General features: G+C 42.8%; 3 protein-coding genes and 1 long non-coding RNA gene across 8 annotated transcripts; 3 read left to right on the forward strand and 1 right to left on the reverse strand.

Annotated features, from left to right (window-relative positions):
* The first annotated feature begins 1,625 nt into the window (after nucleotides 1–1,625).
* On the forward strand, nucleotides 1,626–15,568 carry THAP9 (THAP domain containing 9). 2 transcript variants are annotated; one of them, XM_045019961.1, is made up of 5 exons: nucleotides 1,626–1,826; nucleotides 5,723–5,918; nucleotides 8,838–9,144; nucleotides 10,194–10,344; nucleotides 11,978–15,568. In XM_045019961.1, exons 1-5 carry the CDS (start codon nucleotides 1,747–1,749, stop codon nucleotides 13,938–13,940), a joined length of 2,697 nt encoding a protein of 898 aa, XP_044875896.1. In that variant the 5' UTR covers nucleotides 1,626–1,746; the 3' UTR covers nucleotides 13,941–15,568. The 2 variants fall into 2 exon arrangements, with proteins under 2 accessions (XP_044875896.1, XP_044875897.1); XM_045019962.1 differs by lacking the exon at nucleotides 1,626–1,826 and adding an exon at nucleotides 1,875–2,055 and having other exon boundaries at nucleotides 11,978–15,567.
* Nucleotides 15,569–24,613: 9,045 nt separating this feature from the next.
* LIN54 (lin-54 DREAM MuvB core complex component) lies at nucleotides 24,614–91,449 on the reverse strand. 3 transcript variants are annotated; one of them, XM_045019794.1, is made up of 14 exons: nucleotides 91,344–91,449; nucleotides 59,381–60,111; nucleotides 51,609–51,729; nucleotides 47,077–47,222; nucleotides 46,798–46,956; nucleotides 37,627–37,843; nucleotides 35,925–35,998; nucleotides 35,521–35,718; nucleotides 34,054–34,145; nucleotides 32,625–32,696; nucleotides 29,981–30,083; nucleotides 29,560–29,697; nucleotides 29,162–29,364; nucleotides 24,614–27,905 (listed from the first exon to the last, which is right to left on the reverse strand). In XM_045019794.1, exons 2-14 carry the CDS (start codon nucleotides 60,068–60,070, stop codon nucleotides 27,704–27,706), a joined length of 2,415 nt encoding a protein of 804 aa, XP_044875729.1. In that variant the 5' UTR covers nucleotides 60,071–60,111; nucleotides 91,344–91,449; the 3' UTR covers nucleotides 24,614–27,703. The 3 variants fall into 3 exon arrangements, with proteins under 3 accessions (XP_044875729.1, XP_044875727.1, XP_044875728.1); XM_045019792.1 differs by lacking the exon at nucleotides 91,344–91,449 and adding an exon at nucleotides 82,532–82,696; XM_045019793.1 differs by lacking the exon at nucleotides 91,344–91,449 and adding an exon at nucleotides 69,313–69,438.
* LOC123371917 lies at nucleotides 82,929–86,949 on the forward strand. The gene is made up of 3 exons (XR_006580007.1): nucleotides 82,929–83,401; nucleotides 84,362–84,403; nucleotides 86,750–86,949. It is a non-coding gene; the product is annotated as an uncharacterized LOC123371917 (long non-coding RNA).
* A 2,481-nt stretch (nucleotides 91,450–93,930) lies between the features above and the next one.
* On the forward strand, nucleotides 93,931–107,847 carry COPS4 (COP9 signalosome subunit 4). Of its 2 annotated transcripts, XM_045019846.1 has the most exons (11): nucleotides 94,141–94,287; nucleotides 95,200–95,254; nucleotides 98,020–98,099; nucleotides 99,699–99,850; nucleotides 101,360–101,463; nucleotides 101,889–102,042; nucleotides 103,654–103,804; nucleotides 104,528–104,698; nucleotides 106,163–106,278; nucleotides 106,729–106,813; nucleotides 107,359–107,847. In XM_045019846.1, coding segments are annotated over exons 3-11 (1,068 nt in total). In that variant the 5' UTR covers nucleotides 94,141–94,287; nucleotides 95,200–95,254; nucleotides 98,020–98,098; the 3' UTR covers nucleotides 107,493–107,847. The 2 variants fall into 2 exon arrangements, with proteins under 2 accessions (XP_044875780.1, XP_044875781.1); XM_045019845.1 differs by lacking the exon at nucleotides 95,200–95,254 and having other exon boundaries at nucleotides 93,931–94,287.
* The last annotated feature ends 718 nt before the right edge of the window (nucleotides 107,848–108,565 follow it).

Consider the following 108,565-nt stretch of genomic DNA (forward strand, 5'->3'; position numbering starts at 1 on the left):
TGATAGCTAGTTGATTGCTTTAGTCCATGTTCTAGTGGGCAGTTTATCTACATTACAAAAGCCAGCACAATAAAACATTGGGTATTCTTCTAGTGTTAAGTGTGGGCTACAAGTTAATTCTCCCGACAACTCAGTTACACTTGCACACAGAAAGGTTCCTCCAGTCAAGGCTAAGGCATGCCAATGGTGGAATGAATCTTGCACCACTATTGCCTGCAACGTATCTGTTCTGTGGAACTTCAAGCTGGATTAGTTCATACACAGTTGAGTATTGAGAGACATCAATATGGCAAATACTTGCTGATGTTCCATCTCTCGCCTCCTTTCATCCCCTCATGCTTCAGGTAGATCAATCAACTGCTACTTTAGTTTAGAATAGCTGCCCAGGTTCCCTATTTATCACAAGGGTGTCTTAAATTCCAGAAAGTTTTAAATTCTTATACCTGAGCATGTCAGTAATTCTGCACATGCTCACGCCAACATTAACCCTTACGTGAGATCTGTAAAGCGGTAGTGCTCATTAACCCAACTGGCTACTGGAGCTACACTGACCAGAGCTGGTACAGCACAGGAGTTGTTAGGCATCCACGGGTTTGTTCCAGTAAAGCACGTAAGGGTTAGTTTAATTTCCGCTGGTGCACTAATCAAGTTACCTTGGGCCTCTTTCCTGTAAAGTAGGCAAGATAACGAGCCTCCCGCTGAAGTGCTGGGGACTGCCGTGCCAGGCCTGAGCGGGAAGGCGTGTCTCTAGACACAACGTGAGCCACTGGGCTCTCGGCCCAACCCAGTCAAGTCAAGGCACCAGGACACAGGCTAGCGCTAACCACGACTCACTTACCCCGGATCTGGGGGACGCTCCATGCCGGGGGTGGGGCAGGCTAAGCGCTCGCAGGCCCCGGCTGTTCCCTGCTGCTACGCCCCCGACTACACAGTACGTGAACTCGGACTCGGGTTCAAGCCCCAGGCCCCTTCCGTCCACACGGGAACGAACCTATGACCCCAACAGCTCAGCCCCGCCTCAGGCAGAGCCCGGCCCCGGCTGAGCCCCAGGCGGCGGGCGCAGAGGCGCCACGTGGCGGCCCCGCCTGCCTCAGGGCCTCCCCGCCTGGGGCCCATGGTGCTGGCTGGGGAGTGGGCAGCGCCCCCTCGGGCAGCTCCTTCCCCATCGAGAGCCTGAGTCCCCCGCTCCGCGCCACCGCCGCACGCCGCGCAGCAGCCAGAGACGAAAGGGAAGGGGCGCGCGGAGACATGCGTGACCAGTAACCCGGATACGGCCACCCCCAGGCAGAGAGCGCCGCTTCCATTGGCTCCAAGTACGCTGGGTTTGATTGGCTGCCTCCTCCTGTGCCGTTTCTGATTGGTTCAACTCTCCTTCCTATTTCCTGCTTCCGCGGAGCTATGCGGGGTAGGGTCGCAGACTGTTCTCGCGCTGAGAAGGTGTGGTCACAGGAACGCCGGGAGGACAGCGACCAATGAAAGCCTCTCTTCCATAGCGCACGGGCTAGCGAACGGGGGGCGGGGGGAAGCGAGAACCAATCGGAAAGGGCAGAGAAGAGGCGCTCACCAATCTGAGGGCGCGTTCCATCAGCGCTGGCAGTGGTTGGAGCGCTCCCGAGTGCCGGGAGTGGGGGCTCTTGACTTGGCCGCGCGCGACAGCGGGACGTGGCCGAGGGTGCGCGGGGCGGCCGGGTGCCGCGCAGCGCGAGGACGCCCCGGGCCGCGCCCTGCCCTGCCTGCGCGCGGACCATGACCCGCAGCTGCTCCGCTCTGGGCTGCACCACGCGGGACACCGGGCTGAGCCGGAAGCGGGGCATCTCCTTCCACCAGTGAGTGGGGCGGGCGGCCCCTCAGCCGCGGTGGTTAGCGCTGAGAGGGGACCCTGGGGGCTCCCCTCAGCCCCGCGCGGACAAGTCAAACCGCCACGCGTGGGCCGCACCCACGCGATCGGAATCACGAGTCATTCCCCCCCCTTAAACATCGGGGAGGGGGAGGTGACTGAGCCGGGGTGCAGGGGGCCGCCTTCCCCCGCGGCCGCCTTCAGTGGATACCTGGAAGGTATTTTTATAATGGAAAAAGGCGAGATTTTCTCCTCATCCCAGGACTCCAGGAGCTGGGACTTGAAGAGAAAACACCAACCACCACCAGCGTTGGCGTGAGGCGACCAGCCCGGGGCGATATTTTGAGAACCATGGAGTGGGGAGGGAAGGCTAGAGCCTTAGGACGTGGTCTAAATATCTGGAGCCCTGCTGGCATAGACTGGAGGGATGTGGCCGCTCAGCTACACCTGAGTTTTAAAGAGTTAAACAGCCTTGGGGTCTACACCTTCCCCACTGAAATCCCCGTAAATCATTGTGGCTTCACAATCGTCTTTCCCTCCGTTTTTCTCTCCTCTGCTGCAAAGTGAAAGATGCCACCCCCAACATCACAGAAAATGACAATAAGCGTAAATCAGTGGTCCCCAACCTTTTACGTCTGGCACTTGGAAGACCGTGGCAGCGGATGAGCATCTGCCGAAATTCCGCTGACAAGTGGCAACGTCAGGCTGCTGAAATGCTGCATCATCCAGAGGTGTCGCCGCCGAAATACCACCGAAAATCTCTGGCATTTCGGTGGCGACGCCTCTGGATGACGCAACTTGTCGGTGGCATTTCGGCGGATGCTCGTCTGCCGGCCAGTACGCGGGTGCACGTAGATGCCATGGCGCCTGCGGGCACCGCATTGGGGACCCTTGGCGTAAATGCTGAAATTAACTCTTAAAGCTGCCAAAAGAACAATAAAACATTCCTTTGTCTTTGGTACATTTTAAAAAAAATATTTGTACCAGCTCAATCGGTGATTGAAAAACAGGGTGATGGTGATGAGGATATATGTTCATAAACATTTTGCCCTGTTTTTCAAATTTTGCCATTTTAACCATTTCGCAAGCTCTACTGACATTCAGTGTTCTCAAATGCACAAAATAAAGTTGAAGAAAAAAAAACAACAAAAAAAAATCTTTTACAGTAATCTTAGAGGGTACCTGTAATTATAGAAGATTAAGTATTTTCAGACAGATTTTGTTTTTTAAAATTGTGAGTAGCCTTTTCAATTTCAAAGTGAGATTTTATAATTTGACTCAGACTGTTGAGTAATATTTCAGGCCCCCAGAGCGCTCTGTAAAATCTCAGAACTTTCAACTACAGATACGACAGGCACAGGACTTACCTATGAAAATTATTATGCTGAAGAGAATTAAAGGGAAATAGAGAGTCCTAGCAGGGCCTGATCTTGAAAATATTATAGCTTTACTCAAGTGAGTAGTCCCATTTCAGTGGACTGTTATACTTAAACATGTTTAAGCGTTTGCAGGAGTGGAGCCATAGGTCCTGAACTACTGATCCCTACAATTATCTGCCCTTACTTAAAATGAAGGATGAATCCTTTATTTGAGTTTTAATAAAATTGAAATTAATTTTTATTTCAGATGTTGGGGAGGGGGAGAACAGGAGCGCACATGGATGCAAAAACAAAGTCCCAGTTTACTAACTGTTTAGTGTCATTTACTAATCAACATAAGAATGGCCATACTGGGTCAGACCAAAGGTCCATCAAGCCCAGGATCCTGTCCTCTGACAGTGACCAATGGCAGGTGCCCCAAAGGGAATGAACAGACAGGTTATCATCAAGTGATCCATCCCCTGTCACCCAATCCCAGCTTCTGACAAACAGAGGCTAGGGACGCCATTCCTGCCCATCTTGGCTAATAGCCATTGATGGACCTATCTTCCATAAATCTATCTAGCTCCCTTTTGAACCCCGTTATAGTATTGGCCTTCACAACACTCTCTAGCAAGGAATTCCAGAGATTGACAGTGTGTTGCATGAAACTTCTTGTGTTTGTTTTAAACCTGCTACCTCTTGATTTCATTTGGTGGCCCCTTGTTCTTGTGTTATGAGAAGTAAATAACACTTCCTTATTTACTTTCTCTATACCACTCATGATTTTATAGACTTCTATCATATCCCCCCTTAGTATCCTCTTTTCCAAGCTGAAAAGTCCCAGTCTTATTAATCTCTCCTCATCCGGAAGTCATTCTATACCCCCAAACATTTTTGTTGCCCTTTTCTGAACCTTTTCCAATTCCAATATATCTTTTTTGAGATGGGGCAACCACATCTGCATGCAGTATTCAAGGTGTGGGCGTACTATGGATTTATACATGAGGCAATATGATATTTTCTGTCTTATTATCTATCCCTTTCTTGATGATTCCCAACATTCTGTTTGCTTTTTTGACGGCCGCTGCACATTGAATGGATGGTTTCAGAGAGCTATCCACAATGACTCCAAGATCTCTTTCTTGAGTGGTAATAGCTAATTTAGACCCCATCATTGTATATGTATAGTTAGGATTATGTTTTCCAATGTGCATTACTTTGCATTTATCAACATTAAATTTCATCTACCAGTTTGTTGCCCAGTCACCAAAAGGGCAGATGAAATTTAATCATGGGTAATAGTACACATACACCCTGATTCTTCCTCACTTACTTGTGTTGAGTTGTATCTTATTCTGTGAATAAATTGCCCCTTACTTATGTACACATATATGTCCATTCTGATCCTTTAATTCCCATTGACTGCAGTGGTGCAAGATCAAACCCTGTTAGTGTGCACTTCTACACCAAAGCTTGATCCTGGAGCTACTCTATGGATGAAACCCTCATTAACTTCAGGGAGCAAGGACTCAGAGAGATTTTTTTTTTTTACATTCACAACTGTATTTGCAAATGGTCATAGTTTTGTGAGCTTAAAAATAAAGTAATTCATCTGTAATTTGATTTCTCTGTGGATATTGACTATGTCGATTCACATCCCAAAAATAAGGAATGTAATATTTTTCAAATCTAGCAAACGTACTTAATTCAGGACTCTTTCCACGCTCAGTCCTTAACCCTGCAATTAGATGTGTGCAGGTTGACAATTCCAAAGTCTGCTTGCACCTGGCAGTTTAGAGTCTTAAGTTTGAACTTTCAGAATTCAGCTTTTATGATTTATCTCCATGGGAAAAAGCACTGTTGTATAACCCCAGAACAAAGTTTTCCCAAATTTCATTGCTCTCTTCTTCCTCCACCCTCCCCCACCCCAAAAAATTACATTTGGGCAGTACCAAATATATGTCATTTCAGCCGGAATGCTGAATTTTTCTGTAAGTGGAAGTGTGCAAGTGAAAAATAGCATCTTTTATAACTGCTATACTGGTACTTTGAAAAGGGTAGCATTTATGTTTGAAAGAGACCCAGTCAAAACAGACAGAGGTCCAGGTGGATAGACCAGAGAAGGGAAGACGTCTTGCAGGCCTCCTCCATGCATGGATCTCCATTTGAATCCCTAATATTTCAGGGTAGATTAATATTGCATTTGCGGAGTATAGGCTGGGGCATCTCATAGAGTGGGTTTCAGCAGTTAAGCAATCCTAACTGCACAGGTAAGACCTGCCTGATCTCAGAAATGTTCTGAAGTGCTCCTTAATCAGTTTAACTGGGCAATTTGTAATTAAAATTGTAACTTTTCAAAACCAAAGTATTTGAATATTAAGGACACTTTTTCTGCTTTTTTATGCCTTTTATCAATTTGGAATGATTCCATCGCCTTCAATGGAATTACTCAGGATTTAGAGCAGTTTAACAGAGTAGAATTTCACTCTGACTGTATTATGAGAGAGCTCTGCTCATGTTTCAGGTTTCCCATTGATGATATACAGCGTACAAAATGGATCCATGCTGTTAATCGAGCAGACCCCAAAAGCAAAAAGGTTTGGATTCCAGGACCTGGTGCCATATTGTGTTCCAGACATTTTGCAGAAGCAGACTTTGAGTCATATGGCATGAGAAGAAAACTAAGAAAAGGAGCTGTACCTTCTGTTTTTCTATACAAGGTAGTTAAAAAGAACTTTTAATGCAATTACCATTTTTAATAGGTTGAAAACACATTAGAAACCTTAGAGACAAACACTAAAATTACTTGAAAAATTGAGGTTGCAACTCATGTTGTAAGGCTACAGCAACACAAGTTAAATCTTCTGAGTTTATTTTATACTGTGTCACAAATACACTCTAAAGAGGGATGGGGGAAGGAAAACATTCTTTATAAAAGCCATTTTGAATAATTTTAAATACATTGCTGGCATTAGTGCTCTTTCAGTTTAACTTAAATAACCCTCATCCTGCTAACAGCTCTTCTGAAACTACTATTGCTTAGAAAGAACCTTGTCTTTTTCTAGTAAAGCAACTAAATCAAAGACAATTTTGTTCTGATCTATCAAATCTAGTTAACTTGATTCCTGCCATGCCCATGAAAAGTACAGTAAAAATACAACCCTCTTGTTACTGTACATGTGTATTTTTTCTCATTTATATTTAAATATTTATTCTAGTAGGCTTTCATGCCTCCTGGGGGTGGTCATTTTTTGAAGGGTGATGCTATAACCATGCTCAGGGGAAGGGTGATCTTTTGGCTAAAGCACAGATACAGGGGTGTTGTGAGATTTCATTCATGAGTATTTGGAAAGCGCCTTGAAATCCCCAGACTGACGGCATTTTTATATATATGCAAAGTGTGGTATAACATTCTAATATCTATTTAATCGATTGTGGAAATAATATAGCTCTCTGCACTTGAAGCTTTTTATAACAAGCATTTCTGATAATTAATGATAGGAAGAATCTGACAGTTGAATTTTTGAATTGCATTGCACCATACCTGTCTCCTTTTCCATCACACCAGCAGTCTCTATATTTTATAGGCTTGTTACACCTTTGTTTTTCCTACATTCCAGATATCTGCTCAAATTTTAGATCACATCCCCTATTTTCTGAATTCTTCCCTAGTGTTTTCATCCCTTTCAGAATTTGAAAAGCCTCTCTTTTATAGTATTAACAAGACAGCCCTCTCACTCTTTCCTTGTAATTTAGTTTGATGTTTTTCAAACAAACAGTGAGTTCCAACTCACCCTGGGATGTTTCTAGATGGGTTGCAGGTCCCTAGGCAAACATACACTTCTTCCAGGCTGGAGCAGAAGGAAGGCCATAGGGGAAAGGGATTTGGAGAACAAACCTGCCCCGCACAAACCCCACATCAGCAGCTCCTGTTCTGCAGGGCTGGTCCCAGTTCCCTGTTCTGGGCATTGCAACCTGGCACATGGGATCACAGTGCTACTTATGTTTGGTCTGGGTTCCCCTCCATCATAAGGTAGGGGTGACTGGACCAAATTTGAGTGGGTGGCATTGTGGCCTGGCACATGGGATCGCAACGCTGGGCCAAACCTGAGTAGCATCATGATCCCATGTGCCAGGTTGCAATGCCTGGACTGGGGAGCTGGGTCCAGCCCTGTGGCACAGGAGCTGCCACTACAGAGTAAATGTGGGGCAGGCTCGCTCTCTAACCACTACCTGGGGCCTTCCCTTTGTATCCAGCCAGGATCAGTGTTCAGGTTCAAGGTGGAGGGTGCATGTATCTAACGGTGGGTCACAGGTGGTTGCTTATTAAGAGTCTGGGAACCACTGATTTGATTGTTGAGATCTGATGGCATCTTTTTTGTCCTGTGTAGTATCTTAAGAACATAAGAAAGGCCGTACCGGGTCAGACCAAAGGTCCATCTAGCCCAGTATCTGTCTACCGACAGTGGCCAATGCCAGGTGCCCCAGAGGGAGTGAACCTAACAGGCAATGATCAAGTGATCTCTCTCCTGCCATCCATCTCCTTCCTCTGACGAACAGAGGCTAGGGACACCATTCTTTCCATAAATGGCTATTAGCCAGGATGGGTCTTAGCCTCCATGAATTTATCCAGTCCCCTTTTAAACATTGTTATAGTCCTAGCTTTCACAACCCCCTCAGGTAAGGAGTTCCACAAGTTGACTGTGCGCTGCGTGAAGACGAACTTCCTTTTATTTGTTTTAAACCTGCTGCCTATTAATTTCATTTGGTGACCCCTAGTTCTTGTATTATGGGAATAAGTAAATAACTTTTCCTTATCCACTTTCTCAACATCACTCATGATTTTATATACCTCTATCATGTCCCCCTTAGTCTTCTCTTTTCCAAGCTGAAGAGTCCTAGCCTCTTTAATCTTTCCTCATATGGCACCCTCTCTAAACCCCTAATCATTTTAGTTGCCCTTTTCTGAACCTTTTCTAGTGCTAGAATATCTTTTTTGAGGTGAGGAGACCACATCTGTACACAGTATTCGAGATGTGGGCGTACCATGGATTTATATAAGGGCAATAATATATTCTCAGTCTTATTCTCTATCCCCTTTTTAATGATTCCTAACATCCTGTTTGCTTTTTTGACCGCGTCTGCACACTGCGTGGACATCTTTAGAGAACTATCCACGATGACGCCAAGATCTTTTTCCTGACTCGTTGTAGCTAAATTAGCCCCCATCATGTTGTATGTATAGTTGGGGTTATTTTTTCCAATGTGCATTACTTTACATTTATCCACATTAAATTTCATTTGCCATTTTGTTGCCCAATCACTTAGTTTTGTGAGATCTTTTTGAAGTTCTTCACAATCTGCTTTGGTCTTAACTATCTTGAGTAGTTTAGTATCATCTGCAAACTTTGCCACAATCTTGAGACAATAATATCCGTATGCCAGAAAAACGTGTACAATACCCAGCATTCAGATATGAGGGGAGTAAGTCCAAAAAAGACCTGTCTTAGAAATATCAACACTTCCTGTTTTTCTGTTAATACAACCAGGAATCTGGCTTGTATTGTTTCACTATAGCTGTGCACTTGTTTCAAGTATTTTCCCCCATAATTAGCCCCATATTCTTTTCTGTATTGTAGGATCCTCTGAGTACATATCTTAAAAATAGAAGATCCCAGAAAGCATTAAAGCAGCCACTCTTACAGAATTCTCCTGATGAGGAGGTCATTACTGCAGATCACAACTATAGCTTAAAGAATCCTGCAACGGCTGCTGAGCAACAGACAGAAATGAAAGAAATAATACAGTTGCCTAAAAAGAAACTTGTTGCAGCACGAAGGGGTCTCTCATACCGAGAACGAAATGTATTTAGTGTAATCAGTGAGCTTGCAAAGAAGAAGCTGCTCTCTGAAGAAGCTATGAACCTGCTGCAGGCCCAGTTTTCAGGTATTAAGGACATTGTTTAGACAGTAAACTCTTCAGTGCAGAAACAGTACATTTTTTTCCAGTGCCTACCACACTGGGGCCCTGATTTCAGTTGGGGGCCTCTAGGCACCAGTGTAATATAAAAATAAGAACCACAACCAAAGGCTTTTTCTTGAAGATACTGTATCTCTAATTGGTTACTAAAAGTTACACAATATCGGCCTGTCCTCCAAGGTATTTAGCTCCCTCAGCTTGTACTGAGATGAAGATGAGGGGTGGCCATGCCTCATATCTAGGCCCTAGAACAGAGTGTGATGTGAGATACTAGGCTTTATTGAATAAACATATTCAGCTTTAAGAGATTCAAGCTTGAATCTAAATTCTGTTTAAGTAAGAGAACCTTATATTCCTCTCTCACTTAGAAAGTGTTTAGAAAATTGGCTCTGTTCATTTTGATAATATGAGAGAAAAACCATTTAAATTGCTTTAATCCTGAGTCATGAATAATAATACTTAGCACTTATATAGAACTTTTCATCTGTAGATCTCAAAGCAAATTTTTCCAGCTAATTCAGGAACAGCATTGACCCTCTCTGAATGGAGCCACATTTCATCCTTCTCCTTTAGAAGGATGTTGGCTGTGACATGTGTCCTTAAAGGCAGTGAAGCATTAGGGTCTGAGGAAAATGGGGATATCTGGATTGTTAGTACTGTTAAATATTAAGTGCCACCCCTGTCTAGAAGGCAAACAAGTCGGGATAAGACAGAATCCACTGCAACACGCAGAGAAAGAGGCTAGCATAAGCGAGAGTGTTCTGGCAGAGGCATGGAGGATTTCATCCCCTTTCCCCAGGAGAGGGAACTCAGCAGTCAGTCTGAATTTTGCTTTATTGCAACAAAAGTACTTGAGTGATAGCACTTGGGCATTAGGCGTGTGCCTTGTTAAACACAACATTCTTTTTTCTTGCCTTGTGTTTCAGGCCCTGCAATGTAGAGGCATTTTTCATCTGAATCAAATGATCAAACTGTTCACGCTTGTTACCAAAGCTGACCTATATTTTTAAAAACAGATTTGCAGTGGGAGCCATACAGCTGGAGACAGATGACAGAGTACTCCACAGAAATGAGGCAGTTTGCCTGTACTCTCCACCTCTATAGTAGTAAAGCCTATGATTATGTAAGAAAGAATTGTCCCCTGCCTCATCCTTCCAGCCTGACAAAGTGAGTATTTATTCTCGTTATCTCAAGTTATATTTCCAGGTTGTCCTATAATAAGTAAGAGATGGAGTGTTCAAAGGAGAGATTTCATAAAAACAATTGAACGTGACACCTACACTATTGTCTTGCATTTTAATTATTTGTAACAAAGAAGCTAAACAGAAGAGGTTGCGATTGTTACAGGAATATTAACTCATGTCAGCGCATGTTGCTGGGGGGAGAGGGAGGCTGTGCAGAACAGTTGCACCATCAGAAAATAACACATCCAAAGATTAAATTTACAGTAGCAGAGGTAGTCAGAAGCATGCTGCATTCTTCCAAGTGAGTGATCAGTGGGGAAAGAGACATCAAGTGCTTGACTTTGATATCTGTATTCATTTCAGCATATAATAGAAAGGGAACAAATACTAAAATGTGATGACTACTTTAATCACTACTGTTTATATAGTGCCAAGGGTATACATGGTATTTTGCAAGCACAAAGCATGACCATGTCCCTGACATGAGGAGTTTACAGTCTAAGATCCAGATCCATTGACTTCAGTGAGAGGATCACTGTGCCAAATACTAGATAGAGAACAAACTATAAAGATCACTCCTGAGAGAGGAAGCAGATGGCACTAGAAGAGATCAGTGCCACATTTAGAGCACTGTGTGCAGCACTGGTCACCCAGAAGATATTGAAGAGTTAGATTGGGTTCAGAGAAGGGAGATGAGAATGATTACAGGCATGGGAAAACACAACAACAAAACCACTTTCCTGTAAGGAGAGATTGAAAAGATTGGGATTGTTCGCCTTAGAAGGAAGAAGAGTAAGAGAGGACATGCTTAAAAGCATATAAAATAATGAATGTTAGAGAGGAAGTAGATTAGATGTCTCATGTAACACAAGGGGACACTCAATGGAAGTACAAATACAAAATTTATAGAAGGAAATACATTTCATGTAAAAAATAATAATAGATTGTAGAACTCATTACCACAGGAAGTCGTTGAGAATTTAGTAAGATTCAAAGAGCTATTGACTTTTATATGGAGAACAAGAATATTCAGAATTATAACAGTTAATGCAAAAAAGTTTTGGATAGGATAAAAATCTCATGCTTTAGGATGTAACCAGTCTCTACTTATTAGAGGTCAGAACGAGACCTTCATATGGGACAGAATCTCACATCTGCCTACTGTGGGTTTCTTTCTGGTTATCATCAGACAGGTTACTGAACTAGATGGACCACAGATCTGATTCAGTGTAGCAATTCCTGTCTTATGACAGGAGGCCAAGAAAATGTACTAAGTGTGAAGGGGAAATAGGGTAGGAGCTGTTCCAAGCATGCAGGACAGCATGAAAAAAATATATGAAAGTATATGAGGCTATAAAGGAACCATTGGAGAGAATGCCAGAGCATCAGGCAGGTGGAGGAGAGGATGAAAATTGAACTGTAGGAAAATATTGTTATGTTTCAGGCTGCAAAATGTATCATCCAGGTAAGCCTTATTACTTTATAAATGGATGCTGCGTATATTTATTTGCATTAAAAATCTGTCAGCACTTTACTAAGTCCTAACGCCTGTTAGCGGTTCCCGCCCCCCCCCCTTAGATTATAGCTCCTAATTATTTCTATCCTCTGTCTTCCAGCTGGTTGTCTAATGATGAAGGTAGTCCAGGCTTCAGCAACAGTATTTTCTTTCACCTTCAGCAGAGAGTCGAGCAAGGAGAACAGGCATACCAGTACTGCTCACTGATGATCGAGGGTATGGCTCTCAAGAAACAGCTGGAGTGGGACCCTGTGACTCAACGTCTGGTTGGGTTTGTAGATCTAGGTGCAGGAGCACTTGATGCTGATGAAGCACCACTGGCCTCAGAAGCTATAGTCCTAATGGCAGTAGGTGTTTTTGGTCACTGGAGAGCTCCCCTGGGTTATTTCTTTGTAAATGGAACCACTGGCCATTTACTAGCTCAACTGCTTTATCAGACCATCAGTAAGCTGACTAACATAGGTATCAGAGTTCTCTCCGTGACGTCTGCGGCCACTGCTCATGGTGTTGAGTTAGCAAAGGCGTTGGGCATACGTATCGATGCCAACAACATGCAGTGCACTTTTCAGCATCCTCACAGTGCCACTCATCGGATCACATACTTCTTTGATGCTTGCCATATGCTCCAGTTAATAAGGAACGTGTTTCAGTGCTCTCATAGGATACAGTCCATTTATGAAACAGCACACTGGCAGCACATAGTGGACCTAGTGACTCTGCAGGAGACGGAATTACTGCATATTAGTGACAGATTGTCAGGAAGACCCGGAAATAGTGAAAGCTGTCACTTGAGGGTGAACTATGCAGCACAGCTGTTCAGTGAGAGTGTCGCTGGCACTCTGGAATGTCTCCAGTTGTTGGGCCTGCCTTCTTTTCAGAACTGCAGTGGGACCATCAAATTTGTGCGCTTGATGAGCTATCTGTTTGACATTTTTCACGGAAGAAGCTATTACGGAACGGGATTGAAAGGGCCTGTGTCCTCTGAAAATTATGCCAGGATACATCGCCTTTTAACTGAGGCTAAAAGTGTCTTTGTTGCATTAACTGACACTTCGGGGAGACACTTCCTGAAAGGTAAACATAAATTAGGATTTCTAGGTTTTTTGCTTAATGCTGAGAGCTTAAAATGGCTTTACACAAACTATGTATTTCCAAAGAACATGCCCTTCCGCCACCTCCTGACTTACACATTCAGCCTAGATCATCTGGAATTATTTCTCAGCACCCTCAGACAAGCATGTGCTAGCTGTGATAACCCTACATGCATGATGTTCTGGACTGCTTATTCTAAACTGCTGACCAAGTATAATTTGACACCAGGATTACATCAGAATCTTATTTTCGGTGACATGAACACCTTAGATGTATCTATTGTTCGTAGGACAGATTTGGCCCTGGATACCATTCATTCTCAGTACAATCGAGGTTGTGTGGCAATTCCATCAACAGACTACATTTACTGTAGAGGCCATATTTCATTTAACTCTACACTGAGTTATGCACTGACAGATCTGTCACTACATGCAGAAAGCGTCACCTATACTGCTGGCTATGTCGCTGAGAAATTAGCAGCTGCCATAAGATGTGAAGCCTGTGTCACTTCTCTCTTTCTGTCAGATGACACAATCCTAAAATGTGGTTCACTGTTGTGCATTAAAAAGATCGGGAGCTGGAGTTTGCCATCAGAGAGCGTGCGTCAGGTTGTGAGTATTTCTGAGCAAGTCCTAAAAACATATGCAAGAGTGAAAGACTATAACCTAAACCTCAAGCAACAGCATATGTATTTAGAACAGAAAATTTTATATGAGTTATCTGAACAGAGTCACCTTTTCTCTGAGTTAAATAATCACCTATTTGATGGGGAGTTGTGTGTCACCAATCACTACACAATGCTGTTAAGGAACATAGTGCAATGTTACTTAAATGTCAGAGCTGAACATGCAAAAAAATGGGGTTTGGAATACTGTTCTGGAAGTCATGGATCAAAGAAGTTGACTAGGAAACATCCATTTTCATCATCATTAAAGACTTATAAATCTATCCAAATCTTACCTGTGCCATAATTTCTTACTGATTTGTTAAATGATGGATCTTCCCTTGAGAGTGTTTAGATAAGGTCTGATCTAGGCAACACAGGTGTCGGAGAACTGAGATGGTGTATTTCACTTGACCTCTTGGCAATACTGTGTCCAGCAGTGGCTAATAAAGGAGAATCCTAGGAGGATTAACTGTACTAGGTTCCAGTCATGCCTGGGATTAGAAGTGGAAAATGAGTTTGATCTCATCCTAAATTCTCATTTATGCAGATTGCACAATCACAACCTATTTTAGAACAACAATGTCTATGGAAGGACTAGATTACGGAAGCTACTGGAAATCCACATTGAGGTTCATTGGCAGTCATGTGGGGAAGCTTGCTGAATACCTACCTATGCTATGCCTGGCTCTGGGTAGGGCAGTTTGCCCCTGACTATGATGAATACCAAGTTTACTCATACATGTTTAGAACAGGGGCTGGTGGGAAAGAACTGATGGAGTACTATAGCAGCAGATAACTCCTTAGAGCTGCAGAAAAAATACTAAGCAGCAAAACAGCTTACACAAAGCTATTAAAAACAATAAAATAAAGATTTGTCCTAGAAACATGTTTTACTTGTACTGACTGATTACGTAATCACTCCGCCTTTCTCCCTTTAATTCCACTGGCAGCTTATTAGAAAAATAAAGGATTCCAAACTGCTTCCTTTAAGTGCTTAAATCTGAACACGAATTAGGATAACATGAAGCGAAGAAAAGACCTTGATTTTGGCTATCCCAACTGGAAAAAAGTCAGTCAGGTAAGAAATAAAACTGATGGACTAGGGTCAGATGCAGGGGATCTGTCACAGAATGGAATGGATAGAAAAAACAAGACCTGTTTCTCAATACAGGATTCTACAAAATACTATATACAGGGTGGGTCCAGGTAATCCTTGAAAATATTTAATATCTGCAGATGTGCTTGCCAGTGTAGGAGGTCTCCTGCCTTGGGGAGCTTGCAATCTAAAGACACAAGAACTCAGGACCCAGTAGGAGACCTAGTGCAAAGTGTTGGCGAGAAACTTTTGGTTTGCTTGTTTCCTCCTTTTAATAAAGTGTAGGGAAGCCAGTACAGGTGTGGGGAAGCCAGTATTTGACTGACGAGGATTAGTGTGTGCAGAGCTCCTCGGAGAAGTGAAGGATTTGGGTGAAGGCCCGACCTATTGTAGTTGACCATGCAGAAGGCAGGGAGAAAGAAATGAAAGTGGGGGGAAGGCTAATATTGGTGGGTAAAGAGAGTGAGGAAGAGCATAATGAGATCCAGGCTGTACCATCAGCTGATTATACAAGGCCTCACGGGCAAGGAAGAGATGCTAACATTTGATTAGGTGGGGAAGGAGGAAAAATCCATTTGAAAGAAGTTGTACACAACAACCCTGGGACTTGGGGGGAAACAGAAGACTCAAGATTTAACATAACTGCAACGTGTGGTGTAATAGCCTCCTGCTGCGAATCAGACAGATGTTCTTCAGGTTGTGTGTATATTATATTAATATTGTTTTCAAATACACAAACTAATAAAAGTGCAGGTTACTGTTTCTCTTTTTTTGCGTTGTTATTCCTTACTCCCTCTTTCCAGTACCTTTCTGTATATAGCTGGTTGATTTCCTCCATTCTGCACTGTTTTGTACTAAACAATTAACAGTTTAAAATTCATCTGCTTATTTCCAGCTACTGGGTTCTCATTTCTTCAGTATAATTTTGTTTTAAGATTACTTAATTTCCTCTTTGTGGGGAATTATAATGTGCATTTACTGGGCCCAATCCTGTGAGATATAGAGTACTTTGTAGTCCAGTTGACTTCAATAGTTTAGGGTGCTCAAGACCTTCCAGGAACAACCCCCCTTAATAGCATTGTAGGCTTGTGGTCCTAATCGCCGGCTGGGGACAAATAGCCATGCCTCACTTAGTTCCTGTCCCTTTCTGCAGGGCTCTTACCGTATTGTCCCGAGAATAGGCCGCACTTTTTTCCCCTAATTTAAGACTTTAAATTAGGGGTGCGGCCTATAAATGGGATCTTGAAAAAAAAAAACAATACAAATACTTTAAATCCCAGCCGCGGCCGGGACTCAGAGGGCTCTGGGCTGCCCGCTGCGGCGGGGAGCCCAGAGCCCTTTAAATCCCAGCCGCGGCCGGGACTCAGAGGGCTCTGGGCTGCCCGCCACGGCGGGGAGCCCAGAGCCTTTTAAATCCCAGCCGCGGCGGGGAATCAGAGGGCTCTGGGCTGCCTGCCGCGGCGGGGAGCCCAGAGCCCTTTAAATCCCAGCCGCGGCGGGGAATCAGAGGGCTCTGGGCTGCCTGCCGCGGCGGGGAGCCCAGAGCCCTTTAAATCCCAGCCGCGGCCGGGACTCAGAGGGCTCTGGGCTGCCCGCTGCGGCGGGGAGCCCAGAGCCCTTTAAATCCCAGCCGCGGCGGGGAATCAGAGGGTTCTGGGCTGCCCGCTGCGGCGGGGAGCCCAGAGCCCTTTAAATCCCAGCCACGGCCGGGACTCAGAGGGCTCTGGGCTGCCCCAGCCGTGTCTCCGCCACCCCCACCGCCGGCCCCGCGTACCCGCCTCCGCCGGCCCTGGCCTCGCGCCGCCCGGCTCCAGCCCCGGCCACGTCCCCGCCGCCCGGCTCCAGCCCCGGCCACGTCCCCACCCCGCCCCCGCCCCCGGCCCGCCTCCTCCGGCCACGTCCCCGCCTCCCCTGCCACCCGGCTCCACCCCGGCCACGTCCCCGCCTCCCCCGCCGCCCGGCTCCAGCCCCGTGTACCCGCCTCCGCCGGCCTCAGGGCCGCGGGGGGGGGGGGAAGGGGGCAATTTGCCCCCGGGCCCAGCAGGGGCCCCCACGAGAGTTTTTCAGGGTCCCTGGAGCGGTGTCCTTCACTCGCTCCGGGGGGCCCAGAAAACTCTTGCGGGGCCAGGCGCAGGAGCTTCTTCTGCTCCTGGTCTTCGCCTGCGTGGGGGGGGGGTGTAACCTGGTGAGTTACCGCCCAAGCGGGACCCGCTGCCGAAGTGCAGCCCGGTCTTTGGCGGTAATTCGGCGGCGGGGGGCCCTTCCATTCCAGGACCCGCCGCCGAAGTGCCCCGAAGACCCGCGGCGGGGCCTCCCGCCGCCGAATTACCGCCGAAGACCGGGCTGCACTTCAGCGGCGGGTCCCCCTTCGGCGGTAATTCGGCGGCGGGGGCGCCCCGCGGTGGGTCTTCGGGACACTTCGGTGGCAGGTCCCAGAATGGAAGGCCCCCCCCCCCCACCGAAGACCCTGGGCCCCCGGAATTCTCTGGACGGCCCTGCCCGGCCGCGCGTCCCCCGCCGCCCGGCGCCGTCCCCGGCCGGGCGTCCCCCGCCGCCCGGCGCCACATCGCCCATCCCCGTCCCCGCGTCCCCTGCCGCCCGGCTCCGGCCCCGGCACCGCATCCCTTCCCGGCCGCCCTACTCTGGCCGGCCAGCTACCTGGCTCTGGCCGTCCGGCTCCCGCCACATCCTCCAGCTCCGGGCTCCAGTCACGTGACTCCTGCCCCGGCCCAGCATCCCGGGGCTCCTAGCTCCAGCCGCGGCCGGACTGTAGTGCGGCCAGCCACATCCAGGCAGCGCAGTAAGGGGGTAGGGAGGGGGTGTTGGAGAGAGGGCAGGGGAGTTCGGGGTGGGGGGGTGGATAGGGGTTGGGGGGGGTCAGAGGGCAGGGAACAGGGGGATTGAATAGGGGCAAGGGTCCTGGTGGGGCAGTTAGAAAGGATCAGGGGATGGATGGGGCGGTGGGAGGCAGTCAGGGGCAAGGGTTCCAGGGGCTGTCAGGGGACAGAGAGAACGGGTGGTTGGATGGGGCAGGGGTCCCTGGGGTGGGGGGAGGTGTCAAGGAACGCGGGGGGTTGGATGGGTCAGGAGTTCGGGGGGGGGCCATGATTCCTAACCCTAAGAACATTTGCTAATGTTGTTGATTGTTGTGCAGGGGAGAGGGTGAGAACTGTTCCCATCAGTCTCCTTGTTATCCATTCCTTTTCCCTTCTTTATTTACAGTATAACTACAAAATAGTTTTCAATATTTCTGAGTATATAACATATGCCGTCAAAAGCAGGACTACCAAAAGTGTTAAAAGTGTTAAAAATACTGGTACATGTCTTCCTATTCATTACATAAAATACTGTTTTACTGTTCTACTAATGTGTATATTTTCTTTAAGTTAAAAAAAGTTAAAAATTTAATTTTTTTAAAATAGCACCAATCTTTAAGGGTGCGGCTTATAATCAGGAGCGGCCTATACTCGGAACAATACGGTATTTCTTTGTGAAGATAATAAAGAAGGTGTAAAAGTAACACAAACACCCATTTGGTGAAGAGTAGTTACTGAGCAGGCCCTTCCCCCAACTTGGAGAGTGGTGGTGGTGAATCCACAAGGCCTGCCTGCGGCTTCCTGCTCCCTAATTTCCCCCACCGTCCCATGGAGCTGGGTCCTCCTTTATATTGTTCAGCTGAGAGCATAGGCCATTCATGAAGTACTGCCCGGCTCCATCAGCTGATTCCCAGCACCATGCCCTGTACCAACCTGTGGTCCTGGACGTCCCAAGCTAGTAGCTGAAGCCTGAATTACTGCTGTTTCTGTTGGAACAGGTGCTGCTGTATTTGTAGCTGCTGAGGTTGCTGTTGCTGCTGCTGCTATGGCAGGATCTGCTGCAGTTGCTGTTGCTGTCCCATCCATTTCACGAGAGCTTCAGGAGCCATGCTTCTCTCTGAGCAATGGCAAGCTATGCCTGCATTGTTCACTACATATAGGCTGGTGGGTCCTGATCATCAGCTGGGGACAAATGGCCACACCCAGCTTTCCTCGGGGCTCTGTTTATTCTCCTTACAAAGAAAAAAGCAAAAGTAACACAGACAACCATCTGGTGAAGGGTTCAGACTGGGGGCCTCCGGTAGCTACCAAACAGGCCCTGCCTACAGTCAGCTGCTCTGATTACAGGAGAACAGGGAAACCAAAGGAAGAGAGTACACCTTCCCAGGCCCTCTTTTATATTGCTTAGCTGACAGCCTGGGCCCATCGAGGTACCGGTCAGCTGCAGCCACAGATTCCCAACACCTGCCTGCTGGGCTTCTCTCTGGAGCAGGATCAGCTGCTCCTTGTCCTTGCTTCCTCCAGACACTTAAAGGGCAGATGGTTCTGTTAGAAGCATCATGAAAGAAAACAACGGAATTCCTGTTAACTGGATGATGGAAACAGAAAACCCAAGAACTTTGTATGTTCACTAAGGAATGAGTAAGGCCTTCAGACGTCACGGTGATGGGTGAAGCAGCAAAGAATCCTGTGGCACCTTATAGACTAACAGACGTTTTGCAGCATGAGCTTTCGTGGGTGAATACCCGGTGGTGTATGAAACAGAAAGATTTCAGCTGGGGACCTCAAAATGCTTTACAAACTTTAATTATCCCTCCCCATATCTTTGTGAAGTGAGGAAGAAACTAATTATTTCACTCACCTCTGACATGAAAAGCTAGGGCTGAACATAACTGTTTAGCAGCACATGGTAATGTCACATTCACAATAGTTTAGGGCTGAAGGTGAAAAATTCACTTCCCCTTTTAATATTCATGAGTACCCAAACAATCCCCAAAAGTGTTGGAGAAGTCTAGATATGTAAAATACACTTACCCCAGCTAGAAGCTAGTCAGATACCGTTAACATGTCTCCTCGCTCTTGCCTAAAGATGCCCCTAGGTGTCTTTAATGATTGTAAGCAGGTACGACCTCAGTTTTACATGTCATCCAAAATAGAGCATGGCCACCCACACAGTCTCCTTAAGCTGTCTGGGGGCACTGATTTCAAGACAGAGTCTAAGAAAGAGAAACATCGTTTCCTGTTATGTGTTTTTTGGAGGTTTACCCAGCCAAACCAATGTAGTTTGTGAGAGATGATAGGGTCACACTACAAGGCAGTGTGATTGCAGGCCAAATTTTAAGTAAGGCCTGAATTAAAGTTTTGTTTTCCAGAACACTAAAGGAAGGTGTCCAAAGTTACGTAGCTGTGACTTTATGCATGTTATTGAAAACACTAAGTTGACCTTGAGGTATAACAATGTGTTTTCCAGTTCCATTACTCCTTGCTTTATTTTAGCTGATTGTAAAATATCAGAACCATTAGGAAAGGGATAGATAATAGGACACAAAATACCATATTGCCTCTATATAAATCCATGGTACGCCCACACCTTGAACACTGTGTGCAGTTCTGGTCACCCCATCTCAAAAAAAGACAGAATTAGGAAAAGTACAGAGGGCGACAAAAATGATTAGGAGTATGGAACAGCTTCCATATGAAGAAAGATTAAAAAGACTGGGACTTGTCAGCTTGGAAAAGAGATGACTGAAGGGGGATATGATAGAGGTCTATACAAGCATGAATGTTGTGGATAATGTGAATAAGGAAGTGTTATTTACCCCTTTACAGAATACACGAACCAGGGGATAACTAATGAAATGAATAGGCAGCAGCCTTAAAAAAAAAGCCAAAGGAAGTATTTCTTCACACAATGCACAGTCAATCTGTGAAGCTCATTGCCAGAGGAGGTTCAAATGCCAAAAGCATAACTGGGTTAAAAGAAGAATTAGGTAAGTTCATGAAGGACAGGTTCATCAATTACTATTAGCCAAGATGATCAGGGATGCAACCCAATGCTCTGGGTGCCCCTAAACTTCTGACTGTGGCACTAGGACTAGAAGACAGGGTGTGGAGCACTCCATAAATTGCCCTGTTCTGTTCATTCCCTCTGAAACATCTGGCACTGAGCACTGGGCTAGATGGACTATGGCCATTCTTGTGTTCTTACCAACTGTTATATGTAACTGTTATGATTTAGTTGGGTTTGGTCCTGCTTTGAGCAGGGGGTTGGACTAGAGGACCTCCTGAGGTCCCTTCCAACCCTGAGATTCTATGATTCTAAATGGGAGAGTTGTAGCCTAAAAATCATTGTGTATAAAACCGTTATAATGGTACATTCTTCTACCTTACAACAAAGAAATAGCCTGTGCAGTTTAAAAGCTAAGTTGAGGACAGTCTCCCCTGGATGATGTGAACAGTGCTATGGAAATTTACAAATCTTTACACAGCTGAGGATACACAACTTTTGAGACAGTCAGTGAATTTTCTTGCCTGTTCATGACTCAATACTAGATGGCAGTGCTGAGGCACTTAAAATGCTGCAGGTCCCTGGAAGTACACCAGATTATGCTCCAAAAGGCCCTTTTAGCTTTCTATGCTGGAAGGGCATGTGGCTCTGTTGCTGGTTCCGCTGAGCGGCATAGACAGAGCACCATTGTGCTGAACTGCTTGTTGAACTCTGGTGGTCATATGGCCCTATTAAATGATCCATGCAACAGGACTCCCCACTACTATCGCATCAGATTGATTTATCCAACAGTACAGTTCACAAAGCAGCCTATTTATTCTACAGTCGTTTTTACAAAGTGAAGAATACCAGTATTGGCTCTGATTTCATGCCAAAAGGCAGAGTGGTTGCATGGACTTCCATGACTCCTCATTCAGTTAGTTTGTTGCGGTGAAGCTGCCCTGGCATATGATGCTTTATATAAAACAGTAATGCCCCATTTAACTGCTGTTTAGTCACTTAGTTTGCTAAGCAGGGCCATGGTGTGTACCATGTTAACAGGATTAATCTGTTTGCCAAAGCACCTCATCTACTCTCAGGTTATTTCCATGCTACATGCAGGAGCAGATAGAATCATTCAGGGGGCAACTCTGCTAGACAGTGATTATTCCTATGTATGACAAGGACATTGTTAGTCTTTTGTTGCAAATTTTTGCCCTGCTAATGAAGTGTTTGAGTGGAGCACTGTATTTAATACCTAGCGCTCTCTTTATTAAGTAGTGGCAGAACAGAACTGAAATGGCTCTCAGTGCTTTTTTCTAGACTTGAAGTAACAAAACCACCCAAATTTCAACTCTTTCCTGCAGACGTATTTCAATAATCTTCTCTCCTACTTTCATATCATGCAACATCAGTTCCAACTGGGCATCACAAAGCTTTCACCCCATTCTTCAGGCATTTTCTCTTAAGAATATCACTGAACAGAATTGTAAAGTATTTGATGCCTTCCCTTCCCAGTGCATCCACTCATACCTCTTCTGGCTCAGGTGCTTCCTCCTTTTTCATTTTTCTAAGTAACTCTACAACCTCATCCTCCTGTCATGCCTCAGTTCGTCTTACATGGTCCTCTGCTGGGTTCTCCTCATTCATCACTCATTCAAAATATTGTTTAAAGATTTTTTTCATTCCCATCTCTAAGTTTTCACCACTGAGGCCTTTCCGGTGCTGGGGGTTCAGATATTTCTGAGGTCTCTGCATTCAAAAGTCCATAAGAAGTCTGTGCTGGTTCACAATGCACTTGCCAGGTGTTACCTTACAATTGATTATTTGTGATCTGTTGCTTCTTCTCATTAAGCGGAAATCAATTTGGGATTTGTGTCCTCCACTGGCATAAGTTATGAGGTGGCAAGCCCTCTTCTGAAAGTATGTGTTTGCAATCACCACATCCAATGCCAGACAAGGTGGAGGGCTATTTCTCCCTCAGAATTTCTGATTCCAATGTCATGGATGGTTTCATATCTAGTCTTCACAGTTCCAGCACGTGCATTTAGATCTGCTCTGATTATTATTTCTCATGTTTCCAATAAGGCACAACAACGCTTCAAAAAAATCCTCATTTACCTTTTGAGCCTCTCCTAATTGGTGCATACCCACTTACTATATGGATAGTTTCCTCTTTCCAACACAGCTGGACACTCATCAGTTGTTCCGACCTTCTGGTAACCTCTGTCAGATACCTTTGCATGGTTTCATCCAGAATAACTCCAACACCATTTCAGGTGGTTGAACTCCCTGAAGGGTAGATTTTGTAACCTTCCACTAGCATCTTAGCTTTAACTTTCCAATTAACTTTTTGTACATATGCCACACTTACTCTTCTCTGGGTATTCTCACATTCCAGCTTGGATATCTCAGCTTACTCCACTTACTCACTCGCTTCTTTAACTTTAGCGGCTCTTGCCCCAATACAACAGTCAGGCCAGGCTGTTGTACATCACTTGTGGGGAATGCCCTGCCCCTGAGGTACATTTGACAGGCACATCAGTTTACACAAGCATAGCTACTGAACGGGCTTTACATGTTGGCTGTCCAAGCTTGACACCCCTGGTTTAGCCTTAAGCCTTTTATAGTTTGTGGTTGTCTTGGATGTGACAAGTGAGATTATATGAAGAGAGGCACCTTGGAATATGCTGTATTCTGACGTTTAACGCTGTGTGTGGAAGATTGTGAGACCCTGCAAACCAACTTGGAACAGTGCAACAGAGATTTGAGCAGGTGGGACTTCGCGTGTAAGACTGAGGCTATGACAACTAAGCGAGGTGGACACACTATAAAGGATACTATAGGCAGAGAGCTTAGATATGTGCAAGAATTTAAATACCTAGGATTAATGACAGGTTTCAGAGTAGCAGCCGTGTTAGTCTGTGTCTGCAAAAAGAACAGGAGTACTTGTGGCACCTTAGAGACTAACACATTTATTTGAGCATAGGATTAATGGTTGCTGACAATGATGCCCTCCTGAATGATGCCCAGCATCATACCAAAGCTGTTTGGCACAAATGGCAGGAGCTGAGGCCAGTTCTCTGTGATAAAAAGATGCCAATAAAGTTAAAAGGTGTATAAAACTAATTCGACCCATCCTAACGTGCAGGGCAGAGACTTGGCCACCCACAAGAAAATAAATCAGTATGCTCTCTCCTACCGAAATGAAAATGTTGAGATGGCCAAATGGTTGGACACTCCATGATAGGAAATGAAATGAGGTTGTGAGGGGCCCAATGCAGGTTGCCTCAATTGAAGGAAGGCTGGGCTAAATTTGCGGAAGGCTGGGCTAAATTGATATGGGTGTCCAATGGAGATGTGAGAGTTATACTGGTAGAATGGCCCTTGCAATCCTCACGGATGGAAGATGACCAAGTGGGAGGCCAAATACTCGTATATAGACCATATATCAGCAGACATGAGAGAGAACAGCCAGACATATAATCATGACTTTTGGAAGAAGGCTATAAAAGTCAGAGCCTTAAATGGGAAGTGGCAAGAAAGGGGGAGCAAAAGCAGCTAGTTATTGAATGAATATTCTGAAAGGGCAATTTATTTATATGCTGCATCTTTTCCCTGCCCGTTGTTGTAGACTGTAATCTTCTTTTGTTTGTAAAGCATCCAGCACACTGCAGTCTCTCCCAGACCACCACCACGGCACTTGAGCTGGTTCTGGAATCAGGTCCCAAATGTGTTTAGTGGCCTCATTCTAATCCGGAGTGATCAACTGTCCCGGAACGCATTCATTGCGCAATTTAGTATGTTTGACTGTCTGCTCAGAAATGGAATAGCAGACATGTACTACTACTACTTATTGCAGGCCATGACTGAGATGCACCAGTAGGGCTGAGTGGGGGAGAGAAGAAAGGGGCGGCAGCTTTGGAGCACTGCACCTCGTTGGCTCTAGCCAGGAGGATTAATCCTTCACTTCCATGAGCACTGATTTCACACTAAATAAATAAATACAAAAAAAATAGCTCAAGAGGAAATAGCCAGGGGAACTTAAATAAAAATAAAAGTTTTATTTTGTAGAAGGAAGCAGTTTTGTCTTTAAAACTCACCATTTTTATGCACTGAAGTAACCCTTACAGGATATACTTAGAAACCTACCTGCTCCTCAATAAGGGTTTTTTTGTTTGTTTTTTTTAATTAAACCAATAAAATGCCTAGGGCCAATTTTTCAAAGGCTGTGGCCAAAGTTGCCCCTGAACATTTTACCCTTGATCCTGCAATCAGATTTGCATGGAGAGACTCTTGTACTTCTATGGAGTCCCACTAACTTCAATAGGATCTTGACAGGGCACGAGGGTCCATCCATATGGATCTGTTTGTTGGATCAAGGACTACATTTGTTCACTCTCCACAGGGGTAGAACCTGGATTTGCTCATGCAGGAGAGGTAACTAAATACAAAAATACCCCTTTGGGCCCAATTACCTGGTTGTGCATGGATATATTTTGGCCCCATTTCAAAGTACTTAAGCACATACTTAAGTCAATCCCTATTCAAAAAAGCATATAAGCACATACATGCTTTGAGAATGTGCTCCAGTCCTATTGAAGTCAACGGTATTTAATGACAAGGAAGTGCTTTGCTGATTTGGGGCCTTAGTAAATGCAACTTCGGTGACAACCTGGCCCCTAATTAATAAATCAGGTACTTTAATAAAACTGTTAATGTTCTTGCTAGCTCTCAAGGAACAGAATTCAAACATCGTGTTTACAGAATAGTATAAATGTTTATTTTTCTTTGTGATTTAGCCAACTTTTTACAATATAGAAAAGTGTATTTTTTTGAATTGGTCTAGTAAATATAAATTTAATCTTTCTACTTTCAGGTGTAAATAGAACTAGAAAATGAACCTTTAACCCCACCCCAGATCTGTTTAAAATAACGGGATGAACTTGACTGTAAATCTTGTTCAGCAGTTTGCTGCAAATGGCTAAGGAAGTACAAAAATGATTTAGTACATACTAAGCGGGGGTGGGCAGGGGTGGGTGTTTGGAAACAAGCTCAATGAAAGCTTGTTCAAAACAAGTAGAACTAAGAGTATTTGATTGCACCTTCACAATCTTTACAAGCAATGCCATCATACATCATCTACAACTGTAATCCAAAGTTTCACAAACATTTTCTCCACACTGTATATAAATACACATCACAAAAGGTGCAATTTAGAATAGGACACAGAATATATACAAAATTAACATGGATTTAGTTCTAGACAAAAGAAGGCATATTGCAATCTGTTTGAAAAATAACTTGATTAAAAGGTCTTACTTTATCCACTTACACTAATTTACATTTATACAAATCTTACTGGACATACTATATTGAGTCACTAAAAAGTAAGATGAATGGCTGAACTATCTACATTTAAAGTTATCGCACTGACATTTTAGAAATCCAGATCCTAATTATTAAAAAACCATACTTTTTAATGAATGGTGGATTCCCTTTTCACAGGTGTGTGTATGTGTATTTGCTACATATACACAAACATATGTTAAAGAATATACACACACCATTACATGGCAAGAATATAAAATCCCTTTTGGAAAATAAAAGTATCAATCTTGTTCTGATAATTACAGAGAGGATTAAGATATCTAACTAAATAAATGCCTGTGAATTTAAACATGGTTATTTCCTTTCATTAAATTTATAGCTACACTACCAAAAATGTGATTTGGGACTGTTTGTAGTAAATACTAGAAAAAGTTCCCATCCTTAAGTGTCTTCCATGCACAACTGTATTTGACCTGATTTGATTCCTTCCCTGTTCCCCACACAACAAAAGGTCAGGTGTATCTGTTTTTGATGGTGACCTTGAATCCATATCAGTGTACTTGCATGTCATGGCTCAACTGCAATCCTAAATAACACTTTTTAAAAAATAAGCCAAATGATTCCCAAAGATTAAAAAAGTGATATCAAAAAGGTCCACAGTTTTACAGGGAGTCTGATCTTCACACAAGTTCTCTGATTAACTTGGATGCAGCTAGTTTGGAATCCATCTCACATGAAAACTGTGCTAACAGGAAAACACAAGGGTTGGTTCCCTCACACCCAGTAATCTCAGTTTCTGTGTAAATGTACACAACAATAATCTCATTTTCTGCCAGTTTAAGGGCTCTATCCTATGAAGTGCTAAGGGCTGCAAATGCTCTCTGGCTTCAATGAGAAGCGAGAATGCTCAGGACCTTGCAGGATTGAGCCCTAGATGCACAACAGCAGCTCCCTGCTTGATGTTTATCTAATGAGAAAAGTTGGATGGACAACTTGCTTTTACAGCATTGCTTTTAATGCTTTCTGAATGTATGGCAAATCATCTGTCCTTCAACTTCCATTTTAGACTATTCAGCAAGCCAGTAATGACATTTCTGTCATCATTTAAAGAAAAAATTAAATACTTTCCATTTCAAAAGTTGTGCCCTGTGGCCCAGATTCAGCAAGGTTTTTAAGAACATATGCAATGCTAAACGGGTAATTTGTCCCAAGAAGTCAACTGCCCATGTGCTTAACATTATTTGTGCTTAAGGACCTTGGTGAATCGGGTCTTTAACATTGATCCGTTGCCTTCCAGGGTTGTACAGTGATGTTCTTTTATCTAATTTGGTATTGTCAGTATTGTGAAGATGCTCATTTCTATATATGTCCTTTCAGAATTAATTCCTCCACAGATAAACTGTTTTCGTGGTCTACCGCCAAAAATATTTTCTTCCAGTGTCTGATTCTTCCATGTGAACAAAGTGATGCAACTCTATACACTGTAAATAATATATATTATAATAATAATTTATAAAGACTCTCTGGACAATTTTCTTAGAGAAAGGGGGAGGAAGAAAACATCTAACTCTTACCAAACCCAAGAAAGTTAAAAGCTGTACAACAGGAAGAAAAATTCACCTTTAGGCATCGTCATAAGTAGAAGAGAATTTAGCTAAAATTTAAAAGACTCTACTCCTAATTATAAAAGATTTTCTTGTTTCAACATAATGCAAGTCAATTTAAAACAAGCACCAAATTAACAATAAAATAGTATTAAATCTTCTGCTGTGAACCAAAGTGTCCCTGTGCCTTAAGTGTCATGTTCAGTCCAATTTACCATGGCTCCTATGCAAGAGTCAGCAGTTCATGGCACAGGGGTCACTTTTGGATTTTCCTGCGGAGTTAATGACTCTCATCAAACAACGTCCAAATTCCTCCAGGATCATGCGCTCCGCTGCTGCTTTTGACTTGCCCATCTTTTCGGCCTGCTCGGCCTGCGCAAGCAGGCAGTCACAAGTCGCGTCAGCCACCTCCTTGGTTACAAAGGTAAATGGCAATCTGAAATGGAAATAAAACTTACCCGTTATCATCGGTAAGCTACACCACATGCACTAGCTAGAAAACTCTCTCTGAAGCACTGAGAAGTCAGAAGCTGAAGGAAGCCCTCTAGACAGTCCCTATAGCAATACCAATATATACTTGGACACGTTGTCAAACAAGGAAAATTTTGCTTCCCTCTCCATTTTCCCTGTACTACAGCCCATGAATCCAATTCATTAACTTTAGGACTATGCCCTTTCAAACAGAGATAGAGCAGATTCAAAGTTCTCAATCAGGGCTGATCTGACCAGGATGAATCTGCTCCACAGTTTCTGGGGTACATCTGAGGTTGCCCCAAACTGAAAATACTGAATAAGCCCTACAGCTAAGCAGGAAGATCACTCCTCAGAGGCAACGCTGACAGTTTTGTGGCTGCTTCCATCTCTGTACATTTTGAGACAGACTGCAGAATGCCATGAAGACAGATAGAGAATGCATAATTTTCCATATAATTTTTTGCTGTAGGAAAACTGTGAATTAACTGATTTAACATTAGGATTTCACCTGTATTGATGCTAAAAACTGCATTAAGAGAATGTTAAAGTTACATGGTTAGACACACAGAGGAGTGGCAAATTTGAGTGTACACGTGTAAATTTAACTCCGTCTCCTTCTCTGTATACATTTTGGTACAGGTTTTTCATTAGTATTTCTCAAATGCTACAATGTAACACAAAACAGTTTTTCTATTCCACAGATATATGTATACACTATCTTGCAATTGTTTTTTGTAAATTTCATGTTACTTGCACTCATTTCAATGTCATAATGATCCAGTATATCTTGACTGACAAACTTGTTATATAAATTCTCTTCTCTGTCAGGGATGTATTTTAATAGCTTAGGCAGCAGCCATACACTATACATCTTTTCAACCAACAGCACTTAGATGCATTCAGGGGATGAAATTAGCTCAACTGCAAATTTAGGCGGCTTATATATTCCAGAAAGGTTTCACTATTACTCGGGACAGAGAGTAATATGCATTTGTACAGCACGTAGCTCAAAAGGGCCCCAAGTCTGATTGAAGGCTCTTGAGTTCTATGGTAATACAAATATTAAATAAAAGCCACCAAAACCTACAGCATGAATACAAATGTCAATGACTGAAGTAATCTTAGCTTGCTAAAATCCACCCCAGCAGAGCAGCAAGATATCTGAATCATGAAAACAGTGTTAAAGCCAAGTCCAGAGGATGGAACGTGTTAACTTACTTCCCCCCTCCACTAGTCAGTGCTGGGGCTGGCCTCGTTAACAGGTCTGAGATTTGTGACGATAACTTTGTCTTTGCAGCTGTCTGTTGCTGGACTCTTACTTCTGCTGCATCTGCTAAGTGCATCAGAGTCTTTCGTTCTGGGCTTTCTTCAAAGTTTTTACAGCCAATGCATTTACATATTGAGGAACACATGATTTTTGCCTAAAAAGAACAAAAGAAAGGGTGATTGGCCTAAAATATTATTTTATTCTCCACTGCTGGCTCATAAACTTAGTATGCACTGGAGAAATTATACATAGTTACAAGTTTTAATTACGGACAGTGCAATGGGCAAGAGTGACATTTAGAAAGGAGAAAAAGCCAATGTATTTCTTCAAGACAAGAAACCCATCTTACCTCATAGCATTCACAATAGTTTTTGAGACATCCTGATCGTTTGCAGTTGCAGCCTTTGCTGTGCCGCCGGTCTGATTCCCCTTCCTTTCCTTTCCCTATTTTGGGCTTGAAGGCTTCAGGGTTTCTATCAAGGCAGGCCTATCAATGCAGATCCAAAAGGTGTGTCACAGTTCATGCAGGGAGCAAGATGTAGAGGACCAGTGCAGTAAGGACAAACCCAAGATTGTGCTGGAGTAAGTAAATCACATTCTCCTCCCAACCCAACAGGAAAAGGTGGCTACTTTCATCCCAGCTAGAGATGTAAAACAAGAAGCAAACTGTCCAGTTTCAATAGCAGGGTTGAGAATGTTGAAATAGATACATTGTGACAGGCTTTTCTGTTCTGCGAACTTTAAAGGAGAGAAACAAAAACACCCCTTACCTTTATTGCTTTTTGCCTATCATTTTCATGGTCCAGGTTGTTATAACAATTGGTACAGTTGCAGTTATTGCAGAATTCACCATTTGCAAAACAATCACAATACCTGAAACAGGAGACCCAGAAGGGATTTACAAACATGGTATGCAGGCATCACACTAGCTGTGGCAGTAGCCACGGTAAACATTTCTATGATAGGAACTCCTAAAATCCCCAGTTGGGATTGGGACCCCCACTGTATAGACATGAATGAGAGAATTTCTGGCTGGAGGGATACAGCATAAGACTCCAAAGTAAGGTAAGTGACAGGGGTATAATCTACAAGTAATGTGGCCCAGGATCGGCACCACTTTGGTAGTGGCAAGTTTTGTTGGTTTTGTGCTTGTTAATTTTTTTATTGGGGTAGGGTGAGGAATGGCAGGAATGGAGTCAGGGAGTAGGAAAAGGAAGGAAGAGGGGCAGGCACAGCTCATCATCTGACCAGTCATGAGCAATTGCCAGGGTATTGCAGGCTTTGCAGCAGAGGCGAGTCTAAAGAAGGGATTTGAAGGAATAGGGCTGTATGGATTATATCACGGATTCTTCCTATGCACTGCAGGGGGAAGAAGAAATCACAAAGGTGCTTAAGGGAGGAGCTGATTGGAAAGCTGTATATCTTAGGTACTTCTGTGAACTCCATTACCGTAGTGTCTCAGCACCTCACAAACTTTACAGCACCCCTGTGAGGTAGGGAAGGTGCTATAGCCCCCCCTGCCCCGGTCTTTAAAATGGGAATCTGAGACCCAGAGAGAGTAAGGGTCAGATTTTCAAAGGTACACCTTTACCCTGATACAACGCTGTCCTCGGGAGCCAAAAAATCTTACTGCATTATAGGTGAAACCGCGTTATATCGAACTTGCTTTGATCCGCCGGAGCGCGCAGTCTCCCCCCTTCCCCCCCCCGGAGCGCTGCTTTACCGCGTTATATCCGAATTCGTGTTATATCGGGTCGCGTTATATTGGGGTAGAGGTGTATTTGAAATTCACTGATAAATAAATTGAAGCCTGTGGGAATTAGGTGCCTAACCTGCCTCACAGGTGTATTGTGAAGACTACCCCATGTGCAAGCAGGGGAAAGTTCCCCTGGAGCAAATGGCAGTTTACATTAGCGGATTACACCGCACTGCACCGGTGTCTGGGCACAGGTGGCTGTACCTGGAGCAAATCACGTGGTGGACAAGGCCTGAGTTAATTTCTGTATAGTGTTATGTAAATGCAAAGTATATCAGCATCAGCATCTTTTCTCCCCTTTAGATTTCACAGAACATTTGGGAATCAGAAAGCTGATATCCCGGAGGAAACCTCATGTCTGGCACACACTTGGCTCTCTATAAATAACAATCACGCAGGCTGTGAGATGTCTGAAGGAAAACTAAACATACATGATTAGTTCTGTTCTAGTGTGATGAAAAATTTCTAAGCTCAAAAGTATGTGCACGCCCACATTATGAACATGACATGCATTACATTAAAAATAACCTAAAATTGACAGGTGCCAGACAGATTTCCTAACTTGGACTCAGATGGCTGTTATATCAGCTTCTCTAACAGTAGCACAACCACTCTGAATGCCTTCTTCGTCATCCAAGCATTAGGGAGCCACAAAATAATTTCAGTACCTTCTCCTGACGTTGTACTATGTGTGGCATCATCCCAACTGAACGTCCTCACATAATCACACCAGATACTGATGCAGGCATTGGAGTGGAATGGCAGGAGATGGGATACTAGACAAGGAGGGCTCTGAGATACCACAGGGAATTCTTCGTCAGGTGTCTGGCTGGTGGGCCTTGCCCACGTGCTCAGGGTCTAAGTGATCACCATATTTGGGGTCAGAAAGAAATTTTCCCCCAGGTCCAATTGGCAGAGGCCCTGGGGGTTTTCACCTTTCTTTGCAGCATGAAGCATGGGTCACTTGCAGGTTTAAGCTAGTGTAAATGGTGAATTCTCTGCAACTTGAAGTCTTTGAACCATGGTTTGAGGACTTCAGTAAATCAGCCAGAGTTTAGGAGTCTATTACAGGAGTGGGTGGGTGAGGTTCTGTGGCCTGCAACATACAGGAAATCAGACTAGATGATCACAGTGGTCCCTTCTGACTTTAAAGTCTATGAGATATCTCACAGGATGTAAGGAGCCTCACAGTTCCATTGGTAAGTTTCTTTTTTCACTAAATGACATTTTAAGGCTTTGTCTACCAGACTATTGTACTTAGTCTCCCACGGATGGAAAAATGGATGCAACTCCAGTGGTGGTAGCAACAGGAGGAGCCTTCATGCAGACAGGGTTCAGGTGACCACTAGTAGCTCTGTCATCCAGCTGAAATGCCAATGGGCAATCTACCCCAGTGTTCCCATGAAACTATCACCAGTGAAACCACAAGGTTCAGAAACTTAGAAAATTGCTAGGATAGACACAGCCTAAAGTGCGTCTCATTAAGTATCATATGCACTTATGGCAGGATGATTTGTGGATGGATTAAGAGCCTTACATTGGAATCTTTTTTATATACAGAAATCACCCTTTAGAGTTACTTTAATATTTCTATTTAATTTTGGCAATATACTAAAATATTTGTTAAAGAGAAAATACTTAAAACCAAATACACTTACAATTTCAAACACAGCGATTTTGTACAATTGCACGGCTTCCTGGGGCGGTTTGCAGGTTCGGATGGCATAATTCTGGAAAAGAACCATTTCATTATTGGCTTCTCTCTTTTTTAAGTTCAGAATGTTGATCCACTGAAATTCCATAAGCCAAATTAGATTTTTCTCCTACAATGTGAGCTTTAAAATGTCTACGACACTGATTACAAAATACAATTAGTGGGTAAAAAAATCAAGGAAGAGGTAGGCGATTGCCATGACCCTGGCTGCACGCTATGCTTAAAGAAGAGAAAGAAAGGAGACAAGGCTAGGAGGGGACCACATGAGAGGAAAGTGCAATTGAGCGTGCTGCAGCCATTACCCTGAATGAAGATCACTCTCCATGGGGACTGTATCTACATCTGGAGCAGGGGTTTGTGATGCTGTTGTGAATCTAACCAAATCCAGTACCATAAAGAAGAAATAAATTCAGACTATGCCTCTCCCTTCATCCGAGTTATGTGTGAATTAAAAATGATAATGAAATGACAAAGTGACAGTCCTAGGCAAAAAGACAGAGACCTGAGCAAGGGGCAAGCAGCATATGAACCTAGCCATTTAGTTTAACATAAAGAGCATTCTGTGTCAGAGATCAGCCTTAACAACCACTGAAAGCTAGGATTTTTCAGTGACTATATCTGGCCAGCTATATTCTGACCATATGTGGTAACCCTCTGATCCTTACATACTCCCAGAAGCTGAAAACAAAGCCATTTATTGGGGGGTGTCAGGCAGGGGTTCAGGATTAGCTCAGACAATTTTTTTTTGGTTTGGTTTGTATTTTTTAAATCACAGCAAACACTTTTAAATGTAAGACTTCCAGAAAAAGGCAGGCTCAGCAGAACAGGGTAGAATTTCTAAGCCTGCGTGGGAGGAGAGGGAGGCATATCAATTTGAAAAGTTTCCACTTTCAATGTGTTACCTTGGAACTAAGCCAAGATTAAAAAAAAAAAAAGGATTGGGTATGTCAAATCATACATAAATGGCTGGGTTTTCACAAGTGCAAGCACCCAGCTGCTCCAATCAACTTCAAGGGAAAGTCCATGACCAGGGCTCCTATGTGCTACTGCCAATACATATAATAAACAAACACGGGCCAGCTCTCTGTTCAAACTCCCACTATGGGATTGGGAAAAAAAATACAAGATTTGACTTTGACCGAGTTTAGTGATGGTAAAAGGCACTGGACTGACAGCCAGAGAAACAGATGTTCTTTATTTAGCCACAGAACAAGAACAGCACAGCACAGATTGCAGCCTCCTCACCCCACCGTGCTAATTTTTCCTGAAAAACTCTTCAAACAAGGATAGTCTGTCCTAATTAAATACATCACCTTACCATCTTTTGGGGAGATGTTGTGGCAAGCTTTTAAAAGTATTTTCAAAATACTCACCCATTGAACGGTAGCCTTGCTTGGGTCTGGATATTAGATGTCCCAGTAAAACCAGAGTTGCTTGCTATAGATACGTATGATGACTGCTGTAGCTAACAAAACACAAAGTATAAATGTATATTCTGTAGCTTCTATAATTTTATACAACAGGCTTTGTAGTACACAGTTTCTAGTAAGCATTTCTGAAACTGCTGTATGCATCAGGTACTCTCCTAAAACATGTTTGTGAATGGTTTGAAGGTTTCACAAACACACAAGACCTAAGCAGTCTAAGGGTTACTCTATATTCAGCAGAAATGTCCTGGTCTATTTTACATTATGTTTTTATCCATTTTATCTTAGAATCTTTGGATTGCATTATTTTTAAGCTACTTACATTATGTAATAACTTTTAGTCAGACGGATGCTAAAATGCTTTACCAATAGCTTGTATATCAACTATCTACAGGAGTGCCTGCACTCACCAGGTGAAAGCTTGGCGTTACAAACGGTTCTCACCCCTTTAATCAGATCCCTTTTCTTTCTTTACAGAGTGGATCTTGGTGCCTGATCACTGCACCTGTGCTACCAGGGATGAATCCGAGCAAAGTCACACAAGTCACTGAAGCAACCTCCATTCAGAATTTACTTTAACAAAAATAAGAACCCATGGCTGATTTGCACTCCCTTTGACTGTGGTTTACCTGCATACCTTCTTGTTTCATGCCATGATGAGTTAGGTGCAAGAAATCTGAGCAGCAAGACCTAGGCACCCAGGACCTTCTCCTAGGAAGCACATACTACAGGAGCATTCCTCATGCATCGCTCATCAGAATCCCCTGCAGGTGGCTCGGCTTTGTATTTTTTTACTCATTGCTTTCTCAGTGTACATTTATTTTTCTGCACTGGGCCAGGTTTTCAAGAGAGCTCCGCCTGTAACAGCTCCCTTTTAGGCATCTAGATGAAGTGGCCACATTTCCCCAAGTGCTTGGCTGCCAGCAGTTCCCTCTGAGAACAATATGAGCTATTTGGGTGCTGAGCACTTCTGAAAATCTGGCCACTTCATTCAGATGCCAAAAAATAGGAGGAGCTCTTTTTAAAAAATCTGGCCCCCACTGAGAGTGCTGGACACTTCAGAAAATCTGCCCTATTGTCTTTCTTCCATTGCTTCTTTGTACCAAGGACAAAGATCTTGCTGTGTCATTTCCCTCCTGCCATTCGTGTACTGTGTTGTTCCAGATCTTTTTTTACCTACATAAGGCAGGCCGCTGCAGGAAGAACTGTAAGGTCTCTACCAATTATACGCAGCATGCCAACAAAAATCCCTGTACATGTTGCTGGACCTTTTCAATCTTCAATCATGGATTTAATTCCCATTCCTTTTCATTCTGATTCTGGACCACATTTTGGCAAAGGACAAGCCAAAGCCCTAAATTGAAGGAAGCGATCAAAACCATTTCATCATTTTGCCCTGTGCTAACACCATACCTGAGTGACGTATTGAGCTGGAAGAACTGCATAGCCTACATTTCCTGTGCCAGGTGCTGGCGCCAGCACGGTGCCCGGCGGGAGGTTAGTGAGGTTTGGCTGTATCTGTGGCAGTGGAGTAGCTGGCATAATAAGTCTCTGTTGTGGCTGGCTAGTAGTAACTATCTGTGAAGTTGGGTTGATTGGTTTGGGCACCACCTGGAAAGAGAAGAAATCTTTATGACATTGTCAACATATCATTTTTTATCTGCTGCAGAAAACTACATTTTTTAAAAAAGTCATTCTGAAGACAAGAATCCATGTAGAACAATGTAAATCATCTTATTTTACCTCCAGAGTCAGAATTTTGACATCTGTTTGCCAGCTGAAGTGAGACTACAATATGGATTTCATGTTGAACTCACCTGTTTGACAGTCTGAGCTGGTACTATTGGGACAGACATCCGCACTGGAGTTGCATTCACCACCACTGGCTTAGCTGGTTAAAAGAAACAATATCCCATGTCACACTATATGTGCACATTTATAAAGAGTTTCTAGAATTTAATCCTGAAGCAATTTATCACTTTCACATACATAGAATAAATAGTTATTTTTGTGTGTAAGATGGTGGGGTTTATTGCCTTTTTAAAATGTATTTTGGTTATGCTTGTAACATTTTATTTGGGTTCCATCCTGTTTATTTTATTTTATTTACTGTGGTTCTATTTGTTTTTACATTTTAACTTGTGCACTGAGAGTGGACTTAATTTATAAAGTGATTATTTTATTAGTTTTTTTTCCAGTAGCTCTTTGAAAACAGAGCTAAACCCTGTTATTTGCAGGAAACATAGTACTGCAAGCAATTGCCAGCTGATTCTCTAGATCTCTCTCACTTAGGCCCCAGTCAAGCACTGACACACATGAGAAGCACCAACGAATGATGGTTACTCAAGCGCATAAACAGAAGTGTGTGTTTTCAGGATCAGGCCCTGGGAGAATACTGGTAGATCAAAAAAACCTAACTTTTTTTTAAAACCAGTGTTACTGTAAGGAACAAAAGATTTTTAAAACTGGATTAACTCTTCACTATTTATGCTCGTTGTCCAAGTGGAAAGAAAGAAATGCAAAAACTAACAGTTTCACTCTAATCTATTTCACTTTCAGTTTACCATAGTATTAGCACTATGCTGCAATGTCTGCACTAAAACATTACAGGATTTTATTTTCTATTGGAATTTATACAATACATGGGAACAGTTCAAAATAAATGTCTGGCAACTGTTCAAAACAATTGTCTTAAAGTTTGGTCGAAGTTTGTTTTCACAAAACCTAAATTTACGGTCAAATTGGATCTTACATTTTCCCCTTAAACAAGACTCTCTAGGCAGCCTTTTCTCCCCTAATTTTGCTCACCAACCTATTCCCCTTGCCCTTTAATTTATGCCAACATAACATATTTACTAAATATTCAGTACTGCCACCTAGCAAACTGCATACATTTAAGACCAACACTTCTCATCAGTCTATGTGCAGAGCTCCTCTTGGCATTAATGGGAGTGGTATGTAAATTTGCAAAGAGGAGAACAGGTGTGAAATCTTCTGGTTGCTACTGTCCATTCCATCACCAGAAAATGCATGGTAAAAACAAGGGGTACTTTGCAGTTCTAAATCACTGTCTATCAAAGGATCTCAACAGGCTGGGCAAACAATTAATCCTCACAACATCCCAGTGAGGCCTATATGGCACTGCCCAGATTTCATATCTGGGCATACCGAGGCAGGGACAGGGTATCAGACTTGCAACAATCACCCAACAAGCAGATGAGTGGCTGACATTCTTCCCTGGGAACAACAGCATATCAGGCACCCCAGGAGCCAGTCTCTAGGGAATGAGGAGTTGAACATCAGAGCATTTCCAAACACATCCTGGAGTTGGTAATACAGAGCCTTTCAAAGCCAGGGGCCTGGTACAAAACTAGCACAGCTGGCCAGGGCCACAGATTTATATCATTTGACAGTTTATTTGCCCTTTGTGTGTGTGTGTGTGTGGGGGGGGGATATTTGTTAGTGCTTAATAAACCTAAATTAGACAAATAAAATAGGGTATGAATGGACACCACTGACCTTGCTGAAGAGGTTGTGTGTTGGTACTAGGATTCTGACTGGCTGACTGGGTTGAACTGTTGGCTGTTGTGGCCGTAACAAGTCTGACATAGTGGAATTTGCTTCCAGGTACCTGAATCTGCTGAACATTGGGGGCCGTTGCCAAGGGAATTATGGTCTTAAATTGAGATGTACTCACTCCTCCCACAGTGATGGTCTGTACTGCTGACTTCACAGCCTGTTAAACAACACAGGCAGCACAAAGTTACCTGACAGTGGTAGGGAAGTGTCACCGTTTCTATCCCTACATTTGCTAGTGAACAATTCATTAACCCGCCCAGTACCTCTGTGAAGCACGTCACTATTATCCACTGAAAACCCGAGGCACAGCAAGGTTAAGTTCCCAAGACACAGAGGGAGTCGGTAGCAAGACCAAGGCAGCTCGATCCCATTCTCAATCCATTATACCAAACTCCCAAATAACCAGAATCATCTATATAAGCAAAACCAACTGTCACTCAATCAAGAGCCAATGTCAAATAAACACAAACTATACAGCAGACACTTTGAGAAAGAGCTTTTCCCCAAACTATTGTGAATAAAAACAAATTCAATTTTATGATTTTTCAGTCTGTGTGGAAGTGGATGTCCCACTCTGGCATTGTCGCTCCACCACTCAGCTCTGCCTATGTAGAGCATCCCCTTCCACAGCTCAGTACAGGAAGCCTACATGTCACCATGCAGCCTCCGACTGGAAATGGAACTGAGGCTATGAACCTTGAGGCTTTGAAGCAGTGGGCAATAGTGTGTGGGCTGGCTGAGGACAAAAAGGAAGTAATGGGAAGTACTGAGAACATGGTAAACAAGTTTAAATCCATGAAATCAGGAGCAGAAGCCAGAGCAAAAAGCATTTTAAAAAGGGGAGAGGAAGCAGGAAAGGAATTTGGTAGGCAGCATGCATGTGAAATCGCAGTCCAGGATAGCAGAACATTTACAACATGTGAGACTTCATTATTTCAGGCTTTTCTCAACCTACACACTGAGTAGAGAGCATGTATTTATTTTAAATATACACATTTGTTGCTCACCCGACTTTCTCCATCACTGCTAACAACTTTTCCATCCTCCCCACCTCTCAAGCTCCAAACCCTGACTCCCTTGTTTACCTTCTCTCCTCGCATCCAGGCTCTTACAAAATTTGTTCCTTCTTCCTCTGTAACATTTCTAAAATCTGCTCTTTTCTCTTCAGTCCCACTGCCAAAATTTTGATTAATGCCATGAAACTGTCTTGTCTAGATGGGCTATTTCAATTTCTTTTCCAGCCTAGCTGCCTACTCCCTCTTCATCTTCCAAATTTCACCAGCTACAGTTCTGGGCAGAAGCGAAGACCAGATCTACTCATATTCCACTGCAAGCATAAACCCACTCAATAGATTTTATGAGCAAGTTGTTTCTTGGGGTATTTTTAAAATCTTTTTGTGCTGTAACCTTAATTATCAAGAGCAATTCAGAGTAAACATCATCTATAATCACAGCTGTAGCTAACGTGCTGTTTCCATAGACAGACCGATGTGAGCAGAGAATTTCCTCTCCTCCTTTAAGGGCTGACCAGTGTCAGAGAACGACTTCGCTACTATATGAAATGTAACGTGTGTTCTTTAAAGGGCCTGATCCAAATCTCATGGAAGACAGTGGAAAGCCTTTCATTGTTTCCATGAACTTTGGATCAGACCCTGAAAGTTATAACATTCAGGTGACTTAATTATGGTCCATTGATTGCTTGTATCCAAGCAATAGCCAACAGTTCATTAAACAAAGGTTTAAAAAGGGAGCAGGATTTGATCTGAGAATGAGATCTAGAGTGTATTTAAGCCCTTAAACCATAGTTCGTATTATCAAATATACACATAATGGAGAGACAAAACAGTCAAGACCAGGCTGCGTCACTGGTATTGTACAGTTTCTCAGGGACCCCAGATCTATGGGTGAACTTGTTACCCCACTGCCTGAGCAAAGGAGACTTGTTGGAACTAAACTAGGTGACACCTCCCTGTCTGTTAGCAAACCAAACAATCTCCTCCAGCCCGTCACTGGATGCTCACAGAAATTACCAAGTAGCTCACCTGAGAATTCACCCTTTAGTATTACAACGCTGAGAAGAATTTACAAGTAAAACCAAGAATAAGTTTATTGACAAACAGAGAATTAAGTGATATTAAGCAAAGCTAATAGAAACAGACATGGTTACAAATAAAACAAAAAATAGAACATGCTTCTACAAGAATAGAACTTAACTTTAGCAAGTTAAGCTTATCTAAAACAGTCTCTCACCTAAAACTTTTCCTGGAGAGCTTGCTAGTATTCAGTTATACCAGGAGCCAGATTTTCAAGTCACCTACACCCTACAAGAGGTTTCCTCAGCAAATGGATAAACATCATGTCTTTTCCCACTCTTCTTATAGGCCAGTTCACCTTTGAAATGTATCCTTCGAAGCATACCTCCTGACAAAGTCTCTCTCCCCCGCTGTTTGTTCTTTGGGGTGTAGACGCCATGCTGACATGCTGTCTATGTTGATCTTCAGTTAATTTGCTTTTCCTATTGACTCAGTATGCAAATATAATCCCCATTGTCTTGGGCTAAACCTGCTTAATTTACATCAGAGACAGGGGGAGATAACTATCTTCCCCTCCTGTCTGGAAGAAAACACGTTTTTTCTTTGGTTACAGACTTAGCTTAAAGCATAATATCAGGAAGTATCCAGACACACATTTCACTTTTAATACATTGGTCATTAATATCATTGTTTTCATATGATATCTTACACAACATTCTTTATAGATAAATGCCATGACAGTAATGCTTTGGGTGAAATGAGCTTTCAGGTCTGATAGGAGCTGCTGTTACATTACAATGAACCCTTTGCCAATTGACCGTAGGAACCCCTCAGCATCTCAAGTGTATTCAACACATAAGCTCACATACAAAGTGGAAAGCTCCTCTCTCTGACTAACAGAAGCTGATCCATTAAAAAATATTACATGATCCACGTTGTCTCTCTAATATCCTGGGACCCACACAGCTACAACAACACTGCATATAACATGTTTCTGGACAGTTACAAGACACCTTGGAAAGGGATGATAGGTAGATGGCTGAATAAAGTGTAATTTCATGTCATGTTAATTGCAACAAAATTAACAGACTATTAACAAATAAAATTAACAAAGGTATTACTGTTGTGAAAGGAATCTTTAGAGCAAGGATGAGAGACTTGAGAATTTACTAGCCATTACAAAATGTACTAGTACCTGAAAGCCTATGCAATCGCATGGGTGTCAGTGACAAAGCCACATGTCTAAAAAAGCCGGCAATGGCTGGGAACTTAAAAAACTGGAGAGTACCAGACAGCAAATCCCAGTGATGACTGAACCTAGTGATATTTTTAACAAAAAAAGCTCTAAGCCATACTTATACCTGTTTCCATCACCTCACACTGACTCAGACTTTCCAAGCTTCAAAGTGACACACAGACAGAACGACAATCCTGGAATTTTATTATACAGATACCTCATTCACAGAAAGTCATTAGCATTCAACTGCCACTCCAGAATAACATTCAATGTAGTTAATGATATGATCTTTAATAAAGTCAAGCCATTTTGTTTCCATAAGCAAAACATTTGCTGGTCAGCTACTAATGACACAACTGCAGAAGATCAATACTCTGAGGTCAGGCATAGAATCTCAGGGTTGGAAGGAACCTCAGGAGGTCATCTAGTCCAACTCCCTGCTCAAAGCAGGACCAATCCCCAATTAAATCATCCCAGCCAGGGCTTTGTCAAGGCTGACCTTAAAAACCTCTAAGGAAGGAGATTCCACCACCTCCCTAGGTAACCCATTCCAGTGCTTCACCACCCTCCTAGTGAAAAAGTTTTTCCTAATATCCAACCTCCCGCACTGCAACTTGAGACCATTACTCCTTGTTCTGTCATCTGCTACCACTGAGAACAGTCTAGATCCATCCTCTTTGGAACCCCCCTTCAGGTAGTTGAAGGCAGCTATCAAATCCTCCCCCATTTTTCTCTTCTGCAGACTAAACTATCCCAGTTCTCTCAGCCTCTCCTTATAAGTCATGTGCTCTAGCCCCCTACTCATTTTTGTTGCCCTCCGCTGGACTCTCTCCAATTTTACCACATCCTTCTTGTAGCTTGGGGCCCAAAACTGGACAGAGTTCTCCAGATGAGGCCTCACCAATGCCAAATAGAGAGGAATGATCACGTCCCTTGATCTGCTGGCAACGCCCCTACTTATACATGCAATTAGAACATATGGCCCTACACTAGTCCTTTTTAATAAGCAGCCTGTAAACTTTGCTAGGCTGAAATACAATGAGGGCCTCATGTGGGATGCTCCTAAGCAGACAATTTTCTGCAAGTCAGCAACCAAGTTTACCGCTAAATGAATAATAAAAGCAGCAAAGAATCCTGTGGCACCTTATAGACTAACAGACGTTTTGCAGCATGAGCTTTCGTGGGTGAATACCCACTTCGTCGGATGCAAGACCCACTTCGTCGGATGCAAGTGGGTATTCACCCACGAAAGCTCATGCTGCAAAATGTCTATTAGTCTATAAGGTGTCACAGGATTCTTTGCTGCTTTTACAGATCCAGACTAACACGGCTACCCCTCTGATACTTAAATGAATAATGTAACTGATCAGAGGTGGAAATCATCAGGTTCAGCATATATTGCCGTTTCGTATTTTAGCAACACAGACTTACTGGCAAATTTAAACACCAACAGGAAAAGGCTATTTTCAGAGCAAAGAGAAGCAAAAATAGAGACTCAGTTCTTACATACAAACAGGAAACCCCTTTGGAAATCTAATGGTGCTGCCTCGCTTAATGTGAAACCCATTTCTTCTGCTTTAGAGCTAACTAAAAATGTTCCCTTAAGTGCCTAGAAGTCACATTTTCTACATTGCACAGCTGCATGGCTATTTTCAGAAGAGGCTGGTTTTCCTGCACTAAGGTTTGTCCCGGCGATAAAAGACTAAGGCCTGGTCTACACTAGGGTGGGGGGGTCGAACTAAGGTACGCGACTTCAGCTATGCGAATAGCGTAGCTGAAGTCGAACTACCTTAGTTCGAACTTCTTACCTGTCCAGACGCCGCGGGATCGAAGTCCGCGGCTCCCCCGTCGACTCCGCCACCGCCGTTCGCGGTGGTGGAGTTCCGGAGTCGACGGGAGCACGTTCGGAGTTCGAACTATCGCGTCTAGATTAGACGCGATAGTTCAAACTCCGAGAAGTCGAACTCTCTGCGTCGACCCGGCAGGTAAGTATAGACCTACCCTAAGTTAATATTTTGGCTCTTGATGAGACCTGAAGGAAGTTACCTCCCCAGAAAGAACCAGCATGACATCCAATATACCTAATATCACACTACATAAGTTTTGCTGGGAATTGTGAACCACAAGACAATGCCAGACATGCATCCTGTTGTGGCCAGACCACAACAATCCCTCCAACATAGAAAAGCCCCCGCCTACACTATTCAGTCAACATATGGTGTGAAATTAAGTCTTTGGAAGACAGTCTATAAACGGATGTCTTAGTCTGACACGAAAACCACAGTCCTTCCTGAACAGAATACAGAAAAAGCATCAACGAGTCCTTGAAGAGAAAGATTTGAGCCTTTAGTTCATGCTTTCATAAAATCTTTATTAGGCATTGTATTTGGAAGAAGTATGTAACCATAGCTATTTGTGGATACTTTGGTTCATCTTGGGCAAAGCAATCATTGCTACATTAGATTTTCCTCTGATGTACTGTGTGATTGGAATATACAGCCACTAGGCTGCGCTGAAGAGGCTGTCTTTCTTAACCTGTTTGCATTGTTGTTGTAGCCATGTTGGTCCCAGGATATTAGTGAGACTAGATGGTTGAGGTAATATCTTTTACTGGACCAATTTCTGTTGATGAGAGAGACAAGCTTTCAAGCTACACAGAGCTCTTATTGGAAAAGGTACTCAGCGTGTCACAACTAAATACAAGGTGGAACAGTTTGTTTAGCATAAGTAATTAACAGGGGAGCATGGATCAGCATTCATGTTGTGCTCCAAATCAGTACCCGGCCTGGGTCTGGCAGCTAATGATCCAACCAGCAGACCAAATTCGGTGATGAATCCTGGTCATGTGCCAGAGGAGGCACATCGCACATACTCTAAAAAGAAGTAGTTAACATATTTTAAGGGAGCATTCAAGGTGAAGTGGCCCGTTAACACCTCTGCAGTCATAGGATGGAAAAGCGGTTTGTAACCGCCTAAGCCCCCTTTTTTGTCCTATGACTGCAGAGATGTTTACGGGCCACTTCACCTTGAATGATCTCTTAGAATGCGTGTTAACTACTTAAACAATCTGTTTCATCTTGTATTTAGCTGTGACACTCTAAGTACCTTGCCCAGACCTGAAGAAGAGTTTGTGTAGCTCAAAAGCGTGTCTCTTTCACCAACAGAACCTAGTCCAATAAAAGACATTCTCACCCGCCTTGTTTTTTTAACCTGGTCAGACACACTGGTCACTCTTGGCATGCATCTGATGAAGTGGGTTTTAGCTCACGAAAGCTTATGCCTAAATAAATTTGCTAGTTTCTAAGGTGCCACAAGTACTCCCCATTCTTTTTGCTGATACAGACTAACACGGCTACCACGCTGAAATGTTGGTAGTAAGACAACCTTGAGAGAGAGCTGTTTCACCAAAAGAAACAAGTTTTTTTAAGCTGAGCTAGAATGTTTATTGGGGTTGTACTGTCCCATCGTCCTGTCAATCTTCAGCACTGCATGGTGCTTCTTACTATAAGGATAATTACGGAGTGTCTGAGATGACATTTAAAAGGGAAAAAATGAAATGAAGAGGAAACCCCCTAACAGAGGTGCTAGTGATGTCTTGTTATATCACACAACAAGCCAACAGCCAGCTCTCAAGATAGACAAGCTGAGCCACACAGCGTTAGTTCTAGATGTCCAGAAGTACAGAGTCTCTATTATGCATCAGAAGCTTGTATTATCTCTAGCTTTTGGAGCTACCAAACAAATAGATGCAGTTTGGAAATCCCTTATTTTACCATATATAATACAACAGAGTATCATCTGGCAAATGAATGGCAGTTTGGGGAGATACTTGATTCTTTTCTACAGCATACTCTGCAAGCACAAACTGTGGACAGCTTTCTCTATTTTCAGCTCTGATTCCTTTTGTGAGTGAGATATTTGTTCATCCTAAAAAGGGTGTGGGACCAGATACTGGATGAAGCAAAAAAGGTTAAGAGTTTGATTTCACTAGATGTTAGACTCCAGTTCTGGTTTTAAATCAGCTTTTGCACTAGTTTCATGAGTGCCTTCGAGATCAAGGCTCCATGTCCATTGTTCCTTGGTACTTGGGGATTCCAATATGCCAAAATGAGAGACCTGCAGTATTTCGACCAAGTGTTCTCAGTGAAAACAGAGTAGCAGCCTTAGCTCTTTCCTTACTTGTGTGTGCCTGTCCCTTATTACTTACACAAATTGATCAAGATATTCTGCTGCTAAAATTCAATTTACTCAGCCACAATCCAGGCTTCTTTCCAGTCCTTAATAAAATAAGAAGATGCAAACCAGATAATATCATCTGCCTAATAAGGCTCAAGTAGCACAGTGATGAGAGTAACACATATCTACAGAGATAAATGAGTGATCTTTGGCAGAAGTGCTGTGTACTGAAACTACAGGCTCCTGCAATACACAGCCTAAAACTTGGTATGAGCTAATGCTCACTATGGACCCAGTTCTGCAGGCAATTTTGGCACAGAACTCCCATTGATTTCTACAGGAGTTCATGTGCGTAACAGCTGCACAATCAGGACCTGTAGTGGGGCAACCTGATAGTGTGTTAGTACCAAGTAAAATAAAAGAAAAAATAAACAGAGAAGATATGAAATAGACAATGAATCAGTTTGCAAAGTTATGAGGGAAAACCTCCATTCCCCAAAAGGCTCAAACGGGCTCACTCTGCATCTTCTTCAGCTGATTTTGAACACATTATTCCTTTTCCACTCGCAACAAATTGTGGAAGAAGTAACGGGTTTTCAAAAACAGCCTTTGCTATCACATTGTATTCAACAGCCTGAAAACCCTGAGTTCAGTGCCACTGGATTGGCCTGCTCAAAGACTTCTGTATTTGTGGAAGACACCACAGTTTGAAAGAAGAAACAATTCTGTATAAAGAAATGGTACAGCCTTACAGATTAGGGCTTGATTTGTGGAGGTTTTGGAATTAATTGATAACAGTAACAAGTCACTGGGACCAGATGGCATTCACCCAAGAGTTCTGAAAGAACTCAAATGTGAAATTGCGGAATGTATCTATTGGGTTTCTGAGAACCGGGCGGGCGGAAGCCCGCCCAATGCTAAAGGATCTCCCCCCACCCAGCCTAAGGGGAGGATCTACAGGACCTCAGAAACCCACTAAATTCGGGGGACAACTAATAAAAGAACAGGGACAGGAGTGCGAGCAGAGTGCCCCCAATCTCCCAGGAGGTATGCAAAACCTCTGAGATTCAAGCCCTACATTCTGAACTCTCCCTTAAACCCAAGCAGCTAGTGAAGATGCCACATAAGTGCCTCAGAATGGAAAATAATTTGCAGCACCTCCTAGTAACTGCTGTTCTTATTTTTATTTACCCATATTTCAGTTTCCATCATTTTGATGAGACAAAATAATGCCACATATGTGCAGTTCTAAAAGGCAGGAAAATAGCCTAAAGCAAATTTAATGCAGTCAAACCAAAAAGAGAGAGAGGCTTTCTACAGATAACCAGTAAAACAAGTTTAAAGTCCTTTTTACATACTTATAGATTTAGCTTTTGTTCTTCTATTTAAAAAGCAGCTGATGGACCGTTCACTTCCCCAGCTTTGATAAGTCATTGTCCAACTGCTTGACTTCCCTCTGCACGCCTAGTGATCTCAGATTTAATAGCATTCATTTTGGCCCTGGGTAGTAAGACTGCCTGCTCCAAAGGGTGATGCTTCTGGTGGCTGGCAGTCCCCATGAAGAAGAACACCCTGTGACAGCTGAGTGCTCTCAGACAGAGAGTGGAAATTGAAGCTGACTCATGGAAGATAAAACCGTATAGTACAAGGAAAGCCAATATATACCTGAGCAGTTGTATGGTTGACTATGGCCTTGCCAGGGGAAGAGGGTGCTGACTGCTGCACTGTGAGGATCTGCTGTCCTAAGGCTACATTCAGAGGAACACCCACCGTCTTCTGAGGGGAGTTAGGAGGCTGCGAGGCCACCGACACCATTGTCAGCTGCTGAGCAAAATGAAGAAGCTGGTTAAATTAATTCTGCAGTAAACAATTCCACACTACTAGAGTTCTTCAGTGCACTGCATACATACACACCACACTTACACAAAAGGCAAGGTGTTTTACCTTATTAGGGGACTTTAGCGGGGAGATAGCTATTTTATTCGGTGTCTGTTGCGTTGTAGAACCTAAAGAAGGCCCAATAACTCCACTCTCAGAGATGGTTATGGTCTTTGGTGGCGTTCCCGGAGCAGTCTGTGAAAGAACCCTACCTGTAAACAAGAGGCACAAGGTCACCCTAATTACTTGTATGTTTGTTTATGACAGCCTTACAAGTAAAAGGTTTATTTCCATATCATGGGCACTAACAGAATGCCTATGCATCTCAGCACCACCTCAAAGGGAAAGTTACCTTGATATCAGTGGAACGACACCAATGTTATTTAGATCATGTTTAATGGGCAAGGAAATAGTCAAAGGAAAACCGCCTTAGAAGCAAACACATTGCTTTTGGGAGTTTTCCAAATAAACCTCATGTCTAAAAATACCTTGAAAAGTTAAATTTACATTGATATTTTCAATACGTTTCACTGGTTATTCCTTACTCCCAGAGCTGAGTTTTAGCTCAATCTTCTCTGCACTACTCTGACATCATGGTGCCCTACACAAATAGCTAGTTCTGGCATGAGACTTACTATCACCCTGCCCCAGCCCTCTTGATAAATGCCTGCTGCGCAAACACCCAGTGACTTTCCCATTTTTCAGGAAGACCTGCACACTCAGAAGATGATTCTGAGTATTCACGACAACCCACTGAAAGATTAAAAAGCCAATCAGCAGAAATGAGCTATTTTAGGATGGTGAGGAGAGTTTTTGTTAGTTAATCTGTAAACATTAGTTGTAAGTTTCTTCCTTCTGGATTTGTTTCTTGTATTTTATGTGTCACCGAGCAATGTAAATGCGCTATCCCCAGATCAAAGTGCAACCTGAATAAACATCTGCTCCGACATGACAGGCAAAGGTAACAAGCTTAAACAAGTGGCACCACTATCTGATCTCTATTTCTATTAGAAAACATGGAGGGTCACATACAGCTTGATGCTGGCAAGTGCACTGCTGATTTAGCCCTGCTGCCATATCAACAGGACACAAAGGACGGCAGCAGAGCAGATGTGGTGGGAAGCAGGAGCTGACGCTCATATGGGACTGACTTTATATTGGTAAGAAATAGTTCGTAAAATAGGGACACAAGTATCCAACCTAATTGTTAATTCTAGAGGGATTTTTTTCATTTGCATTCACCTTAAGAGGGATATAATTAAGGAGTTTAGGCCCCAAAACTGGCAGCCTGCATTAGGTCATAATCCATTTTTCTTAGATTGCTTTTAGAAAAAAAATATCCAAAGTTAATGATCTACACACGCCTCTGTGCTTGTGATAGCTGGCTCCTTAAAAGCCTTCTCACCCTGCTCCTACAGCAGCCCCTGGGAACAGGACATGTGTACAAGGAGCAGCTCACTAGCCCAACCTTCTCTTCTGCCAGCAGGTAGCCCAGGCTGACCCAGCAACCACTGGAGGCCCACACTGAGTAGCTTATGGCTATTGTGGCCCCAATCTACCGTCCAATGAAGTCACTGGAAACACACCCGTTAATTTATTTCGATAGGAGTTAAATCCGGCCCTGGGGCAGTGGGGGGGGAAATTGGTGAGCGACAGAACAAAACATGAAATAAAACAAAATAATTAAAATGGAAATAAAAGGTGAAATGGTGGCAATTGGAGTCAGAATGCAGAGCAAGAAACGATGACACTGGGAAAACTGGTGTGACACCAGTTCACCAGCCTATTACAAATGGGTGCTCCAGCAGGAATGGGAACTACTGAGATCAACTGCTCCCCTGTGCTCACATCTTCCATGTACAATAGCACCAAATATTTAAAAAGCCATGTTACTTTCCCCTGAATTTTTGATTAAGATGAAAGTATTTGCTCTACAGGCAAGGGACAAAGACGAGAGAAAGAATTAAGCAGTAAGATGACAGACGCATGTCAACAGAGTTCCATGAGCCCCTTGAAACAGCATTATTCTAGTGAAAAATCCCCTCCCCCAGGGAGTCTATACACAAGATTAAAAAATGATCCTATCTATAAGTTCAGTAAAAATGTAAATGTACAAAATGTAAATGTAAAAATGTACAATGAAAAAAATACAACTCCATTGTTACTAATAGCCTTTAAATGAAGAAACATGATGTTCTTACAAACCTGACATAAAAACCTCACCTTCAATACTTTTCAGTGTTTCCAGTTTGTTTTTCTGAAGATAGCAGCTTTCCCCTTCTCTGTCTATCCCCTGAGTACCACTCTTGTTTTTCCTTCCTTCCTAATTGGAAGGCTCACCGTTTACATTTACTTTAAACTTTAGGAAGCTAAAAGCTAGAAGTTGTAAAATCCTCCCAGTCAACTTAAAAATATCAGCAAGCACACGTGCCACACCCTCCCGGTGAGTGACGGCCAGAGACTCTCTCAGCTGGCAAGCTTGGTGAACACATCTTTAGAAACATTTTTCCCCTTTTCAGAGAAGGAGTTCTACCTATCAGTGATGCTTTTCTTGCATGGACTGAGAGAAAGAAGTCCTGATTCTCTAGCACACTGGTTTAAAAGAAAAATGAAGTTGAAATACAAATCTTTAAAAAAAACTGAAGTAATCGTCGATTTTGTGTTTCTGTTCCAATGCAAGAGCTTCCAAGAACTGCAGTGGAAACAGACTTAACAGAAATTATAAAATGGCATGTTCTTACATGTAAATTTCTTGCTATAGTCCTGGTCCTAGCTAATTTCCACTCTTTCATATATTACTAGTGAAAATTTAATATGGTTTTGTGCAAAGTTTTTTGTTTGTTTGTTTGTTTTTAAACAAAGTTACAATTAATAAAGTTCCTATCTAGAAGTTTAAGACCAAATTTTAGGAGAGCGGAGAAAGGAAAGCAGAAGCTACTTTCTTTCAGAAAAGCGTGGAAACCAGGAAAAGACAAAGAAATACTACTTAAACTGAAGATCAGGTGCAGGAGTAAGGAACAGGAAGCAAAGCCAGATAAGAAAAGGGTTGTAATTCTTATTACATACAGCTTATATGGATAAAAAGTTAAAAGGAACCTTGCAGAGATAGTTGTGTCTTTTCATGGGCCACTTATGCATAAAGTTCAGTAAGTCAGCAGACTGCACAGGACTGGGGCCTAAGAGGCTCTGTCAGTCTGGTAGAAGTTGAAGAACCGCCTATTTCCAAGCTCTGTGGACTCCTTATCTTTCATATTTGTTTTAAGAGAGAATTTACAGCATCTCCTAGATCTTATTTTGATATTTATGTAGGCAATGGAACTAAACACTGAATGTACATTGTCTCAGTGGTTCTCAACCTTTTTTTATTTGCAGGACCCTAACAAATTTCGAACGGTGTTGCGGACCCCTTTGGAAATCTGCTCTCTGTATTATATATAGTTGAATTCTGTTCAATCCGTTTTCAGTCTAAGTCTTTCATGGACCCCTTAGACATGGTCTGCAGACCACAGCCTGAGAACCACTGGTCTAGAAGAGCTGAAAGTACAAAATGGAGAAGGCAAAACCAAGCTGATTATTTCCCAAAGTAGAAAATCATTTCTCGTCATGTTTGTTTATATTTATAGACATTTCTATGAAGGTAAGCACCTATACGTGGACACGCCATGCAATTTCATTAAAGGGGCACTGTAGGCTTTAAAGTCACATTTCTGTCTGAGAATACTGTCTGCAACAAGTAACATTTACAATTACAATACATGGAAAATATTAGAGGAAAAAATAATTTGCTTTCTTTTTTCAGTTCATTCACTTTACACATTTGCTAGCACTTTCTGCACAGTGAATCAGTCAGTCCATTTTTTTTGTGAGGACTTTTTCCACATAGCATCAGGGAAAAGAAAAGCATCTTAAGAAAATACAGAAGGTGAACTTGTACAACCATAAAAACTGGCAGCGGTACTCCAGGACAGGTGCAAGACTTTAAGCTACTTTTTAAACTCTAACGCTTCAAGTTGACTGTGTCCCTGCAACTGCTATACAGCATAGGATTTTAAAATAAAGAAGTGTGACCCAACACACCTGCTGATGATCTACATCGATATACACTTATTGACCTAATTCATTCCCACTGTCTCAGAGACATCATTCCAGGCTTTAGCCAAAGAGAGCCAATGTTATTAATAAGGTGCAATTTCCTTCTTATACACATGATTGTGTGTTTAACATAATTTCAAAGTACTTTGAGTCTTGGATAGCCTTTGTGAATTGCATAAAAATAAATACTGTATTATCCATATCTGATCTATTTAGTTTTTATTAGCAATTTTAAAGCTTATTATATGCAAATACTTTCACAGCTAGCAATCTGAATGACTGAGGTTTGATATAAAAATAAAAACGTGAAGATGTGGTGTGCCATCTTAAGCAGCTACCTATTAGCTATAAGTTCTTTTAAACTTCTAAAATTCTGAAATGTGATGCACTTCACATAGCATCAAAAGGTACAGTAAGTGAACTGCAAGATTTTTATTCAGTATCACCATTTCATTCCACAGCCCTTGAAAAACAGCACAGCAAAACAAGTCATAAAGAAGTACAACCTGCAATGACTGGTGACACTTGAGTTGTCTGTCCTGTAACCGCTTTGCTATTAATTGGTTTTGCAAAGATCAGCTTGGTGATTACTGGGCCAGAAGTTGGTGTTCGGGTCTTCTTAGCAATCTGAAAGAGGGAGAGAGAGAAAAGAATTTTAAAATAACCTCATAGAGTTGGGATTTGAAATACAGTTTTGCTAGGCTGATAATAAAGGGGAGGGGACAACACTCATATAATTGAGAAGAAGTGATTCATCCATAATATTCTGCTGTTGTTTCCCTCCCACTCACACCCCAATTTTTCCCTAGGGAGAGAATTAGCTTGTCATTAGTGCCATTTGGTCAGCCTGCAAAGTAAACAAAGGTGCAGCATAGCCACAGTATTTCTTTTCCAGATAGAGTGAATCTCTTCCAAAATATGTCTGGTCACAAAAGATCCTCGGGCAGAAGTCCTAAAATTGTTTCCACACTCACCCAGTTTTATTTAAGAAGTTGGAGCATATTCGCGGATACAGAAGTGTGTGATTTTTAAAAAGTTACAAAATTTCAAACAAGGTATTTATTCCAAGTCTGAGTCATTGAAGGAAACTGTGTTTTGGAAGTGTTAGTCCATCTATCCCAACCTGGAAGCACACTTCTACCGCAAAGCTGGTGATGGGGAAACCATGTTCAGCATCTGTTGTAAGAAAACGCTATCAATCTCTGGGAACTTATTTTTAAATAGCTGCAAATGTTCTGTACACAGAAACGAAGGGTACTTTTTTTCTGCAGTGAACCTTCCATACCTGTGAAGACTGATCCAAGTCTTCCAAAATATGGCTTGATAAGAGACAGGTAATTTTAGCTGGTTGAGGGAGTTCAGGTCGAATTGAAGATTTATAAACAAGCCTTTCATCTCCCCATCCAATTTATGGAAATAAAAACCTGACCTCCTCAACAGAACACTAGGTTGAGTTAGTCACAGGGATCAAATCTGATACTGGTAGTCAGCTGGCAAAGAGTTGTGGGTTACTGATTTAGAATTAAGATACCTTCTTCCAGTCACTAGGATATATTTTAATTTGCTGGCCACAAAAGCTCCCTGCAGCTGTCTGTTACCAGTCAGCAGGTATAAATTGAGGCCCACGGCCTCTGTATTCTAGATATGGCAAGTAGGGATGGCTCTACCTTTAGCTTCTGGGCACTGTGTGGGAGCAAGGGTCAGGAGGGCATATACTCTAAATGATCAGAAGGGGAATTGTGGGGGGATAAGAGGACCTTTTGGAGGAAGAATGGGCTGGTTGCTGGTCCCCAAGTACCGACAGGCAGATTGGGTGACAGTGGGAGAGCAGACCGCATCTCTATCCAGTTGCCCCTTAAGTTACAAGGTCATGGTCTAGTTCCTCTTTAGCCTTCCCCCCTCCCCCATTTCTGCCAATGGGGTAAAAGAATCCTACAATCTCCCCCATCCCTCACATCTCACCTTGGGATGAGAAAACATACAAACAGGATGTTCAAAGCCCCTGGGATCTTTCAGCCCACCCCCAAATAGTCATGTGGTAGAAAGAGGTAATGAAGCTGGAGTGTGTCAGTGGTGAAACACCTTGCGGTAAGAATGCCATTTCCAGCTTTCAGAACATCCCCTCCTAATTATATGGTTTTGGAAGTGAGCCAAGTTGATTGGAGAAAAATTTTGGCTCCCCTATTAGGTACTCTGACCAAAAGTCAGCCCTGACAATTACCAGTGTGGTAGATTAGAAGTTTATTTTTCCCACTCAACACCACCAGATTTACATCAGTGTAATTCCAGTGACTTGAATGGAGTTGCCACACCATAAAACTGACAGCAGAGTAGAGAATCAGGCCCTAAAACTTGGGATCAAAACCACAATTACATTTCACTCTAGAGTAACCTACAGAGAATAAAATCTGTAAACACTGCAAGGATTTGGATATGTAAATTATGATTTTATATGGCCACAGTAAAGAGGCTGTTCAGAGGAAGTTATTGCCAAGTGGGCTAGTTTCTGTGATCTCCTATAGAAAACCCTAGTTATAGTAATCACTGACTAAAAGCACCCACAGTGTTTTGTTTTTAAGAAATGCTGCCATTTTAAAATTGATCTGCATCAGCACACCATCAGCTCCGAGACCTTCAAAAAGAACTAGCAGTTGGGTCATTTCAGATCACAGCAGTGTATTCTGTGATAGGAGTTATACAGACAGCATCACTGGGGGAGTCAGTGCTCACATTTAGTGATGGCTGTGGGAGGCATTAGGCCTGTAACTGTCTGGAGAATCATCCTAGCACATTGGCTGCCGTCCTTTTCAAGGAATTTAGTCTTACTGTCTTGACAATGAAGCCTCCCTAGTAAAACAAACCGTGCCTCTGTCCTCCCTCAGCGGTACTCAGCCAACAGCAGCTAAGGGAAGATGGTTTTATAACCAGACACAGCTAGAAAACAGATCTCATTTAATGGAAACCATGCACTCCTCTGTGCTGCAGTGCAAAATTATTCCAGAGAGAAAAGCTCTACCTTATTCAGTTCGTGGATCAAGTCCAGCTCTGGCCTGGAGATTTATTCTCCTCACATATACTGTACATACTACTCTATGCCTTGGCACTGATTTTCTCTTCAGTTTCAGAAACTACAGAACCAAAAGATCGAAATATCTTTAAAAAATGTGGAAAGAAAATATAGACTATAATACAGTATGCAGCTCATATCGTTTTAGAGCCTTAAAATGAGGCAAAATTTACTATTAGCCCAAATGAAAGTTTGTTAGAACATGAGAGAGAGAGAGAAATTAGTCAACAGAAGTTTGAGAGAAAAAAATATTATTAGTACATTGTATTTAATTGTTTGGAAAGAGCAGATCTCATCTACATTGCAGTGTATAATTGTGTAGCATGTAGATTTAATGAAAGTTAAGCGTTAGCTCTAATAATAGATACTACAATAGATATGTTTAAAATCATAAAATACATTTGTTTTAAAGAGATATTTTTCAGTAAAATTGCTTGTACAATTTAAAAAAGTATCATAAATGCACACACACCTGTAACAGTAAATATCTGTCTACTAATACACCCCCTGAAATTGTCTCTGCCCTGTCAGAAATCAGTCGCACCTGCTCTGGACTATTACAATAATTCAGTCACTTTTACTCTCTGAAGTGACAAGTGATGTCAAAAAGTCAAGCTAGTCCAGCATACAATCCACGTCTAGCAGGAACACCTTTGTTTGAGATGACATTAGGTATTACTAATGAATAGTGATTCATCTCGTTTTAAAGCACTGCCATGTATCAGGCTGCTGCTCATGTGAAATATTTTAGGAACACTCGAACCAGAGTTTTGGTGGTGGTTGTTTTCCTTTGCGAAGCCAGGGGTTGCAAGCCTGGGTAGTGGGGAGATCAGGCACAGAGTGGGGAGCAGGAGGGCATAATTACAGCAGAAACAGATTGCAACTAATTCTATTTACTTGTGTCTGACAAGAATGTCCATTTTACTCAGCAGCTACCCAGGGCTCCCAGGTTCTGCAGCTGCAGAGCAGCCCTGCCATGTGGACTACCCCAGACCAGGAACCAAAGAGCTTCCAAATACCCAGCCGGCCCGGCAGTCTGGAAGTCTTGTGGTCCCCAGTCTGGGGCAGCCAGCATGGGGGATTGCCCTTGAGCTGCAGACCCTGGAACTCGGGAGCCCATCCCAGGACTTCCATATTCCCTGAGGCGGAGCTGGGAATTGAACCCTGGTCAGAGCTAAGGCTTCCAGGGCCTCCAGCTCCACAGCAGGCAGGGAACCAGGCAGGTTTCTGACAGAACCCTGCCTCTGATTCAGCTAAAGTTCATCAAACCCAACTTGCTTTCGCAAGAAATTTCAAGTTTGATGAACTAGTACAGGGATAGGCAACCTATAGCACGTGTGCCAAAGGCAACACACAAGCTGATTTTCAGTGGCACTCACACTGCCCAGGTCCTGGCCACCGGTCCGGGGGGCTCTGCATTTTAATTTAATTTTAAATGAAGCTTCTTAAACATTTTTAAAACCTTATTTACTTTACATACAACAATAGTTTAGTTCAGGGCTCGGCAACCTTTCAGAAGTGCTGTGCCGAGTCTTCATTTATTCACTCTAATTTAAGGTTTCGCCTGCCAGTAATACATTTTAACGTTTTTAGAAGGCCTCTTTCTATAAGTCTATAATATATAATTAAACTATTGTTGTATGTAAAGTAAATAAGGTTTTTAAAATGTTTAAGATGCTTCATTTAAAACTAAATTAAAATGCAGAGCCCCCAGGACCGGTGGCCAGGACTTGGGCAATGTGAGTGCCACTGAAAATCAGCTTGCGTGCTGCCTTCGGCACGCGTGCCATAGGTTGCCTACCCCTGGTTTAGTTATATATTATAGACTTATAGAAAGAGACCTTCTAAAAATGTTAAAATGTATTACTGGCATGTGAAACCTTAAATTAGAGTGAATAAATGAAGACTCGGCACACCACTTCTGAAAGGTTGCCGACCCCTGAACTAGTATTTTCCAGTGAAGTTTCTGACCAGTCCTACTAGTTTCTTTGAACTGGAGTGTGAAGAATCTTCCCTGCAAGCAGCTCTCCCCTAAGGAAATGTGATGTGGCAATATCACAAGATAAATGCATACAGCTCTCTGCTCCTGAGAGAATACAAACAGGCTGCTTTGCAAGTGTCTTTATTTACAGTAAGGGTCAAATTCTGTCCTGGGATGTGCACTCACAGCTCAGTGGGAACAGCATGCATGTATCTAAAGGGAGATTTTGCCCTTATCTGTTAGATTAGAATATGCTTATACAAGAATATGCTAAATGATTCTGACCTATACATGCAAATACAGCTAACCTATACACAGTATTCTGTCATATCAAATCTGGAGATGTGATAGAGCAAAGGTGAAGAGAAGTACCACAGCCATTTTTCAGGAAAGATGATTGAGCTTGAAGAAACAGGTTCAGGTAGCAGGGAGGGAATGGAGAGAAGGGTGGTTTTTAATTTGAAGAGAAGATACCATTGAGGTGGCTTAAAAGATTTGCTTTGCCAAAATAGCCCTGGCACAGGAGACTGAAATCTCTATTGCAAGCTATTGGCTCTGCCAGTTATCACAGCAAGACAAATTCATTTAGGCTAACTTAGCAATTGGAGTGGAGATGGGGCTGGGCATGAGATTAGAAAGAGGCAATGAGTAAGGCCAGATCTACACTCAAAACTTTTGCTGGTATAGTAATGGGGGTTGGGGTGTGATTTTTTTATTATATTTTTATGCTGGCAAAAGCACTGGAATAGATGCATTTATCACATCATACTTGCTCGGATAGTTTATTTCAGCTGGAGAACTGGTACAAGTTATATCGTCAAAAGCTCTCTTTTGCCAGTATAAGTTGCTTCTACACTAGGAATTTTTGCTGGTATAGCAAACCTTTCCTAGCATAGAAGAGGCCCAAGTTTATAATGCATTTTACTCTCAGTAATATTGCAGATTCAACATAGCACTAGGAGAGGGACCTGGATTCTATAGAATATTTTACTGAATTCCAATTAGTTTTGCCTTTTGCAAAGTAATGGGATTGTATCAGTTACTTAAGGTCCAAACTGGAAGACAATGGGGCTGTACTGGTGTAACTGAAGGTCTAACATGATCTGAACAACTTTTAATACCGGTGATGATATACGTTAAGAACACAACTAGATTCTCAGATCCCAGGCTGATTTTAATCAATTCACTTTTCAGAGTCAAACAGCATTTTAAATAAATAAATAAGATAAATTATTAGCACTTTACATAGCCTTCCATTGGAGGATCTCAAATGGTTTTACCAATCAATTAATTAAGCCTCACAAAATCCTTGAGGTAGGGGAGTGGCATCACCATTTCACACACAGGGGAACTGAAAAGTTAATCAGAGCCAGAAAGAGAATCTGGATCTCCTGACTCCTTCTGTCACAATTAATCTCCTAGATCAGGATTCTCAAACTTTGTAAGTGTGGACAAGATCTTAATAGTGAGATTATCTTTCCCTCACAGAACACTTTCCCTCACATTCATGATCTTGTGGATCATGGATTTTGCTCCCATTTGCAATGACATAATATCCCTGTGTTATATTATTTCTTACAAGGAAAAAGCAGTAAGAGGGAAGTGTTTATATATTTCTGTCTTTGTTGTAGTAAGTGCTTTGTTGTTTTTAAAACAGTTAGTCACACTGTTGACTCTTGGTCAGCATTTTTTTCTCCACAATCCCATCCATTCCACTCCTCTATACCCCTTGCTTCTCTGCACTTGCTTGTTTGCCACTTGGTCCTCTTCTTCTCCAGAATGATTCCCCTACCACTGGTCCACCTTTGACACTACTACATAAACTTCTCTGCAGAAGCAGCTGAAAAAAAGACCCGGCGTCACATGATCAGCCTCTTTCACTGAGAAACTGCTGCAGTAGACCACAATCCCCACACTAAGCCCTAATCTACCCTTATGGATCTCTTACATATTAAACATGCATGCAGATGGCATAGCTTTATGGGGGGTGGGGGGTGAGTTTAATCAAAAACATTAATAGTAGCTTTTGAAAAGCCAAATGCAAACAGTTACATCTATTTTACAAAAGGAACCAAAGGGGAAAAGCAAGTTCATTTTGTAGAGCAGTGATTCTTAAGGCCTTGCAATTGGACATAAATCAATTAATCAGGAAAACCTTCAGGATTCCTAAAGGCAAGAAAATAGCGGAGGACAATCAGGAAGAATTGCAGCCTTTCAAGTCTGAGATACCACGGGCAAGAGGAAAATCATAAACGCTACAACCCGAAAGTGCAGCATAGCTTATGCATTTTTAACTTTAGCTTTCTTTTAACTGCCAGCATCAGCTCTACAACTCAAGCCAAATGGCAGGAACTGATCCATTCTTAAATGTTCCTGTGCTGAGTTGCTGAGTCAGGAGCCACAGCCGCTTTTAAAGATATTCTGCCAACCTTAACATTAACAATGGAAGTAAAAAAGAAATGGGTAGGGAACAGTCAAACACTAAAAATCAACATTAGTCAGGGATTTGATCTTCAGCTTTGAGCACTGAGCAATATGAGAAAAGACTGCACTGGAAAATAACACTGAGATTGTATGGTGCTTTAAAATACATAGTCTCAAATGTTCTGCATGATATAGTTTGTGTTTGCTTGCTGTGAAATATCCATTTGGGAGTTTAGCGCTCTAATTGGTTTGCTTATGGCTCCATCATTTTACATGCACAGCAAATATTCTGTTTTTTTATATAGACTGAGTTTTATTTTCCCATCCCCAGCTAATGTTTGTGGGAAGATCTTTTTTCCAGATTCAGCCTGGTGTGCTTTAGAAATGTAAACAGCAATCGGAAATAAATAAATAAATAAATAAGGATTTAGAAGAAATAAACTTAATATCCCTGCAGAGTTCAATCTTCCCACAGGTATATGGGATTAACTGAAACACTCAGTGAAGAATTCTCTCCACTGCAATACATTCTGATGGCATAGACACATACTCTGCGATAAACCTTAATCTTCCAAAAGGTAGTTGGATGTAAAGAACTTACAATTTAAATACATTCACATATGACTGAATACACTAGAAGCAATATTCTATATATACATGCACGGTGAATTGTGAGGGTTGCGTGTGCACACACATGCAAACACATTTCTATCAACAAAAACGAACCTTCAATATGGGAACAGTTTTAGTTCTAAGACAAAAAAGATTTATTTTAAAAAAAGTTTCATTAGTACAACCCCTTTTACCTGTACTGTTTTTAACTGCTGGGTCTGTAATACAGAAGACTGGGCTGCAGTATTTATCAGCTGACTTCCCGGCGTCAAAGAGGAGACACCAACGACAGGCTTCATCTCTGGCCTCCCTCCAATAGTAACTACTTTGATCTGCTGGGCAGGTACCTTGGAGTCTCCTGCCTGAGCCTGAATTGTGGCCTTCTGAGTCTGGGGTAGTTGGTTGTGGGGTAGTGCTAAGACAATTGGCTGGCCAGCCTTTCCCAAAGTTGTCACAATTAGCTTTTGCCCTTCTTGTTTAATAGTTTGGTTGCCAAGTTTAAGATCAGTGGCCTTGTTCAGAATAATCTGATTGGCTGAGATAGTGACAGGAGTCTGAGCACCAAGTTTATGGAGGCCACTTTGCAAGGTAGATTTTACTGTTGCATTAGTGTCAGTTTTTGTAATTGTGGTATTCACTGTAACTTGGCTTGAGTGATTGCTGGGCACAGTAGCTGGCTCTGTGGTGGCTGTGGTTGTAGCTGCAGAGTCACTGGCTGAGCTTATGTTCACTATTTCTTCCAGTTCTGTTTCCATAGGAATAGCCTCTCCCATAGGTGACGCCACAATAACAGCCTCAATGCTATCATCTTCCATCAGAGTTATACCAGTGTCCATTATCTCCTCGGGGAGTAAGCTGTTCACCTCTGCTGATACCACCTCCATCGTAGATGTTCTGGCAGTAAGGCAATGACCAGGAACTGCAACTATATTAAAAAAAAAAAAAGTCAATTAGTAAGTCATAAATTATTAAACTCCATGACAACATACATTTCAGCAAAGCTTCATGAATAGTATTACCATAGAGGAACATAAGTGCACAAATACTGGAGGTGCAGGAATTTTAGCAGAACTATATTTTCATGTGAAATTTATCCTTGATTCTTTAGTACTTTTACTTGAATTTCCTTTCAATCCTAATTTAGATCAGACCTCCTCCAGCAGCATTGCAATACACCCACATCTCCTGAGGCCAGAGAAAGCCAGGAATTAAAATGTAAGAGTTCATGAATGGTTTTAGTGGTCACACATGCCAACATTCATTACCAAGCTGTCATTCTGTGGAGTTGTTTGAAGTAGTGAATGTGCTAATAGTTCACTTGTTTACGAGTATTAATTTCAGTGATCTCAGCAACAGCACATGGGAAAGCAGAGCTATTTTAGTGACAAACTTAGTTACCTATTGAACTTGATCACCAACTCATTTGAGAACCAAGCCAATAGTACTGCTTTTCAAAGCCATGGGTGATTTCATGCTTCGGTTGTCCCACGGGGTGGGGGGGAAAGCACAGCTCACTTGTTCTATACTTATTAGAAAAGAAAGAGCCTCAAATTGTGACTGTAATATAAAACATCCAGTGAATAAATGAACTAATCTGCAGGACACAGCAGGGTGTGCTGAATTGATTAGAAAGAAAAGCAAGCTTAAAAAAACAGAATTAGTGGTGGGTTCTATATATGTGAGTCTCAACTTGAAAAACCTTGAAGAGGGGGAAATGAAAATGGCAGAATCTCCTGTAAATATGATTCAGAAGCATGAATATTGGACTTCCCATTAAAAAAGTAACATTGTCAGTCAACAATGATCAGCATTTGCCTCCTTCCATCAGCTTATTTCTTTTACCTTGTAGTGGACGGGCACACTATGTACCCTCTTATCATTTACAACATTCACGCTGAACCTCAGGGTGTAACAACCATAACACCTTGCCCTCGCAAACCTGGGTTTGCAAGTTGCAGAGCAAAGTACAGTGGTGCCATTTTTACAGCACTCCCATTCATAATTAATGGATTATTGTTGTGGATGGTTTAAAATGCATGGATTAAGTGCTGAGGTTGCATTTATTGATTACAGTGCCATTGTGTGTCTGAATTTGCACCATTTTATGATAACAGCCAAACTGACCATAGAATAAGTGTAGATTATTCACCCATGAAGTACAGAAGCTAGGGAAAAACTGCAGTATGTTATCTAGTTTATATGCTTACTGGCTGATGATGAAAGCAATTAACAGAGTCAGGGGTTCCCACTAGTTTCTGTTTATTTTTGTTCATTACAATGTTGTAAGAAAACTATACAAGAAAAAGATGATCAACAAAACATTTTTATGGTGCAGCTCGGAACTGACAGATCATTAACAAAGAGTTTCGCACCAAATACACTTTAAGAACTGAGAATCTTGGGGCAGGTCTACACTACAGATTTACAGCAGCACAGGTGCAGGTGTGCTGCTGTAGCGCTTATGGTGAAGACACGCTAAACTGACAGGAGAGCTCTCTCCTGTCAGCTTAACAATTCCACCTCTGTGAGAGGTGGTCGCTACGTTGGTGGGAGAAACTCTCCAACCGACATAGCATTACCTACACCAGTGATGTAGTTATACCTATAGGTCAGTATAACTACATCACTCAGGAATGTGAATAATCCACAACCTTGAGCGATGTAGTTATAGCGCAGTAATTTTGTAGTGTAGACTAGAGCTTGGTATTAATGACTTTAGCCAAGTTTGTTTTCTATAATAAACTTGATGGGAAATTTGGGAAATTTTCATAACAATACTTAGCATTAGAACTTTATTCTTTGCCTGTTCTGGGAAAAGGCTAATTTTTTAACATACCAGTATTTAAACCAAACTCCCTTATTTATTATTTTTAGCAACAGTGTAGGAAATTTTTTGTATGGCATCACAAACACAGCTTGTTATGAACAAAAGTAGGCTTTGTAGGAATTCTATGGCCCTTAAAAAAAAAATCAACGTTTTTGTTGCCATCAGGGATCGGAAACTTTTCTATAGCTAATTTAAGACCTACCAATTCCCTAGGCTAGTAACAAAAGACCGTAGAATCTAGTGGATAAGATGCTAGTTTCACATTTCAAAGGTTGCAAGTTCAAAATTTGTTCCTTCAAATATTTTTTCTACTCTTTTAAAGCAAGGAAGTAATGTATGGGATGACAAATATTTCGATGTTAAAAAAAGCCAAGCTAAAAAGTGACTGGCTGTTTAAATGGTTAAAGTAAACAAGTCTCTAGGACTAAAAGCCATTTAAAATGACAAACCCTTTTGCAACATGATTGATTTAGTAGCTACCATATAGTTATATGGCTGCACTGTTCCTTTTCTAAATAGGCTTTATTTTTAATACATGAAATGTTATGCATTATGCCTCATGTAGGCAAAACTCTCACTCGTCCAAGAGAAGCTCTGTCCACATCAGCTGTTTTGCTTCCATAACCAGCATAGGATCAGGCGCCAATTATTTTTCCAAAGAAACATGAATGAGACAAGATGGGTGAGGTAATATCTTTTTCAGACCAACTTCTTTTGGTCAAAGAGACAAGCTTTCGAGTTTACACAGAGTTCTTCTTTAGGTCTGGGAACGGTACTCAGAGCATCACACCATAAATGCACAAACATGCCTATACTTAGTGGCACTGAAGTAACCCCTCAACTGCAGCCACTAAACCCATTTTATTTTAAGGGGATTTTTTTTAAATGGATCTCAGAACATGACAAAATAATGCACTGACATTAACATTAATAAATTATGCTGCCTTTATTTCTCACATTATACCAAGCTTCAGCTACTAGTGTGAGATAACTTACTCATGAGACCCACAGGCACACCCACATATACACAACTCACTTATTGGCAAGCACGTAAAACTATTTATTTCTCTGATGTCACTGCCAGAAATACCTCCTTTGGAAAACTTTACTTCTCGGATGATGGCAGCACAGTCTGTAGGGATGCCATGCCTTGTAACTACTGGTACAGAAAACAATACTTCTTGTAAGGACATATTAGAAAATAATGCCACAATGCTGCTTAGAAGATAACCCAAATTGTCAGACAAGACTTACCATAGAATAGGAAAATACAAAATCAGCTAGCAATGATCCAGCACTGGTGTGCCAAGACCACTATCTATCATGCTGACCAACATGGTCTCGTCATTTCCTTGTGCTCTCCCATCTGTCTGTATCCACCTGCAGTCTCTTGTCTTACACTTTGATTGTAAACTCCTTGGGGCAGGGCCTAACTTTCTGTTCTGTGTTTATACAGCACCTAACACAATGGAGGCCTGGTCCAGGACTAGGGCTCCTCAGTGCTACCCCAAAACAATAAAATATACTTCCATATTTGGAGGTACCCAAAGTTGCCATCTTTGGCTGTAATGACTTTTTAAGAGAAAGAGAGAGAGAGAGGAATAGGAGAAAGGATAAATGCAGTGAGCCTTGCGGATGTGGAAAAATTGGAAAGAGTCCAGCGGAGAGCAACAAAAATGATTAGGGGGCTGGAGCACATGACTTATGAGGAGAGGCTGAGGGAACTGGGATCGTTTAGTCTGCAGAAGAGAAGAATGAGGGGAGATTTGATAGCTGCTTTCAACTATCTGAAAGGGGATTCCAAAGAGGATGGATCTAGACTGTTCTCAGTGGTAGCAGATGACAGAACAAGGAGTAATAGTCTCAAGTTGCAGTGGGGGAGGTTTAGGTTGGATATTAGAAAAAACTTTTTCACTAGGAGGGTGGTGAAGCACTGGAATGGGTTACCTAGGGAGGTGGTGGAATCTCCTTCCTTAGAGGTTTTTAAGGTCAGCCTTGACAAAGCCCTGGCTAGGATGATTTAGTTGGGGATTGGTCCTGCACGGAGCAGGGGGTTGGACTAGATGACCTCCTGAGGTCCCTTCCAATCCTGATATTCTATGATATGCAAAAAACAAGGAGATGGCCTGGCTTCTTGTATTTACATGTGGCTATAAGAACCTCTCAGTAAATTTAAATCCTGATCCCCATTCACTACTTTATATATGATGAATTTCTAACAAACTGTTATAGCATTACAATAATTTGGTATATATTAACATTTTCACTGGTAAAAATGCAAACCAATAAAGGTAGATAGGATTCTTTTGATGAAAATTACAGAATCAATAGAATAAGCTGTGTAGCACAAGTTAAATATTAAAAAAAATTCAGAATTTTTAAAATACCAAAGTTAATTACATCTATGATCCTTCCCCATTTCCTTTGACCTTGCCAAAGTAATTTCAAACTAATTTACTGAATGCAATTTTCACCGGTAAATAATTTTCCTCACATCAATCCGAAGGCCGTTGGTTAATTTCAGGCATGCAGCTAGTTTTTATAAATCTAAAAGTAGCTACATAAAGTATACATCAAACTTTTAACATAATCCCCCAAATGAGTGACGTTCTCTTGTGACCAGCAGAGCCATTGCCTTGTGCCAAATAAAATGAAACAGCTTTGCCAGATACAACAGCTGGTAGATCCTTAATGCTGAAAAAATCCCTACTTCAACGCAGTGTGCAAATCCTATAGAAGCACTATTTAGAACTGTGTGGGCTCAGAGAATAATGTCACCATATTGAGCAAAGTACCGAGAAAGCCCTTACAGAAGTAAGGGTTTCAGAATCCAAGCCCAAAACCAAGAAAATCTCAGCAAGATCTTTCCACACTAGGATATAACTAAGATATAACACTACCACAACCCCTCAAGAGTAAAAAACCAACCCAGATGCATTGGGCCACATCTGCTACTCACGTTCAGAGCCATATGATTCTCCTAGGTTTTACACTAGCCATAAACAATCGGACAATACAATACAAGGTTAATTAGAAAAATAATCTTCTTGCAGGATGAGAAGAAAAGATTGTTAAAATCTTTCAGCTCCCAAGAGACAGAAATAGAAAATGAACTGCTCAGAAGTGCTACAACAACTCAAATGTGCCGAGATCTCTGCAGGTTGTTTGTAGGGTGACCAGACAGCAAATGTGAAAAATCGGGACAGGGGGTGGGAGGTGATAGGAGCTTATGTAAGAAAAAGACCCAAAAATCAGGACTGTCCCTATAAAATCAGAACATCTGGTCACCCTATGTTGTTTGTGCCCCGTAAATCCACGTCTTCCACAGCTCAATTAAATTAATGGGAGACTTTCTGTTAACTTCAATGGACTTAAGATGGTCTCTACTGAGGAGGACTATCCAAGATTTCCTCTGTAGTGTTTTGCTTTTTGGACTGATAGTGGAGAACCTCATAGATATAGTTGTTCCCTGAAAGCCTAATAGCCTCTAAATACGTCTCTGGAAATATTTGTGTCCACTATCAATGAAAGAAATAGAGCAGTATGTAGAATTCCCCTTACAGACAGATAATGGTAGCATGTCATCCTTTTTTGTAAATGAAAAAAACAGAAGAAAAATTAAAAACACTAACATTTCAGCTGTCTTAAAAGCCCTACCAATTATAGGCTGTGGTCAGGTTTGGGGGATTGTTTGATTTATTTTTGCAAAATTGTGCGCAATAATTTAGAGCAAACAAAAGATGTAGAATTTTAATATGGTTAGAAGCATAAAACATGGTTCTTTGTAAATAATTAGCTGAGATAACAAAACTGCACTGCAGTTAATGAATTTCTGAGAAGTGAAGAGAGAGGCTGTAGCTCCAGAATCAATGTTGGTAAGGTAAGGTGGGAGGGAGAGGGTGAGAGAAAAAAAATAAAGTCTCTTCCATGAGTTATGGTCTGCAGGACTATTTTTTAAGGCTTTGGCTACACTTACACTTCAAAGCGCTGCCGCGGCAGCGCTTTGAAGCGCTAAGTGTAGTCAAAGCACCAGCGCTGGGAGAAAACTCTCCCAGCGCTGTCTGTACTCCACATCCCTGTGGGGAATAACGGATAGCGCTGGGAGCGCGGCTCCCAGCGCTGGGGCTCTGACTACACTGGCGCTTTGTAGCGCTGCAATTTGCAGCGCTGCAGAGGGTGTGTTTTCACACCCTGCTGCAGCGCTGCAAATTTGTAAGTGTAGCCAAGCCCTCAAGCTACTAATTTGGGCAGTGTGTGGTACTTAACTATTGAACCGATTGTTGCTGAAAAAAAATCTACTGCAGAAGCATAGACAGGTTATTTTCTTTACCAAAATAGTAAACCCATACCCAAATGTAAAAATAATAAGATCCATGCAGGAAACAATAATAGCATGTATAAACTTACGTCCTGCTTTTGTTTTGAACAATATACCAACAAAAAATATAAAACTAACCAAAAAACCCACAAAACACAAATGGGATTTCTCAGAATACAATTCAAATTCTAGTCAACGTCCATGAGGGTTATAGTGGTACATCTAGAAAGAGTACGAAAAAGTAAACAGCCTAAATTCCTAACTTTGACCTACAAAGGAAAAAAAAATTGGAATATTATCTTTTGTTTCCTTGTTATGTATAACAGAGGTCCTAATGGAAATGATTTTCATATGTTTAAGCTGTTTTATATTAGAAATTCAGATCTTGTATACCTGGGAAGAGTTAATAGGGGAATTGAGAAATACTAAGTTATGACATTAGAGATACCAAGGAAGTAGATTGTTTAAAACTCTATTTCTCTTAATACCCTTCTAACAAGCAACAGAAAGAAAAATCTCTCTTTGTTAAGGATACAACATAGCAATCCCTTCAATTAAGGGCTGCAGAAGCTCTGACTTCACTTGAGTCACTCAAGGAATTTGTAATCAAAAACAAGGAAGACAATTTACTTGGTATTCCTGATATTTTTAAGGCAAACAAGGAAAATATAGAGCAAGGTAAGGTAAGAACAAGCCTTGTTTTCAAGCCAAAAAAAAACTTTAAAAGATGAGTAATGAGTAAGGGTGTTCAGACCCTTCTTTTACAAACCATAAAGGAACAAGGAACACAAATCCTTTTTCCCCTAAAAGGGGATTAAGAGACAACAGACCAGTGGAATAAATATGTAACAAACACGAATTAAAAACAGACCTGCAAGGCAGCTGGATTTTATGACCAGTTCTGTTGAACGTATAATGCAAGAAGAACAGAAAGGAACCCATTCAGATGTCAGACTTTACCAAAGTTATTAAGCTGTTAATCACTGCTACAAGATCAAAGTATCAAAGTTTTAGATTCCAAAATAATAATTAGGATTACATTACACTTCACTAACAAAACAATGTCTCAACACAAACCATATAAAAATTGCATTTACACAAAGTACTGGGAAGCACCAATAACATGAACCCAAGATACTATACTATTACACTGTTCTTGCACTGTCTTAAGGATCAAAAATTCCATCTCCATTTTTTAAAAGTTCTTGAAACTATATTAATAGTAAACAATTAGGCCCAAGACAAAAGTAATAGTCAAACTAAAGCAGTGTCTGGCCAATGATTACACAGTCAAAACTATGGCCTACTGTCTCCTCGAGGCACAGCTTAAAACCTGAGATTTTGAATATTACAATAAGCTGCATGCAAACTGAGAAATACTTCCCAAAATCTACTCATCTCAGTAGCAAGTGGGAACCATTGCCTGGCAAGTATGGCTAAGGCATCAATTTCTCCCTTAATGTAAAGTTTAATTAAAAACTGAAGTTTTTAGCCCTTCCATACATGAAGTGAATGTAATCTTATGGAGACGCAAGTCTGTAGACAGCCAGCTCCCAGGCATCTATTGCAGCTTTGTGCTTTGCAAGGCAGTGAGATGAAGAAGATGAAGTGAATGAATGAGATGAAGAAGAACTGGGCAGTTTCACTGCTGTGATTCAGAATCCTATGGGGCAGCAGTGAGACTGTCAAGAATGATACCAATTCCATAGTGCTGCTACTGCAGACTGGGAAAGCTGTGAGCAGCAGCAGAAACAGGCACTGGATTTATTCCTGGGGACAGAGGATAAAAACCAAATAGAGGCTGGGGAAGAGGTGGAATAATGAAGACCTGTCCCCATGAGGCTCAGAGACGAGGCCCTCCAACTCTACCCCCGTAGCACCACATAGGAGGCTCTGTGGAAGCACTGGCCCCCTCTAAACACAGGGGGTACTGGAGGCATAACCCTACCCCTTAGAGTAGCTACTGGAAGGGGGAAAAGGGAGTTTCTTTTCCCCTCCTGCATCTAGAATGGGTGGAGCTACCTACTAGTCAGAGACTAAAGAGGAGGACCCAAGAAGGATTCAGGGACAACACCCTTGTAGAAATCTGACCACGCTCTCCCCCTGCAGCAGTTGGGAATGGCAAAAAGGCCAAGCACTTTGACAGGACTCAGCCAATCAATGTTTTGTAGATTTTTCGTGTCCTGCTCATGACATACAACATTACAGGAAGGGGGAACAGCACATCTAGAACCTTGATAAAATAAAAAAAGATTGACAGGAGTGATACAAGCATATTTTCATCAGCCTTCCTTCCATAGCATCTATCTGATTAAAGTAGGTCTATATGGAATATTCCATAGCTGATTTTCAGTTCATCAAGTTCTAGATATGCTGTGTCCCCTTACAGTCACATTCTAAGGGCATGGCTACACTTGCAGATGTAGAGCGCTTTGAGTTAAACTAGCCTTCGTAGAGCGCAGTAGGGAAAGCACTGCAGTCTGTCCACATTGACAGCTTCAAGCGCGCTGGCGTGGCCACATTACCAGCTCTTGCAATGGCCACAGAGAGCAGTGCATTGTGGTAGCTATCCCAGCATCGAAGTGACTGTAACGTGCTTTTCAAATGGGGAGTGACAGGGAGAATGTTGTGTGTATGTGAGGGGAGATAGAGTGGGGTTTTGGGGGGGAGGGGAGGGGCTGAGAGCATGTCAGCATGCTGTCTTGTAAATTCAGACAGCAGCAGACTCCCCCTCCCCCCGCTTCTCTCTCTCACACACAGCATTCCACAGTAGTGGTTGCTTTGTCTCGGAGCAGATAAGCAGCCGGCTGTCAAACAGAGCTTTCAAAGGGCATATCCAGAACAATGACAAGAGTGGCCACTTGACTTAAGGGGATTATGGGACGTTTCCAGAGGCTGATCAGAGCACAGTAATGCAACACCTCGTTCACACTGACGCTGAGGCGTTCCAGCGGGGGCAGATCAAACATTATTCTACTCACCGAGGTGGAGCACCAGGAACGCTCTAGCCGCGGAGTCAGAGCGCTCTACATGCCTTGCCAATGTGGACGGGGAGTGAGCGAGCGTATCCGGCGCTGTAACTCACAAGTGTGTCCAAGCCCTAAAACACAGACACAAGTTGTTCCTGCTTGGTTCTTTTCTTCCCACTCAACTCTTTTTTGGGGGGAGAAAGGACAGCAATAATATATTGTACAACTGTCAGCAGTCCTATGAAATGCCTTACACTTCCAGGCTACTGAACAGTTTTCTACAAAGCAGCATCCTACAATGCATGGTTATTAAAAAGATTATAAAACATGGATTACAGAGTTATACACTGTAACCCACATAAAAGAAAAATCTCATAATTCCCCAAGTGTGACCTCAAATAGTAAAGAACATTTGGAGGGGGCATAACCCATGCATGGCATAGATGAAAAATATAGAGATGTATTTAATAACATTTTAAAAGAAAAACCTTGAGTTATGGGGATCTAGTGAACTAAGTTGATTTATAAGATCACCTGACCTTTTCAACAGAAAACAAAGCCCCACGGTTGTTACCTAATTCTTCTGTACTAGCTGAATGTGTATAATGAGAGATGTGATCAATACATCATATAACAGCTGTGATTCTTCTGCAATTCAAGTCATAGGCCTGGTCTACACTACGGGTTTATACTGAATTTAGCAGCGTTAAACCGAATTAACCCTGCACCTGTCCACATAACGAAGCCCTTCATATTGATATAAAGGGCTCTTAATATCGATATCTGTACTCCTCCCCGACGAGGGGAGTAGCGCTCAAATCGGTATTGCCATTTTGGAATAGGGTTAGTGTGGCTGCAATTCGACGGTATTGGCCTCCGGGAGCTATCCCACAGTGCACCATTGTGACCGCTCTGGACAGCAATCTGGAGTCAGATGCACTGGCCAGGTAGACAGGAAAAGCCCCGCAAACTTTTGAATTTCATTTCCTGTTTGCCCAGCGTGGAGAGCTCACCAGCACAGGAGACCACGCAGAGCTCATCAGCACAGGTAACTATGCAGTCTGAGAATCAGAAAAGAGCTCCAGCATGGACCGCACGGGAGGTACTGGATCTGATCGCTATATGGGGAGAGGATTCCGTGCTAACAGAACTCCGTTCCAAAAGACGAAATGAAAAAACATTTGAAAAAATTTCCAGGGCCATGATGGAGAGAGGCCACAGCAGGGACTCAGTACAGTGTCGTGTGAAAGTTAAGGAGCTCAGACAAGCCTACCAGAAAACCAAAGAAGCAAACGGAAGGTCCGGGGCAGGGCCGAAAACATGCCGCTTCTACGCTGAGCTGCATGCAATTCTAGGGGGGTCCACCACCACTACCCCACTCCTGTCCGTGGATTCCGAGGTGGGGGTGGTAATCGCAGCCATGGCTGAGGATTCTGCGGACAGGGAAGAGGAGGAGGAAGAGGAGGACAAGCTTGCAGAGAGCACACACCACTCCGTTCTCCCCAACAGCCAGGAGCTTTTTCTCAGCCTGACAGAAGTTCCCTCCCAGCCTCCCAAGCCACTATCCCAGACAATGAAGCCATGGAAGGGACCTCTGGTGAATGTACCTTTGTAAATATAAAACATGGTTTAAAAGCAAGCGTTTTTTAATGATTAATTTGCCCTGAGGACTTGGGATGCATTCGCGGCCAGTAAAGTTACTGGAAAAGTCTGTTAACATGTCTGGGGATGGAGCGGAAATCCTCCAGGGACATCTCCATGAAGCTCTCCTGGAGGTACTCCAAAAGCCTTTGCAGAAGGTTTCTGGGCAGGGCAGCCTTATTCCGTCCTCCATGGTAGGACACTTGACCACGCCATGCATATAGCAAATAATCTGGTATCACTGAATGACAAAGCCCAGCTGCGTATGGTCCCGGTGTTTGCTGGCATTCAAGCAACATCCGTCCTTTATCTCGCTGTGTTATCCTCAGGAGAGTGATATCGTTCACGGTAACCTGGTTGAAATACGGGAATTTAATTAAGGGTTTCAGAGATGGCTGGGCTGTTTGCCTGTGGCTTAAAAGAAATCCTTCCCTGCATTTAGCCAAGCCGGGGGGAAGAGGGGGTGTGATTGGCGCTGAGCTTTTTCGCGTTTGGCTAGCTGGGATCTTCCCTGCTACCAGCCACGTGGTGTGGGGGAGGGTGGCTAGCAGCGATCTTCCATGATACCAGCCACGTGGTGGGTGGAGGGGTAAAGCGATCATCCCAGAGAATTGGATGGGGGAGGTTCTGGTGCTCCACGTTAACAGGAAAGAAGCAGCACTCAACGGGCTTTGCTTGCTATTCGGGAAAGGAGGGCGCTGGATATATGAAGGCTGCAGAAGCCGAAAGACAATGGCTTACCATGGCCGCATGCAAGCCGAATTCTGATGCCCGGACCTGCGTCTGTGATCTCTAACACCAAAGCCGCAGCACTCAATATTAAGATGCAAAATGCGACCTTGTAGTGAGATCACATGTTCAATGTAAGGTGAATAGTGTTGTTCACCGTGAAAGAGTATAACCATTGTTCTGTAAAATGTATCTTTTTAAATACTTCTCTCCCTTTTTTCCCTCCCTCCTGCAGCTGCAAATTTTTCAAGTCTCCCTCCTCCATCCCGAAGGCTATCTCAGATAAGGGGGCGAAAAAAAAAGACGCGAGACGAAATGTTCTCGGAAATCATGGAAGTGACCCACAATGAAAGAGCTCATCTGAATGAGTGGAAGGACGTGGTATCAAAGTACAGGAAAGATGCCAGTGAACGTGAGGAGAGGAGAGACACTCGAGATGAGAGGTGGCGGCAGGAAGATCAGAGGAGGCATGATGCAATGCTGGGGCTGCTGCGTGATCAAACGGACATGCTCCGGCATCTGGTGGAGCTTCAGGAATGGCAGCAGGATCACAGAGTGCTGCTGCAGCCCCTGTATAACCACCCTCCCCCCTCACCATGTTCCTTAGCCTCCTCACCCACCAGACGACTTAAGAACGCATGGGGGGAGGCTCCGTGCACCCGCCCATTCCACCCCAGTGGACAGCCCAACCAAAAGGCTGTCATTATTTTGAAATTTTTTTGGTGGCCTTTTCCTTCCCTCCTATCCTCCTCCCAAACCCCACCTGGGCTACCTTGTCAGTTCTCTCCCTCTTTTTATAATTAATTAATAAAGAATACATGATTTTTAAACGAGAGTGACTTTATTTCCTTAGGAAGCAAGCGGTAATCGAAGGGGGAGGGTGGGTGGCTTACAGGGAATGAGTCAATCGGGGGGGTAGGGGAGGTTTCATCAAGGAGAAACAAACAGAACAGTCACACTGTACCCTGGCCTGTGATGAAACTGGTTTTCAAAGCTTCTCTGATGCGCATTGCTTCCTGGTGTGCTCTTCTAATCGCCCTGGTGTCTGGCTGCGCATAATCAGCGGCCAGGTGATTTGCCTCAGCCTCCCACCCCGCCATAAAGGTCTCCCCCTTACTCTCACAGAGATTGTGGAGCACACAGCAAGCAGCAATAACAATGGGGCCATTGGTTTGGCTGAGGTCTGAGCGAGTCAGTAATGTGCGCCAGTGCGCCTTTAAACGGCCAAATGCACATTCCACCACCATTCTGCACTTGCTCAGCCTGTAGTTGAACAACTCCTGACTACTGTCCAGGCTGCCTGTGTATGACTTCATGAGCCATGGCATCAAGGGGTAGGCTGGGTCCCCCAGGATAACTACAGGCATTTCAACATCCCCAACTGTTATTTTCTGGTCTGGGAAGTAATTCCCTTGCTGCAGCCGTTTAAACAGAGTAGTGTTCCTGAAGACGCGAGCGTCATGAATCCTTCCTGGCCATCCCACGTGGATGTTGGTGAAACGTCCCTTGTGATCCACCAGTGCTTGCAGCACCATTGAAAAGTACCCCTTGCGGTTTACGTACTGGGTGCCCTGGTGCTCCAGTGCCAAGATAGGGATATGGGTTCCATCTATCGCCCCACCACAGTTAGGGAATCCCATTGCAGCAAAGCCATCCACTATGACCTGCACATTTCCCAGAGTCACAACCTTTCGTAGCAGCAGCTTAATTGCTTTGGCTACTTGCATCACAGTAGCCTCCACAGTAGATCTGCCCACTCCAAATTGATTCCCGACTGACCAGTAGCTGTCTGGCGTTGCAAGCTTCCAGAGGGCTCTTGCCACTTGCTTCTCAACTGTGACGGCTGCTCTCATCGTGGTATTCTGGCGTTTCAGGGCAGGGGAAAGCAAGTCACAAAGTTCCATGAAAGTGCCCTTACGCATGCGAAAGTTTCGCAGCCACTGGGAATCGTCCCACACCTGCAACACTATGCAGTCCCACCAGTCTGTGCTTGTTTCCCGGGCCCAAAATTGGCGTTCAATGGCTAGAACCTGCCCCATTACCAGCAGGATCTCCAAAGCGCAGGGGCCTGCGGTTTGAGAGAATTCTGTATCCATGTCCTCATCACTCTCATCGCCGAGCTGCCGTAGCCGCCGCCTCCTCGATTGGTTGTGCAGGTCCTGGTTCAGCATTGACTGCACGAGAATGCGCAAGGTGTTTATAACGTCCACGATTGCTGTCTTGAGCTGAGCAGGGTCCATGCTTGCCATGGAATGGCGTCTGCACAGTTCACCCAGGGAAAAAGGCGCGAAACTGTTGTCTGCTACTTGCAGGGAGGGAGGGCTGAGGCTGTACCCAGAACCACCCGCGACAATGTTTTTTGCCCCATCAGGCACTGGGATCTCAACCCAGAATTCTAATGGGCGGGGGAGACTGCAGGAACTATGGGATAGCTATGGGATAGCTACCCACAGTGCAACACTCCGGAAATCGACGCTAGCCTGGGTACGTGGACACACACCGCCGAATTAATGTGCTTAGTGTGGCCGCGTGCACTCGACTTTATACAATCTGTTTTAAAAAAATGGTTTCTGTAAAATTGGAATAATCCCGTAGTGTAGACATACCCATAGCTACATTTCATCATCCTGACTTTCAAGAATGTGTATGTATTTTTGTTGTAGCACCTGCCAAACTTCTCAGAGCTGACTAAATTGTTATTTATGCCTCATTGCAAATTCAGGAAAGTCAAATTCCATCTGGTTCTGCTAATTCCAGACATGGAGTGACAGAATCAATGGGAAACTCCACTTGCTGAGTAACAGTGACTGTCCTTTAATAATACTTAGCACTAAGGCTAGGTCTACACTACAGACCTTACAACAGCACCGCTGTGCTGCTGTAAGGTCTCCCATGTAGCTGCACTATGCCGGCAGGAGAGAGAGCTCATACGGCATAATTAAACCACCCCCAACGAGCAGCGGCAGCTACGTCTCCCGTCTACATAGTACTGTCCAAACTGGCACTTTTGTTGGTGAAACTTATGTCAGTCAGGAGTGTGGTTTTTCACACTCCTAACCGACAAATGTTTTACCAACAAAAGTGCTAGCTTAGACATAGCCATAGTTAAGGCTAAGAGTTTGCCATGGATATTTTTAGTAAAAGTCACGGACAGGTCATGGGCAATAAAGAAAAATTCACGGAAGCCTATCTGTAACTTTTACTAAAAATATGCATGACAAAATGGGGAGCTGCAGGCTCCCCACACCACCCGGGGGGCCTGGCTCGGCGCTCCGGGGCACCCCGGGCTGCCTGCATCAGTTCTGTGCTCCGGGGCACCCCGGCCACCTGCTAGGGGTAGCAGGGAACCCTACAGCTCCCAGGAGGTGGGGGCTCAAGTCATGGAGGTCTCTGGAAGTCGCGGATTCCGTGACTTCCTTGATCTTAGTCACAAAATCGTAGCCCTAGCCATGGTTACTGTTTGTAGATAGCTTTACAGATATAAAGTACTTTTTACCAAGCAGGTTAATTAACATTTCACAGATCTGAAGAAGAAAAATGCCCCTGACATACATGGGCATGTCCTGCTTAGGAAGGCAGCAACAAGTTGTCAGTGGGCAACTTGATAAATAAGATAACGCTGGGGTTACCAAGAAAACAAAGTTACAAATTAGCTTAAATACCCATGTTTCTTTTGTTCTCTCCCTCCCCCCTTTTCATTAAGAGAAATGGTTTTAGGCTGCGCAATTACGTTAACATGAAAACCTTAAAAACGTTTGCCATTTATTACACAAATATTAAATATTACATTCAGCAGAAAGGAATTGGATCCATGCACCATTCACTCCAATAAAACGTTGTAGGAATAGTTAGAAGGTTTAATTTTAAATTGGAAGCCATATTCTAATTTCACAACAAGCTCCTGTGTAAAAGTCACAGACTAACAGCTTTTCCTTTACCCCTCTTTTGGTTTCATGCCAGCTTTTGTCGATTTCATGCAGTTTCACAGAAACTGAAAAAAAGATCCAGTGATGATGGGCAATATCAATAAACACATGTTGAAAATGTCCATAGAGTCACCCTTATGCTTCTCTACACTCAAATCATCCAATCAAATACATATTGGACTTTGTTATGAATTCTCACCTTAAATCTGACCCAACATTCACATGTAAATTGTGAGAACCAACAGAAATAGCCGCACAACTAAAATAACTGTGAAAACAGCTTTTAAATACACACCATTCCCCTGCAGCTTTTGAAACCCAAACATTACACCACTAAGAACCTGAAAGTGAAAAACTAGAATCGTGAATCCATCTTCATTGATTTTCATTATCCAAAATGAGAGAACTGCAAAAAGTAAATGAAGAACATAAATGGGGTAAAGTAGATATAAAAATTATTTCCTTTTTAATTACCTCAAGGGTAACCAAGGCAAAGAAGTTTATTTAGAATATGGTGCTTAAGTTTAAAGTGTCCCTTTATGCCAAGCAGTGGAAGATTTCAGAACCGATGACAATATCACATTAAACACACACACTTTGGAACAAGAAATGTTTCAGCTGCCATTCTGGGCCTGATACTGAGTGGCAGGGAACACACACAATTCACATTGATTTCAGATGGGAATTGCTACATTCAGCACCTCTCAAGATCAAGCCCTCTGCCAGTAATTTCAGCAGGAGTGGATCTAAGCATTATTGTTACTGTACAAAGGTCCATTGCAATAAACAGAATACTTAAGCTACAAATTTTAGTAGGACTTTATATAGCATGTTGTGTAATAATTACATAGTATGTTATTGGTGTATCTTAAGAGCACTGATCCATAAGCAGTTAAACTGCATTTTATAGTTTACTTTGCAGAGTCTCACTTCAGGGAATAGAATACTTACAACACAGATTTTAATGGGGCATATTGCCAAAAACAGATGATAATATTGTATGGAAAAGTACCTCCTAGTAAGAAGATAATTCCGGATGCGTCTTATGTAACATATTATTATTCCATCATTAGCTGAATCCTGGTCTTAAAAACAGAGGAAACTAAACAAAAATAATTGCAACACATTCACATTTGGGGGGGGGGGGGGGATTTCCAAAAGGCATAAATGGCAATTAGGTACTGTTAAGGCTGTCACTTGAATTTAACTAATCTATTGTATCTAGGAAACTCAGGTCCTATCCTACTATTCCCAGATCCTCAACAGAGCTCAGGACAAGCAGAAGAATCTCAGTACAACACAGGTGAGATGAAAATAAGAATTTAATAATTGCAGTAATTTGCAAATAAAAAGGCTCTTTTAGCTGAGGATTGCAAAGTGCTCTACCAAATATGACAACATCCTCAGGAGTAATGTAAATATTATACCCATTTACACATGGATTAAACTGAGGCATTAAAAAGATAGATAAGATGCCTACAATCACATTGCACATGATTCACAAAACCAGCAGGCCTGACTCCCAATCCCCTGCTCTAGTCACTAGGAAGAGTTGTCTCCTCTTTATCCTTCATGATGAAATAAAAACAATCTAATATTACCCACAAAGGACATTAAACAGTTGGTGCCTAAATAACCTGGTGACAGTAATATTACAAATACCTAAACGATTATATTTAAGTTCCCTAACTGGTGCTTGACATGAGTAACAGAATCTTCCCTTAACCACAAGAGTATTTTTAATACATAGTAAAAGGTGCCCCAACAATTCAGTGCACTAAATAACAGCAGGTATAGGTTTAAAAACAAAATACAAGATGCCTGCCCATCTCCACATTATGTATGGAATTCACATCAGATTACATGTGAAGGCAAATAGATCATAAGAAAATAAATGACTAATTACACTTCACTAGCAACTCACTGGCCTCATTGATTTATATAATGTAATTTTTAAATTAACCTGATTTTAATTAGGAGTTTTGTGGTCTTTTATTTTTGTCTGTGACATGTATGTGTGTAAACAGACACACACACACACACTTCAAGCACAACAGTATTCCAAATCTAAGAATTTTATTTCTGTGATTTTTGAATAGTGTGGAGCTCACATTTAAGCATTTATTTAAAAAAAAGTCTAAGAGCCTTCATATGTCAGAAATGGAACACCAAATATTAATTTTTTAAAAAGAATTCTCTAACATCTATCATACATCAGTTATCTTTCTATCATTAGCAATAAACTGCTAAGCATTTTGAAAATTCACTTTTATCACCAAAAACTGTGCTACTTCCATAAAGAGATAGATAATTATTGCTGGATTCATAATTATTTATTGCACTGCACATCTCTCTTCTAGTTATTATGCAACTGCAAGTGGTAACACTGAAAATATGTGAAATAAGGGAAGATAATGTGCTATGTCTTCCCTTTATAATGCTGTAAGACAAATTTATCAGGAGGATCACAAGCAATTTTAATTGCTTTATTGCTTCTGGTGAAATATTTACAGCTTATGATTTTCGGCATCAGGCAAGTAGCAGATGTAATTTCTTATTTACAGGAAATTTGAAACTGTCTTTCAATTTCACAAGGTCCACTACTCCTCCTTCTCCCTATTCCTCTTGTTAAATGGACCAGTACAGGAACAAAGGGACCTAAAACTCAGAGCTACAAAGTTTTGAAGCTGTTGTAAAAATGACTTTTGTTCCCTTTTCCTTTTGGGAAACAAATAGCAAATGCAACATTTTCTAATGGTTAGACCAGGGAGCTGGGCATCAGGAGACTTGAGCTTTGTTTCCACCCAGCACTGATTCACTGTGTAACCTTGGACAAGTCACTTAGGAGGACATTGTGGGGTCCCATTTACCCTCAAATACAGGTTTTATAAAAGTGAAGACCAACAGCAAATTTTTATTCCAATGGAATTGTTTAAACAAAAAACCAAACTCTTTGCAGCGCTTGTAACCCAAGCCTTTGCTTTTGAATTAAAACCTAAAAGTGATGCTGACTGGAAACAAGACCAATACTGGTATGAGAGACCAGTTTATTTCCAGTGGCCATACTCAGAACCAAATTAGCTATGCTGTTAGATTTTTTTTTTTGTTGTAATTCTCACTTCATTATGTAAGAAGTCGTGGGTCCATAATTCATACTGTCCCTTTAGCAATCACTCTGTGATTCTGTTTCCCTATCTAAAAAAATTAGGGAAAAGCGACCCACATATGTAAAATGCTTTGAGATTCTCAGGACACTATCCTTTGCTTTTTCATCTCATTTCTATAAATTCATTTTCTAGGTTTATGAGATTTGTATAGGCACTACCACAATGTGCTGCTGGCATGTGAAGTGTTGGATTAATAGAGTGAATGATGGCTACTGGCATGCTATTTAACACTATGAGCTAAGATGTGAAAAAATTATCTATTCATGTGTTACCTGTGGATTGAATTTGCAGAACAACTGCATAACCAAATATAAAGTAGTCTAGTGTTGATGGACATTGACCACTGAAACTTTCTTATGGATGGACAAAGTTGTCTCTGATTGTTTTTAAATGTTATGCTTGGACCATAACACATGGACAGATAAGCTTGCTTTGTTGAATGGGACAAATAAATATTGTGCTTAGTATATCTTATTGTTGATTGGTTGTTGTGTGTGCGATAACTTAGTGGCCGAATTCCTAGGTTTTAATGTCAACTATTACTAGCCCAAACTTGAGCAACTGTGACTGTTACACACCAGAGCATTTTTGTGTCAGAATAAATTTTGGATGACAATGCAGGACAAAGTAGTCCCTGTGGAATACAATAGAGAGAATTAAAACCTGCCACTCACTCTGCTCAGAGATGAAACTCTGATTATAACAGCTGTCTTTTCTAACAAGTGAAATAAAGAGCACGCTTCCAAGGGCTCAAACGGTGAGTCCACCAAACATGTCAGCACAGGGTTAAGATCTCTTACTAGAGGGGAACTGTTCACTACACCTTTCAGGAATGTTTTGATAGTGAGAGGGCTGAATGCAATAGAACTGTCCATTGGCAGATGATACACTGAGATGGCAGACACATACCTTTATAAAAGACAAGGAGAGACTGAGAGATTTTAGGTAGAATAGGTAGCCCAAAATAGATTGCATACACCCAGAATGTAGAAAAGGATTATTATCTACTACCCCAAGTAAAAACATTTTCCACTAAAAGGTCCCCTTGCACAGAGCATATGATGACAGAATTATTCCATGTCTTGTTATCCAAGCTGTGGCACAGTGCAATTCCAGACTGAAATGCAACCCAAGACTGAGTTCCTGAGACAGCAGGGCCACTGACATCACTAGAAGAAACAAAGACCCCAATAACAAATCTAGGAGATCTGTGTTCTAATACTGTCTGGCCCATGCTGGAACAAACACTCTGCGCCATGGTCTAGTTTGGTTTATTTATTTTTAAATCGCTAACAGAACCAAATAAAGCACTTTTTTCCTCCAGTTTAACAGAAATGCATTTGTGATCCAAGTTTGTCCTCACTTGTTCTGGAACTGAACTAAGGACAATTAAAATTTCTGTTTGTCATGAAGAGATCTAGGAAAGGACAGCTCCACAACTTGAACAGCAGGTTCCCCGTTTCAAGTACTACTCAGATCATTCCTGCAGCCTGTGACTTGAGCCACTTGCTAACACCAATAAAGTTTCAACAGGGGAAGGCTCACTTCTCAGAGTGGAAATTCTTACTGCTGATGAGGCTTCAGGCACTACAGACAGGGCCCTCAAGCTATCTGACACCAATTTTTTCAGCAGAGGTCATCCCTGTCTTCCCTGGCTTTAAAGACAAAGCCAGCCCTGCTTTGTTCCTTCACAAGGGAAGCCAAGAGTTCTTTCCTTGTTTGTGGTCTATGCCCTCCTTCACCAGGTGTCCTTGGTGAAAAAGGCATAGACCCTCTGTTGCCTATTGGTGGCAGGTGGTCAAGTGTAAAGGCACCACACAACAAGTGTTGATTGTTGGAATGGACTTCCGCTAGGCAGCACAAACAATGTGAGTGCATGTTTTCCTCTGGAAACGTGAAGGGGCAGGAGCACACTGCTTAAATCCATGCTTCTTATCCATTCTTCTTGGATCTTTGGCGGTCCGATCACCCATGACCAAAAAGGATGAAGGAACTTTGTCCAGACAAACCCTATCTGCAATGGCACAAACTACCTAACAGTTTCTTACTACCTATAATACAATTTGAAAGTTGGAGTTTTTAGCCAAATGTCCCCTAAAATAGCTTCAGGCACATAACTAGCTGAACAGAGCTAGGAACTAAGGTGGCTGGGACCACACGGCACTTTTATAACCCCTGCACTGAACATTCAATGCAGCTGTCCCAATAGGCACTGCTTTCCAGAAAGCTTCCAAAGCTCAGCAGTACAACCCTCAAGAGGGAATATGCAGAGGTATTCCTTAAAGCAGCAGTCCTTTTAATGAATATTCTGTGCGCTGTATAGACACAAACCTTTTTTTAATAAAACAAAAGATGAACCTGTAACCTAGTCCTGGCCAATAGAAAGAAGTAGAAAATGTAATGCCACAAAAAATCTGCAGATTTGATATACGTATTATCCCCATTGTTACACTTTCACTTTCAAAGAAATAGATTTAAAAAAAAAGTGATCATGTGAAACAAATGAGAAAGGATCATTTTATTTCCACAAACCACCACCCCAATAAAAATACGAGACACTTTGTTACAAGTAGAAAAATGTTTGTATTGTCCCAGAGCAGGGGGTTCTCAACCTTTTTATTTCTGAGGCCCCACCCAACATGCTATAAAAATTCTACAGCCCACCTGTGCTACAACATCTGTTTTTCTGCATATGAAAGGTAGGGCCGGCATTAGGGGGTAGAAAGCAGGGCAACTGCCCAGGGCCCCATGCCACAGGGGGCCCAGTGAAGCTAAGTTGCTCAGGCTTCAGCTTCAGCCCCAGGTGGGGGGGTTTGGGCTTTCTGCCCTGGACCCCAGTGAGTCTAACGCTGGCCCTGCTTGGCAGTCCCCCTGAGACCTGCTCACAGCCCCCCAGGGGACCTCGGACCCCTGGCTGAGAACTGCTGTCCTAGAGGTCTTTGTTCTTCACAGTGACATGAGAGAAATTAAGATTATCAAATATCAATGCCAAAGCAGGCCGTTTCAGGACAAACACAATCCCTGCTCCCTATCCTATCCAGTTGCAATACATAGTGAGCAAGGAACCAGTTTTTTTCCTTTAATTATTCCCAAGAACTACTAAACTAAAATTAAACAGATGTTTTGCCAAAAGACACCCCTTACATTCTCAGACATATGTTAAACAAATGCGACCAGACAAGAATCAGAAAATTCAAAGTTATGGTTCTCTCATGGCAATTTCAACTCATCTCCCTCACGCTTATCTATCATTCTGTACTTCTCAGTGTTATTAAATATATGCCTTTATGTGTAACAGAACTTATATTGAAGTAAGGGACAGCATCTATACAAGATGGGTAAGGTATGCAACTGTGGGAGTCATGACAATTTCATTAGTTTTGTGCATTTAAGTTATCAACTATAAAATGTCACCAATATAGGATATATTAGGCAATATAAGTCTCATAGACTTAATTTCTAAAGATGAGAAAACTAGTAAGTCATGTCAGCATTAGTTAGGTTCATTACAGGGGGGTCAGGTGGTTCTCTTCTTCAAAAGCATCGCTTGAAAAATCAATTTGCCCACATACCAGTAGGAATCTTTCCCTAATCAGCCATTTCTGCACAATTAAAGATTTCATTTTTAAAAAATATTAAAGAGACACAGACTTAAAATCATATGTCTGTCTGAAAATATTTTTTTACCTACTGTTACAAGTAACACTCTAATTAGTGTAAGTGAAAGATTACAGACAAAAGCTTTTTCTATTTTTTCAACTTGCTTACCTTGAGCATTTGACCACTTTAGCATGCTTTGTGTGATCAGTTTCACTTCCTCCCGTGTATAATCAGTTACCCTCTTTCTGCTAGTCTTTCACACAAATGGGAGAGAAAATGTTTTATAGTAAAATTTGATATTAAAACCATAAAGACTGGCAGTAGGAATTTAGGGGGTAGGTGTAATACTGAAACTTCTAAAACTCTTTTTAAAAACTGACTAGATATCAAGCAGACTGTGATAAGGTGAATCCCCATCACCTGCTAGAGGAGGAGGAGGTGGCTGTGGTGGTGGAACCCAATTAGCGACAGGCTCCATACCTATTGGGTGAATGCTTTATTGCCTCCTGGCCAAAACTAGATATGAGCTGCTAGTCACACAGCTCTTATAAGCAGACTTTGAGAATGACTGCAGAAAAGGCAGGACACTCTTCCAGGAAAAAAACCTGATAGAGAGTTTCTTGGGGGTGTGAACCTTAAGGCAAGGCTTAGAAAGAGCATAAGAGAGGCCATGGGGAAGCTGCTGGAGTTCCCAGGAAGATGAGGCAGTAGGAGAAAACCCTGCTGAACAAGAAACAACAGGGGAGGAACTCTGCATGAATAGGTTAGGTGCCTGTGGGAGGGAAGGCCAAAAGTAGGGCAAGTATGAGCACTTCAGTGAAGTCTCAGTGGGTGGAAGACTCGTTAGTTTAGAGGTTTACTTGGATTTTTCAGTAGACTTTTGTTATCCTAGAAGAGGTTTAGAACTTATGTGAGTTGCTCAGAAGGCCAGGCCACAGAAGACTTTGGAAGTCAGGGATGTGTGAAGATAGGTGGCCTGTAAAGGGTGCTAGAGGAAAAAACTATGATAACACCCTGACTCCTGGGGGTGCATATGTGGTGAGTATGCTATATAATGCAGATGTATCCCTTTAAATTACTAGCAAAGCTGGTCTTAAAACTACATTACCTTTGCATTAGGAAGTTAACTCATATTTGGGTCAGGAAGGAATTTACCCCTTGGTTAGGTTGTCAGAGACCCTGTGGATTTTTTGCCTTCCTCTGCAACCTGGGGTATGGGTCACTTGCAGGTTTAAACTAGTGCAAATGGTGGATTCTCTGTGACTTGAAATCTTTAAACCATCATTTGAGGACTTCAGTAACTCAGCCAGAGGTTAGAAGTCTGTTACATAGTGGGTGGGTGAGGCTCTGTGGCCTGCAATGGGTAGGAAGTCAGATTGGATCAGCGGTTCTCAAACTGGGTCATGACCCCATTTTAATGGGATTGTCAGGGCTGGCTTAGATTTTTCTGGGGCTTGGGGCCAAAGCCCAAGGGATTGAGCCCTGGCCATCGGGGCTCCGGCCCCCCTGGCTGGGACAGAAGTCCTTGGGCTTCAGCTTTGATCCCCTTCCCCACCTGGGGAAGTGGGGCTCAGGCTTTGGCTCCCCCACCCTGTGCGATGGGACTCAGGTGGGCTCAGGCTTTGGTGTCCGTCCCCCCCCCCGCTGGGGTTGTATAGTAATTTTTGCTGTCAGAAGGGGTTTGTGATGCAATCAAGTTTGAGAACCCTTGAACTAGATCATGATGGTCCCTTCTGATCTTAAAGGGTATGAGTCTATGCAGACTTAATCTGTTGATGTCCATAGCTTTAATAAGCAGCACTGTCAGATTAACAAGATTCTAGTCATTTTCGCTGCTGCTATTCAGAATCCTGTGGACAGCAGTGCAAGCCAGAATCTCATCAGTTTTACACTGCTGATTTGGAAAACTTTGAACAGTGGTAGATAGACGTTATTCACAAGGGAGGACCACCCAAAAAACTGTTAGTGGAAGAAATCATTTTTTCTCCCTTCCCTCAGGAGCTTTTGAGCAGAGAAAGCAGCAACAAGATGTTCCTGTAGGTAAGTGCTCATATGGTGCCCAGTCCTGTAGAATCTCAGTGCCTCAAATATCACTAAATATATCCTCCCTGAGAAGTAGGAGAGTAATATCTCATTTATTGCAGAAGGGGGAATAGAAACACATGGAGACTAAGTGACTAGCCTGGGTTCACACATCATATCTAAAGGCAGAGCAAAGAATTGAACACCCTCCTCCTGAGTCCCTTAACCATAAGCTCATCTTTCCAACAGCTAGAGGAAGTGGCATATGGTATCTACCATTCAGCAGTTAAAACAAAAGATGGAGCATCTAATCAGGCTCTAGGCCCATCTCCATAAAAATTCCCAGAACCTTCTCTATTCCCAGCTTTTTCTACTCCTGGCTATCAAGAGGTGTGAAATATTCAAGCTCTGCTCTGAAGCATCAGGTGGTAACCCTTGTTAGTAGTTTGATCTGGTATGGCAAACCTGTACCATGCACTAATAGGGTATTAAGTGTTTGTTATAATGCAAGAAACAAATACAAAACAACTTAAAGTACTAGGTGCTCTCACAACCTTAATAAGCAACGTGTGCATACCCAGAAAATGTTACATACACAGTGTTGTGAATGTGCTAGTATATTAAATTTAGCAGAAAAAAAGACTTAGCAGTTCAGTGGCCTATAAGCATCACAAAGGCCATCAGACTCATAGGGCACCTCTTGGTCTGGTTATTAATCTGGACAAAACTAAGTGCAGGGCCATTACCAAAGGCCAGCTCTAATGCTATCTTAAATCCAGGGGAGGAAAAATCAAACATGAAGAGAGTCAAGCCATGTCTGTGCTACCACTTATGTCAGCACAACGTATGTCACTCGGAGGTGTGGGGGGAGGGAGGGAACACCCCTCTGAGCGACTGGGTTCCACTGCCATAGCAGTGTGCACACTACCACGCGGCAATAGAGCTGCTGCTTGTGGAGGTAGTTTTATTATGCCGACGGGAGAGCCCTCTTCTGTTGGCATAGAGCGGCTACACGAGTGATCTTACAGCAGTATAGCTGTGCTGCTGTAAGCTAGCTAGTGTAGACATGGCCTTTAAGTGATAGGGGAAGAAGCACCAAACCTCTAACAGCTTTTCTCCTCTTATGGCATTCCACTAATCCTTCATGTTTACATGCACTGTATGGAGCAATAGCTTCTGAAACCTAAAGCTGAGCATACATACAGTGCAATCAGTTTAAACTCATTCAGAGTTACTAAGGACAAACCCTTCTAAATAATACTATGCTGTTGCACCACAAGTGGGGAGGAGGGATGATAGTTAAGACTGAAGAAGGCTCAGAGAATTCAAAACAAGTCTAATTCCTTTTAACCAGTTGACACTGCATTTCAATGTACTTCATTCCTGATACTCCTGCGCACATGCAGGTGTATCTGGAGTTCCATATTTCAGTGGGTTTAAAAACAAGTGGTAAATCCATGTACTGAATGTCATGGGATTTTAGAATAAAGTACTTAACATTTCTAAGCCAATGTCTTCCAACATGTGAAAGGCACTTGGCATCACTGAGCACAAAGTTCACAGCAAGTACAGTAGAACCACAGAGTTCTGAACTGACTGGTCAACCACACACCTCATTTTGAACGGGAAGTATGCAATCAGGCATCAGGGAACAAAAAATAAATACTGTACTGTGTTAAATGTAAACAACTTAAAAAAATAAAAGGAAATTTTCAAAAAATTGAAGTAGGGAAACTTCTCCGGTGTTTTTTCATTTAAATTAAGATGGTTAAAAGCAGCACTTTTCTTCTGCATAGTAAAGTTTCAACACTGTATTAAGTCAATGTTCAGTTGTAAACTTTCAAAAGCACAACCATAGTATTTTGTACAGAGTTGTGAACATTTCAGAGTGACAATCAATCTTCATTCCTGAAGTGTGTTTAACTGAGGTTCTACTGTGTGAGATTTTAAAAAAATAGGATGAATTCTATTTAATAATGCACAAGAAACTTTAAGCTAAAAGATTTTTCAGAAAGTTATAGAAAGAGGTAATTTAAAAGGTCTAAGGGCCTAGCTGAACTATCAAGTGTACTTATAACAACACCCCAAGCATTTTATACTACCCAGTTAGGGCTGTAGTCTGGGGCATGCCCCTCATAAATTCTAAGAATAGTAATTTGGGGGGAGAGATAGCTCAGTGGTTTGAGCATTGGCCTGCTAAACCCAGGGTTGTGAGTTCAATTCTTGAGGGGGCTACTTAGGGATCTGGGGCAAAAATTGGTCCTGCTAGTGAAGGCAGGGGGCTGGACTCAATGACCTTTCAAGGTCCCTTCCAGCTCTAGGAGATATACCAATCTCCTATTGGTTTTTTTTGTTTTTTTTTAGGTGTTCAGCACCTCTCAGGATCTCTGCCATAGCTTGGAAGGGTGGCTCTAACTCAGCTAGGTACCACCTACAGAAGCAAAACGAAACAGTGCTACAACACGATCCCTAACTCTGTAAATTTGGCAATGTGATAAGGTCTTGATGAAAAATGCCATATGCTATCTGTATGCAGGGTTGGTAGCTGTACTGGTCCCATGATATTAGAGACAAAAAATATTATCTCACTCACCTTGACTCTCTCTATGTTATTAGAGATGATATATGTTGATGTTTGCCAGAAATTTCTGTTGAACCTAAGCATAAACCTGTAGTGACTAAACACCAGTTTATAACCCTGAAGGTTACTTTGTATCATTAACATCTATTAAAGTTATGAATAAGGTTATTCTTTCAGAATAGTTGCACATCAACAAAACCATTTGGTTTAAAAAACAAACAAACCCTGAGAAATTCTGATACCAACAAGATGGTGCAATAATATTATCTCATTGGCCTTTTACACCTGTCAAAGGGTAAAGAGGGTGCAGGTTGCTAGTGCTTGCCTAGAGCTTTAAAGATCAACTCCACTATATCAATATTATTTGATGATCACGGCACTGCAGGAGTAGCCATACTTTATAAAAGGATTTCAGTCTCTATCACAGCCCACCCAGGATGAATATCAGTAGCACTACCTTCATGAGAAAGCTATTGCTTATTATTTTTAAAGCCATAATATCCCCACATGTACTTTAAAATACACCTCCATCTTTTTTATATATATATAAAAATTAAAAACAAAAAAGGTGGCGGAATGAGTCATATTTATTCCCCCCGATTGCTCTCTGCATAAGGCCGCATGTTGTGTCAACGCAGGCCCTAGAGGATGACACACTGAGTCATTTGTTGGCACCACCTTAGATTCCCCCTGCACGGGTCACGCAGAAGCTCAGTCCTTGGCAGGTGGGTTAGGCCTGAGCAGCGGCTCCCACTTCCCTCTCCTCGGTACAGCCCGAGCCCCTGCTGTAATTACCTGTCCGGCCAGGCTGCGTGGGGGGGTCTCGCCGCTCAGCCGAAGCCGCCGCAGGGTGGGTGGTGGCAGGAACCCAGGCTCCGGCGGGGCAGGGGCAGGGAGGGGTTCCGCGGCTGCGGGGCGGCCGGCCCCGGAGCGCGAGGGGCCGGGGGCGGCCGGCCTCTGGCGGCGGCCGGCGGAGGAGGCGGGGGGAGCCGCTGGGGCTGTTTTGCTGCCGACGCTGGAATGTCAGGGGCCGGGGTTGGATTTCGAAAGATCCGCCATTTTCACCTCGTCATCACCATCGCCTCCCAGCTCGGCAACAAGCGCAGCCTCCGCCCCCGGGCCCGGCCAGACCCACCCACCCCGGGGAGCCCCGCCCGCCCGCCGGCCGGCCCGCCCTCCAAGCCACCCCCCGGGCCGGGCTGCGCGCGGGTGGGTGCGGGGGTCGCGGCAGCCCAGGGGCCAGGGCGCCCTCCTGCCCGCACGTGTGCGAGGATGTGGGGGTTCGCCGTGCACCCATCCCTCTAACCCCCCCAATATCCCGCCCCCCTCCCAGGGAGAAAGGGGAGGAGAGTCGCTCGTGAGTGACACGGAAGCGAGTGACAGACACCAAATGGGGGAAGGGGGAAGAGGCAGGAGTTTCAGCAATGCAAGTTATTACATGGATGCTACGCCTGGAAGTAGCACAAAAGCCAGGAACACACGCAGAGCGCGAGACGGCTGCATGCCTTGCTGCTGTCAGCGACACGAGCTCCTCCACAACAAGCTTCAACCCGAACCTTTTCTAGCCCCTGTGAATCAGAGAACCACGCTGGTGTCACCTTGGCCAACATATACACTCAGACCTTATGACAAAGATGGCAGGAAAAGGGCAGAGCTCAGGCAAAGATTTTGACACTTAGGGAAAGGGGAAATATTTTACTGCAGGTTATGTTTGAGGTTTTTTTTTTCATTTTGAAAACTTCACAGCAGATTAAATTAAGATCCCTCCCCAAAAGTTACATTCTAGATGATTGTATGGAAGTACAAAGTAACAGAAAGTGGCCATTCTGACACTAGGCTACTGTACCATGGCATCCAACTACCTGTTTTGTTTTTGCCATTCAACACTTCTAAAACATCAGTGCCAGGGCCATTTTATAAAATGTATCAGGAAATATCAGTCCTATAAAAAAGAAACATGCCTACAAATTATTATTGTAATAGAGCAAATATTAGAGCACAACAAGAAGTATGAAAATAAAAACAAAAAATAAATTACTCTCAGGCCAAGAATTCTAGGACTGCCCCAGAGGTATTTCAGACAAGTAGTCACCAACATACAAGATCCTTCAAAGTCATAGAGTTTAAGCCCATAAGGAACCATCAGATCACCTAGACTGACCTTATATCATAGGCTACCCACACACTAAACCAAACAACCCAAATTAGACCAAAATATTACAGCGTACAGGAAACTAAGGGTTGGTCGGCAGTAGTTAGGGCAATACAAGGCAGTTTACATCAGCCTAACTTTGTGTCTACACTAGAACGTTGCTACTGCCAATGTGGCACCCATTACACCAAACTATTAACTTCACCTCCGAGAGAGGCATAGAGCTTAGATTGATACAGGTAGGGCAATGTACAGTGTCTGTGTAGACATTACATTACTTACATTGCCTGTTAGCTCTCAGCCCAGGGTTGGGGGCTCTAGTTGTCAGTGGAAGCGCTCCTGGTGAGGATGCGCACCACTGACAGAGGGGGCATACTGTGGACATGAATCACCACAGTAATTACTGTTGTTGCTCTATTTTGACCTAACTTAGGTTGACTTAATTTTGTAGTGTAGACAAAGCCTAAATGTATGCAACACAGGCACAGAATAAGAGGGATTGTGGTGCACCCATGCTCAAGGCACCTACAATGGCAGGGAACTGATTAAGTGAGATATAGCCAGATAATTTGGATCAAGTGACCTGTACCCCATACTTTAGCAGAAGGTGAAAAACCTACAAGGTCACTGACAATCTGAGTCAGGAAAATTTCCTTCACAACCCAACATATGGTAGACATGGAGCATGAGAAGTGACACATGTACTGTTGCATCTGATTCCAACTGGTTTTAATTTTCTTCTTTTTGGGGTGTGGGCAGGAGAGTGCCAGCAGCTATAAAACTGGCACAGAACTCCTAAACAAAGTTACAACTCAAAGGAAAACTAAACAGCCAAATTATCAATACCTCAGAAATTAAGGCAAATATAATGGTACTATGGGGAAGAATACTCAACCCCAAGGAAGGAATACTCAGAAACTATTCCCTCTCTGCAAAGGGTCCCCAAACCATACAAAGGTGAAGGAATATTATCAGGGCTTCAACACTGAGTGAGCAGAGAACCTCCTCCCCTCTTCGGTAGGAGGGTGTCATCAGATACACCAGTTTCAGGCAAGCCACTGAATTTACCTATTTAATTTCCAGTTATAAATTTGACCTAATTTCAGCCATTATCTAAAAAATGTCTATAGATTCATCTACCTGTATAGTGTTCCCATTGGTTTTACTATATTCAAGTTAGAAAAAAACTACCATAATAAAGGAGCTGGCAATTTTGAGATGTAGCATACCATTGTGCACTTCAGAGATGCATATCTAAAAGGAACTTTTGCACTGATTCATTGTTCCTTTCTACTCTACACTGCCCCATGTATAAACATCCTCATTTACACATTGAGATACCCCAGGGAAGTGAAAATCCCATGTACATTTATGGATTTGATTATTTTTTTAAGAGAGAGATTGATGGAATAAAGCCCCAAACTGTTAGTCCTGCTTTTCTCTCCTTTTGATCTTTGCTCCAAAAAAACATGCCACAGTAAATCTCAGGTCTTTTGAACTCTTGACTCCCTTAACATTTTCTATGGTTAACAGAACCACATACAGAAAGCTGTTAGTTATTATACAAGTCACTATAAAATGTCAACATACTTGTCATAACAATTAAACAGTCACACATCAAATGATTTTATTTTTCGCTTTCAGAACCTGCTGTGTCTCTGGATACTGTTTATTTACACAGACGAAAGGACAAAGAGTAAATAAACCCACCCCACGGCACATGCCACAAAAGCCCCAGTGGCCACCAACCCGCCGAGGGGGGCCAGCCGCCTCCCCTGCCAACGCAGCCGGGTCAGACCCCGCCAGCCTCTGGGGGTCGCTTCGCCCCGATCCCCGCAATGAAGCAGAGCATCGAGCCCAGGCAGGGGCCGGGGGGGCTGCACCAGCCGCTGCCCGCCGGCGGGTGCCGGGCCCAAGGCGCTGAGGTGCCAGGAGAGGCGGCGCCGGGCTGTGCCGCGGCGCTGACCGGGCCTGGGCGGCCCGCACCGCGCTGCAGTCCGGGGATCGGCCCCGGCGCTGCGGGCGGGCGGGCGGGCGCGGGGAGGGGGGCGGTGGCCCGGCAGCCCGCGGGCCGGGTGGCCCCCAGGGATGGGGCCGAGGGGCCTGGGCGGCGCTACCAAGGGCGACACGCTGGGCTCCCCCTGGCACCTCCTCCCCCTCCGGCGGGTGCTCCCTCCCTCCCTCCCCCCCACCCCGCAGGGCCCCCCCCCCGCGCTCACACTCACCGGGCTCGCGCTCCCCCCTCCCCCGGGCTCGCGCCGCGGCTGCCCCCTCCTCCCCCCTGGGCTCGCGCTCCGCTCTCAGCAGCGGCAGCACCAGGGACAGGTTCCGTGTTTGTTCAAAATCACGCGCCCAGCGCCATTCCACCGCCACATCCCATAATAATGCGCAGCGACACCCTGGCAACCGACGCCGCGTCACCCAGCGAGCGCGCGAGCGCAACTCCTCCTCCTCCTCCCCTCTGTATGGCCGGCGCGTCCTTCCTGCCGCGGCACAAGGCGCTTCCGGGTGCGTGACCGCATCACGTTCCGCTGCTCCCCAACGCGGAGCTAGCGACCGCGCTGCGTGGGAGGGGAGCGAGGGGCAGAGCAGGGCCGGGCGGGGAGACGGGGGGAGGAGCTTGGCTGTGCGTGGGGATGGCGCCGCAACTTGAGCAGCCGGCGTCTCACTGGGTTGAAGAAGAAGCGGGGAGAGCCCTGGCAGTGGGGATGCATTGTAGTGCGGTCACCTCCGCTCGCAGCACGCTGCTGGGCACGGCTGAACCGCACCCCAGCCACCCCGCTATACTGCTGTCATCGCTGATACCGATAGCTAGGAAGAGGAACTCTTTAAGTCAAGTATCGGGGAAGCTGTGTTAGTCTGTAGCCACAAAAACAACACGGATCTGAAGAAGTGGATTTTACCCACGAAAGCTTATGCCCAAATAAATCTGTTAGTCTTTAAGGTGCCACCAGACTCCTTGTTGTTTAAGACAATGTTTAAAAAAAAAAGTTCTGCACCTATAAAATTGGGTAACAGCGTTGTAAGCACTTTGTAAGGTGATTCTCCTTGGATGAAAGGTGTTAGGCAAGTGCAAGGTACTGAGTTGCTGTGCCATTTTTTCATGGGCCTACACCCTCTTGCAAGGGAAATGTACTTATTCTGTCCAGCTTCTGTATCACAGGAACTCTCCACTTACTGTATTTGTAGGGTGTGGGCAAACAAGGGAATTTTCCTCTCCACTCTAAACATTCAATAACTTATAGCCGTGGATGCATTTTTCTCACCTCCTCTGTTTACTTCTCTGTCATTTGCAGTGTGATTTGCTAAATATGCTATAGCACAATTTACCTTGCTCCACAGCTTTGAAACTAATGGCTTTCCACCTCCACACCCTAGGAATTTCCACAGTAAAGCACAAGAGTGAGAAAATTGGAGAGTTAATTCAGAAGACTGGAACCAGGAGCAATACTTTCTCTTGCCCATTTGATCTGCATTTAACTGACAAAAAGACCATGAAACTATATGTACATACACACACACGGGAAAATTTGAAATTGCTGCTGTGGAGCATCCTTCACTATACACCATACAAAATACACATTAAAGATTACAGGGGAAAGTATGATATATTATTTTAGAAATTGTATATGACCTTGTCATTAATTATTGTACTGGAGAGGGAAATGGTTAAGATTGTGCAACCTTAATGTTGACATTTCCTAAATTTTAAGTGTCTAACTGTACAAATTTAAAATTTAGTGAAATCCTAACTGAAATGATTTAACCCAATTGATATATTGTTTTTGTCTCCATTGAAACATTTCTCTGCAGTGTTTGCAACTCAAACGTTAGTGTTAGTGCATGAATAAAAAAATAAACTTCCTTGTCTAGTTTCATGATCCCAGCTGAAGCCCAATCCTGAAAACAACTATCTGTGGCCAGCCTCTGGCATAAGTATTGTCACCCATTTAAGTAAATGGAGCCCCCAACACTCTACTTCTATTACAATAAGTGGAGAGGTGGGTGCTTAGCTCTTCTGACGTACACATCAATGGACCTCAATTATACATTGGTAAAATAGGTAGGGTGACCTGATGTCCCATTTTTAAAGGAACAGACCCATTTTGGGGGACTTTTTCTTACATAGGCCCCTATTACCTCCCAACCCTTGCCCTGTTTTTTCACAGTTGCTATCTGGTAACCCCCAAAATAGGGAAAGTATGATTATTTGTCTGCTTTTCCATCTATCATAAACTCTATACCAAAAAAATTAGAAAAGGAAAATAAATACTGCAGTATCCGAAATCTTCTGATAACATTTGTATGATAGACATGTTATTAAAACCATTGAAATAGAACTGACCAGCTAGGGTGACCAGATGTCAGGACCATCCCGAAATTTGGGTGGTTGTCCCGCGTCCTGACCAATCGGCACTGGTGTTTTTTTTTCCTTCTCCGCCGGCGGACCCGCCCCCCCTCCCCGCATGTGTCCCGATATTTTCTTCATCTCATCTGGTCACCCTATGACCGGCAAAACAGTTTGGAAGGAAACAGAGCTATCCACGTTCCACGAATCAGGCCCTAGCCCCGCGTCCTTCCTTTTCTGACAGAGCGACCCCATGGGAAGGAGACAACTCACTCCCTCGCCCCTTCCCCCCCCGTCCATATGAGTGCCTCGGACAGGAGACCCTGCTTTTCCAGGCCCCGCCTCTGAACCAGGGGCTGCAACTCTCGGACTGGCCCCCTCGCCAAATGGGGCGGGGGCGGGGCGAAGAACCGCTCAGAAGCAGTAGCCGTGGACCCGGAGAGGGAGAAGGGGGCTGAGTGTCCCCTCCCAGGGAGAGGCTCTGCTGCCGCCTCTCGTGTAGCCAGCGTGCGAACCCGCTCCCGCCCCAGCGGCGGGCCCCGCGATTGGCTCCCGCAGCCCAGAGAGGCTGCACCGGGCTGGCAGCAGGCAGCGTTCGGGAGAGGGGAAGGGGTCATGTGACCCTTCTCCCAGGGACAGGGGCCATTCTAGCCGGTGCTCCTCTATGATACAAAGGGCCGAGGCGGGTTCCCTCGCGCCGGTAGCTGGAGGACCGCGTCTCCTCCTTGTCTGTCGGGGCGGAGGAAGATGGCGGCCGCGGTGAGGCAGGAGCTGGCCCAGCTAATGAATTCCAGCGGCTCCCACAAGGACCTGGCGGGCAAGTGAGTGACGGCCCGTGGCTCGGGGCTGAGGCCAAATCGCGGGGGGCGGCGGGAGGGTCTGGGGATGAGCGGGGCAGGAGAGGCACTGGGGCTGTGGGGAGAGGGGATCGGGACTGGGGGGGTGCCGGGGGGAGAGGGGATCGGGAGGAGGCGGGGGGGAGAGGAGGGGGGAGTAGGGGATCGGGAGGGGGTGGGGGGGAGAGGGGATCGGGAGGGGGCGGGGGGAGAGGGGATCGGGAGGGGTGGGGGGTAGAGGAGGGGGAGGGGGGATCGGGCGAGGGGATCGGGGGGAGGGGGAATCGGGAGGAGGCGGGGGGAGAGGGGATGGGGAGGAGGCGGGGGGAGAGGAGGGGGGAGTAGGGGATTGGGAGGGGGCGGGGGGTAGAGGAGGGGGGAGAGGGGATCGGGAGGGGTGGGGGGTAGAGGAGGGGGGAGAGGGGATTGGGAGGGGGCGGGGGGTAGAGGAGGGGGGAGTAGGGGATGGGGAGGAGGCGGGGGGTAGAGGAGGGGGGAGAGGGGATTGGGAGGGGGCGGGGGGTAGAGGAGGGGGGAGAGGGGATCGGGAGGAGGCGGGGGGAGGGGGATCGGGAGGGGGCGGGGGGTAGAGGAGGGGGGAGAGGGGATGGAGAGGAGGTGGGGAGAGGGGATGGGAAGGGGTCTGAGGAGAGGGAGAGGGATCAGGCGGAGTAGAGGAGGGCTGCACTGACAGCTGAGGTGGGAGGGGAAGGGGGTTTAACAGGTGCTTAAGGACAAGGATGAGTGTCTTGCTTCGGCCCGCGATCCCTGTAACTGACAGACTAGAGAAGCCCCTCCTCTAGCTTGTGCATTTTTTGCTGCAATTTGTACACAGTCCGTCAAACCGTTTCCCCTGCTCAGTCAGTCACTTTGCATGTTGTTCTTCTGGCTCTACAGTTATGGAAACGTGAATATTAAACCACAATAATTTGTAAGGAGGAGTAAGGGGCAGGTGAGAACTTGGAACTACTTTTAACTCTCTTTGTAAAATAGACAAAAAAGGTGCTGCCAAGACCTCTGCTCTGTGTTAAAGATCTTATTAATGTTACAGCTTTGGGCTCATATTAAAATTTCAAGCACTGTATGTCAGACTAGTTTGGTGTTTCAGGCAACTAAATTCCTGATCTGTCATTGATACTTGAATTTGACTTGGAAAACACTTGATTGGACTGTGCAGAAACTTTAGTGATTTTAAACTGCTGTTACTTGAGTGACAGTGCAAAGTGAAAACTCTGATAGTGAGACTATACAAAAATATACTAGTGCTAAAACACAGTACAGCTTATGTTTTGGTTGCTGACATGTCAAATCACATAAGTTTAAATAGATCTCTCCCATAATTTATTTCCCATAAGATCTGTTCTTCCCAACTGTAATCAACTGTATGGGTTTGTGTTGATGTACATTGTCAAATTAAGTATCAGAGGGGTAGCCGTGTTAGTCTGGATCTGTAAAAGCAGCAAAGAATCCTGTGGCACCTTATAGACTAACAGACATTTTGGAGCATGAGCTTTCGTGGGTGAATACCCACTTCGTCGGATGCAAGTCTTGCATCCGAAGAAGTGGGTATTCACCCACGAAAGCTCATGCTGCAAAACGTCTGTTAGTCTATAAGGTGCCACAGGATTTATTGTCAAATTAGCTAATTTCAGAAAATTCAGTGTTTTAAAAATAGTTTTCTGATAGCCTTAGACTTTAAAGTCTTCTTCACACAGTCAACTTGTGGAACTCCTTGCCCAAGGAGATTGTGAAGGCTAGGACTATAACAGGGTTTAAAAGAGAACTGGATAAATTAATAGAGGTTAGGTCCATTAAGGGCTATTAGCCAGGATGGGTAAGGAATGGTGTCCCTAGCCTCTGTTTGTCAGAGGGTGGTGATGGATGGCAGGAGAGAGATCACTTGATCATTATCTGTTAGGTTCACTCCCTCTGGGGCACCTGGTATTGGCCATTGCCGGTAGACAGGATACTGGGCTGGATGGACCTTTGGTCTGACCAAGTACTGCCATTCTTAAAGACAAAAGGAACCATATGATCATCTAGTCTGACCTGAATAACATAGGCCATCAAATTTCACTAAGTAATTCCTGTATGACGCTCATAGCTTTCTGTTGAACTAGAGCATATGTATCAAAAAGGCATCCAATCTTGATTTAAGAACATCCTTTAAATAATATATCATCCTTTAAATAATGTCCTGACTCTTCTTTTAAATTCCTTTTTAAAAAAATCATGTATTTTCTGCACCACTGCTTCTGTGCAGCAGGGTCTCTTGGGAAAGCCTCAAAACACCACCACCAAATATTCTACACATGCCTGCCAGATACCTCTTAAATTTCAAGCTTCAGCATTGTTGCTGCTAAATATCCACTTGCAGAGCCAGGGAAGCACGTAGAGAAGAGTTCCCTCTGAAGCAGTGCATGAGAGAGGAAACGTAACTAACTGATCATCAACAAAACAGTAAATCTGACTATGCATGGATTGCTGTCAAATGCACAAAACTGAAAAATGTGGGTTTTTCTGATCTCTTTAAATTACAATAATCTTTATTATTATATGGGTTTGGGTTTTTTGTATCACTGTAGAGCCCACCAGTCCAAACCAGAATGGGAGACCCATTGTGCTACCACGATGGTTGTCATCCTGTGGTTTGTGGACCCCTGGGTATTTGCAGACTAAGATTTCCAAAGGGCTCTGTGCCTTCATTCAAAATTTGTAGGGGTCCACAAATGTAAAAAAGGTTGAAACCCCTGTACTAGAATGCTGCACAAATCCATTGTAAGATACTGGCCCTATCCCAAAGAGCTTACAATATAAATAGACAAAAAAACAGGAGGAGGAGAAATAGAGGCACAGAAAGATGAAGTGACTCACCCAATGTTAGGACAGGTAAGGTAACAGAACACAGGGCACTGGACCAAGAAGCAGGAGATCTATCTACTGGACAACATTGCCTCAATCTTAGGAGTTGTTTGTAACAATAGTAGGCTTAAAAAATTCAGATGGAAAAGGGACTTTAAAGTGATGGTATCCCTTTATATATTACTGTACCACTAAGGCTATGGTTCTACTTACGGGTATAATGACCACTTAAGCCATGAGATCAAAGCTGCCGTAGTTATTGACTGTTGATAAAACCCACACTATTTTGAGGCTTACTTTGTAATACATGTTTGAAACAAAAAAAAAAAAATTCTCTCCAGGTCTGTGGTGGTGTCATTTCAATCTCCATTCTGTAGTGACACATGCTTCCTCCTCCCACCAGTATCTCTTGTCCTCCCTGAATCCAGCATTTTTGATCCTCTGTCCCCAGAGCATGACAGTCTTATAACATATGCAATCTCATTTTGTGTACTCTTCTGGTACCCCTTCCCTATGACAATACTAAGGCATTATGCCTGTTTATCAGACTTAAGGAGAGGTGCTCTAACCTGCACACAACTACATATGTTATAGTTCACAGTATGTAAATACAGATCTTGGAGGACTTGGGGCTGGGGTTTTCAAAGGAACCAGGCACTGAACTCCCACTGAATTTCACTGGGCTTTGGGCACCGAGCCTTTAGGCTCTCTTGAAAACCCCAACCTAAAGAAATATAGCAACTTTAATAGAGAGCATAAGAGAAACAATCTAAACTACAGGGTAGGCATGAAAATAGATGAACAAATGAAATGATATTAATTGTGATGATCTTTTTGGTTTTAATCTATGGACAGATATCGTCAGATATTGGAAAAAGCAATTCAGCTGTCAGGGGTGGAACAACTAGAAGCCTTGAAAGCTTTTGTAGAAGCAAGTAAGTGTGTCTGGAATAGTACTTGTTTTGTTTATGCATTGTTGGCTGAAGACTTGATGCATGTTGGACTACACATTCAGATAAATATAGCTTAGGCTCTGTGAATGTTTGATGCTCTCTGCATATTCAGTTTTGCGTCTGAGTCTGCTTGGAGCACCAATCATCAATATGTTAAAACGTTAATAGAAAACAGACTTTAAAATGACTGTAACCTTGTTTTGTAAACTAGATTTTTATTTTTTTTCCCTCCCCGAAACCTGTCAGTGGTACAGCTCTTGAATAGAGTCATGGACACTACATAAAAACCTACAATAGCTGGTCCTTGCTGAGGACTAAAGTGATTAATTAAAAAAAAATTTAAGCTTTTGAGTTAACATGTAAGAAGTAAAGTATCAGGAAGAAAATGCTCAAGACCTTTATTTTCTCATATTTGGATATCTTAGAATTGTCAAATTTTACTAAAATTTCCCCTCATCAATTGTCCAGACTGAGAACAGGCATGATAAAACTTAGCATGAAGTCTTAATTTGTCCAAGATGTTATAACTAAGGCTACGTTTTAGTCATGGGTATTTTTAGTAAAAGTCACAGACAGGTCAGGGGCAGTAAACACAAATTCACGGCCCGTGACCTGTCCATGGCTTTTACTAAAAATACACGCAACCAAAACTTGTGGGGGAGGGGACTGCCTGGGGACCCTGGGGGTGCTTGAGGAAGGTGGCCCAGGTGCTGGTGGGGGGAGGTGCGGGTGGCAGTGCACAGCCCAGGACCCCCTCTGCTGCTTGAGGGTTGGGGGGATGTTGACGGGGCCAGTAGGCTCTCTACCTGGCTCCGCACCTCCCCGTCCCCCAGCAGCAGCAGAGTTTTGGGTGTGGGAGGGGGCAGGGGGTTGGGGCACCGGACGGGGTGAAGCGAGCTCTGGGCAGCGCTTTTCTGGGGGGCTCCCTGGAAGTGGCAACATCCCCCTCACTCAGCTGCTAGGTGGAGGCGGAGCTACGTAGCCTAGGAGCTGAGCGAGGGGGATGTTGCCACTTCCGGGGAGCCCCCCGAGGTAAGCGCTGCCCAGAGCTCACCATACCCCGTCCGGTGCTCCAACCCCCTTCCCCTTCCCACACCCAAACTGTGCTGCTGGGGGGAGGGGCGGGGGTGGCAGTGGCCTGAGCCTGCCCCAGCAGTGGACAGTGGGACTGGCGCAGGGGCTACCTGAACTGCCCCTGAGCCGAGCGCACCAGTGACTGCATAAATCACGGAGGTCACTGAATCTGTGACTTCCATGACCAACTCACAACCTTAGTTATAACATACACCCCTGAAAATCACAGTTTAAAATGAAAGTTCTTTCTAAACCATAGGAAGACATCATACATTAGCCTTTGTCATACCTGAGAACTGTTGTGAGCTATGTAGCAACCAAACAGTGTAGCTTTCTTGGAGAGTAGAATCTATTTTTCTTAAAATTAAGATTGTTGTAAATGACTTAAAAACCAGGAATATTTAAAATTACCATTAAAACTGCTGATTAACTATGGATTGGTGATATCGAAAGCATTGACCTATATTTCTTCTCTTATTGCCTCTTTCTGTTGTGTCTTTGAACTAGTGGTAAATGAGAACGTCAGTCTAGTGATCTCACGTCAGTTGCTGACAGATTTCTGTACACATCTCCCAAATCTTCCTGATAGCACGGCCAAAGAAATCTATCACTTTACCTTGGAAAAGATACAGCCTAGAGTCATTTCATTCGAAGAACAGGTAAGAGAGAATTGAGTGAGTGAGATTCTGTGTCCTGCAACATGCAGAAGGTCAGATTAAATTATCATAATGATCCCTTCTGGTCTTAAAGTCAGTAAAATTAATGATGAGCATATTTGTCTTAAAGTTCAAAACGGAGCGTTTAATCCTAAATATTGTGTTTTTAATGTTTTTCGGTAAAAAATGGACACTCATGGTCCAATTTTACATTCTTGTGTACCTAGAACTCCTGCTGAATTCGATGAGGATTTTGGGTGTGCAAAGAATTCCGTATTTGTCCCTTAATGTTAAGTATTTAGTTCCTGCACTACTAAAAATGGCTTCCTAGAGCAAGATAATATTCTGGCTATTAGAGAAACAACTGAGATGCAACTTGGAACTCATTGTGCTGCATTTTATAAGAGTAACGCACTGGGCAGGGTATGTGAGGAGACAGTATTTGTTTAAAATATATAGTTCTATTAAAAAGTGTTCTCTAAATAAGTTAAGAACTCAAAATTTATCAGGGAAAATGTTTCCTTGAAATACCAGGTCATCAGTCAGCTAAAGAGTTTAGTTCAATATGTGTTGTCAAGCCTGCCCATTTTTTTTCTTTCTAGATACCCTGCAGCATTAGCTGGTAGTGTGTGTGTGTGGGGAAATGAAGTTTTTATTTAAATATTATAAAATCTAATATTTGAATTGGAAAAACCAGATAATCACTTGCTTTGCTTTACATTTCCATCTGTTTCCTTTTTGTGATTTTAATCAGCTTTCATCTCAATGCTTATCTCACGGTTTCTCCCTTGGCCCGCACCACTTCCAGCAGCTCCCATTGGCCCGGAGCAGCGATCCGCGGCCAGTGGGAGCCGCGATTGGCTGGACCTGTGGATGGGGCAGGTAAACACACCGGCCTGGCCTGCCAAGGGCTTTCCCTACACAAGCGGTGATCCCTGTTTGAGGAAACTCTGGCTTATCTAAACATGCCTACCCATGTTACAATGGTTGTACATGGATTAAGCCTATCACACCAAGAAAATGGATCAATTAATTGTCACAATTCCTCTGTGAAGCCTTGATCCCACATTGTAAATCTCAAGATTGGGAACAAAGTTATATGAGTGCATTCCTACCTCATGGGGGTGATGTGAAGGTTAATTTTTTAGGCCCAGACCTTCGCAAATGGCTAGTGATTTAGGGCGCCTCAATTTTGGAGAGCATAACTTAGCACCTGTAAAAGGGTCTGATTATTCAAAGGGTGGATGCTGAGCCCTTTCCAAAAATCAGGTCCCTTTTTAGTGGCTCAACTTGGGAATGCCAAATTGAAGCACTCAAAACCATTAGTCATTTTTTAAAACTTTGGTCTATGTTTGATAAAGATTTTTAGGTGAAAAGAGTTTACTGATTATGAAGCGACTGTATCACGTGTCAGGTAGCTGGAAAAATACTATTGATAAATGAGAAGAAGCAGATGGTATGATCCATATTCCATTAACAATCAGTTTTATAGTATGCTTTTGTTTTTTCCAGGTTGCTTCTATAAGGCAGCATCTTGCATCAATTTATGAGAAAGAAGAAGACTGGAGAAATGCAGCACAAGTGTTGGTGGGAATTCCTTTGGAAACAGGACAAAAGTAAATACTGTGGTTAGAGACAATGTTGTCCTGCTGAGTATCCTGCTGTGTTTTTTAAATGCTTCCCTAGAGTTAAGTGTGTCCGGTTTTTCTCTGCTTATTTCCCTGGATCTTCAGTAGTGTCGCATGGTGACAATTGTGTAGGTAAATTCAAAATCATCTCTGCAGTATCAAAATACTCCTTGGCTCTCCAAGCACTAACATATATGGAATACCTAGTCATTAGCATCCTTCTAGCAAATGTGATTAATAAAGCTTCACTTCAAAACACTCTCTACCCCTTTTCCCTGTACATCCCTTTCCTCCTCCATGTACACAAAGGAGTTACTATAGGCTTTTCCCAGATTAATGTCTCTTGTGATTGCAAGATTGAAATGCTCACACAACTGGATTTCTACATTATATATTTTTCTGCTCCTTCACAGACAATACAATGTGGATTATAAATTGGAGACTTACCTGAAAATTGCCAGACTGTATCTGGAAGATGATGACCCAGTTCAGGCAGAGGCTTATATTAACCGAGCTTCGCTGCTTCAGAATGAATCAACCAATGAACAGCTACAGATCCATTATAAGGTGGTGTAACTTATTTTAGTTTTTCCTTCTATGAGGGAAAGAATACCACATTGAATTATAGTAGGGTGTGTGGGGTTTTTGTTGTGGGGTTGTTGGGTTTTTTGGTAGCTTTACATAAGCTTTTGATAAATAGATTTAGGATAGATGGATAAAAAGATTTTTCAAAATGGACTTCTCATTGAAAGTCAATGTGATCCTAAGCTCCCAAGTGTCTAAGTCACTTTAGATTTCTAGGCTACATAAGCAGTTATTCCTAGCTTACAGCTGAAGAATCAAGATAACAGAAAGGACAAAGAATAACTCACTTGAATAAGCATCAGGAAAAAATAAATTCACCATAATCACTGAAACCAAACAAAAAGGAATAAAATGAATTATTTTAAGAAATCATATACTCCTAGAGCAATTTGTCCTCTAGCAAATGTTAGTCTGCTAAATATTACTCTGCTATGGGGTAAAAGCATTAGGGTCAGACTGACAGTACCAAATAGGTGCAGAAAAGCAGATAGTTCTAGAGCATTACAAGTACAATTTTTTAATATACTAGCCTTGAACTACACAGTCAGCTATGAAATTACAGAGTGAGTATAAGCATTATAAGAGAAATTGGAGGAGAGAGAAGACTGAAAAAGCAAAGAAATGCTAAACTCTGAAGAAGAGACACCAAGGAAAAATTAATTTCTGTGTGCATCCTGTAAGTGCAAAGTGTCATTGTTAGTAGTACAAGGGAGACTTGGGTTATGAAACATTTGTACTACATTTTATGTACTACTGGTTTATATTCAGTTTCATTTTTAATAGTTAGGCACTAGCACAATGCTGCAATGTTTGAGATCCAAACACTGAAGGGAAATATTTCTTCTTTTGTAAACTTATCCCAGCCCACAAAGAAGTTTTATATAAAAATATTTAATAGGTTTTGCAAAACCTATCTGACAGTTTAAATTAATGAACTGACTGTATTTACATATTAGCTGCTGGTACTCCCTATCTTTTGGATGAAATATAAAACCAGGGTCCTGACCACTTGTGGCCCATTAAAGGTACATGATACTTAGAGTTAGTGTTGTTACTCTGATGTCTTGGCCAAATTACAAGATGGATAATAATCTGTCTAAATCCCTGCGGCATCTTTTATTGGATATATATTAATCTTCACTTCCTGTCTGTACTGTTGTGTGATATTGCATTGCCCTGGAGCAGTTGAAATTTCATTTTAGAATTAGCTGCACCTCTACTGTAAGGCCGGTATTAATATATATAATTCCATATTTGTTTAAATTGGTAAAGCACTGTGGAATCCTATGAGATGAAAATTTATGTAAATAATTATGCTCAGTAATCACTCATGAATTTGACATTCAGATTAAGATTCTGCAGTTTCTGTAGAGATCTCACAACAGGCTTTGGAGGACAGATTGCCATCATATCAAGTTTCTAACTGCAGAAGAATAGTTATTTGAGCTCTTGCAGAACTTTCCTGAGATGATGGTGTTCTTCTCAGCAGATTTAAGCGATGCTCTCACTTTTGTAATACAGCAGCTAATGTGTGTCTCCACTGTACGGTCACTTTCCTATTTAGCTTTTTTCTTACTGAAACATTCTCTTTAGGTGTGCTACGCTCGTGTTCTCGATTACAGAAGGAAGTTCATTGAAGCTGCCCAAAGGTACAATGAGCTCTCTTACAAGAGCATAGTCCATGAAAGTGAGAGACTAGAGGCATTGAAGCATGCTTTGCATTGTACTATCCTAGCATCAGCAGGTAAAATGAATGTCACAGATTTCTGTGTATTTCTGGCCTTTTATATTCCATATAAAAAAGGATTGTTAATCTTTAGTTGATCTCCCGTAAAGCATAACATTTTGTGTAGCTCTTGTCATTGTAAGATGTAGTAGCGAGGAATCTAGAAGTATGAAAACAGGTAAGAAAGTGAGGGTTTGATAGCAGGCCAATAACTATAAGTTTTGAGTATCTTTCTCTCTGCATGCCTAAGTTACAGTCATCTTACCTGGATGCACAAAAGGATGAGTAAGTGGGAAAAGCTTAGTCAGTTTAAAAAAAACACCTTGGAAAAGGTTGCAGTAGGTATTATCTAAGGAAATTTTTTCTGTCACTGATCATAAAGTATACCTGGAGACAGACTAAGGGGGAAATGCAGGAAGGATTTTTAGAAAAAGGAACCATTGGCTCATTTCTTAAGACCTTTATTTAAACTAGGCATGTATTGTCCATGAGGAGACCTACCCATCCTTTATTTGCAGTGAAAAACTAGGTGTCCAGACACCACAAGGATGGGCACAGAGGCCTTGACAGTTTTCTATTATAGATATTTTCTATATGATACACTCCTACCCTTGGAAATGGTATAGGAGTGAACATAACAGCTTCAAACTTTTGTTCCCTCATGAGCACTGTTTTAGTAAAGTGATATTTACAGAATTTATTAAGGAGGTCACTTTGTGGGATTCTTGTTATTTCTCCTAGGACAGCAGCGCTCTCGCATGTTAGCCACTCTTTTCAAGGATGAGAGGTGTCAACAGCTTGCAGCCTACGGGATCTTGGAGAAAATGTATCTGGACAGGATTATCCGAGGGAATCAGCTGCAAGAGTTTGCTGCCATGCTCATGCCACACCAGAAGGCAACTACAGCTGATGGTACAGACTTCTTTAAAGCACAGTAATACTGTATTTCAAAATCCACACAACTTATCCAGCAGAGATTTGCCTAGTACATGCATAGAAATGTGTATATACTCCAAGTGGCTGTCTTTGGAACTCTACCCTCCTTAATGTGTTTTAGTGTTCAATCTTAGATTCAGTTCCTATCTCTGTTTTAACCTGTTGATCTCTTAAGAGCTATCTAGAATCCAGCTTCTCCATACATCATTAGATTATACACCTCAGTACATTTCTACTTTAATCTCTTCTCTAATGAATATAAAACTCATTTTTCTAATCTTGCTTCATTTTCTAAGACCTTCTCCTCTCAGGTTTTCCAGTTCTTCAGTATATTTCTAAAATGGTGCCCATCAGATTTTTTACAGTATGATCTATTTTCTACAGATTTATACAAATCTCTTGTTTTGTGAGTTTGATAGATCTCAGTGTTTGTTTTCTTAACTGCTACCAGATAATATGGATCTAAAAACCAAAAACCATCAGCTTCGTACCTCCCAAATCCATTCTCTGATCAGTGCAGCTTTTGGTAACACAGTTCAGGCTAGAATTTACTAAATGATGTTACATAAACTAAATGACATCAGTGGAGCCTTACATTCAAATTAGAGTGCTCTCTAGATTAGAGTGGTTAAGTGCAAAGTCCATGAAGAGTATGAAATACTTCATGTGCCAGGCAAGCCTTACCTTTATGGACACCTCTTGCCCTACAGCAAGGAAGAAATACTTTGGGGAAAAAAATCAAACTGAAAAAAGTTAGAAAACATTCCTCTTACCAGATAAGCTGTATGCATCTTTTGAACCCCAAACTCCTATTTGACTACATTCTATATGTATGCTGTCTGGTCCAAAACTGAAAAAAATCCTTGTTAATTAAGATGTTCATTTAACTGTTGCAATGTCTCTCCCTCTCTGGATCATAGCTGATTCTATCACCTATTCGTATTATGGTAGCGCAAGATCAGGTGGTAGGTACTGCACGAACAGGAAAAGGCAGTCTCTACCCTAATGTTAAAATATTAAGACAAAAGGCAGAAGAAAGGAGAGCAGCAGTATCCCCAATTTCTCAGATGGTGAGAACTGAGGCACAGATTAACTCACTTTAAGGTCATAAAGTGTATCAGAGTCAGAAAGCAAATTCAGCACTCCAGAGTCCTAGTCCAGTACCTTAACCACAAGACTACCTCCACTTGGATGTCCTAGAACTGAGCTAGAGAAACTAAAGCCGTTCTTCTAAGTTGCTTACTTTGAACAGATACGTAAATTGTTAGGGTCTTACTGCTCATTTACTTTTGTATGGAGTAATAGTTCTGGAAGGAAACCAGATATGGTTAAATGCTCTGTACATATACATTTTTACCAAAATATTTTTCTTACTCACAGTTCAAGAAAAAGTCCATTGAGAACTCTAACAATGAAGTGTCATTTTATTCCGTCTCTAAGGGTCCAGTATCTTGGACAGAGCCGTTATTGAACACAACTTATTATCTGCAAGCAAACTATACAACAATATTACTTTTGAAGAACTTGGAGCACTATTAGAGATCCCTGCAGCCAAGGTATCTTATTTGTTTACAGTGTGATGATTTTTGAATACAAGACCTGAATTCCATTGGCAAACAGTGATATTAACAAGTATTCTTGGTTATAACCAAACAGGTCAGCGTTTCAAGTTTCAGTGCTTAAGTACTCTGCACTGCCTCTAGCCTTTCAATCACAGGGCCAACATGTTCAGAATGCAAAACGTTTAACCCATTTTGAGGGATGGGGAGAAGGAGAGTACTTAACTTCACTCAGCAACAAGAAGCGGATTACGCAGTAGCATTGCCTGGTGCCGTCCATCTGGCTCTCTTTGGACCAGAGGTTGGGCGGCAGTAGTGCATAGTCTTAAGCAGTAAATTAGCGGGGGTGATGTGTAAAGGTCAGGCATTCTTTTGCAGCGTCATAAATATGTTGGAAACAAAACTAATATAATTCTCAGATCTGTGTCTCTAATTCCTATTTTGCAGGCAGAAAAGATAGCTTCTCAGATGATAACGGAGGGTCGGATGAATGGATTCATCGATCAAATTGATGGAATAGTTCATTTTGAAAGTAAGGTTTTTTTCCTTTTTCATGGTGCAGTTCAAAATACATTGGTTGACCTGTTCTCTACAACACGAGCAAGTTGTATTTTTTAAATGAGGATCTACTACTGTACAAGGAAGTGTGCTTGGACTTGCTACTGCCAGCAGATGGCAGAGTCTCTGTATTGTAAGTAGCAGTTCAGCTTGTCTGCTTGTTACTTACAAAGTCATATTTTACTCTTTTTTCTAATCTTTAAGAGAATGTGTGATGGACTCTATACAAAAGCTGTATCAGACTGCAAAATTTCATCGTGTTAGTCTTGTAAATACATGATGAGTAGGAAGTTCTCCACTTTCACTTTGTGGTGCAGTACCTAATTATGTAACGTACAGCCACCAATCATTTAATCTTTTAAATTTAGAAATAACTATACTGTAGACCTGGCAAATAGATCATACTTTTTTTTGTCGCATGATTAAGTGAAACAATAATAAAAATGCTTTTAGTGGAAATACAGCAGAATTGCAAAGAATCAGTCTGCTTTTGCAAATTTTTTTTTTTTTTCCCCCCAGCGCGTGAAGCTCTGCCAACATGGGACAAACAGATTCAGTCACTATGTTTCCAAGTTAACAACCTTCTGGAGAAGATTAGTCAGACAGTACCAGAATGGACAGCACAGGCAATGGAAGCTCAGATGGCTCAGTAAACCTATACTTAGTCTTTTGACTGTAATTAATCTCCTTCTGTGCTGTACAGATGAAATCTACTAGGACTATGAAATGACCACCTGAAAATTATAGAAATATACAGTCATATAAAACTCCTGAAGTTTTGTCAGAATACTCAATATGGTATCACTGCATGAGAAATATGCTTTGCTGTTTTGAAAGTTGTGGTTTGAAAGTACAGGAAGAAGTAAAATCTTAAGATTTGTGCTGCACATACTGTTTACTAAATTGTGGACTCGTCACTTTGCATTGGTTGTTGTGAAAATGTAAGTGCCATGTTCCTTTGAGTTATGGTTTTTCCAATAAAGGCAGGAATTAGCCAATTAGATTCAACCTATCCTATGAGGCCTTTGTTTTAACACTCACTTGTATTTATTTCACTCACTAGCAGTTTGAGTATGAAAATGCAATATAATTCTAACCTTCCAAGTTTTCTGTATTGGATTTTCAATTTCGATATCTACTACATCCAGGAAAAGAAACACCCTCTTACAATTCAGGGAGCAGGAAAATAAGTTTACAATCAGTTTATTCTCTCATGTTCTGGCAGGATGGCAGCAGAACCAGTGAACTGAGCATACCATGGATAAACTAGCATTAGCTAGTTATTAAGAACAGGAGAATACTCTTTCCAAGACAGTTTAGTACATACAATAAAACTTAGCTTTCGTTACTGCATCTCAACACACATACATGCACAATAAGTGAGACAAAGACAAATTTGAGGTTGTTGCTTTATTTTATTGATTTATTTCAGATAAGTCATGCTTTGCAACAATCAAATTACAATGCATACAGCACTTTCTTGAACAGTAAGTACAACAGGAGAGGAGAAGACTCTTGCTTATGGAGATTCTAGGCCTCACTACCAACGAGTACAGGAACATCTAAAATATGGAAGAAAAGAATTACATTCCTAGCGGAAATTAATAATACCATTAGTTTTGTTAATACGCTACCTTGAAATTTATTTAAGCAATCAAGCAATATAAGACTCATTATTGTGTATATACTGTGCATAGTTGTGTATTTTAATGAATCTGCCTCAAAT

Source organism: Mauremys mutica, chromosome 5, assembly GCF_020497125.1.
Source record: "Mauremys mutica isolate MM-2020 ecotype Southern chromosome 5, ASM2049712v1, whole genome shotgun sequence".
Lineage (NCBI taxonomy): Eukaryota > Metazoa > Chordata > Testudines > Geoemydidae > Mauremys > Mauremys mutica.

Coding starts and splice junctions, on each gene's coding strand:
- THAP9 (XM_045019961.1), top strand. CDS start 1,747: ATGACCCGCAGCTGCTCCGCTCTGGGCTGCACCACGCGGGACACCGGG. Junction 5,919..8,837: donor CTTCTGTTTTTCTATACAAG/GTAGTTAAAAAG, acceptor TCTGTATTGTAG/GATCCTCTGAGTACATATCT. Junction 9,145..10,193: donor GCTGCAGGCCCAGTTTTCAG/GTATTAAGGACA, acceptor TTTTAAAAACAG/ATTTGCAGTGGGAGCCATAC.
- LIN54 (XM_045019792.1), bottom strand. CDS start 82,556: ATGCTAAAGTGGTCAAATGCTCAAG. Junction 46,957..47,076: donor CGCTAAAGTCCCCTAATAAG/GTAAAACACCTT, acceptor CATTTTGCTCAG/CAGCTGACAATGGTGTCGGT. Junction 30,084..32,624: donor AAATCGCTGTGTTTGAAATT/GTAAGTGTATTT, acceptor CTCCTGTTTCAG/GTATTGTGATTGTTTTGCAA.
- COPS4 (XM_045019845.1), top strand. CDS start 94,214: ATGGCGGCCGCGGTGAGGCAGGAGCTGGCCCAGCTAATGAATTCCAGC. Junction 106,279..106,728: donor TAGAGATCCCTGCAGCCAAG/GTATCTTATTTG, acceptor CCTATTTTGCAG/GCAGAAAAGATAGCTTCTCA. Junction 106,814..107,358: donor TGGAATAGTTCATTTTGAAA/GTAAGGTTTTTT, acceptor TTTTCCCCCCAG/CGCGTGAAGCTCTGCCAACA.